At 40.5% G+C, this 144,179-nt stretch overlaps 1 protein-coding gene across 1 annotated transcript; it reads left to right on the top strand.

Annotated features, from left to right (window-relative positions):
* Positions 1 to 16,228: 16,228 nt before the first annotated feature.
* On the top strand, positions 16,229 to 117,975 carry COL9A2 (collagen type IX alpha 2 chain). Its single transcript, XM_089673877.1, has 32 exons — positions 16,229 to 16,458; positions 20,349 to 20,423; positions 40,397 to 40,429; positions 45,330 to 45,392; positions 50,813 to 50,866; positions 64,793 to 64,828; positions 64,909 to 64,932; positions 65,047 to 65,100; positions 70,680 to 70,733; positions 75,664 to 75,711; positions 80,103 to 80,159; positions 81,181 to 81,234; positions 82,187 to 82,240; positions 83,608 to 83,661; positions 84,924 to 84,977; positions 86,328 to 86,381; positions 87,718 to 87,771; positions 88,616 to 88,669; positions 88,759 to 88,812; positions 91,422 to 91,466; positions 95,565 to 95,618; positions 96,691 to 96,744; positions 96,944 to 96,997; positions 101,014 to 101,085; positions 102,656 to 102,691; positions 102,781 to 102,825; positions 106,528 to 106,560; positions 106,643 to 106,789; positions 106,960 to 107,014; positions 109,818 to 110,006; positions 112,575 to 112,652; positions 113,174 to 117,975. Exons 1-32 carry the CDS (start codon positions 16,399 to 16,401, stop codon positions 113,368 to 113,370), a joined length of 2,049 nt encoding a protein of 682 aa, XP_089530003.1. The 5' UTR covers positions 16,229 to 16,398; the 3' UTR covers positions 113,371 to 117,975.
* The last annotated feature ends 26,204 nt before the right edge of the window (positions 117,976 to 144,179 follow it).

The raw sequence follows: 144,179 nt of genomic DNA on the forward strand, positions 1-144,179 counted from the left end.
AAACCATTAAATGGTTGGAGTCATAACTGATCGCATATGCAGCACCATGGCAGTTGTGGGTCAAACAGAGGCTAAGGCAGGCCATAGACGGTTTGTTTATCGGCTGAAAAATGAAAAATCGGTCGTTCTGTTGCCACCAATGATTACAAAAATTGTCAGTTTTTCGTAAATTTTTCCAGCAAGACCAATAAAAGAAATGAGGAGGAACTGCGAAAATCAGCCGATGACATTGCCCCACAAACGGTGCAAATATTGTCCGATTATTCTTTCGGACAATAAACGAACCGTCTGTGGCCTGCATAAGACAGCAGCTTTCCTGGCTGAAAAGAATAGGATGGTGTAATTCTGCTTTATAGAAAAACTAAATCCACCCATCATTTTCCAAGGAAGCTGCCATCTTAGCCTCTGTTTGATCTTCAACTGTCATGATGCTGCACATGTGATCAATGACACCAGCCATTTGATGCTTTGACAGTTTGGTTCAGGACACAAGCAAAATATGACCGTTAGCAATCATGCCATGCCAGGAAGGTAACTGATTTTTGAAATTGTAAAAAATGAACTATACGCCCCTCAGTTCCATCAATATGGAGTCCCTCTGCTCTCCGCCTGGCCACTGACGTCTTCGAGTGGGCAGCTTCCAGGTCTCGATCACCGGCCGCTGTAATTGGCCAGGTGGGGATGACATCACTACGGCACATGTGCGGGTGTGTAGTCAGATGCGGCATTTGCCAAATTTGTACAGTAAGCTGCGCCTGCGTGGCTCACTGTACAGGTGCAGACAGGCAGGTAAGTAGCTTTAATGCAGAAAACACAAAGCACATGTACATTTCCATGCTGGACACTTCACCCTGCAACCTTCCTGGCTGAGCAAGGGGCCAGTTCCAAAGATTGGCCATTGGTAGCAAGAAGGGGAGCAAGCCCAATAGGCTGTTTAAAGCTTTATTTCCTAATTTCAAGGTAGACAACCTTAGGGCACACAACTTCAGGGCATACAGCTTCTCACCAGTTATAGTAGCTGTCGTTTTTGCAGGTTGGGTAATCTATGTCCTGTCCCTAATTCCCTCCAATATAGGGCACTAGGACCTCTTCAGGTATTCCCCAACCAAGGAATACGAATCGCTGGAAACACTACATCTCTGTAGAATAGGCCCCACCAAGTCCCTTGGAGGCCAGCTTCAGCTCTTGTCCTCTTAGATTCTCTGCCTGAACTTCTCCGACTCTCTAACATAACCCACTATTTATCTATGAGGAGGGCACCACCTAGTAGCCACACAGGAAATAGTATCAACACCTTCTCACATGTGCCGGAGCTACATCATCCTGCAGCAGCCACTCAAGATGGCCAAAGATCACCACCCAGAAGACGCACCCAGAGATATAACATCCTCCCAGAATGCACCCCCCGCAGTGTGCCAGCGGTATCTGTGGCCTTTTACCACATGATCAGCTGTGTCCAATCACAGCTGACCACCCTGTAAATACACTTACTGGCTATCGGCAGTCCAATAAATATATATGCAGCACTAAAAATGGCAGTAATACAATGATAAGAATCAATAATAATAATAATACTGATATTAATAATGTGGGCACTGTAGAGCGCTAAAAAGTGTTAAAATGTAGATAGTGAGCCGTCATGAAATGACACATACAACTAGTAACTGGTATAAAGTGACTGAAGTGCGTTTTAAAATACACAAAATGCAAAAGTCCAAATATAAAGGTGATCCATGCTCCGTGCTGGTGATCTCTGTGACGTGGACCAGTAATGTGAATGCACTCACCAGAAGTGCAAAAGATATGCGCATGTATATATATTATCCAAGTATGGTCATTTAGGTGTAGGCGAGGATGGCGGAATCCATTGGCACACCATAGGCACACAGGGCAACTCCAATCACTCACAGGACACTCTCAGCTCCCAGGGACAGCTCCAAGTAAGCGTCAGACCACCGGATCAATTTAATAAAGAAATAGTGATATTGCCGCCTTTGGCTCGTATAAACCAAGCCAGAGACATATGAGGCACTAATAGTGTAGTATTTTAATAATCCGGAAGGTTCAGTAATAACAAATAATATATGAGCACTCACATGTATAAATGATATTTAAAATGGCCACCGGCCTTCCATGCGGCCGTTTGCAGTGTGACGTCACTATGGCAGGCTCCTGCTGACGCGTTTTATGCCCGAGCACGTTATCAAATGGATGAGCCCGCCATACCGACATCTGAACTTAAATAGTCTCACGCGCATGGATGGACGCCATATTAGCAAACCGCTCATGCGCCAAGGGGACGGACCGGCGGGAAGGACATTACGTCTGTATACGCCAGGTGAACAAGATAAAACCAAAAATAAATAAATGCATTAAAAAGGTAAATGAATAAATATCTCAATCACATAAAAATAAATCTCAATCACATAAAATTAACCTCCCTAGTGGTCTGATTATGTTCATATTTCTGTGCTCAAAGCGGTACATTTTTTTGCATGGAAATATGTATTTTTTTTATTGTAGGCCTTTAATTTTTAGGAATAACTCACTGAAATCTGTCCTAACAAGAGTCTAGTAAACATCCCGGGTATGTTAAAATTTGAAACACAAAATCATAAATTATAATTTAATAAATAATCATAAAAAATAATAATATAATAATAATAATACATTTAATTAAATAATATAATCAAATCAAAAACACTGAAATTTGAAATATAGCGCCAAGTTCGCACATCACTGAGCAAAGTCGCAAAATTGTTTTCAGAGTCTGATGACGAATTTCCCCATGAATCATCACTCAATTCTGCAAGTAGTTCTAATTTACTATCGCTGTTCTCTAGCTGGTCTAAAACCGATTTTGATGTAAAGGGACGCTTTTTGGACGCCATGGAAATTTCTCAGTTTCTAGGCAGAAAGAACAGTAAAAATTCAGGCAGGGCACAGGACAAAGCACTAGGGACAAAATGTATGTGAAATGCTTTGATACAGTAATGTTTTACTATGTTATGTTAGTGAATTTAGTGATTGTCACTTTTACAACTTTCAAATTTCCCGCCAGTTCCGTCCCCCGTACGTCCCGACGTCGAAGGGAACGGAACCCAGAAGACAGATGCCGGCATCTGCCGAAGGACATTGCAGGACACACTGCAAGAGGGACATCGTGGGAGCACAGGCCAAGGTAAGTGAAGAAGAGATCCCGGAGCAATGCTGCAGGGTATTCCCGAGTGTAGCTCGGAGTTACCGCTTGTGGTGCTGAAACTTTACCCCGAGCTACACTCGGGAATACCGCCAGGGAGGTTAAGAGATAAAAGCACAGATAGAAACGCTTAAAAAGTAAAAATTATGAATAACTTATAGAAAAGTAAAAATTGTGAATAAATTAGAAAAAGTTGTGCAGTCCAAAATAAATTCAGCTATTGTCAATGAAGCAATTTATATCTAAATCAATGTTTAAGCCGTTTGGAGATAGGGATCGCATTTCAATGATCCACTTGGTCTCTAATTGAGAGACTGCCCTCCGTTTGTGGCCTCCTCTCCACTGAGGTTTTATAAGGCCAATACCTGTAAACTTTAATTGAGTAGGATCTCTAAAATGGTGATCTCTAAAATGTTTGGAGAAGGAATGCTCCTTGAAGCCTCTCTTAATATTATAGATGTGCTACCTGAGCCTACCTCTAACTCTCCTGGTGGTTATGCCAATATACTGCTTTTTACATGGGCATTCCAATAAGTAGACCACATGTGTACTGTTGCGTGTGATAAGAGATTCAATGTTATAAAGCTTTTCCGATACATTCGATTTAAAATCCTTAATCATTATTTTATGGATGCCATTATACTGAGAGGCCATACATCTATTGCAGGGGAAAAAACCTTTTAACTCAAAGGAGAAAGTTGTATTCTTAGGTGGGTCCAACACATTAGGTGCTAACGTGTGTCTGAGAGAGGGAGCTTTTCGGAAGGTGATTTCTGGATATTCCGGCAAGACATCACCCAGAACCCAATCATTTTTCAAGATTGCCCAATTCTTTTTTATAATTTTTGCAATAATAAAAAAGTTATAAAAATGATATTATTATTATCAATGTATTACTGCCGCTTTTAGCGCTGCATATATATTTATTGGATTATTTTGAGGTTAAGAGGTTTTACCTTTAATGCCAGCTGCTGAATTAACCTTGCGCTCACATGCAATCCTATTACGGTATATACATTGGTTATTGGCAGTACTTTACTAATTTTTTGTTTTCGTTAGTTTTCTGAGTATGGATCTATGTTTGTCCCAAGCAAGTTTGTATCCACTTGCTGTTGACTGGCTCACTACCTCTCTTGGAAGTCTATTCCAAGCATTAACTACCCTTTTGGTAAAATAATACTCTCTAAGTGCCCAGTCATACCGGTGCGATTTGTGGATTGAAATCGCACCTGAAATTGCATGTAATGAATGTGAATGTCATTGTCTTAACATGTGCGATTTGCTGCAGCGTGATTTCTAAAGTAGTTTTTGCGTTACTTTTTCTGCAGTTTTGTTGTGATTTCACATACATGGAATATAATGGAAATCGTACTGCAAATTGAAAGAAATCATTGAAAGTAGCAATAAAGTCTTCAGAAATCACACCTAAAACCGCACTGAAATTGCACACAAATTGCACGATTTTAAATTGCAGCGGTGTGACCAGTGACTTAGATTACTTTTGAACTTTCTTCCTGCTAGTTTGAAGTCATGTTCTTGATACTCGCTTCATATGAATAACTGAGAAAACAATTAAAGAAAAACCTCAGCGCAATCACCATAAAACGTGCAAACTATGACCAAAAAATATTTATATGCAAAAAGTGTTTGTAATTATTGGTAACTAATGTTAATACTGCTAGCTCATACCTTTATGTGTTCCCACAATAAATCAATACATAATATAATTATGTATTGATTAATACATAATTATATTAATTATGTATTGATTAAGTTTTGACTTAGTGCTGCACAGTATAATTACTCCTACTGAAATATTATATTATCCCATACAACATTACATCACATAAATGTTTTTTGCTTTAAAACACAAAAAAAAATTGAATATATTAAATGGACATATGTATAACATATACGCTTATGTCAAACACTGTATCTGAAGTAATCCACACCATTAATTATGATAAACAAAGACAGATTCCAAATGTCCATATATTTTCAAAAACAGTCCTTTTGTTCAATAATCCAACCGTGTCAACTATTTTATTAGAATTACTGCATTTCTATTCTTCTTGTGTATAATCACTTTGTGCAAATGCCCATCCACTGACAAAATTATGCTCTCATCTTTTTAATAGACCTCACAACAAGGTATAATGCGCTTGCGCCTTGTAGTGGTAGTCACCAATACCACAGGAGTGATGGCCTCCTTCAAACCATGAATAGCTATGAATAGCTGCTGGCTAGATATGAAAATACTATTCATATGAAATATGTTTTATTTACCTGACTAAAAACATATTTTTAAAAGTCATCAGTCATTTTACACTTAAACTGCATATCCTTCTGACAATAGCTACATTTTGGATGGGGTGGAGATGCATTTGAACCCGTCAGTTTTTTTTTCCCAAACAAGTTTTATTAAAGTATGTTTGCCAATACAGAATCAAATATGATCAGACGTCAAGAAGGTACATTTCAAAGGTATTTACATTAAATCCAATGATTAGGGTCACAGGATAGGGTGCACATCTTTCTATTTGTTGATGAGCCAGATTTTTTTTTAATGAGCTGAGAAATGTAAATAATAGTAATTCTTGAAATCGCTACAGAAAATAAAACAAGTATATGATGGCTTGAGGGCCCCCCGATTCTGGAAACTGCAATTTCTTGATATAGTTGTCGGAGGTATCAACTTACATAGGGCATTATCAAGGTCAACTATTTGCACTGTGGCCAATGTAATCCTCCCAGCATATAGCTGGACCGATAATTGGGAGATGAAAGTCAGAAAAAAAGAAGAGCGGGAAATACGAGGGAGAGAAAGAGAGAGGAAGAGAGAAGAAATAAAAGGGGGGGAGGAGATTTGGCAAAGAGGTGGATCTGCCGCTGACAGTGGTGTATTTAGGATTTGTGCTGTCCTAGGCAACACAAAAATCAACCCCCCCCGGAGAGAGCCTCATTGACCAACAACACCCCTGCCCCCCCCCCCACCCGAGAGAGCCTTCCACTACCATTGCCCCCATACACCGGCCACTCCCCTCCCAGCGAGAGAGAGAAAGACACTCACCTTCACAGCTCTGAACATCCCCAGGAATGAGAGTCAAGCAGTACGCAGCCTCTCTCAGATCCCATCTGGTCCCCAAGCCTCATGTGTCCCTTCTTCTGACCCTTCTTTCAGGGGGGTGGTGCTGCCCCCCTGATAAATGCCACCCTAGGCAAATGCCTTGTTTGTCTTGTGGTACATACCCCCCTGGCCGCTGACATCGAAGCCATTCCATAGGGTATGGGAAAAAGGAAGGGGGGCATATGTCATCCCCACGCAGCTCAGTATTGCCTGAAAACTGTATCCCTGTCAGTTTTTATTGCAGTCTGTGCCACTGATAAGGAGATTCACCCTCTCTATTTGTCCTGTTTACCATTATCACTAAAACTGAAAGTAAAACAAAATCACCCATTTTAGGTTGCCACCAGAAAAAGTAATGAGGACACTATTTTTGGTGATCTGGAGGTTCCCAAGGAATTCCCTTAATTTGCAGTGATTTCCTCTCATTTCCTGTTTGGCTATGGGACAAGAAGTGAAGGGAAATCTACAAAATGGGGCACAGATGGTAAACAAAAATAATCTGACAGAGGTTATAACCCCCTAAAATGAAAAAAAAAAAAAAAATAGTTTTGCCTATAGTTCTACTACTTTAGGCTCTTGAAGATGATAGTGCTTAGTCTGGGTCAAGCACCTATTAAGAATATTGTAATTAGTCATCTGTAGGCAGTAGGTCATACTTCTATTCCGCTTTCCCTCATAGCCCCTGGTCACTTACTCACACTGAAGCTCTGAAAAGTCTCTAGATAAGGGGCAGCAAAGCGATAAGTATTAAGAGACGTGTACACAACCAAAAATATAAAGACTCAAGGGCAGAGATTCACATCAGTGTGCCATTTCTAAAGCCAGTACCTTAAAAAGTAGACTTTAGATTAGTGGTCTCCAAAGTGCTGCTTGTGGACCAGTTGCAGCCTTTTGCTTGCCTTTATCTGGCCATTGGGGTACTTTTTTTCCCACTGATATCAGGCATAGTTCCTCCCACTAACACCAATGATGGAGTACTAATCCGCCAATTGATACAAGGCGCTATTCCTCCCACTGATACTAATAATAGGGCACTATTCCTCCCACTGACACCAGTAATATGGCACTATTCCTCCCACTGACACTAATGATAGGGCTTTGTTTACTCCCATTAATGCCAGGGCATATTCTACTCACACTGGCCATAATCTGTCCCCCCTAAAGTCTGAATAACAGTAAACTGGCCCTTTGTTTCGAACTATTGGAGACCCCTGCTCTAGATGATGCCTGAAAAAAGATGGTGCCATTCTAGGGTGAAAAGCAGCTAAAAACAACTCAGGGCAAGTACTATGATCTCTGGTAAACATGATAAATATCTGTAAGAGTTACATATTATATGGCATACATGTATGCATTTACCATAAACAAATATATCTAAAGCTAGGTGTGATTTAAGCACTTGCCCTCCAGAGGATTTACCCTCTTTCCTGACCAGGCCATTTTTTGTGATACGGCGCTGCGTTACTTTGACAATTTATGTCCTTTTTCCCCACAAATAGAGCTTTGAATTGGTTTATGTGAAAGTTATAGCATCTACCAATGGCGGTATAGATACTGGAATTTTTTTTTTTTTTATACTAGTAATGGCAGCAATCAGTGACTTATAGCGGGACTGTGGAAGGCATTCTGACATGTGGGGGGGGGGGGCTACTGACATCCCCAGTGACACCAATACAGTGATCAGTGCTAATAAAAAGCACTGACACTGTACTAATGAAACTGGGCAGGAAGGGGTTAACAACTGGGGCAATCAAAGGGTTAACTGTGTGTTGTTTTACTGTGTCAGCAGCATATGCAGAGCAATACAAAGCAATGTGCAGGAGCTGACAGGGGAGAGATCAGTATTGTTTACATTCAGGTGTCTCCCCTGTCAGTGATACTCTGCGATCGCCAGGTGACGACGGGAAATCACAGAGCCCCCTACCCGGAAATGCAAAATCACGTATATAAACGTGATTTTGCGCAGCCCTGCCGCCCTGTAGCAGTATTTCTGCTATTGGGCGGTGGGAAAGCGGTTAAATTAACACTTTTTAAAATGCTTATAATATTGTAATATTGTAAACCCGATAGAACAGACAGTTGTAAATACTGGTGTAGTAAATATCAGTTTAAAAAAAAAACTGCAAATGTGTATTATTCTGAGCTGTGCCCATCCTTGAAGTGTTGAGAAACACTGTTGTAAAGTATGCACTTGAGAAAGGGAATGCTCAACAGAACAAAAAAAGCCTTGCATTGTGTCTTTCACTTAGCGTTCAGAAGTTAGTACTTTAAATTTCTAAGCTATATGAATACATCTTCAAACTTTTCTTAAGGAAAAATTGCAATAAAAAGTATGAACCTTTTTGCAAAATCTTCATTTGGCCTTATCAATCCTACAAGGTATATATCTGCTTTAACCTTGAAGCGCACTTGTGCCCAGACTGTGGACAATAAAGAATTTATATATTCTTAAAAAAAGCTATAAAAGAGCTTTAAAGAAACAATGTACTTTAAAACAAAGTTAATTTATTCTTTTTGCCCCCCCTACTCTTAAAATGGAATCTCACTCCAAAGACATGCTGGTAGGTTAATTGGATCCTTTCTAAATTGGCCCTAGTATGTGTATGTATGAATCTGAGTTAGGGTCCTTAGACTGTACGCAAATATGCAATATATACATCAGGGACTGATGTGAATACACTATATATATATATATATATATATATATATATATGTATGTAAAGCGCAGCACTAGTTCACTTTCGTCCCCAGCTTGTAACTAAGTTACAGAATTTGTATGGGGAAAGTACAAATTTTCATCAATTCCCACTTGCACAATTCTCACCTAGGGAAGGATCATACATAAATCATGGTGTAGCATGGCCCTCTAGTGTGACAGATAACAGAAGGTCAGCAGGTGCATATGGGGGAATGTTTATGATGCATTGGGATAAGAGATTAGATTGAGGTGACAGGAACAAACAGCCATATTAAAAGGGAAAGGTACAGAGTGATCTCACTTTCATAGGATCAGTTTATTGAGGTATGTGGTTTGGTTGAATTAATATTCTTTGCACCATTATGGATCCTTGATACTGAAAGCAATGGTGTACTGTTAAAATTAATGACATTCACAGAAGAATGGAATATGAACTATAAACTTTATTTACATATTTTTATAAGGTGGAGGACACTATGGAAATATTCATATTATTGACATTCACATAAATAATTTGATTAGAGTGGTTTATTGAGAAGTGTGAGTTATTGTCAGGGCTGGGCTCCTGCTACTTAACGAGCAGCTCTTTTCTTTCAGTGCTCAGAAGCTGCTCAGCTGTTGGTTAATAACCAGCCACTTGTCTCCACAGTGACTCACCTGGACACCGTTACCTGCCTCATTAGTCCAGCCTACAGCCAGCCCCTTTTGGCTATTTTATCAGTTTAGCTCATTTCCTCTTTTCTCTTGCGTGGGCTATGATCTCCAGTGTGTTCCTGTCTGTGTTCCTGTGTACAGCTTGGTCTGGCTGACTTCTATTCTGATTCCTCTTCCTGATTTTTGGCTTCTTACTATGCAGACGTCTGGCTTCCTGACTCTGGCTCATCTGTTTAACTGTTCTGGCATCCAAACCCTGCCTTCTGTTTTGACTGAGTTCCTGATCTATGTTATATTTGCTGTTTCATTAAAGGTGTAATTTTAACTGCACTCTCTGTCTCTGCCTGTTTTTTTTGGTACCTAACAGTTATATACAATATTTTTTTATATATGGTTAATGCATGTGGTAGTATTTGCATACGTATATACAGGTGAAACTTGAAAAATTTGAATATCGTGCAAAAGTTCATTTATTTCAGTAATGCAACTTAAAAGGTGAAACTAATATATGAGATAGACTCATTACATGCAAAGCAAGATAGTTCAAGCCGTGATTTGTCATAATTGTGATGATTATGGCTTACAGCTCATGAAAACCCCAAATCCACAATCTCAGAAAATTAGAATATTACATGCAATCAATAAAACAAGGATTGAACATAGAACAATATCGGACCTCTGAAAAGTATAAGCATGCATATGTACTCAGTACTTGGTTTCGGCCCCTTTTGCAGCAATTACTGCCTCAATGTGGCGTGGCATGGAAGCTATCAGCCTGTGGCACTGCTGAGGTGTTATGGAAGACCAAGATGCTTCAATAGCAGCCTTCAGCTCTTCTACATTGTTCGGTCTCATGTCTCTCATCTTTCTCTTGGCAATGCCCCATAGATTCTCTATGGGGTTCAGGTCAGGCGAGTTTGCAGGCCAATCAAGCACAGTAATCCCACGGTCATTGAACCAGGTTTTGGTGCTTTTGGCAGTGTGGGCAGGTGCCAACTGCTGGAAAATTAAGTCAGCATCCCCATAAAGCTTGTCTGCGAAAGGAAGCATGAAGTGCTCCAAAATCTCCTGGTAGACGGCTGCGTTGACCCTGGACTTATTGAAGCACAGTGGACCGATACCAGCAGATGACATGGCTAACTAAATCAACACAGACTGTGGAAACTTCACACTGGACTTCAAACATCTTGCAGTGTGTGCCTCTCCATTCTTCCTCCATACTCTGGGTCCTTGGTTTCCAAATGAGATGCAAAAGTTGTTCTCATCAGAAAAGAGGACTTTGGATCACTGAGCAACAGACCAGGTCTGTTTTTCTTTAGCCCAGGTAAGATGCTTCTGACATTGTTTGTTGTTCAGGAGCGGCTTGACAGGAAGAATACATTTGAAGCCCATGTCCAGGATCCATCTGTGTGGTGGCTCTTGATGCACTGACTCCAGCCTCAATCCACTCCTTGTGAAAGTCCCCAACACATTTGAATGGCCTTTTCCTGACTATCCTCTCCAGGCTGCGGTCATCCCTGCTGCTTGTGCACCTTTTTCTTCCACACATTTCCCTTCCTCATAACTTTCTATTAATGTGCTTTGATACAGCACTTTGGGAACATCCAACTTCTTTTGCAATTACCTTTTGAGGCTTTCCCTCCTTATGGAGGGTGTCAATGATGGTTTTCTGCACAACTGTCAGGTCAGCAGTCTTTCCCATGATTGTGATTCCTACTGAACTAGACTGAGAGACCATTTAAAGGCTCAGGAACCCTTTGCAGGTGTTATGGCTTAATTAGCTGAGTAGAGTGGGACACTTTGAGCCTAGAATATTGCACCTTTTCACAATATTCTAATTTTCTGAGATTGTGGATTTGGGGTTTTCATGAGCTGTAGTCCATAATCATCACAATTATGACAAATCACGTCTTGAACTATCTTGCTTTGCATGTAACGAGTCTATCTCATATATTAGTTTCACCTTTTTAAGTTGCATTACTGAAATAAATGAACTTTTGCACGATATTCTAATTTTACGAGTTTCACCTGTATGTGTATATATATATATATATATTACAACTATATTGCCAAAAGTATTGGGACGCCCTCCAAATCATTGGATTCAGGTGTTCATATCACCTCCATTGCCACAGGTGTATAAAATCAAGCACCTAGGCATGCAGACTGCTTCTACAAACATTTGTGAAAGAATGGGTTGCTGTGATAGGTTGCCACCTGTGCAATAAGGTCATCCATGCAATTTCTTTGCTACTAAATATTCCACAGTCAACTATTAGTGATGTTATAACAAAGTGGAAGCAACTGGGAACAACAGCAACTCAGCCACAAAGTGGTAGCCTGGTTCAGCGCAGCACAGCACAGTGTGCAGAAGTTGCTAAATGTCTGCAGAGTCAATCAGTGATCACATGCAGAGTAGTAAGCAAGATGTCACTTCTGACATCATTGCTTACTACGTGTGAAATCTGTGAATGATCACAGAGGTCACATGGTACAAGGCAATTCACAACAGCCTTCTACCATGTGACAAGCTGTGACCAATCACAGCTCACACAGTATTTCTCAATGGCTGCAAGAATGCAGCCAGAGAGAAGGAGAAAAGCAATCAGTGTATATAAAAAAAAAAAAATCTTCATCACCCCCCACAAGTAGTACAGTGTCACCATTGTGACACTGTACTGCTAGGGTGACAGTATGTAAAAATAAATAAATAAATAAATATATAATAATAATATAAAAAAATAAAATAAATTGTAAAAATTTTTTTTCAAAAATTATAATTTTTGGGTATAAACTCATTTGGGTTATTTTGTTTTTTACTAAAAAGATAGCTGAATAAATTTTGGCCAAGATTTATGATGAAATATTATTTATTTGCAAAATTTTATAAGAAAAACACTTTTTTCAACATTTTTGGACATTTTCATTTATATAGCAAAAAAAATAAAAATCCCAGTGGTGAATAAATACCACCAAAATAAAGCTTTATCTGTCTCAAAAAAATGTTAAAAAATTCATATGGGTACAGTGTTGCATGACCGCGCAGTTGTCATTCAAAGTGTGATACCGCTGAAAGCTGAAAATGTGAATGAGTATGGGGTAAATGGTACTGCTACCCATTCCCAAAAATAACCTGTAGTGTGAAAGAAGACAGGAAACAGGCTTTGACAAGTCCTTTATTAAAAAAAGGAAAATAAAACAATGTCCACTGAAGGAGATCCAACGTCAACCACGATGCCCACCGACGACCCTAAACAGAAAAAAAATCTGACTGCTCCACTGGCTTGACAGTTCTTAAATATGTAAGGGGCGGGGCCACCCAGTGACATCACCCATGTGACCCTGCCCCATGTGACATCATCGACCAGGGCATGCAGGGTCACATGCATGATGTCACTGGGTGGCCCCTCCCCTTACATATTTAAGAACTGTCAAGCCAGCGGAGCAGTCAGACGGCCAGGAGACAGTATCGGGAGCAGAGCCTTTTTATTTTCTTTACTTGGATAGTGGCCAAAATGGGCATCATGATTGACATTGGTTCTACTTCGGGGGACATTCTTTTATTTTCCTTCTTTTAATAAAGGACTTGTCAAAGCCTGTCTCCTGTCTTTTTTCGCACTACAGTTTTTTTTTTGTGAATGGGTAGCGGTACCGTGTACCCCATGCTCATTCACATGGGGGAGATCTAGGGGGCTTCCAGATTCCGATAAGACCCCCACCCACAGACCTCCACAACCACTGGCCAGGGTTGTGGGGAAGAGGCCCTTGTCCCCATCAACATGGGAGGGGGGCCCCTGCCCCAAAGCACCCCCCCATGTTGAGGGCATGTGGCCTGGTATGGTGTCAGACAGCCCAGGTCCTTCCATATAAGACATGGCATAGTTGCATCAGATCACTTGACCAAGTGCAGAGGAGGCATAGAGAAACATCTCACACTCTGTGTGCTCTGCTTAGTGTAAGAGCACATCGAGGCAGTAAAAGAGACATAGGAGCCAAGCTGGTGCTTCCTGGTCACAACTATAACACTAGTTCCTATGCCAATGATTATTAATTGGGTAATGAACGTCTTTACAGCTTCAGTTTAGTGATTTTTTTTTTTCAATTCAGTACCAAGGATGGTACTTACATGAATGAAGTTTCCCTTGTGCTGGTGGCTGCTATTTTCTTTGAAATCTTCCATCCTCTGCCCCACAGGAGCCCTGGCTGTGGTGATCTTGCTTTGCTAAATGAAGGAGGTGTAACTTTCATTCATCCCTCCATCCTCCCTTCAATTTTCATTGCAGGAAGTGTTAGTACAGCTTCTATGAATGAATCTTATCCTATTAACTCTTGCAGTGGTGATTTTCAGGCAGGGACGGTGCTTCCACTAGGCAAACTAGGTGGCCGCCTAGGGCGCACTGCCACCTAGGAGTGCCTTGGAGCAGCACAGGCTGGCACTCTCTCTGTGAGGGACGCCGCCACGTCACAAATGATCCTTCAGCTGAGAGGAGGGCGGAATAGGGGTGGAAGAAAGGACAGAGGAATATGCTGGGTGTCTGGGGCCAGTGTAGCAGCTGAGCTGCCACTCCTTCCAGTGTTCCTCTCAGACTCAGTCCTTTACTGCAAGCTGGCTGGCAGCTGCTGATCAATATGGAGTTCCAGCCCTTCTCTTCCCATTCATCAGAGGCGGAGCTGTGCCTGCAGAGGAAGGTAATGTCTAACTCTGATGTCTTGTGTCTGTGTGAGTGTGGCCTGACTGTCCGGACATCCATCACATGTTCATCTGCTCTTCTAGTGCCTGCTGGGCCTGCTGATCTGTGTCAGTGTTCGTGGTGTGTTGTGTCGGATCTGTCACTGTGTGGGATCGCTCAGTTCAGCTGCCTGTTGTCACAGCGTTTTATCTGCCCTCATTGCCTGGGGAATTCCAGCCTGGGATCTGTCAGAGTGTGAATCTATCATTCTTCACTCACTGCAACTGTCACCCTGCCACTGCCAGCCACAGATACAGTCCGTCTGTGACACTAATTTTGTCTTTAATATTAGTGCTGGTGGCAACCTATGGCACTTATTTTTGCAAATTAAAAAAAATTTAGCAGTTTCATGTTTTGTTGATTTAATATTTAATAGTTTTTTATTTATTTATTGGGGTGGGGGGCACAAGCTAGTCTTGCCTAGAGCGCAAAATAGTCTAGTACTGGCCCTGTTTTCAGGTGCTGTAGGGGTTAATATTTGGGAGCAGAGGAAAGAAGATCTCAAAGGACAAGCAGCTACCATTATACAGGACTCTCTTTATTCAAGTAGGTACTGTTCCTGTTGCTCATAAAACAAAAAAACAAAAAACAACAATAAACAACCCCCCCCCCCCCCCCCACACACACACACACACACGCTACATTTATGCTTTAAAATAGCTGCTTTTTTCTATTTCATCCTATTTTCGCCATTTATTTCACCAACTTTCCTAATTTTTTTAAATTCTGCATCAAGAGCACAACTTTCATAAACAGGAGAACACATTAGAGGCATAAAAGATAAAACAGGAAATAGTGATATTAAAATCAGTTATTTAGTTAATATCCCCAAAATAAATGACTGTATGTGCCCACCTTCCATATCCTTCATATATGATCCTTAATATATTATATTATTTCTTTCATAGTAAGGGTGCCTACCTATTGAAAAAATACAATGTCCTCTGCACTCCTGGGGCCAGCTGTAGTGTATGCTTGCATTATCAGAGCAAATTAACATGTAGTTTCAGAGTGTGTTACTGCCCTCTACTGCTCCTTTGCACAAACTACAAGACTCACCTAACAGGAGCTTTTTCTGTTTCTAAAAAGAGCTTGTTAAAGCTCACATTCTGTCACATTCTCTTCCAGCAAAGGCATGGTTACTAGTTCTTTTTTTCTTTTTTCTTCCTAGCTTCTCTCCTCTGTATGAAAGCTTACAATAGAGCTTATTATGAAAGCAGGCCGGTGTTATTATAACAGGAAATCTTTGAGTGGCAAGAGGGAAAGAGTATGTTATGGATAGAGGAATATCTGTCTGCTTCGAACAACAGCCCATTCACTGTTCTCTGACTCCTGCTGAGGATGGCCACTTGAAACTTGCGCAAAGTCATTTTACATGTTCTGCATTAAACTTTCATTTCTGTGTGTAATAAAAAAAATAATTAAAACAGAGAAAATGTCTCACTTGGATAATCTTATATAACTTTTATTATTTTGTTGGCTATGATGTACTGGTGTATTTATAAATAAAAAATAATAATACTATTTAATCAGCATATACTCTTTATACTTTTGTTGTAAGAAAGCTGGCCCCTATGTAAATGCCACTGTAAAGTACTTTTTATTTATTCTTGGCTCTTATACAATTGAAATTTAAATTATGATTCCATTTATATTAGGAAGTCAGGAGAGGGCTGTGAGAATTAAGTTGTCATACCTGGAATGTTCACTTAAATAGTCAGAAGGAGGCTGGCTCCTAGCTATCCCATCAGCCAACAACATAGACTCAGCGACTGGCAGCTAATTACATATTCATGGCCTCTCCTCCCTTCTCCAACCTTAGTTCAGTCTCAGTGTGTCAGAGAGCTGCATCCCACATCATCCTATATTTTGGGTCTGGTAACACAGGGCTAGCTGGAGCTCTTGCCTTGCTAGCAGGATTTTTGCACAAGCCCTGTGCAGCCTCCCCCTCCCCTCCCTGTAGGTCCTCTGGCAACCAGGACCTGGCACCATGGTCAGCCTGCAGCTCTCTGTGATCCTACAGCTCATCTGCTTGTCCCTGGCACAGCTCGTAAGTCTCTTTTACTTTCTCGCTTCATCGTTTTGTGGATTTATCCAAGGAGTCAAAAGTAAACTTTCGGCATCAGATATATTTTGATGTGTAAATCATTTTCCTGTTAACATGGTATTTTTGTGATGGCTTTGTTTAAAATGTTTTTTTTTTGTTGTTTAACAGGTTGATGTGCTTTTGGTTTGACTCAAAACGTGTTTTTTTTTTTTTTTTTTTACATTAGGTTTGGTAGAATTTTTTGTATCCGAGGACTAGAATGACCCAATGATAGACTGTTTGTTGTTCAGGAACCACAGCACAGAACTGTGGCCCAGGGTTGTGTACAACATCCTAGGTACAAGTGGTGTGAACCAGTCTGGTATCTGGGTTACATGGCATATTCCACACCATAATCTTTAGGGTATGGGTATATGTGTGTGTATATATATATATATATATATATATATATATACAAATCCAAAAAAGTAGAGGCATTTTATTGTCCAGCTGTCTGTCATATTTTTAGAACCCAATACAGTGCATTGGCTACCTTTGGGATATATATATACTGTTCATGTGTTCCTAAATGGCAGAATTTGGATGATAAATATGATGAGGATGGTGAGACATGCTTTATACATGATTCATTAAATACATTTTATGGGCTTATGTAAAAAAAAAACAAAAAAACTGCCCTAACAAAAATGCTGTGTTGCCCATTGCCACCAATCAAATCCTCTGCATTTTAGCAGTGACATCTGGAAGCTATTTGCTATGGGCAACTAGACTTTTTTGCTATTGCACTTGTCATGAATAAACCTCACAGTCTTTATGAAAAAAAATGATTTTGGTTTCGTTATATGGCTGAAAAAAATATGCTATTTCAACAAAATATGATCCATAAAGTAGCATTTTTTCCCCAAATTTCTATCACTCTTAAAAAGGCCTAGAATTTTTTTTCTTTACAAATTGGTATAAAAAATGATCTCCTTTTCATCTTCCATCAATACTGAATCTGTAGAATCAAAATAACTGTAAAGAAGTATTAAGAAGAGATAAATAAATATGTAAAGGCAGTTCTTGTCTGTAGCCACGATGCAGCAGACATTTTTGGAGTGGAGAGGGAAGGTGTCTGTAGGTCAGGAGGCTGGAGGAATGCAGCATTCTGAGACATTTGGCATTCATATGTGAGAACAAAGTTTGCCATTCAGGAGTCAGGAGTCTGATCCTGTTCCCCACACACTCACAGAGCCCCTGAACACAAACAAATGAAAGGATGCAGTGCCTGCGGCTTGTTTAGGCATTTTTTTACACTGTCCTGCAGAGAAGGCCCCATATCATTAATTGTTGGCTTTTCAGACAAATATTGCCTTGTTTATACATTTTTCCTGGCAATCAAACAACAAACGTAAAAAATTCCACTGAATATATTCACTTGGGTCATTTTCAAGGCTTCATTTAAAAGCCTTTAAAAACATATAGAAAGTTGTTTTTGTAATGATTGGACTGCTTACTTTCATTACCTAACTTTCTAATTTCACACAGTGGGACCCATCCACACTATAACAATATTAATTGTTGTATTATATTGCTCAAAAACATGGGATGTCAGCTAATTTTCCTTATATACAATGCGACATGCTTTTGAGCAGTAATAATGAATATTGTCAATGACCCAGTCATCAGAGGTTTAACTAAAACCAGACCCATCCAGTGCTCAAGGCCTGGGCTATGCATATTCTGTCATTACCATTACCATTTGCAACTTGGTAATTATATATTTGTACAATGTATCATTATTATTACTATACTATAAATATTTTAGGAATATCCTAGAGCTTTTAACACTCAATCATTAGCTGTAACCCTAGCTGTAACCCTAATGAAGATGGAAATCTACCATCCGTAGAATAATCACTGATTAACTTTCTCAGAAACCAATCAAACTGGCTTTTGCAAACATTATGGTGTGTGAGAGGAAACCAAAACTCCCTAGTTTGTAAATACTTTACAAACTTGGAGAGACTGTGCCAAGTCTGTAGTATTAACAGAGTACAGGACCAACCTTGCGGGCTTTTTGGTCTGTGGTAAGTCCTAGTTTTAAATTTTCTCAGTTGTACATACTGAATATTATTTAGTGATAATGTGAACTTTGGGTCCAGAGCACAGCACATTTTCCCCTGCTTCAGCTTAAAGGACTTGGGGCCTGTTAGGTTCTGTCTGGTGTAACCAAAAGATATCCATTTATCAAGACAAAATATACTAGATGGAAATGAAATATTTTCAAAAGCACATTGCGCTTAAAAGTGGCCTACTTTGACAAAGGAGGTCAAGGGGACCGTTTTTGCATGGCTTTGCCTGAATAAGGCCTTAGCCCACGGGTGTCAAACTGGCGGCCCTCCAGCTGTTGCCAGTTTATAAGTTACATGAGGCATTGCAAGATTGACAGTTACAAGCATAACTTCCAAAGGCAGAGGCATGATGGGACTTGTAGTTTCGCAACAGCTGGAGGACTGACGAGTTTGACACCCCTGCTTAGGTTCCTCTACTAAAACACATTGGTGCTTGATTAAAAGAGGTGGAAACCTGTACCTGTATCAATTCTGATAGGTTTGTTTGTTATTAAAGGTACAGTTTCTGCACTCATTTTACCATAAATTGACAAAAGTGAAGATAAGATGGCAATATCTAGTTTGCTGGTAGATTTCCGCAATCCATAAATACTATCAACCTTTGAATGAGCCGATATAGTCCTTATGTGTTATAGAAGGCTGTTTAGGGTGGTATTTCTATTTATTTATTACAAGTATTTATATAGTGCTGACAATTGATGCAGCACTTTATATACTGTATATTCACAGCAGTCCCTGTCCTCAAGGAGCTTACAATCTAAGGTCCCTAACTCACATTCATACATACAACACTAGGAACCGTAATGGTTTTGGCCTCATTTAGCCATATTCTCTGCATGTTTTTCGCACCTCATTTAGAAATCACTTTCCATACTCAGACTGTCACACACTGTATTTTAGCAGAGAAATAGGACTAAGTGCAGCAAATATAATAGCCATAATTTAGGTGTCCTTCATTAGTAGGCTCCATTCCTTCTGTAATAAGCCATTGCAAAGTATGGAGTATGCAGAGTGCATAGCAAAGCAGCCAATCGAATTTCATCTTTCATCTTTTCAGGATCAGTTTACCCAAAGTTGAATTATGAATGGAAGACATGGATTACTGCATCATGTATACTGTTTTTTGACATATTATAATCTGGTGTTTTTTGCTACATTATTGATTTTTCCAGCAGAGGGAAACCACTTCAGTTGAATGTAAAATGTGTTAACTGGCCAACAGCCAAATAGTGTTTCATGTACAAAAGGTTCAAAAACAAAAAAAGAGATTTTTACTTATAAATAATTTAGATGTCACGTATTGTATTATCCTAACACATTACTACATTTTCTATATGGATAAACATTTACTGCATACAAGGGAGATTTTATTGGCATCAACCACTTTAGCACTTGGCATTAGAAGTTTCAATGCACCAACAGCTGCTTCCATATAGGTTTCTATATGTTACTGTCACAGAGAGAGAGGATTATGAGTTTATGAAATTTTCACTCTGTTTCTCATTTATGGAAGATAACAGAAATCGAAATATCTATATTCATTCGCTAGTGTCCTTGTTTTTCCCACTGCTGCGATTAAGTAATGTTTATATTGTATCTTGTATATTTTTATTTATGAACAGTTATATCATGTTAACTTGTGTGTATTTTTATTAAAGAACAATTAAATATGCATTATTAAACACCCCAATAAGCGTATGCAGCTACGTATATCTAGCCAATGTTTAATATATTATTTATAAAGTATGTTTATTTAATCTGTTTTTCTTTATCTTTTAGAGAGGTCCTCCAGGTCCACCAGGGCCTCCCGGTCTACCAGGCTCGCCAGGGATCCCAGGATCAGATGGCATAGATGTGAGTACACAATCCAGAAACAAAGAGTCTCTGTGTGTACCAGACTGAGAGGTTGAGCATTTTTGCAAAAAAAACACTAGATGGCGACCTAAAGCCGTATCACAGCATAACCTCTCCCTGTTGTACTCTGCATAGACTACTTTTTGTAAAATGAGGTTCAGTCTTAAAACTTTTTTTTTTTTTTACAAAAAATCATATAGCATAAAAGGTCATTATAGCACTTACATTTACTCTTTCATTGCACAAGCCTAACCTCTACAGATTTCTTTTACCACAACTGTATTGGGAATAGTTTAGCTTCATGTGTAAATATATTATGATTATTAAGATCATACCATTTCACACTATATAAATATATATATATATATATATATATATATATACAAAATGTTCAATTTAGTCTAAATTAGGTAGTGTTTGGATTTATAAACAAAGCTGGATTTTTTTTAAGTGCAGGAGTGAACTTTACAAACAATAAATGTGGATTAGCACATTTTTTTTTCAAAGCTAACCCAATACCTAACAAAAATCTAAAACATCATTAAAGTGATTGTAAAGACATATATATTTTTTAAATAACAAACATGTTACCTGCTCTGTTCAGTGGTTTTGCACAGGCCATCCTCTATCCTATTCTTTTCAGGTCCTACGCCAACTCTCCTGGCCCCTCCCTCGTGCCAAGTGCCCCTATAGCAAGCAGCTTGCTATGTAGGTACCTGAGCAGACTCGCTCCCAAGCAGCTGCTCTGTGCGTCCATTCACACAGATGTGGTTCAGTCCCACCCTCGCTCTCTGTCCTCATTGGCTCACCAGCAGTGATTGACAGCGGTAGGAGCCAATGGCTCCTGCTGTGTCTCAGCCAATAAAAAGAGAGAGACCCAGGAGAGTTGAGGCTCTCGTGCACATTACTGGATCAAAATGAAGCTCAGGTAAGTATTAGGGGGAGCTTGGGGAGGGAGAGATGCACACATAATGTTTTTGCCTTCATGCATTATCGAAAAACATTTGGCAAAAAATAAAACCTTCCATGCACTTAACATGCCTCTCAGCAAATACCCTGGGGTGTCTACTTTCCAAAAAAGGGGTAATTTGGGGGATGTTAGAACTGTCCTGGCATTTTACGTCCAATGTTAGAAGCTCCTGCCACACATCACCCACTCTTCTAACCACTTGAAGACCAAGCCTATTCTGACCCTTATTTTTACATGAAAATGTTTTTTTCCTGGAAAATTACTTTGAACCCCCAAACATTATATACTTTTTTAATGTACAGAATAAAATGGTAGGAGTTGCAATTTTTTATGTCACAGTATTTGTGTAGCATTGTTTTAATTTTAATGCACAAAATACAATATATTGCCCAATTGTTTGTAAAATATAAAAGATGATGTTATGTTGAGCAAATCGATACCAAACATGACATGCTCTAAAATTGCCTACCCTGTGCAACGGCGACAAACTACATACATTTTTAATATCCATAGATCACGCTTTAAAAGCCTTTACAGGTTACCAGTTTAGAAGTCTAATGCTAAAATGACTGCCTTTGATTTGACGTTTGTAGTGATACCTCACATGCATGGTGCAATCTCTGTTTATAAACTGACAAGGAGCCGACGCTTGAGTTTACCCTTGCACGTGAGCACGGGAGAGGATGGGGGTGCTTTAAATTTTTATTATAATTATGTATTATTTTGCTTTTTTAAAATTATTTTACAGTGTCATTTTTTATTTTTTTTTATATCACTTTTATTGTTATCACAGGGAATGTAAATTTCCCCTGTGATAGCAATAGGCATTGACAGGTACTTTTTCCTGAGAAATTTGGGGTCTATTAAACTTTAGATCTCTCATATGCCCTTGAAGCGTCTGATCACATCAAGATTGGTGTGATCAGATGCTTTTCCAATTTAAAAATGGTGCTGTTTATTTCCTGTGAAACCGAAATGTTGAATTGCTTGTTGTTTGCGGTTGGGCTGTCGGCAAGTGGTTTGAATTCCAGGCATGGCTACATTATACATGTTTACATTGCTCCAGTTTAAATTAATGTAACTATGTAACTATGTATACACCATGGCTGGCTGATGACCCTGGAATCTGGAAATCACCAACAAAGACACAGAAACTCCAATGATCTCTACTAGCTTCTGGATCCTGTGCTGAGCACTGGCCTGATGCATTCTAAACACAGGAGGTCAGCTGCTTAATATAGGCACTGTTCAGAGAATGCTTTGTATTTTCTGAGTGAATGCTAAGCAATCTCTCATTGGATGACATGGAGAGTGTGACGTTGCCACCCTGCCTGTCCACCTTATCCAATCAGAGAATGCTTTGCTTTCATTCAGAAAATGGAAAGCATTCTCTGAATGGTGCCCATGCTGAGCAGCTGACCTCCTGTGTTGAAAATGCAGCAGGGCAGCTGCTTGGCTTGAAACTTGGTAGCAAGTGGAGATCACTGTCAGGGCCGTCTTTAAGGCTGGGCAAAAGAGGCAGCTGCCCTGGACCCAATCATTTTTGGGGGCCCAAAGCAGCTGGCCGTATTTGCCAATTGTCCCATTTTACATACCCTTGCCCCTTGAAGTCTTCCTCTTGCACTGTGTTTTGATATCTCAGTGTGAAGTGCTGTCATTTATATTGCCTCTGCCCTACTGCAGTGTACAGATGACCCATGACATCATGTCAGCATTCACATGTAAAGAACTGGCATGGATATGCAAATAGCAGCAGCATTCACGTGTAAATAGTGGCGGCATTCAAATGTATATTATGCCCCCCTGAGGTTCCATCCACCATCACCTCTGCTGAATGCTACCCACTCGGGAGGTAAATAGAGGCATGCTTGAAAGTCCTGCTTGCAACTGTGGTCATTGAGCCTTCTCTAAAGGTAAGAAAAATAGTGCAGGTGGAGTGTGCAGAGGTAGGCAGAGAAGGAATTACACTTTGGTGTGCACAGCTGAGCAAGGAGGGGATGTACAGAGGCAAGGAAGGTGGGTGCATAGATGAGCAGAGCAGGCATGTAGAGTTAAGAAGGAGGGGTTGCAGTCGAGAGGTTGGGGGAGCTACGGGGTGCAGAGGTTATCAATCAATGAGCTGTAATGATGTGCTGTAACCTGTAGCAACCAATGGGTGAGCTGTAATGATGTGCTGTCATTTAGCAGCCGATAAGTAACAGCTTATAAGTAAGTGTTAATGATGCACAGTAACCTAAAGCAACCAACCAGTAAGCAGTAATAATGTGCAGTAACCCTTAGCAACCAATAAGTAAGTTATAATGATGTGCAGTAACCTATAGCAACCAATCAGTGAGCGGTAAGGATGTGCAGTTCCCTCTAGCAACTAATCAGTGAGTGGTATGGATGTGCAGTAACCTCTAGCAACCTGTCAGGGCTCCAGGGTATGACCAGAGGTATGTGAACTGACGCAGGGAAACGCAGGCTTCAGATATGTTATAAACAATAATTTATTAACACTAACAATACATAAACGCAGTGCAATACTAAAACATAACACAGTGCAAACGAACCAAACCAAACCACCCACAGATAACAATAAATACAATGCAAGCATCGTCAGGCAGGCCGGGTCAATAACAATCGGGCAGGTAGGAACAGGAGGAGCAGGCAGAGAGTAGTCAGGTCACGAGCCGGGTACAGCAACTAATGGGCAGGTAGGTACAGGGGGTCAGGCAGAGAATGGTCGGGGTCACAAGCCAGGGATCAAACAGGAGAAGTCAGCAGAGGTCCGGATCAGGCAGGGTCGGCAACGAATCAGTCAGACAGGGACAGGGACAGGAACAGGAACAGGACTGCAGGTAACAAGATACAGGGGCCCATGGAAAAACACACACACCAAGACACAGACTGCAGGTCTGGCCATCCCTTAAATACACCTGTAATCAGCCTCAGGTGTTTTGGCTGACTGCAGGGTTGAGTCTCTGATTGCTGAGAGCACCCGCTGGCCAGCCCTGGTACTGCAGCCCACAAGGCAGGTGAGTCCCACCATTACTGGCAAGTCCATTCCTGACAGTACCCCCCCCTCAAGGAGCGGCCTCAGGACGCTCCAAACAGTCCTAGCTGGGCAAAATGTTCCACCGCCCGGGTCTGGTAACTGGCGGGATATCAAAGACTGGCACATCGGGCTGGACTCCGGGCACAGGCAAATCGGGCTGGACTCCGGGCACAGGCACATCGGGCTGGACTCCGGGCACAGGCACATCGGGCTGGACTCCGGGCACAGGCACATCGGGCTGGACTCCGGGCACAGGCACATCGGGCTGGACTCCGGGCACAGGCACAGGGCCCCCAGGCAGAGCGGCGGGCGCCGGGCCCCCAGGGGGAGTGGCGGGCGCGGGCCCCCAGGCGGAGCGGCGGGCGCCGGGCCCTCAGGCGGAGCAGCGGGCGCCGGGCCCACAGGAGGGGCAGCAGGCACCGGGCCCCCGGGCGGAGCGGCAGGCATCGGGCCCCCAGGCGGAGCGGCGGGCGCCGGGCCCCCAGGCGCAGCGGTGGGCATCGGGCTCCCAGGCGGAGTGGCGGGCGCCGGGCCCCCGGGCGGAGCGGTGGGCACCAGGCCCCCGGGCGGAGCGGCAGGCATCGGGCCCCCAGGCGGAGTGGTGGGCATCGGGCTCCCAGGCGGAGCGGCGGGCGCCGGGCCCCCGGGCGGAGCGGCGGGCGCCGGGCCCCCGGGCGGAGCGGCATTGGGTCACCAGGCATCAGGTCATTTGGCTCGTCAGTAGGCACTGCGTCATCTGGCAGGGCAGTGGGCACCGAGTCACCAGGCACGACAGTGTGTTCCAAGTCAACTGGCATGACCGCGGGCACTGGGTCAGACATTGGATCGTCTGGCTCGACAGCAGGCATCGGGTCACCAGGCATCAGGTCATTTGGCTCGACAGCGGGCACCGCGCCATCTGGCAAGGCAGTGGGCACCGAGTCACCAGGCACGACAGTGGGCTCTGAGTCAATTGGCACGACAGTGGGCACCGGGTCATCAGGTACCGGATCATCTGGCTCGACAGCAGGCACCGGGTCATCTGGCGCTGGATCGTCTGGCTCGACAGCGGGCATCGGGTCACCAGGCATGACAGCGGGCACTGGGTCATCAGGCATAGGATTGTCTGGCTCGACAGCGGGCATCGGGTCACCAGGTATGACAGCGGGCACTGGGTCACCAGGCATCAGGTCATTTGGCTCGCCAGCGGGCACCGCGTTATCTGGCAAGGCAGTGGGCACCGAGTCAACTGGCATGACCGCGGGCACTGGGTCAGACATTGGATCGTCTGGCTCGACAGCGGGCATTGGGTCACCAGGCATCAGGTCATTTGGCTCGACAGCGGGCACCGCGTCATCTGGCAAGGCAGTGGGCACCGAGTCACCAGGCACGACAGTGGGCTCTGAGTCAATTGGCACGACAGCGGGCACCGGTCATCAGGTACCGGATCGTCTGGCTCGACAGCAGGCACCGGGTCATCTGGCGCTGGATCGTCTGGCTCGACAGCGGGCATCGTGTCACCAGGCATGACAGCGGGCACTGGGTCATCAGGCATTGGATCGTCTGGCTCGACAGCGGGCACCGGGTCATCTGGCGTTGGGTCGTCTGGCTCGACGGCAGGCATCGGGTCACCAGGCATGACAGCAGGCACTGGGTCATCAGGTACCGGATCGTCTGGATCGACAGCGGGCACCGGGTCATCAGGCATTGGATCGTCTTGCTCGACAGTGGGCATCGGGTCAGGCAGAGAATGGTTGGGGTCACAAGCCAGGGATCAAACAGGAGAAGTCAGCAGAGGTATGGATCAGGCAGGGTCGGCAATGAATCAGTCAGACAGGGACAGGGACAGGAACAGGAACAGGAAAAGGAACAGGACTGCAGGTAACAAGATACAGGGGCCCATGGAAAAACACACACACCAAGGCACAGACTGCAGGTCTGGCCATCCCTTAAATACACCTGTAATCAGCCTCAGGTGTTTTGGCTGACTGCAGGGTTGAGTCTCTGATTGCTGAGAGCACCCGCTGGCCAGCCCTGGTACTGCAGCCCACAAGGCAGGTGAGTCCCACCATTACTGGCAAGTCCATTCCTGACACAACCAGTCACAATCACTGCCTGATCTGCTGCAGTAAACTGATTTTGAGTCTAGCTGCTATTTATTGTTTGTCTCAGAGCAGGTGGAGAGCTAAATTGCATGGGGGGGAGTCACAAGTGTTTGCCCAGGATCCAATCAATATTAAAGACGGCTCTGATCACTGTAGTAGTGGTGCCACTCCAGTGATATCCAGCTTCCAGGAACATAGACCAGTTATGGTATATCCACTTTATGAAAACTTCTTAGAACCCCCCAAACATTATATATTTTTTTAAAGCATAGGCCCTAGATAATAAATTGGTGGGTGTTGCAATTTTGTATTCACTTGGTATTTGTGCAGCAGTTTTTCAAACTCAATTTTTTTGGGAAAAAATACAGTTTTAGGATTTTTAATGCATAAAAGTACAATATAATGGCCAATGGCCAATTGTTTGATAAAATATGATGTTACGCTGAGTAGTTAGATACATAATATCATATGTTTTAAAATTGCGCACACCCATGCACTGGCAACAAATGGCATCAATTTTACTATCCATAGGCAACATTTTAAAAGCCTTTACATGTTACTACTTTAGATTTACACAGGAGGTCTGGTACTAGAATTACTGACCATGATCTGATGTGTGGGACGATCGCTGTTTGTGCGCATGCGGAACCAATACGTGCATTCGCCTTTGCATGTAAGCACGGGGGGATGGGGTGGGGCTTTATATTTTAAAAAATATTTAATTAATTTTTAAAATTCTTTTTACACTGTCACTTTACATGTTTTTAATCACTGTTATTGTTATTATAGGGAATATAAATTACCCCTGTGATTGCAATAGGCAGTGAAAGGTACTCTTTGTGGAGAAGTTTGAGGTCTATTAGACCCCAGATGTATCCTCTGCCCTTAGAAGCATTTAATCACACCAAGACTGATGTGATCAGATGCCTTTCCTTTTTAAAAATGGCACTGTTTACATCCGGAGAAACCATCAGTAATATTTGCTCATCGCTTCCAGTTTTCTATATCATAAAGGCAATCAGAACTGTTCTGGTCTCTGATTACCTCGATGGTCAGCTGGCTGGATGGTCGCTCAGGTTTCCCAGTGGGACAGACAATGTGGAAGGCGGAGGGAGGTGGGCGTCCCCTCCTGCTGCTTGTAAAAGTGATCCACGACAAGAAAACCGACCGTCGACTCTAAAAAAACAATACCAGGATGATGCCTGCAGCTGCAAATATCATCCTGGTATAACCACTGAAAGCCCATCGACGTACCAGTATGTTGCTGGAGCTGAAGTGGATATACGGTACATACCTAGTTGAATTGGTCCAAGCTGGTGCAAAACTAGAACATGCCTGGAATTCCTCCTTAATGTATATTTACCTTCTCCAAAAGAAGGTAAACCCCCTCTTAGATAGTTGTAACTGGAGCAGATGTCCCCATTAACAGATTTACCTTCTAGTGCTCTTCTGGTGACACCTCAAAATATTAAAGATTCCCTTATTTTCAGCCCGAGTGGCAGTGGTCAACAGGTCATTTAACAGGGGTGAATCTCCTCAGTAGACAGGCAGCAATAAAACCTGAAAACCTTCCCAACTCCATGCACAATTAAAAAAACGTTTTGACTTTACATACATTTTTACTGTCTTTACAATAAATAGAACTTTTTATTTTCACCTTTTATTACCACCTTATCACGTATGCATACCTTGTTTATGGTGCTACTCTTACCCTGACCAGAACAAGTGAATGACACTTCCAAAATAGTGTGAAAATAATTTAGATTTAGTTGCTGATGGGAAGATGAAAGTAATAAGCTTCATTAAGTACAATCACTAACATTAATTATTAATCTCTATTGTCTCAAAGCACATTTTCTGTGATTGACCACACGTATTTTAGTAGTATTTTAGTAGTTTTGTAATCTAAAATAGTATTCAACACCAGCAGATTCTTGTAAGGTCAGCCTTCTAGTTATTTGCTAATTTACCAATAATTTTTTTTTGCCAATCATTTAATGTTTTATTGCACAGTTGGATTAGCCATGTGCATGTTTATATTATTGTTTTCTTCTGATCTCCAGGGATGATATTGTTTGCATACTTACATTGGGCTAGCTTGGCACAATGTACTTATGCATATATGATACCCGATTGGCATCTGTAGAAGCTCTAAATCACTGTGGTAGCCCAAGATACTGTGATGGCTGTGATCTTCTGGGTGATGCCCTTCTGTATAGTAAGTAGGGAGTAGCTCGCTTGGCTTGGTCACCATTCAAAGAATGTCTTGCATTTTTCTCAGTGAATGGAAAATGAATGAACAAGGTTGAGACCTTGACACCACTATCGCTCCTATCTATCTTCACCTATCAGAGAACACTTTACATTCATTGGGAAAAAAGTAAGGTGTTCTCTGAATGGTAGCCACTCTGCACAGCACCTGAAAGACTGAGGACATCACTGTAGTAGCTTGGGCTACTACAGTTATTTACAGCTTTCACAAAGGCCAGTCAGGTATCAAATATGCTTACTTACATTGTTCCAAGCTGGCTTAATGTAAGAAGGCAAAATATACTATCCCTGGAGCAGATTCAGTGGAAGGATTTTTGTCTACACAGGCGAAAGTACATTTTGCTACCCCAACCTTCTCCACCATCCCCCGCCACTCCCCTCTTTTCCACAATGCAACCCCTTCTACCTATGTCCCCGCTCTGTCCCGCTCATCTCCCTTGCTGACCCTATCTCCCCATGTCCCTTGCTCTGCCCCATGTCCCTTGCTCTGCCCCAATGTCCCTTCCTCTGCCCCCATGTCTCTTGCTGTGTCTTCATCTGTCTTGCTGTCCCTAGGTCCCCATGTCCCTTGCTCTGCCCCCATGTCCCTTGCTGTCCCTCTCTCCTCATGTCTTTCTCTAGCCTTATGCTCCTTGCTATCCCTATCTCCCATGTCCTTTGCTCTCTCCCCATGTCCTTTGCTGTCCCTATCTCCCCATTTCCATTGCTCTGTGCCTATCTTACCTACTGTCCCTATATCCCTATGTTCCTTGCTGTCCCCATCTCCCTTACTGTCCCTATCTCTTCATGTCCATTGCTCTGCCCCCATGTCCTTTGCTGTCTCTATCTCCCCTTGTCCCTTGCTTTGTTCCCATCCCCCCTTGTCCCTTGCTCTGTCCCCATCTCCCTTGCTGTCCCCATTTCCCCATTCCTCTTGCTCTGTCCCTATGTCCTTTGCTGTCTCTATCTCCTCATATCCCTTCCTCTTCCCCATCTCCCTTGCTGTCCCTATTTCTCTATCTCCCTTGCTGTTCCTGTCTCCCATGTCCCTTGCTGTCCCCATCTCCCTTGCTTTCCCTATCTCCTCTTGTCCATTGCTCTGTCCCCATCTCCCTTGCTATCCCTATCTCCCCATGTCCCTTGCTCTGCCCCCATGTCCTTTGCTATCAATGTCACCCAATTTCCCTTGCTCTATCCCCACATCCCTTGCTGCCCCATTTCCCCTGCTGCCACTATCCCTCCATGTCCCTTGCTTTGCCCCTATGTCCCCTTCTTTGTCCCCATCTGCCCAGTTCTTCTACTCTGTCCCCATCATACTATGTCAGCAGGGTAATTCATTTTGTGCTTCCCCCACTGGCTATGGGCAGCTGGCAGGTTAGGCAAATGAAAACTTCCACACTGCACCTGGTAGGTGTATTATGATGTCTCTGTCATTTGCATGTGATAAGTGAAGTAGAAAGCAGAGTGAGCGGGATTACATAGCACCGGCTCTAGAACATACACTCCCAACTATTCCTCCTACCAACTCACTATGGAGATGAGGGCATATATTTTGCTAAAAATTACACGGAACTTAGGTTAAGGCAAAGTGAGTGAACTTTCTGATTAGAAGAAATATGGCCCCTTATTAAAAAAAATAAATGTACTGTAGCTCTTTAAAGCGGAGTTCCACCTGAAAAAAAAAGTCAGTAGCTACAAAAACTGTAGCTGCTGACTTTTAAAATACAGACACTTACCTGTCTCTTGGTCTCATCACCACTAGTTTTACCGGCTGTCTTCTCTCCCTGGCACTGGCATCTTCAGTGTGGGCACTTGGCAGTGACAGCTTGTGGCTTCACAGCCGGGTGCCCACTGTGCATGCGTGAGAAGCGCTGCACTTTGTGAATGGCCTTGTAGTTTTCTGTCACGTGTCCCAGAAGACTACAGGGAGGGAGGGGAGGAGGGCAACTTCTGCTTCCGATCGCCTCCCCAAAGGTCACAATCCTTGATGAGGAGCGGGGAACAAAGGCTTAAAGTGGAACTTCCCCTTTTGAGTGGAGCTCCGCTTTAAAGTGTTACTAAACCCAGGACCACAACATGGAAGTGCAATTATTTTAGTAAATATAAACTGCTAAGTACCTTTTCTCATCAGCAGTTAGAGCAGTCTTGTGACTTCTATCAGTGTCCAGCCGAGCACTGGTTAAAGCTTGTAGGAGGAGTTTTCTCTAGGAGGACATAGAACCCCTGACCTCTGTTTGGGCAGTGCTGATTGGCCATGAGCTGACTACATGCACTCTCCCAAGAAAAAATAAAACCTCTCTAGCAATACACACCAAACTGAGCATGTGCAGTGTCTCCACACGATATGTCTTATGAGGAGATAAGAGGGTGACACTGGAAGAAGGGGAGGATCAGAGAAGTCAGGATCAAACATTCTTTTTACACAGTGCAGATTATTAACATGTATGCTTTACTGCATATACAGACTGATTTTACTATTGTGGGTTTAGTAACACTTTAATTATAAATGCAGCTGCACTTAAATTTTTCTCTTAGTTGCCCTACAAAGTCCCACAACCTAACGGCTGATCCTGCCAGTGAAGTCCACCTAATGCAGCTTCCTGTCACGGTGTGGCAACAATGCTGCACTGCTCCTGAATTCAGAGCAGAACTGCCACTCTCATGTAGGCTGTACCTGCTCTGTGCAATGAAAAGTGTTCTAGGGGGCTTGTCTATTAGCTTTGTCAATGCTGATTCACTGTAGCTTTCCAATCAACACTTGGCCACATTTAGTCCTATCCACTACTTTCTGAATTGAAAGCACTGCCTCTGTTGCTGTTTCACTTTGAGCTGCAGTGCCTTTTACTGTGAGCTACAGTGTCTGAGAGGGAGAGTATGTGAGACACAAATGATAAAGAATATGGCTCAGTCAGGGAAGGTAGAAGATTTTTTTTTTAACTTTATGAAGTTTGTGCATCGCCTAGTAACTGGATTTTGTATTTTTTCGACTGTCATATAAAAGCCTTTAGTTGTATTTGAGCAAAAAAAGTGGGTTTTGTATCTCTATAGACTTGTATGGAAAAGGAAGGCCTGACTGTAGTGAACAAAAGCCTTTTGACACAGGCTAGTACTCTGTTTACTGAACAAAGTAGCTTACTAATACATTTACTTCTTGCATGGAATTAATAGAATGATGTATTGATTCATTCAGCCATATATAATTGAAGTGATTGAATGGTTTTGATAGATATGGTATTTTCATGGAAAACAAGGTAGTTATTGACTCATTTCTCTTTTGATTCAGATTCCTTTATCTTCTGTATATTTTTTTGTAGGATCTGTAGGTGTATACTTGTTTTTTTTCAACTGATGTTACTTGGCATTAGGCAGTAAATTAAGTGTTGTTATTGCTGTCACTTCAGTCTCTGCTCCAATATTTCGTTTGAATTTACGTATAGTCTCTTGACTATTAACTGTATACAGTACCATACACCACATAGATGATGATTTTTGTGGTCTTGTGCTTGCTTCAAAAGACCAATTGAATATTGCTTAAAAAGTGTATGCCTTGTTTAAAAAAAAATGAAGGCATCCTCTATGTTATAGGTTTCTTTTTTTGCTCCAACATATACATTTTATTTGGAACATTTGAAAAATAAAGTATTTTCTTATAATTCTACCCAAAGCAACATTGTGCAACAAAGTGAAATGTTATAGTCACCTGTCATTTGTAGACCTGTCCCTTTTGAGTGGCCTGTTTAGGGTGATGCCACGGCATCTCAGTCGATTAAAGTCTGAACCTTGACTAGGCCACTCCAATACCTTAATTTTGTTTTTTTTGTGCCATTCAGAGGTGGACTTGCTGATGTGTTTGGAATCATTGTCCTGCTGCATAACCCAAGTGCACTTGAGCTAGAGGTCATAAACAGGTGGCTGGACATTCTCCTTTAGGATTTTCTGGTAGAACACAGAATTCATGGTTCCATCAATTATGGCAAGTCACCCAGGTCCTGAAGCTGCAAAGCAACCCCAGACCACCATACTACTACCACCATATTTGACTGCTTTGATGTTCTTTTTATGAAATGTTGTATTAGTTTTACGCCAGATGTGACTGGTCGCACACCTTCCAAAAAGTTAAACTTTTGTCTCATCGGTCTATAGAATATTTGCCCAAAAGTATTGGGGATAATCAAGTTGTTTTTTGGAAAATGTGACACAAGCCTTTGTGTTCTTTTTGGTCAGCAGTGGATTTCTCCTTGGAACTCTCCAAATGGATGCCATTTTTTCCCAGTCTCTTTCTTATTATGGAATCATGAACACTGACCTTAACTGAGGCAAGTGATGCCTACAGTTCTTTAGATGTTGTTCTAGGTTCTTTTATGACCACCAGGATGAGTCATCATTGTATTCTTGGAGCAATTTTGGTATGCTGGCCACTCCTGGGAAGGTTCACCACTGTTCTAAGTTTTCTTCATTTGTGGATAATGGCTCTCACCATGGTTCACTGGAGTCCCAAAAATTTAGAAATGGCTTTGTAACCCTTTCCAGACTGATACATGTCAGTTACTTAGTTTCTCATCTGTTCTTGAATTTCTTTAGATGGTGGTATGATATTTTGCTTTTTGAGATCTTTTAGCATGCTTCACTTTGTCAGACAGCTTCTGTTTAAGTGATTTCTTGATTCAACAATTCTGGCAGTAATCAGGGATGGATTTGGCAAGTGAAATTTAATTCAGCCTTCCAAAAAATGTGGTTAATCACAGTTCATTCATGATTTAGCAAGGGGGATGGGGGGAAGTGGAAATTACTTTTTCACAGGCAGGTTTGGATAGCTATTTTCCCTTAATAAATTAAATCATCATTTAAAAACTGCATTATGTATTTACTCGGGTTACCTTTGTGTAATATTATTATTTTGTTAGATGATCTGAATCATTTAAGTGTGAAAAATCTGCAAATATAAAATCAGAAAGGGGAAAAAAACTTTCACTTTTGTGTACCTTTGTGCAGGATAAAGCACTTCATAATGTGAGTGGGCATTCTGTACAGTATGTGATTTTAAAGGGGAAGTTTTAAATAAAGAGATAAAGGGTTTTACACTATAGAGGCCTTTTTTAATATTTGCATGGAACTTTCTGTGGATTGAGGCATATTGATGGAGGAATGGATTAAGGAGCAGATTCAGTCCTGGTCAAAGAGTGGAGGTGACCCTGGAAGGTTCAATCCCATGGGCAGACTTGAGCACCCTTATGACCTACCGTGTAATAGGTGCTCATGATGATTCAGTGAGATTTCTGGTGTGGAGGTGGAAGATCACTGATGACAAGCACAGGAGGCAGATTATTGGATGAAGTTTGCACAGCACAGGGTACCTTTTTAAAAAATCTGTTTTTTTGCATGGACACTTTATTTAGGCATTGACACTTTAATTTATTGAATTTTGTACAATATTTAAGTGCAGACATTTCAATTTATTGGATTCTGTATGATACATGATAGGCACATTGTAGCACTGTATACAGTGGGGCAAAAAAGTATTTAGTCAGTCACCAATTGTGCAAGTTCTCCCACTTAAAAAGATGAGAGAGGCCTGTAATTGGCATCATAGGTAGACCTCAACTATGAAAGACAAAATGAGAAAACAAATCCAGACAATCACATTGGCTGATTTGGAAAGAATTTATTTGCAAATTATGGTGGAAAATAAGTATTTGGTCACCTACAAACAAGCAAGATTTCTGGCTCTCACAGACCTGTACCTTCTTCTTTAAGAGGATCCTCTGTCCTGCACTCTTTACCTGTATCAATGGCACCTGTTTGAACTTGTTATCAGTATAAAAGACACCTATCCACAACCTCAAACAGTCACACTCCAAACTCAACTATGGTGAAGATCAAAGTGCTGTCGAAGGACAGCAGAAACAAAATTGTAGACCTGCACCAGGCTGGGAAGACTGAATCTGCAATAGGCAAGCAGCTTGGTGTGAACAAATCAACTGGGAGCAATAATTAGAAAATGAAAGACATGCAAGACCACTGATAATCTCCCTCGATCTGGGGCTCCACTCTACTGTTTGGTAGAAACACAACTCGTCGTGTTTGGAGGAGAGAGAATGCTGAGTTGCATCCAAAGAACACCATACCTACTGTGAAGCATGGGGGTGGCAACATCATGCTTTGGGGCTGTTTCTCTGCAAAGGGACCAGGACGACTGATCCATGTACAGGACAGAATGAATGGGGCCATGTATCGTGAGATTTTGAGTGCAAACCTCCTTCCATCAGCAAGGGCATTGAAGATGAAATGTGGCTGGGTCTTCCAACATGACAATGATCCCAAACATACCACCCGGGCAATGAAGAAGTGGCTTCGTAAGAAGCATTTCAAGGTCCTGGAGTGGCCTAGCCAGTCTCCAGATCTCAACCCCATAGAAAACCTTTGGAGGGAGTTGAAAGTCCGTGTTGCCCAGTGACAGCCCAAAAACATCACTGCTCTAGAGGAGATCTGCATGGAGGAATGGGCCAACATACCAGCAACAGTGTGTGCCAATGTGATTGTCTGGAATTTTTTTCTCATTTTGTCTCTCATAGTTGAGGTCTACCTATGATGCCAATTACAGGCCTCTCTCATCTTTTTAAGTGGAAGAACTTGCACAATTGGTGGCTGACTAAATACTTTTTTGCCCCACTGTATGTGGTAATTTATATATATTTTTGACACTAACTGGTACATGTGCTATGTTTCTTAATGCTGGGGTATTATAAATAAATGGACTACAAGTACCATCTTCCGCTGCTGCAGATGGCTTGTAGTTCTCATGAACTGCAAGGGAGCTGGTAAGCACTCTCATAGTTCATTAATCTTCTTGGACTTTAGTAGCTGTCTGCCTGTATGGGAGGTACTGGCAGATAGTTGTGCTGACAGTCCTCAAAAGCCTGACATTGCACCCATGATCTGATGATCATAGGTGCAATGCTCTGCAGGCTCCTAAGAAATAAATGCACATTGTTTTTTTACTTGCAAAAATGTACATTTATTATTTTATTTAAAAAGTGAACTTATCCTTTAAATATCCTTTAAATTAGTTTGTATTTTAGTTTTCAGCTTAATATGTTCAGTTTTGTGCTTCCCCTGTGGTGAAAAGGAAGATTGGTTCTCGGGTGGAGACTGCCTCAACCTACGCAACATCTCTTCAAAATACGCCCCTTCTTAACCAACAACACCATAAAGCTTCTAAGTCATTCCCTGGTTATCTCTCACCTCAATTATTACAACTTCCTCCTCATTGGCTTACTTTTACATAGGCTACCCCTTCTTCTGTCCCCTGTGTTCAGAAATACACTGGAATTGCATGGGAATGCATGCATTCTGGTGTGATCCAGCCCTTAGGAACATACAGTTAGGGAGCTGACCCCAAGCATCACCATAGCTCTGCACATCACTGGTCAATTCTTACTTTAACCAATGTAAGTATTTATGTACCTGTGTGATCCCTGTGGAAGTGGAAAATTACTGTAGTAGGCACGACTATCACAGTGATCTCCACTACCTTCTAGGCCCCTTGCAAAGCAGCTGCCCTGCTTTGTTGTGAAAACAGAAGGTTGCTTGCTCAGCACAGGCGATCTTCAGGGAACTTGAATTTGCATTCCATTAGTGAATGCAAATCGTTCTTTGATTGAATGTTGAGGAGAGCCAGGGTGATAACATCATGCTCTCTACCTCATCCAGTAAGAGAACACATTGCATGTTCTCTGAATGGTGCCCGCACCAAGTGAGTGGCCTCCTGTATTCAAGCAGCAGAGCAGTCACCCAGCAAAGGACCTGGAAGCTAGCAGCAATCTGCTATGTAGCAATCATTGTAGTATTGGTGCCTACGACAATGATTTCCAGCTTCCACAAGATCCTACAGGTATGGCAAATAAATACAGCACTTCCACTGGTCCATGCTTGACCAATTTAACTACATAAAAAAAAATCATACCTAAAATCATACCTAAATTTCAGCTTTAATGGAAACCATTGCTGAGAAACATGCAATTTTTCTGAAAAATTCTAGATGCCTGGTTGTCATGCAAATCCATTAGCATCAATACTTTTTAAGAAACTGAGCAAAAACAAAAATGTTCTGACTTTATCATGACTTAACTTGCTGTGTTCATGTTCTGAGTCAATGAAGCAAAAAGTAATACACATAGGCAACCATTTCTCTCTGGGCAGGGTTCCTTTAAAACCACTTTGCCATCAGTAATGGCACTGTGCAGAACGTTCTGCACCCTTCATACCATTCTAGGGCCATGGAAGTGGTCATGCTGGATATCCAATGAATATACTGTACCTTATACTATTTTAGAAAATAGCAGGCTCACAATGCATCTAAACCAGAAAATACTGTTTAAAATACTGCAACAAATTCTGCTGATAAGTATATCTGATAACCCAGATCTTGATGTTCAAATGTAATATTGATTCACTGTTAACATGGCACTGTACAATAATATATATGAGAACTCAGCAAAGAGTTTGAGGCACTTCACTTGTGCGAGCACGGCTTTTGAAAACAAGTATCGTGCAATCCATTGTAAAACACAGTATGATAGTTTATAATTACACAGTGTGCCAGATTAGTTTAATAGAAAAATTGCACATGCTAATATGATTTGATGATATCCTTATAACTGTATACAAAATGTATTACTTACATACCAGTAGGTATGAAAATCTGATCATAACATAAAGGCCCAGTGCATTCAATTTTGAAAAGGAAGCAATTGCATACAATAATTGGACGGTGTTTAATGGTTTGCAAGTTCCTTCGTTTGCTTCCAAATGTTTCTTCTGAGAAAATCTGCAATACCTTATCCTAATTCTCCATTTTTAATGACTCATGCACACTTTTGGCCTATGTAAAGACACCTTCATGTTTTAAAAATCAATGTAAACACTTCAAAGTGCATATCATGTGTTGTGATGGAAAAGTATCAAAATGCACTTTACATACTACATGTCAGCATGCACTAACATGCATAATTTCTGCATTAAAAGAGAAGTATGTGGGGTTTTTTTTACCCCCTTTCTGACCAAGCCATTTTTTGTGATATGGAGCTGCTTTAATTTAACTGACAATTGCGCAGTCATGCAATACTGTACCCAAATGAAATTTATGTCCTTCTTTCCCCACAACTAGAGATTTCTTTTGACAGTATTTTATCACCTTTGTGTTTTTTACTTTTTGTGTTACAATCAAAAACAGGACAGCAAGTTTGAAAAAAAAATCAAATTGCTTCATAAATTTAGGCCAAAATGTATTCTGCTACATATTTTTTGGTAAAAAAAATCACAATAAGCGTATATTTGTTAGTAGTGTTTACAAACTATGTGACATATACTGGATTTTTTTTTATTATACTAGTTATGGCGGTGATCAGTGACTTATAGCGGGACTGTGATATTGCGTTGAACATTTTTACACTAACGTACACTTTGTGGGAACCAGTGACACTAATACAGTGATCAGTGCAAAAAATATACACTGATTACTGTACTAATGACACTGGTTGGGAAGGAGTTAACATCTAGGGTGATCAAAGGGTTAAGTGTGTGCCTAGCTGTGTGCTTGGTGTACACTAGATGGCGATGGTACAAGAGGAAGTGATGGATCATGTTCCCAGCTCTGCAGGGACAAGCGATCCATCACATTCTTCTGTCACAACACAACTGTGCCTATATAAACATAAGCACAGCTCTGTTCTTCCTCCCTGCCTGACGATCTGTGGGTGCCGTTGAAGAATACTTTTTCTGGGACTCGCAGATCGGCTTCTGCTGTGACGGTTCCGCCAGCAGTGCGCGCGCCTCCGTTAGGTGGAAGTGCAAAATCACGTATGTGTATGTGATTTTGCACAGGACAGCCATCCTGTAGCAGTAAAACTGCTATAGGGCGGATGTACAGTGGTTAAATCGTACTTACCTAGGTGGATGGATCTGATGCTGCATGTGTCCTCCACTGGCTCTAAGGGTGAGAGCTAAGCGCTAGGCTGTGGAGGGGTGGGAGCAGCTGGCTCAGACTCTCAGTGACAAACTGAGATGCTGAGCCAGGTGGCGGTGGCGGTGGCGGGGCAAATGAGCTGTGGCTATACTTTTCCTTTAATGTGTATGTTTCTATTGACTGATTCAGCAGCGAAATACATCTGCCAATATTAGACAAGTACGAATAGGCTCTAAGGCAAACCTGTGATTTGTCCATTTAGAGTAAAGCAATAGGTTTACTTGAATCCCCCCTCCCCAGCATATACCTGCTTTTATTTATCCCCTGCTACTCCAACCAGGGCCCTGAGCCAAAGATAACTTGGCTTGGGGCACATGTAGTTCACCCCCTATAACAGCAAGACATGTATATGCTGCGGGGAAGAGCTAAATTAGGTATACCCATTCCTTGGCCCTGCATGGAGAAAACACACGTTCAGTTCAAAATGAACTGCAAGAAATAGTACATTTCAGTGATATGTCCACAGTGCTGATAGCAGTATAGACAGGTATAAAAAAAGGCTTGTGTTCCATTACATTCACCATATTAGGTATTATACAAAATGTTATTGCACACAGTGATGTATGAAGGCAAAGCACTCTATTTTTAATATATTTTTATATTTGTAAAATAACAAGGCAAATTTTTCTTACTTTACAAACATTATGTGCCCACTGTACAGACGTTTGACAGACCTTTTTTATTCTAAATCCATCCCATTAGCACCTACTCAGACTTGTCCACTGAGTGTGATTGTGAACAGGAGAATGACATCATGGAGTCTGATGGTGCCCACTGGATGATGGCACACCAAGGACACTTGTGTTTCAACTTATTGTGCTAACAAGATGAAAAGTTGGGCAGAAATAAAAGTTGCAATCCCTTATTTGTCCATTTGTCCCTTATTTGTCCATTTGCTAAACAAAATAGTTTTAAAACAACTTGCTACCATACTGTAAATGCGTTGCTTGATTAGGGCATCCTTTGGTTCTTTTACAGTGTAATAATTGAAATACATAAGACAGAAATATGAGCATTAATTGCACAGATGGTTCCTCTTTATCAGCTAATGAGATTTAGATGACTTTAATGTATCTCCTTTAATCTTAGAGTCATAGGTTATAATGTTTACTTCATGGGTCTTGCTTATATATGCTACCAACCTAACACATGCTGTGTGGACACACAAACATGGAGTATAAACAGAAATCATTCATCCTAATGGCATTCATTCTTAACAAACTGGTAATCCCAAAGGTAAACCAATCTTTCTCTATAGCATCAAATTGACAGAACTTTCTAAAGCTGACATTAATTTATGACAGCTGTCGAAAAATGAAAATGTGTTTCCTTTGAAAATATTGCTTTGATAGACTAAAATAACCCTTTTGGGGAAACAACAATTGGTTTAAATATCAATCATCACAAAATGTAAATAAGACTTTTTTTTGTACAATTCCAAGTTTTGAAATTACTGTTACAATTTACTGTTTTCTTTCTAATTCATCATTTCACAGCAGAAAATGTTCACCCCCTTTTGGATAAATAATGATTTTTTTTCTAATGTGAGAACCATCAGGATGAATTAGTAGATCGTTTGTTAATTGAACTCTATTTCTGTTTCTACAGGGTGACAGAGGGCCTCCAGGAATTGGTCTGGCGGTGAGTACCAATTAAAGGTCTAATCCTTTAGCACACACAAAGGAAACCCATTCATTAAATCCTATCTGTTCATAAACATTTCTTTGTCATACCTGGGAGTTCTTTTATTCTTACCGTTTAATCATTTGCTTAATAGGTAGTCTAGCTAAAATACAAAATCATTTTCAGCCCCTATGGGCGATACCTTAATGGGAAATAGTTCTGAGTCAAATTAAAATAAATATGTTTGCATTCATAGGCTTTTCAGCTAATGTGTGTGTGTGTATATATATATATATATATATATATATGTTTTCTTTTCACAAAAAAATTATTTCCCATTCCCAGAGCATTTTAGGTTTCTTAAATAGGTAGCAAACACTTGCTCTGTCTGACTGAAACTTCAGACAGATCCATAAAGATAGAGGGGAAGAAGAGGTTAAGTAGAGTCATTGAACTGATTCATTTACTTGTGTGTGCAATTTGTAGTTTTAACTACTAAGCTGTGGAAACAAGCATTTTACAAAAGGAAATATGGAGAGTCTGGAAAACATGAAAAGGAGTCTAAAGTTCCACTTGCTAGCTGGATAAAAAATGCATAATATTTCATAATTACCTGACTACAATAAAAAAAAAAAGTCATTAATAAAAATATTTTGTAGTCCTGACCAACAAAAATAAAGAAAATGTGTAAAAACACTATAGGTGTTGATTTACTAAAATAGGAGAATGCTAAATTTAGTGCAGCTGTGCATGGTAGCCAATCAGCTTCAAACTTCAGCTTGTTCAATTAATCTTTGACAAAAACCCTGGAAGCTAATTGGTTTCAATGCACAGCTGCACCAGATTTTGCACTCTAGTTTTAGTAAAAATACCCCTATATATTTTCCTTAAGAATGTAGTCAGGACATTATTTAAACGTTTGTGGAATCACAATGTTTGTCTCTAAAAGATTAGAATAGTTATACAGTTATATTTTGAATTATTGGGTAATATAGTTACTAGTGAAATGTATCAACTGAACTTCTACAGTACCAGCCGCTATGGGATTATACTGATTATGCTGCCTGTTGCAAGTTGATTTACAGTATCTCACAGAAGTGAGTTCACCCCTCACATTTTTGTAAATATTTTATTATATCTTTTCATGTGACAACACTGAAGAAATGACACTTTGCTACAATGTGAAGTAGTGAGTGTACAACTTGTATAACAGTGTAAATTAGCTGTCCACTTAAAATAGCTCAATACACATCCATTAATGTCTAAACCGCTGGCAACAAAAGTGAGTACACCCCTAAGTGAAAATGTCCAAATTGGGCCCAAAGTGTCAATATTTTGTGTGGCCACCATTATTTTCCAGCACCGCCTTAACCCTCTTGGGTATGGAGTTCACTAGAGCTTCACAGGTTGCCACTCCTCCATGATGACATCACAGAGCCGGTGGATGTTAGATACCTTACACTCCTCCACCTTCCATTTGAGGATGCCCCACAGATGCTCAATAGGGATTAGGTCTGGAGACATGCTTGGCCAGTCCATCACCTTTACCGTCAGCTTCTTTATCTAGGCAGTGTTCATCTTGGAGGTGTGTTGGGGGTCGTTATCATGTTGGAATACTGCCCTGCAGCCCAGTCTCTGAAGGGAGGGGATCATGCTCTGCTTCAGTATGTCACAGTACATGTTGGCATTCATGGTTCCCTCAATGAATTGTAGCTCCCCAGTGCCGGCAGCACTCATGCAGCCCCAGATCATGACACTCCCACCACCATGCTTGATATAGGCAAGACACACTTGTCTTTGTACTCCTCACCTGGTAGAGCAACAATTCTTTTTTTCAGATCCTCAGAGTTCTTTGCCATGAGGTGCCATGTTGAACTTCCAGTGACCAGTATGAGAGAGCGATAACACCAAATTTAACACACTTGCTCCATATTCACACCTGAGACCTTGCAATACTAATGAGTCACACGACACTGGAAAGGGAACATGGCTAATTGGGCCCAATTTGGACATTTTCACTTAGGGGTGTACTCACTATTGTTGCCAGCAGTTTAGACATTAATGGATGTGTGTTATTTTGAGGGGACAGCTAATTTACACTGTTATACAAGCTGTACACTCACTGTTTTACATTGTAGCAAAGTGTCATTTCTTCAGTGTTGTCACATGAAAAGGTATAATAAAATATTTACAAAAATGTGAGGGGTGTACTCACTTCTGGGAGATACTGTATATGTGAAGCTTGTGTGTTGTTTTTTTTTTAATGTTGGTGTGTATTGCTAGTTCAGACCAAATTACGTCCACACCTTCATGACTTCTCCCACTTTACTGTTTGAGAAGAGAGATAAGGCTAAGGGGTCTGGAAGCTTCATTTTCTACAAATAGTATATCAACTAGTTTTACCTGATTAGTTAAAATGAATCTAATATTTGTATCACTGTACAAATCTAATAGAGTGTGACCTTTGTATGTGTTATATATATATTTTTTTTTCCTTGACAAGTCATGCTTTCTGTCCATCTTTTTGACGAAACACCTGGGATATCTTTAAAGTGGTATTAAACCCAAAAACAACAACAATTTTTAGATGGATTGGTAATTAGTTATCTTCATCTGCATTAGTTACTTCTTTTAGTCTTTTTTCCACTTTATTTTTATCTGACGATCTGGCCAGTAACACATTCACTGTTTTAGGGTGGCTTCACTCTATGGGGAATAACTAAACCACCCTTGGGCAGTGGCAATGTCAGTCTGGGGGGAGGATAGTGATAGATACACTGGCAGCAGACTTGACTAACAAATTAAAGCCCAACTCCAGGAGAAAAAAGTTAACTGTTGGTTAACTGCTCATTTTTGTCTAGGCAATTTTGTCTAGGGAGATATCTTACCTAATCTTCTGATCCCCCCCCCCCCCCCCCGCACAAGACTGGTCCTTGCGACGCCTGCTGCTCACGGTCTGACAGTCTTGTGCGGTGGACTGTTCCTGATGTCATCAAGCCCATACACCTGCTCTGGACGTGAAGGGGAGAATGTCACCAGCACACCGAGGATCACCAATATGGGTCCAAAAGTTTTAATAAACGATCATATAGTTACAGCACGGCAACGTTTCGGAGTCTTGCAGGACCCCTTCATCAGGGCCGGGGGGTGGTCACATGCGTGATGAAGGGGTCCTGCGAGACTCTGACATGTTGCCGTGCTGTAACTATGTGATCGTTTATTAAAACTTTTGGACCCATATTGGTGATTCCTAGTGTGCTGGTGACATTCTCCCTTGCTGATTCTTTAGGTTCCAGCTGACGGTCACTGAAGCACCCACTTATACACACAGCCATTTTTAACACAGCAACCTGTGCATTTGGATTGTATAATTGCTGCTCTGGACGTGAGGACATCAGGAACAGCCCACCACTGAATTGTGCAGCCACAGCGATGGGAAACTTTTTTTGCTTGGAGTTGCATTTTAAATCTGAACTCCAGCTAACACTTTTACATAATTGTAGCGAGAGTTTTTTCCCTTTTGGGATAAAGGTTTTACATAATTGGGGGCTTCCAATGATAAAATCTTATCATTGGAAGCCCCCCTGTCAGTGTTAAATGGTTTGTCTTAAAGGAGAAGTAGGGCCAAAGCTCTTTTGGCCCTACCTCTCCTATGGAGAAGTGCACTTCATTCTGCACTGCTGTGACCCATTTTCAGCCAACAGCAGGATGTCTGCTGATGTCACAGAGCCAGAGTCAGCTGCTCCTGCTCCCTCCACAGCCTGACGCTCCAGTGAGCACTGAAGACCTAGAACTGAGTGATCAGAGGTCTTTGAATGCTTAGTTCTCAATCTTAGAAGTGGCGGGGGACAGATGCAGCACCGGAATAATGCTGCATCCACCTAGGTGAGCATGAATAATTTTTTTTTCAAAACCCTGAACATTTTATTTAACACTCTAAACGAATTTCTGCTGTACAGCTTGGTCTGCTAAAAGGACGTTGAAAAATAACATACTCACTGGCCAGATCACCAGGTGGAAATAAAGGGAAAAAAATCCCCAAAAAAGCAAACTAATGCTGCCAACACAACTAAGGACTGGTAAGCTTCCGTATAACTCGTTTTGCTTTTGGGTTTAATGTGGCTTTAATATTACCTTGTACAGTACTGATACTGAGGTTTTTTTTATGTTCCTGGTCTTGGGTTAATAAATATTTCCATACTTTGCAAGACATGCCATCCTGTGTTTTTTCAACTTTTTTGTTTCCCATATAGGCCTGAAAATTATAATCACTTTTCTCAACCTTAAAGTGTTACTAAACCCACAACAGTAAAATCAGTCTGTGTATACAGAAAAGCATGTTTGATATACTCACTGTGGAACCTAATGGGTTAATCCTCTGCATTGTGTAAAACTCTTTTTGATCCTGTCTTCTCTGATCCTCCCCTTCTTCCAGTGTCCCCCTCTTAACTGCTGATAAGACATATGTGTGGAGTCACTCTGTACATGCTCAGTTTGTTGTATATTGCTAGAAAGGCTTTTTTTCTTGGGAGAGTGCAGGTGATCAGCACAGGGTCAATCAGCACTGTCCAGACAGAGGTCAGTGGTTCTGCATCCTCCTGGAGCAAAATGAAAACTCCTCCTACAAGCTTTAACCAGTGCACTGCTGGACACTCATACAAGTCACAAGATTGCTCTAACTCCTTATAGAAATATTTAGCAGTTTATATTTACTAAAATAACTGCATTTCCATGTTGTGTGTACTGTGTGAGACCAGATACAGTAATTGCAGGGTCCTGGGTTTAGTAACACTTTCATTTCTGCCCTGGTAGTAAATACTACAATAGCACATTTTTGTAAAGATATTAAACTTTCTGTTGAAACAGTACATTGTTTTCATTTCATGCTGCATATTTGATACTTGTCTTATTCTTTCAGGGTGCAAAAGGAGAACCAGGCCCCCCTGGACCTAATGGTCCTCCTGGTGAATCTGGAATTGATGTAAGTAGTTAAGTAAGGTGATGTCCAAAGCAATACTAATTATATAGTCAATTTTCTCAGTGCAGCATTTATGAATATCTGTCATACAATATTAGCACACTGTTATACAGAAAAAGTAGAATTAGAGGACAAAAAGAACATTCCTTTGTCACCTGTTGATTATATGCAGAGCTATAGACCCTAAAGGCCACTAGCAAAATATGTAGCAAGCATTGAAAATGAAGAACCACACAGCTGCTAAGAGGTCCAAATACAACTTTATTTCAATTTGTCAGGGGCAATCAGCCAACGCGCTTCTGTGGTCCAAGTACGCCCTCCCTTCATCAGGGTTTGATTGACAACAATCTGAATAGGCTAGAAGTGAACTGGATCTTTAAAGGATAAGTTCACCTTTTTTTTTTCTAAATTCCAGCTCCCCTATTTACCAATATAGCATTATTGCACTACAAGAAGTACATTAACCTCCCTGGCGGTATTCCCGAGTGTAGCTCGGGGTAAAGATTCAGTACCACAAGCGGTAACCCCAAGCTACACTCGGGCTTACCATGCGGCGTTGCTCCGGGATCTCTTCTTCACTTACCTTGTCCTGCACTCCTGCAATGTCCCTCCTGCAGTGTCCCCTCTAATGTCCTCCGGCGGATGCCGGTATCTGTCTTCTGGGTTCTGTTTCCTGTGAGCGTCGGGACGTACGGGGGACGGAGTGGCGAGAAGTTTGAAAATGACAAAAAGTGACATTCACTAAAATCACATAGTAAAACATTACTGTATCAAACCATTTCACATACATTTTGTCCCTAGTGCTTTGTCCTGTGCCCTGCCTGCATTTTTACTGTTCTTTCTGCCTGGAAACTGAGAAACGTCCATGGCGTCCAAAAAGCATCCCTTTAGGTCAAAATCGGTTTTAGACCAGCTAGAGAACAGCGATAGCAAATTAGAACTACTTTCAAAATTCAGTGATAATGATTCGTGGGGAAATTCGTCATCAGACACTGTAAATGATTTTGCGACTTTGCTCAGTGATGTGCAAACTTGGCGCTATATTTCAAATTTCAGTGTTTTTGGTTTGATTATATTATTAAATTTATTATTATTATATTATTATTTTTTATGATTATTTATTAAATTATAATTATATGATTTCGTGTTTCAAATTTTAACATACCCGGGATGTTTACTAGACTCTTGTTCGGACAGATTTCAGTGAGTTATTCCTAAACATTACAGGCCTACAATAAAAAAAATACATATTTCCATGCAAAAAAATGTACCGATTTGAGCACAGAAATATGGACGTAATCAGATTGCTAGGGAGGATAATGCTATATTGGTACCTAGGGGAGCTGGAATTTAGGAAAAAGGTGAACTTATCCTTTAATGTTATTTTTTCTGGTGTGACTGCAGCCTTAGGCCTTGTCAGCAGCTGGTTTGGCTGCCCACAACTCAAGGTATTCACAGCAAAGCAGTAAAGCTAAGCCAGTAAGAAAGGAGAAAGCAGCATGGAGTTCAACCTATTTGTTTCAGCTTGTAAATATGTGCTGGTAATTTTTATCTGGGTAAAATATTTGTTTTTTAATTTTTTTTTAAGCCTTGAAGACAATAAATAAATAAAATAAATACAAAACACTAAACATTAAATAGCTCATTTAATAGCAGATTTTTTAAAGTGTATAAAGGATCTTTTCTTTGCCTTCGCCCCTTTTCTGCCCCTAACATACAGAGTTAAACTAGTTGAACTCTCCATTTCTTCTAAGACCTACTATAATGTACGCCTTCCCAGCAAATTTTCAAACTTACGTGGTGGAATTACCTTACCATTCACAGAACACACTAACCTGGCTTCAGTTTGTGATTGAAGTGGAGGGAAGTGGAGATGTGACCATATTGCTGGGGTTTATAAGGGTCAAGCGGCACTGACAGGGGCGGACTGACCATTTGGAAACTCGGGCACTGCCCGAGGGCCCGGGGTCAGTAGGGGGCCCCATGAGATGCCCCTGGTACCTTTTTTATAGGCTTTTTTGAGTTTGGGCAAGGACACAGGGGCCCCATGATCTCCTATTGCCCGAGGGCTCCATGAGTTGTCAGTCCGCCCCTGGGCACTGAAGTACATTGGAAGCTGTACTTTCACCCTCATGTAAACATGAAAATTTACAGAGTGAAGGAAGTGGATTGGATGGTGGCTTTAGAGGAAACAGAAGATTCAACTAATTCAAAATCATTAGACTTTCTGTATTGTGCCTGGAGTTGAGCTTTAATTATACTCAAAATCTAGGCTAATTACCTAATTAAAATTTTAATTATGTACATATTAGAAAATGTGTAACTGTAATTGTAGATTTTAATTGCTATATAAAGAGCAAAGTGCAGGATAGTGAAAAGCACTGAGTGATGTTTATACATGTTTTACTGCATAACAATATGTGTGAAAAGTGAAATGCCTGCAGTAGTGGAGTGCCAATTACTAGGTGCATGTGATGATTGAAAAAAACCCAGCCTTTTCAACCCTTTTATGCTGGAAGTATCCTTTAAATAATTTTCACATCCCAGGGAACACTTGCTAAAATTAATGATCATTACAGTTCACTAAACTATTAGCATGATCAGTAAGTTTCAGAAAGTTTTAAATAAAAGAAAAATAATATGATGTGCCTAAAGTGTTTGACATCCAGAGCATATTAGTTTACAACACTCCCCTGCACGACAGTAACAATCATAAAATGAAACAAATAATAATAACCAGGAAAGTACACACTGTATAAATTGTAGAGTCCTCTTATACTGACCATCAATGTAAGGGGGTATTTATCAACTTGCAACTAATGTAGAGGAGCACTTTTCCGTTTATCACCAAGGTAAGGGGGTATTATACTGACCACCAATGCAGGAGAGCATTTTTCCACTGACCATCAATGTAAGGGGGTATGTTTCCACTTACAACTAATGTAGCAGAGGTCTTCTCAGCTAATTACGAAGGTACGGTGATATTACACCGACCACCAATGTAGAAGAACATTTCTTTACTGAACAGCAATAAAAGGGGCATTTTCCATTAGCTACTGGTGTAAAGTGAAGCAAATGTTTTCACTGTCTGTATTACTTTGGCGGCCCTTATTATCATGTGTTTCATGGTTAACACTGACAATAATTTTGTTGCTCATGGCAGGAGGGAGTTGAAAAATTATTCACTCTGGGTGTCAGTATCTTTTTTTATTGTACTTATTATCAGGGCTTTTTTTTAGCTGGAACATGTTCCACCACCTCTGGCTCATGCCCTCTGCTCCCTGCTCACCACTAGCACTTGTAAAAAAAGAAGTCTGGCTTCTGTGTTTACAAGTGACAACTTGTCTCCCAGTGGCTCCAACTCCAGTGCAGGATGGGGACCAAGGAGATGCCCAGGGTGCAGTGCAGATGCTGACACCCCCACTGGATGATCTTTCTGCAAGTGAGAGAGGTGGAGCCGCCTACAGTGTGTGTGGAGGTACTAGAGCTGGTTCAGTGTTTCAGCTTAAGACGGCAACAAAAGAAAAACATGTGGATGATGGTGGAACTTTTAAGGAGGGGGAGAAGATGGGGGCAGTGGAAGGAGGGTTGAATGAGAGGTCAGAGCTGAAGAGGGGAGAAGGTGAGATGTGGATGGGGGATGCAGAAGTAAGAAGCTGTGAATGGAGGCTGAACTCTGCAGTCTGAATGCAGCGCACCCCTGAACTCTGCACTCTGTATGCACTTAACCACTCAACTCTGTACTATCTACACAATGAACTCTGCACATAGCACACCCCTGAACTCTGCCCTCTGTATGTAACCCCGACCCTGAACTCTGTACATAATGCACTCCTGGTATTTAATACCCCTTTAAGACCCTCCCACTGTTAGTGAAATTTGACCACACCCACTATTTGATGCAGTTTGGAGGGGGTGTGTGGGGGAAGGGAGGTTTTGGGGGTTGTGATTGAGTTCCTGCAGCTATTTTCTGAGAAAAAAAGCCCTGCTTATTACTATATCTACAATTTACTTAGTATGCTAATGTGTCATAAGCTATGGATGTAATCATTTTTAGTTGGAGTTCCCTGAGACCTGAAAATTATTTCAAGGACTCCTTCATGATAAAATGCTTGAAAAAGGTTGCTTTGGAGAGTTGATGTCGTATTCAAGCCAGGCCCTCACAAATCCAGTAACAGTGATGTGAAGAACAAATGTCATCACGGTATGTAGAGATTAGAACCCAATTAGTTATGCTGATCAAAGGTCCTAGCATCAGGCTAAACATTTTGTATGGAGGTGGTGCTTGAGTCTACTCTACAAGAACACGAAGCTGGTCATGGCTGTAATCACTGTGACAACACCTCTGACTATGCCACTGCGCTCTGACTTATTTAAATTAAATTCACCTGTGTCTCTCAGGCATAAAAGAAAAGAAAAATTTAATGAAAACATGATGCAGAAATATACTGTATGTGGGAAAAACATTGATGCCTAAAATATTTTCTGTAATTACATTTTATGAACTTTAGTTACACAAGCTGGGTGAAAGTAATTGTATTTTGTTCTCTGCTTCCCAGTCTTGGATGACTGCTTGCTGTGTCCTTTAATAGCCTTGCATTGTTCTGTGTAACAGGAAATCAGGAGTGTGCTGGAATATTGCTTACCTCGCTGAACAAATTCGACTTCAATTATCTTTAGCTCTGGCAAAATCTGGAAACGTTACAAACCATTTTTAGACATAGTTCCGTTGTAAGTCTCAACTCAAAATTTCACATTAACAGAAAAAGTATACAGTTTATATTGTTACATATAGTATACATGTATTTAAAAAGGTTGAGGCATCCAGTCTGTTCTTCCAAATAAAAATAATGGTGGTCCAAAGCCATTTACCCATTCGATTTAGTTGGTATGCTTATTTGGAAATGAACTATTATACATTTAATGATTTGCTAATTACCTGGCATGCATATACACCATTCAGCGAATTTCAAACAGTTTATAAAGCGGTAACTTACAATATTGACTTACCTTTATCACTCTCCTTGAGACTGATATGAGATTGAATGACATTGTCTTCTGTATATGGCCTCCTCCACCATCTAGTGCTAAGCCCATTCCTGCAGGGTCTTTTAGTTTCAAAAGCAGGTAAGTGTTCTAAAAGGAAAAAAGAGTTGCTTGTACATACGCTCAGACAACTCTGTGTTCCCAATGTGTGCAGAATCCTGGGGGTGCTCTGAAGGACACATTTCAACACTCCTTTTTTTTCCTTTTCTGCTTCCCCAGCTCCCTTTAGGCCAATGAGAGCCTGCTCAAAATTAAATCAGAAAGGGTTAAAGGGTTTGGGAATTTGCGCCCTTTAATTCATATGTACTCCTAAAAAGACAGCAAACAAAAAAAAAGCATGTTTTGTGTACTGACCATAAATTATCATCTCTTCCCAGGGATTAATAGGAGGCAAGGGAGATCCAGGACCTCCGGGACGACCAGGTTCCAAAGTAAGTGTCACAAAATTCTTTAAATGCTACATGTTATCTTTCTTAATAGTACTACTGTACCTATTGCCATTATGCTATGCTAAATACTTTATTCATTGGCATTATAACACAGGGGTGAACTGGATCTCCTATTTTATGGTCATGCCAGTTTCTATACCTGTCCATGTATATACAGTGGATATAAAAAGTCTACACACCCCTGTTAAAATGAGAGGTTTCTGTGATATAGAAAAATAAGACAAAGATTAATAATTTCATAACTTTTTCCACCTTTAATGTAACCTATAAACTGTACAACTCAGTTGAACAACATACTGAAATCTTTAAGGTGGAGGGAAGTAAAAATAAAAAACTAAAATAATATGGTTGCATAAGTGTGCACACCCTTAAACTAATACTTTGTTGAAGCACCTTTTGATTTTATTACAGAACTCAGTCTTTTTGGGTATGAATCTATCAGCATGGCACATCTTGACTTGCCAATATTTGCCCACTATATCTACAAGTGGATGAAGCGCTCAGCAATGAGGGTGCTAAACATATTAATACTGAAAAAATATAATACTGGAATATATAACTATTGTGAAATTATTAAAAGTGACTAGTGCTCAAATATATGTGCAAACAAAACAAACTACCAGTCTGCCACCCTATGGCTAAAACTGGTATTAAGTGTACACAATAAGTGTATAAAAAGTGACAAGTGCTCAAGGACTAGATATATATATATACATATAAATACCATATATATAAAACAATAAACTTATATACGTGTATTAATACACAGTGAACAATCACTGAACAAAGTGACAAAAATGAATGATGAAATATAAGTCCAAAATAAAGTGCAAAAAAAAAAGTGCAAACACACTCTTGTTTGTGTAGAATAGATAAAGTGCTTTAATTTCCTCCACTTCAAAAATTGTGCTCAGAAAGGTGTCACTCTAGTGCATGTATCCTCCAATAGCTGGAGTGCCTCCTCACCTCCTTCTCTCGACCCCTAAGGGCCACAAATCATATAATGATATGATGTTCCACACCGATTAGAATCTTTAACATCTGGTAATAATGGTCCCAATGGCTCCACACCACCTCCTCTATCACACCGATATCCACTCAAAATGATCCAAGTACAAAACCCACAGTTTTCCATATGTTATGGGTGTACTAAGGGAATCAAGATGGCGAAAAACCGGAAGTCCATCACCGGAACTGCGTCAACGAGCTCCACCCGGAAATGACGTCACTGCGTTCTACGCGTTACACCATGGACACGTGGCTTCTTCAGGATCCTTCAGTATTAATATGTTTAGCACCCTCATTGCTGAACGCTTCATCCACTTGTAGATATTGTTTGTCCCGTGGTATAGGGTGTAGATTATAGCAGCTGGCTTTGTGTAGTTACTTTGTGGAGTGCAGGAGGACATCTTTAAATATTTGCCCACTCTTCCTTGCAAAAATACTCCATATCTGTCAGATTTTGAGGGCATCTCCTGTGCACAGCCCCCTTCAGATCACCCCACAGATTTTCAATCAGATTCAGGTCTGGGCTCTGTCTGGGCCATTCCAAAACTTTAATGTACTTTTGGTGAAGCCATTCCTTCATTGATTTGGATGTGTGCTTTGGGTTGTTGTCATGCTGAAAGATGAAGTTCCTCTTTCAGCTTTCTAGCAGAAGCCTGAAGGTTTTGTGCCAGTATTGACTGGTATTTGGAACTGTTCATAATTCCCTTTACCTTGACTAAGGTCTCAGTTCCACCTGAACAAAAACAGCCCCAAAGCATGATGCTGCCACCACCATGCTTCATTGTGGGTATGGTGTTCTTTTGGTGATGTGCAGTGTTGTTTTTGCTCTAAACATATCTTTTGGAATTATGGACAAAAAGTTCAACCTCGGTTTCATCAGACCAGAACACATTTTCCCACATGCTTTTCGGAGACTTCAGATGTGTTTTTGCAAAACGTGGACTTGGCAAGACTTGGATGCTTTTCTTCGGAAGAAATGGCTTCCATTTTGCCACTCTACCCCATAGTTCAGACAAATGAAGAATGTGGGAGATTTTTGTCACATGTACCACACAGCCAGTACTTGCCAGATATTCCTGCAGCTCCTTTAATGTTGCTGTAGGCCTCTTGGCAGCTTCCAAGACCAGTTTTCTTCTCGTATTTTCATCAATTTTGGAGGGACGTCCAGTTCTTGGTAATGTCACTGTTGTGCCATATTTTCTCCACTTGATGATGATTGTCTTCACTGTGTTCCATGGTATATCTAATGCTTTGGAAATTCTTTTGTACCCTTCTTCTGACTGATACCTTTTTAACAATGAGATCCCTCTGATGCTTTGGAAGCTCTCTGCGGTCCACGGCTTTTGCTGTAGGATGCGACTAAGAAAATGTCAGGAAACACCTACTAGAGCAGCTGAACTTTATTTGGGGTTAATCAGAAGCACTTTAAATGATGGCAGGTATATACTGACTCCTATTTAACATCATTTTGAATGTGATTGCACGCAATATACATTGTACACATTGAGTTGTACATTTTATAGGTCACATTACAGGTGGAAAAAGTTCTGAAAGTTATCTTTGTCTCATTTTTTAACATCACAGAAACCTGACATTTTAACAGGGGTGTGTAGAATTTTTATATCCATTGTATGTCATGACAGAACAGTTTCTGTAGTCACCATCTATAAAAAGCAAAGATTTTGTAGGAAGGACAGGTTTTTTTGCCACTGACAGATATTTCAAATATGCTAAGTAGCAAAGCTCTGTTAAGAGACTCTTACTACAGTACCCTGGGATGCATAAAGCATTGGCAGACATTTCATGACTGTATGTAGTAAGTCCCGAAAGGCTAGATCACAAGGCCCAGAACATTTTTACATCAGGGATTGTTTTAAGATTTTCTGGTTATGTTATATTTGGTGTTAGTCCTCCTTTTTTCACATGTCATGTTTCACTTCTCATTAACCACTTTGGCAGTTGAATTCAGTGAAAACAGGAAAACAAGCTCTGATGCAAGCAATGGTTTGGCTCTTGTTAGGAGTAATGCAAGTATAAAATGCTTTAATGGTGGCTCTTAGTCTGAAGTGACCATTCCAAGGCAGGCTACATTTGCAAGAAGACTGCCCTAGGTAACACCTACTAGTGATGTTTCATGATTGAATTAAGCAATTTAGTGTATCTATGGCAGTGAATAATTAATAATTGCATACTAACTATGCACTGTTAAAGACGCATTCCAGCTTTTGCAAATAATTAATAAATGCACTCACACGATATCTAAAATGTGGGTGTAACATGAAACATGGGGTAAGGAGCTGGATCACCAACTAGTGGCACTGTATTTTCCAGAATGGAAAGTTGTAGTTCTACTGTCCACCATATGGTGTTTCCCAACAGTTTCCAGTAATCAGTCTCCACCTCATGCTGGCTTCTGGGGGGGTAATTAGTCCCTCCTCTGCTAGTACACTTCGCATCAGTGTTTTGGTTTGCTTGCTGCCAGATGCTGAGTTCCAGTTATTCTACTCCTGATCTTGCTCTTGCCAGTGGCACAATGATGGGGCACTATTCCTCCCACACTGACACTAATGATGGGGCACTATTCCTCCTACACTGACACCAGTGATGGGGCACTATTACTCCCACTGACAATAATGATACTTACAGTGAGGAACAGAAGTATTTGAACACCCTGCGATTTTGCAAGTTCTCCCACTTAGAAATCATGGAGAGGTCTGAAATTCACATTGTAGGTGCATTCCCACTCTGAGAGAGAATTAAAAAAAAAATTCAGGAAATCACATTGTATGATTTTTAAAGAATTTATTTGTCTTGCACTGCTGAACATAAGTATTTGAACACCTAAGAAACAGCAAGAATTCTGGCTCTCAAAGACCTGTTACTGTGCTTTTAAAAAGTCCACCTCTACTCCACTCATTAATCTAACTTAGTAGCACCTGTCTGAGCTCTTTAAAGGCACCTGTCCACCCCACAGTCAGTCAGACACCAACTACTACCATCGGCAAGACCAAAGAGCTGTCAAAAGACACCAGAGACAAAATTGTGGACCTCCACAAGGCTGGAAAGGGCTACGGGGCAATTGCCAAGCAGCTTGGTGAAAATAGATCAAATGTTGGAGCAATTGTTAGAAAATGGAAAAGGCTAAAGACGACTGTCAGTCTCCCTCGGACTGGTGCTCCATGCAAGATCTCACCTCGTGGGGTATCACTGATGATAAGAAAGGTGAGGAATCAGCCCAGAACTGCAAGGGAGGAGCTGGTCAACGACATGAATAGAGCTGGGACCACAGTTTCAAAGGTCACTGTCGGTAGAACACTACGCCATCATGGTTTCAAATCATGCATTGCACGGAAGGTTCCCCTGCTCAAGTCATCACATGTCCAGGCCCATTTGAAGTTTGCCAATGACCATCTGGATGATCCAGAGGAGGCATGGGAGAAAGTCATGTGGTCAGATGAGACAAAAGTAGAACTTTTTGGTCTAAACTTCACTCGTCATGTTTGGAGGAAAAAGAAGGATGAGTTGCATCCCAAGAACACCATCCCTACTGTGAAGCATGGGGGTGGTAACATCATGCTTTGGGGGTGCTTTTCTGCAAACGGGACAGGACGACTGCACTGTATTAAGCAGAGGATGAATGGGGCCATTTATTGTGAGATTTTGAGCAACAACCTCCTTCCCTCAGTCAGAGCATTGAAGATGGGTCGTGGCTGGGTCTTCCAACATGACAACGACCTGAAGCACACAGCCAGGATAACCAAGGGGTGGCTCCGTAAGAAGCATATCAAGATTCTGGAGTGGCCTAGCCAGTCTCCAGACCTAAATCCAATAGAACATCTTTGGAGGGATCTGAAACTCTGTGTTGCTCAGCGACAGCCCCGAAACCTGACAGATCTAGAGGAGATCTGTGTGGAGGAGTGGGCCAAAATCCCTGTTGCAGTGTGTGCAAACCTGGTCAAAAACTACAGGAAACGTTTGACCTCTGTAATTGCAAACAAAGGCTTCTGTACCAAATATTAACACTGATTTTCTCAGGTGTTCAAATACTTATGTTCAGCAGTGGAAGACAAATAAATTCTTTAAAAATCATACAATGTGATTTCCTGAATTTTTTTTTACATTTTGTCTCTCAGAGTGAGAATACACCTACAATGTGAATTTCAGACCCCTCCATAATTTCTAAGTGGGAGAACTTGCAAAATAGCAGGGTGTTCAAATACTTCTGTTCCTCACTGTACATTGCTGTGCTGACCCCTGCTCCTGCCCGGGCTCCCTCCCTCTACCATTCACAGCCATCCACAGATGTTCTTCGATCTTCGTGCTGTTGCTTGGCTCCTCCTCTCCAAGCTTTGCCTCCTTGCCGGTGGACTGGACCGACGTAGGACACGGAGTCGCGGAAACAGGTAAGACACAGCAGCCCCTGTCCCTTTCTCATGAAAGCGTCCCTTCCGTGGGAAAGAGGGGGCGACACTACCGCCGCCGCGCTGCCCCCCTGATAAGTGCCGCCCTAGGCAAACGCCTTGTTTGCCTTGTGGCAAATATGCCCCTGCATAAACCCAGTGAATTGACTGGCCTCAGGTGATACAGATGAAAGATGAAACTAGTCCTCCTATATAAGTTGTGCCTGTCTATTTGCAAAAATGTGAATAAATCAAAGAATGTGTTAAATATAAGTAAATACAAAAATTATTAGTTTAAAATAATGATGTCCGTGATAGAAAACATTTCATATAAAAGTCCATCCACCATAACAAAGTAATTAAACAGTTCTGAAATCTTGTATAAATCAAACACCGTGCAAAAAAAATCCACCACCGAATTAAATGGGTACACTCACCAGAGCTCCATGCTGACCAGATTATAAGTCAGCAAAGATAGTGTTTGCTCTGGGAGCGATGATCAGCAGAAGTAATCCAAACTGGGAGCAATATACTGCAAGCAGCCAGTCAGCACAATATGGAATAGCCTTTAACAGCAGGTAGTCATCACGTCTCCATACCATAGATAATGTTCGGGGAATCAAAAAAGGAAATCATGGTGCAGTACGTTTAAAACCAAAATGTTTTATTAAAACGTCAGAAATGCACTCACAAACAGGGTGTCTAGCCGACACCAGCAATGACAGCCTCAAGAAAACAGGGACGAGCCTCGCTCACCGCGATATCACAGCTGATAGTTAAGAGAGGAGGCGTCCTCTTACTACTCCCGCTCAGAGCCCCTGATAGTGGGGACAGAGGGCGCGGAGCCAGGAGTGGCACGAGTGCTGGGTGGGTCTGGAGATGATGGTAGGCAGGTGAGGACCCAGAAGATCTGGATGCAGGCCAGGGGCAGATGCAGGAACGTGGGTGCAGCAGCTGGCAGGTATGGCGGCAACCAGGATACAGACCAGGTGCGGATGCAGGATCGTAGGTGCGGCAGCAGGCAGGTATGGTGGCAACCAGGATGCAGACCAGGTGTGGATGCAGGAGCGCAGGTGCGGCAGCGGATAGGTATGGCGGTAACCAGGGTGCAGGCCAGGTTCGGGTGCAGGAACGCAGGTGCAGCAGCAGGTAGGTATGAAGACAACCAGGATACGGGCCTGGTGCAGGTACAGGTCCGTATGTGCAGCAGTGTCAGACAAGCCGTGTCAGGATCAATCGGGCAGATCAGGTACAAGGGAACAGGCAAGCGGATAGTCAGGGATAAGCTGGGTCGGTGCAGGCGGAGTTCTTTCTTAGTCAGGGTCAGATCAGATACAGGCAACAGAATCAGGTTATGGAGTACAGGATGTTATAGAACAGAAGGCATAGGCTAAACTGTGTTAGCGATTTAAATTGCCCGCCTTGCGTTGACGTGTACGCTAGTGTGCATGCGCGCATCCACACGCTCCCGCGCTGACAGGGATCCGGTGCCGGCGCACAGCTGCGTGATGGCAAGGGAGCAATCCCTGACAGTCCCCTTTCAAAGGGCAGCCTCTGGATGCCCAACTGGGCCATCTTCTCTGGATGTCTGCTTCTGAATGCCAAGATTAAGTCTTTAGCGTGGATGTTGGATTCCGGTTCCCATGAATTGTCTTCAGGTCCATAACCTTTCCATTTAATTAAATATTGTAGCTGGTTCTTCTTTTTCCTACAGTCAAAATTGTCTCTACCTCATATTCCTCTTTACCGTTGATGATCACTGGTTCAGGTGGCCCTAATTCCCGACCTGGAAAGGGGTTAGAGACTGAAGTTTTGAGCAATGAAACGTGAATTACGGGGTGGATCCTTAGTGATTCTGGTAATGTAAGCTCATATGCTACGTCATTAATCCTCCTTTTTACTGGAAAAGGTCCCACGAACTTGGAGCCTAGCTTCTTTGAAGGACAAGTCAACCTTAAATTGGCTGTTGACAACCATACTTCCTCGCCAGGTTCCAGGACCAGGTCCTTCTTCCTTATCCTGTAAAATAATCTCTTGTTGTCTAACTGAGCCTTTGTAATTGTCTCCTGTAACACCTTGTTGTTCTGCTGAAGGAATTAAAAAGTGTCTTGGACCGCAGGAATTGATGATTCAGGCACTAAATTGGATAGGAATGCAGGATGAAATCCATAGTTGGAGAAAAAGGGAGACTGTCTTGTGTCCGAGTGTTTTGAATTATTATACGCAAACTCGGCCAAATGTAAAAGTGATACTCAGTCATCTTGGGAGAATGACGTAAAACAGCGAATGTATTGCTCCAAGGTCTGGTTGTGTCACGTACCTGATGGGAGACTGAAATGACGAGGTCGGCCTCACTTGTGTCACTAGCCCTGACCCCGCTGGAGTTGGAACAGAGGGAGTCTAGGACCCAGGGGAACAAGAGTGCCAGTAGTTGTTGTTTGCAGCTCTTGCAGATGATGACCTTGGAAGGCTGATGATCCTCTGATTTTGGCACAGTAGTAGTAGGCAGTGCAAGTTTTGTAGATTGCCAGGCGTGCACCAGAGCAAGGCAGGTAGTGAGGACAAGACACAGGAGCAATGTCATGGAATAGCCAGGGTCATCAACAGTCGGGCAGCACGGTACAGAATCAGAAGGAAAAGCCAAGGTCAGGAGCAGAGCCAAAGTCAGGAACCAGTATCAGGAGAGCAATCAGAGTCAGGTGAGGAACAAGCTGGGTCAGCAACAAAGGAATCACACAAGAACAAGCAGGACACGGGGGAGCTGAAGACCAGTCAGCACTGAGCATGAGCAGAGGCACTCCTTAAATAGGCCGTCTGGCGCTAATCTTCGCCGTGCATGTGTGCGATCGCGCATTCCCGTGCGCATGCGCACAACCGGCAATTCTTCTGTGGGAATTCCTATGCGCATGCGCATTTCCAATCGCGATTCTTCTTGACGGAAATCCCTTACAGGTTGGTTCTTTCCGTTTGGCCATTGGTCTGAGGGTGATAAGCGGAAGAGGGTGAGAGTCCCACTTTCAACTTCTCACAGAGTGCTTTCCAGAAATTCAAAGTAAACGGTACCCCTCGATCCGAGACAATGTTACCTGGAACACCATGGATCCTCACCACCTCTCATATGAAGGTTTGGGCAGTCTCTGCTGCAGATGGTACTCCCTTCATGGCAATAAAACGATCCACTATGACGAAAATGGCCGAACATCCCTCTGATGGTTTCAGTTCTACAATGAAGTCCATTGATATCATCTTCCATGGTCGATTAGGGACTGGTAGGGGCCTCAATAATCCCCAGGTCTTGCTTCTGTTGCCGTTGTTCCGTATACATGTGGGGAAGGAATTTACATAAGCCTTGCATTCCTTTTCTTACTCAGGACACCAGAACAGGCGCTGCACTAGGTCTAAGGTCTTGTGGACCCCGAAATGTCCTGCCAGTGGATGGCCATGACATAACCCTAAAACTGCCAATCGGGTGCTTTCAGGTGCAAAGATCTTGTCTCCTGACCATAGTAAACCTTCTCTAGTGGATAGTTACTCCTGGTGGGGACAGAGCCCCTAAGGATGCCTGTTGGATCTGTGAAAAAAGGTCTGGTTGTAAAAGAGAGAAGTTGCCTGTTGAGAACACTGCATCAGGGGTAGGAGGATCCTTAGGATCATCGAACATCCTAGACAGGGCATCAAGTTTGATGTTCTTGGAGCCTGGTCTATAGGTAATGTGGAATATGAGCCTTGAGAAAAAAAGTGCCCACCTGGCTTGTCGGGGTTTTAGACGTCTCGCAGTCTTCAGGTACTCCAGATTCTTGTGATCAGTATAGATCAGAATGGGGTGTGCTGCTCCCTCCAAAAGTTACCTCCATTCCTCCAAGGCTGACTTGATGGTCATTAATTCTTGGTCCCCCCTCATCGTAGTTTCTCTCTGAAGGGGAAAGCTTACAGGAAAAGAAAGCAACTGGATGAAACAAGAGTTTCAGGCCTTGCCGCTGTGATAGGACGGCCCCAACAGCATTCACAGAGGCATCTACCTCTACCACAAAGGGTAGTGCTGGATCCGGATGGCTTAATATGGGTGCTGAGGTGAAAAGTCCCTTTAAAGAGTCAAAAGCGTTTTGGGCTTCTGGTTTCCAACAGAATCGGATTCCTTGTTTGGTCAGTTAGTTGATAGGAGTGATGATAGCTGAGAATCCTTTGATGAATCTCCTGTAAAAATTTGCGAAGCCTATGAAGAGTTGTATGCCTTTTTTATCAGATGGTGCAGGCCATTCCAGGATGGCGGAGACTTTCTGGGGATCCATTTTGAAGCCTTCAGTGGATATAATCAATCCTAAGAATTGAATGCTCTTGCGTTCGAATTCGCATTTTCCCGGTTTTGTGTATAGTCCGTGTAGTCTGAGGCGACCAAGGACCTTCTGCACATGTCCTTGGTGAAGTTCAATGGATGTGGAAAAGATCAGAATGTCATCAAGGTACACAATCACAAAAATATCAAAAAAGTCTCTGAAAATGTCATTTACCAGGTGCTGAAACGTTGCAGGGGCATCATATAGTCCGAAGGGCATGACTAGGTACTCGAAATGCCCAAATCTGGTACGGAAGGCCATTTTCCACTCATCTCCTTCCTGGATTCTTACGAGATTGTATGCCCCTCTTAAATCCAGCTTGGTAAATACGGTTGCAGACCTGAGCCTCTGGAATAGTTCTGGGACTAATGGTAGAGGATATCTGTTCTTAACCATAATGTTGTTTAACTCTCGATAGTCCACACATGGACAGAGGGAATGATCTTTCTTTTCTACAAAGATACCTGCACCTGCTGGTGTGGTGGAGGGGTGGATGAACCCCTTTTTAAGATTATCCTTGATGTAGTCTTTCAGTGCTTTCAACTCACGCTCTGATAGTGGGAAGACCTGACCGAAGGGAATCTCGGGCCCAGGTAGAAGTTTGATCAGGCAGTCGTAGGGCCTGTGAGATGGAAGGCTGTCTACACCACGTTTACTAAAGACGTCCAGGAAGTTATGGTATGCTGCACGAACAACTTGGCTTACCTCAGCATACATAGTAAGGGCACAGGTTGAGCAGGACTTTGGGGCAAGTAGTGCTCAAGGCAGTAGGCCGACTGAAAGTCCACTTCACCAGATACCCAGTTTACGCTGGGGTTGTGGGCCTGTAACCACTATGGGATCCCCAAGATGATTGGAAACAGTGGTGATGGAATAACAGGCAAAGTAGTTCCTTGTGGGCAGATGGAGATACTACCACGGGTAGTGGGATAGTCTCCTGTGTGACTGCCCCAGACTTAATGTTGGATCTGTCAGCCAAGTACACTGTCAGTCTTTGAGTTTTGGCCTTTAAGGGTATCTGATGTTGCAGGGCAAATGTTGAATCGATAAAACAACTGCAGGCCCCGGAATCAATGATAGCGGGCACTTGCAGGGTTCTTCCCGGAAGCTGGAATGAAATGGAAATGATAAGGTGAGCAGAGTTGATGGTTGCAGTTGATAGTTTAGCGGGCAGGGTGGTCAGAGACTTACGTAGCTTTGCAGGACAGTTTCGTATATAATGACCGGGCTCTCTGCAATAGAGGCACAGGTTACCCTGTCGACGGCGTTGTTGTTCCTCCGGGGTAAGTGAGGTTCGTAGCAACCCTATTTGCATGGTTCCGGATTCTTCAGCACTGGGTGTAGCAGGACTGGTTGGTACCATGTTCGCTGGAGGTGGTACCCTGGGTAGCATCCACATAGGGCGAACTTGTCCGGCGGACCTTTCCAGCCTTCGTTCCCTAAGCCGGCAGTCAATTTGGATAGCCAGGTTAATGAGCTCTTCCAGCGTGTTTGGTACCCTGACTCAAGCTAGCTCATCTTTAAGGGGTTCAGCAAGGCCTAAGCGGAACTGATAGCATAAGAGAGCGTCATTCCAATTGGTATCAATTGGTATCAGCGCTCCAGCGCCTAATCTCTGTTACATAGTCCTCAACTGCCCTGCGGCTCTGCTGAAGAGAATGGAGTGCTGCTTCTGCTGATGCAGATCGCTGGGGATCGTCATAGAGCTGAGCCATAGCCTCAAAGAAGCGATTTAAGGAAGTTAGCTTGACGTCTTCCTTTTCCAGCAGATGGTGGGCCTGTGGTTCGCCCTGGAGGAGTAATATCACAAACCCAACCTTGCTTGCCTCTAAAGAAAGAGTGTGAGGTTGTAATGCAAAATAAAGTTCAGAGGCATTGCAGAATGCCCTGAACTTGTTGCAATCACCAGAAAACCTTTCAGGTCTGGGAACCCTAGGTTTCGGGGAGAGCATCATCACTGCCGGATTCATCATAGCTCCTGAAGCGATGGTTGGGGCAGATGCAGATGTCGCTGCGGTGCTGGCAGAGGGTGTGGGTGCAGACAGGGTCTGAAAATGATTTTCACATTGGTTGTATCCCTCTTGCAAGCCCTTGACGGCTTGTGTCATTGCCGCAATGTGCTGACAGATCTCTTCTAGAGGAGAGGCCCCTCTTTCAGGCTCCGACATGGCCTTCTGGTACTGTCACATACCTTGTTGGGGAGTCTGACGTGGAGAGGAGGAGTCCCCTTACTACTCCCGCTTGGAGCCTCTGATAGTGGGGACAGAGGGTGCCGAGCCAGGAGTGGCACAAGTCACTGGAGATGAAGGTAGGCAGGTGAGGACCCAGAAGATCCGGATGTAGGCCAGGTGTGGATGCAGGAACATGGGTGCAGCAGCTGGCAGGTATGGCGGCAACCAGGATACAGACCAGGTGCGGATGCAGGAGCGTAGGTGCGGCAGCAGGCAGGTATGGTGGCAACCAGGATGCAGGCCAGGTGCGGATGCAGGAGCGCAGGTGCAGCAGCGGATAGGTATAGCGGTAACCAGGGTGCAGGCCAGGTTTGGGTGCTGGAACGCAGGTGCAGCAGCAGGTAGGTATAGAGGCAACCAGGATACGGGCAGGTGCAGGTACTGGTGCGTATGTGCAGCAGTGTCAGACAAGCCAGGTCAGGATCAATTGGACGGATCTGGTACAAGGGAGCAGGCAGGCGGATAGTCAGGCATAAGCCAGGTCAGTGCAGATGGAGTTCTTTCTTAGTCAGGGTCAGATCAGATACAGGCAACAGAATCAGGTTATGGAGTACAGGGCATTATAGACCGGAAGGCATAGGCTAAACTGTGTTAGCAAATTAAATTGCCCGCCTTGCATTGACATGTACTCTAGTGCGCATGCGTGCACCGCACGCTCCCGCACATGCTCATTCGCACTGCCGCGGCTGACAGGGATCCGGTACCAGCGCACAGCAGCTGGTTATGGAGGACAGGGCATTATAGACCAGAAGGAATAGGCTAAACTGTGTTAGCGAATTAAATAACCCGCCTTGCGGTGATGTGTACGCTAGTGCGCATGCGTGCACTGCACGCTCCCACACATGCGCACTCACACCACTGCGGCTGACAGGGATCCAGCACCGGCGCACAGCTGCGTGACGCCGAGCGAGCAATCCCTAACGGTGAAAAGAGCTGATTGGAGGAAAGAGTCACAACGCCTTTCACACAGCTCAAAGGAGCAGAGTTGAGGCTGTCAATCTGCTGGAGATCCCTCACCATTTTTCTCTTGGTGTCAGGAAAACTTGTCAAAAGTGACTGATGTGCATTGATGAGGCTGCACTGATAGGCAGCACTGATAGGCGGCACTGATGGGTACTGATGAGGTGGCACGGATAGGCAGCACTGATGGGCGCTGATGGGCAGCACTGATGGGCACTGATGGGTGGCACTGACTGACGACACTGACGGGTGGCACTGCTGGGCACTGACAGGTGGCACTACCAGGCAGTACTGATGGGCGGCACTGCTGGGCACTTGTGGGTGGCACTGCTGGGCACAGGTGAGTGGCACTACAAGGAAATGATGGGCATAGGTGGGTGGCACTGATGGGCACAGGTGGGTGGCACTGATGGGTGGCACTGCTGGGCACAGGTGAGCAGCACTGGTGGGTGGCACTGCTGGGCACTGATCATCAGGGCACTGATGATCAATGCCCTGTTGATCGGTGCCAATCTGTCCTCTGACAATTGCCGGTTATCAGCAGTATTTTCCTCACGCTAGTGCAGCCGAAAACCGGACCCTATGCTTTTTTTCTTGATTTTGGCAGGGAGTTTCCCCTCAAAATACACACCAGATCCAAAGGGAAAATGGCCAGAACTGTCACTACTCACTTTTTTTTTAGTGACAATGGTTACCAGGACAAATGAAAAGGGTGAATCTCCCTGTTAGGGACACGGACATAAATACAGTAAATATGACAGAGGGTCTAACTGTTTCCTACTCTATCGAAAACTGTAGTGTAGGATCAGCAATGCATATTAAAAAGAGATTATCCTGTGACTTTTAATTAATTTTTTTATTGAGTTTAACTTTTCAGCTCAACTGCTGTGATAAATATGTCTGTTTAGAAAAAAGGAATAACTACATGTTAGTTTTTTAAATTATTACTATATAACTGTTTTTATTGTTTAATAGGGCCAGCTAGGGCTGCCAGGGCTTCCAGGAAAACCAGTGAGTATTATTGCTTTACATCACTCACCTTTTGTCTGTTTGTTAGTATTATTATAAACTTTTGTTTTTTCTCCTAATAGGGTCCTGGTGTTGCTGGACTACCTGTAAGTGGTGTATTGCTTTAACTATTTGTGTTCTGCTGTAATTATTTATTATTTATATATTCAAAAAATACATAATAAATAAAAAAAGATTGAAAATGTCCAATTTTCATGCAGGGTAATGCAGGACCAGTTGGACTTCCTGGAGAAATTGGCGTCACAGGCGCAAAGGTATGAAATTTTATGTTGACATTGTTATTTGCACACGCACATGATAATTATAATTCCTCCATACCACAGGACCACAGCTGATTATAACCTGAATCTGAATCTCCACAGCTGATTGTAACCTGTCTGAGCATTCTTAGATTGCACTGTAATCTTACTAAGATTGCCATTCCAGTTGCTTGTACAGCCATTCTAGCTGTAAAGACTTGGGCTGGGGTAGAAAATGTAATTGGTACTAAAGGATCATTTTTTTTCATTAACCACTTGCCCTCCAGAGGATTTACTCCCCTTCCTGACCAGAGCATTCTTTCGATGGTATTTGATTGCCTGTGCATTTTAATTTTTTTGCGCTATATAAAAAAGTCAGACGATTTTGAGAAAAAAAAGAATATTTTTTACTTTTTGCTATTAAACATGTCCAGTAAAAAAATTTAAAAAAAAAATCAAATTTCATCATAAATTTAGGCCAAAATGTATTTTTCTACATGTCTTTGCTACAAAAAAAAATCCCAATACGTGTAAATTAATTGGTTTACGTGAAAGGTATAGCATTTACAAATGGCGGTATATACCCATATGGAAGAAAAATATGTTTGAAATATATTTTAAAAATATTCTTCCCAAATATATTGACATATATTTGAAATTCTACAGTTTTGGCCATATTCAATATATTTCAAAATATATTTCAATATTTTCTGAGCATTGATCAATTCAGTGATCAGTGCTAAAAAGCACTGACACTGTACGAATGGCAGTTGGCAGGAAGGGGTTAACATGTGGGGTGATTAAAGGGTTAACTGTGTGCTGTTTTACTGTGTACTGTGTGTGTGTGCGCTTCACTGCAAGCACACTGCTTTGTATTGCTCTGCTATGCAAAGCCTTGCATAGCAGTGTGCAGGAACTGACAGGGGAGAGAACTGTATTGTTTACTTACAGTTCCCTCCCTACGTCGGTAATAATCCTCGATCATCATGTGCCGGTGTGTAATCACTGGCTGGGTCCTGGTGATTGACAGTCAAGGACACAAATAGCAGCGTGGGTAGGGCACACATGCCCCCTACCCGAAAATGTGAAATAATGTATACTATATATACGTGATTTTTTTGTAACCGTGCCACCCTGTAGCAGTATTGCTGCTACAGGGCAGACGGGAAGCGGTTTAATAAAAAGATGTTCTGATTATTGGCTCTATGCAACAATATTGCACAGAAAGGTCCATTACTTCCTCTTCTGGAAGTCTGCCACCGGTATTGTCCACTTCACCCTCTTCCTTAGTAAGCTGGATACTAAGTAGGCAGTCATGTTCATACATTCATGAGCAGAGCTGTGCGCATCCTTAAACGCACACAGCAAGCCCGGCCCCCTGCTCTTTCCTCACAGGAGTTTGACTAAAAGCAGCAGGCGCGTTATGGTTCCCGCTGCCCTCAGTGTGTCCTGTGAGACCAGGTAGTGCAGGGAGTGGTGCTGCAGCCAAGACAGCGCTGGAGAGGTGACAGGAGTCAGGTAAGTGTTTAGAGATGGGTGTGGATAGGAGTGATAGTGGGGCGTTTTTTTTTTAAAAAATAATAATTTGACTTTAGAATCACTTTAGTGTTTAATTACAGTGAATTAATCTAGTTCAGGTCATTATGGTTGGGTTTTTACAAAGCAGAACATTTTTATCACACCATAGAAAAAGGACTGGCACACATGCATCCCAAGATAAGCTTGCTATGACCTAATTATGTTGTTGAACTGGTATGGTGGTTCCCATGCATTACGAACGCTTGGAAACCACATTACAATTGAACATACGTGGAAGCAAATTGTGCAACTCAACATTATTAGTGCCAAGGGGCTTGCAGCAACAAATAAAAACTTATTTGAAACCTTGTTTTATGTGTACAGTATATTAAAAATAGCATCCCTACTATATCTCTGTCTGTTTCTTAACTTCCTCCCCAATCTTCATGTCACACTGAAGAGCACCTCCAAGCAAAAAAGTCAAATACACTTGGAAACATATCCATTTTTATGCCATGATAGAAAATAAACTAAATTTATCTTATTCTGAGTTGCATATAATCTACAGTTGTGTCCAAAATTATTCAACCCCCACTGAAATTGAGTGTTTTGGCCAGTTTGACATTGCTTTTGATCATTCAGTCATCTTGCTTACATTTACATTAAAGAGGCACTTGTAGGTCAGACAAATATAACATAACAGTTATAATGAAATAACCACAAATGTCTTTTCTGTGCTCACAGCATTATCAGTTTTATTCAACCCCCAAGTGACATTCAATCTTAGTACTTAGTACAGCATCCTTTTACAGTTATAACAGCTTTTAAACGTGAAGCATAGCTTGACACAAGTGTCTTGCAGCGATCTACGGGTATCTTCGCCCATTCTTCATGGGCAAAGGCCTCCAGTTCAGTCACATTCTTAGGCTTGCGCACTGCAACTGCTTTCTTTAAGTCCCACCAGAGGTTCTCAATCGGATTTAAGTCTGGTGACTGCGATGGCCACTCCAAAATGTTCCAGCCTTTCCTCTGCAACCATGCTCTAGTGGACTTGGAGGTATGCTTGGGATCATTGTCCTGTTGAAAGGTCCAACGTCTCCCAAGCCTCAGGTGTGTGACGGACTGCATCACGTTTCCATCCAATATCTCCTGGTACTGAAGAGAATTCATGGTACCTTGCACACGCTGAAGCTTCCCTGTACCTGCAGAAGCAAAACAGCCCCAAAGCATGATTGACCCTCCACCATGCTTCACAGTAGGCAAGGTGTTCTTTTCATCATAGGCCTTGTTCTTCCTCCTCCAAACATAGCGTTGATCCATGGGCCCAAACAGTTCTAATTTTGTTTCATCAGTCCACAGAACACTATCCCACAACTTTTGTGGTTTGTCCACATGGCTTTTGGCATACTGCAGTCGACTCTTCTTATTCTTTGGAGACAGCAAGGGGGTACGCCTGGGAGTTCTGGCACGGAGGCCTTCATTACGCAGTGTGCGTCTTATTGTCTGGGCTGAAACTTCTGTACCCACATCTGACAAATCTTTTCTCAGTTCCTCAGCAGTCACACGGGGACTTCTCTCCACTCTACGCTTCAGGTAGCGCACAGCAGTCGAAGTCAGCATCTTCTTTCTGCCACGACCAGGTAGCGTTTCAACAGTGCCCTTTGCCTTGAATTTGCGAATGATGCTTCCTAAGGTGTCTCTTGGTATGTTTAACATCTTTGCAATCTTCTTATAGCCATTGCCCTTCCTGTGAAGAGAAATCACCTCTTCTCTTGTCTTCCTGGACCATTCTCTTGCCTTCACCATGTTTGTAACCACACCAGTAAATGTCTAGAAGGAGCTGAGTATCACAGTCATTTTAAAGCTGCCTAATTGGTGCTTATTATGCTTGATTGCTGCTCGGTGACATCCACAGGTGTTTTCAATACCTGATGGAAAGCACCTGTATGAACCTCTGTTCTTCAGAGTGGTAGTCTTTAAGGGGTTGAATAATTGTGGCAATGAAGAAACCACATAAGAACCATTTACTACTGTATTACATAAACAATTGATGTCATTTTAGTTGCATTTGGGTAGTTACAACGTCCTTGTAGGATTTGATTCTGAATACAATTCCAAATGTACACTATAGTCCCTAAACCCCTTTACAGCATTGGGGGTTGAATAATTTTGGACACAACTGTATGAAACTGCCACAATTAGCAGGCAATTTGGATAATCAAGGATTATGGGTGAGACTACAGCATCTTCCACATAGTTCTGTGCATGCAACCTCCTTCTCATGATCCAATGTAGGGGCACGGTCATAGAGATAGACTATTGTTTAAAACAATAAAACAGACTGTCATGTTTTAGATCCCACACAGATAGCTGTGCTTTCCGAAAACATGGCTAACTAAATAAATTTAGCTAACTAGGTAGCCTTTGCTAAAGGCAGATACCAGCATGTAAATGACAACTAGTTAGTTGAATGCTAAATTTTTTTGTTTGACCTAATTAGTATGTATAATTAAAAATATTGCATGATGTATAAGAGATAATCAATTTTAGGATTACACTTTTCAACACAATTTTTGTCACAGACCTGCTCTGACCTGTTCCATATTGTCATCTTGTTTACAAATATGGTATCAGGGTTTTTGTATCACCCATACTTCCAGAGTTATGCTCTAGTAAAGTTTATACGTTACTGCAAATTAGCCATTGCAGTTTTGTTTGGGTAGAACAGAGGTTTAATATGAAAAATTCCATTGTTGTATGTTGTTAGCCACAACCAAAAATGCTGAGTCATGTATTTATAATTACCTGGCCCCTTGCCCTAATGGCCTGGCTGATACAAGCAAAAATGCTGAGTCATGTATTTCTGTGTGAGTGGGACAGTAGGAACAGGAGAAATCATTACATTCAGAAACAGTGGCCAAAGAGAACATCACTAGTCCCAGGACAGAAAAATGTTGCACATGACCCACTTGTGGAGCAGAATCCACTCCATATAAAGTTGGGTCTTATGAAGAAATTTGTAAAAGCGGTGGATAGAAGTGGACATGGATTTCTGTATCTAAGAAAAATATTTCCAAGGATCAGTGAAGCGAAGATCAAAGAAGGGATCTTTGTAGGACCTGATATTAGGAAACTGATGAAAGATTAAAACTTTGACGGTCAGTTGAATGAAACTGAAAGAGCAGCATGGGAGTCCTTTAAGATTGTTTGCTGCGACTTCTTGGGAAATAACAAGGCACACAACTACGCAGAAATAGTGGATACTCTACTGAAATCTTACCAGAAACTGGGATGTAACATGTCTTTGAAAATGTACTTCTTGGATTCGCACCTGGATTTTTTCCCTGCAAATCTAGGAGCAGTCAGTGATGAACATGGGGAACGGTTTCATCAGGATATTTCAATAATGGAAAATAGGTACCAGGGCAAGTATAGCTCCAGTATGCTTGCAGAGTACTGTTAGACCCTTAAGAGGGATGTTCCTGATGCGCAACACAGCAGAAAATCATATACAAATACCTTTTAGAAGACTACATTCCAATATACACCTATATACGCATATTGTATATATAAGCAACATAGTGTAAATTTCAACTGGATGTCACTCCAAAACGTTACATGATGGAGAATTTCTAAGCAGAAATCTGAGTTTGCAACCAAAAACAGAACTAGAATAACCCGTTAATTTCTGTGAAAAATTTTTTTTGATTTTGTTTACCAGTGTAATAATAGTGGACCTTCTGTTTTGCTTTCATGATAGATCTATGTGTGCTGTACTCAGATCTTCTACAGCATTTTGTATTTATTGGCAATGTGCCAATAGAAAATTCTACTGGTTATTGCATTGCAACTCTCCCCACAATTACAAAGCACACAGCGCAATCTAAAGTTAATTAAACTAATGCCATACACTATATAACTTACTTTTTGTATATGTGAGCAGTGCCAATGTATCCTGATGAGATAATTAGTAGGTACTATAATACAGAGTAAATATCATAACAGTATTGTTTGAAAAAACGTAATTGTACTTTGATCTTGGTACCTAATGTTTACTCTGTTTCTTTTTCTTTAAGGGTGAAAGAGGATCTGTTGGGTCTCCTGGACCACCAGGACTACCTGGAAAACCTGTATGTATCTTTACCATTTTAAAAATATTTGTGGTTAAAAAGAATTGTGTGTCTGTATTCCATAAGAAAAACATGGACAATTAGAAAGAAGTCCTGTAGTTACATAAAATGATCTTCCCTCTTATGAGTATTGCTAATTTAATTACTGAGGAGCCCAGAATAAATTTGGGCACATTGCTAAAATTGTATTGCTTATGTTTTTTTTTAAAAGGCTACACAGCAGAGCAACTTGCCTTTGAATGATAGAAATCTCAGAAGGAGCAGCCTGATCAGTGGTCCATTTTAATATGCTTCTTTCAGCACAGCTGAAAACTACCGTATTTTCCGGCGTATAAGACGACTTTTCAACCCCTGAAAATCTTCTGAAAAGTCGGGGGTCGTCTTATACGCCGGTGCGAGCCGGTGTCAGGGCGGCACTATTTCAAGGGGCGGCGCGGCGCGCCCCCCCCTCCTCCAACGGACACCAAGTACAGGGGTGGGCAGAGGGGCTGCTGTACTTTACCTGGCTCCGGTCCCACGACGATCCGGTCCAAGAAGCGCGCCTGCTCCTTCTTTCAGTTCGGCCGCTCGATGGTCACGCGGCTGCTCGGCTCCGCCTCCTCACCGGTGATTGGGCGCCAGCACTGGAAAGGCACACAGGCGACCAATCACCGGCGAGGAGGCGGAGCCGAGCGGCCCCGCGAAAATCGAGCGGCCGAACTGGAAGAAGGAGCAGCCGCTCCTCTCCCCCACTGACACTAACGATGGGGCACTATTCCTCCTCCACACTGACACCAACGATGAGACACTGTTCCTCCCTCACTGACACCAACGATGAGGCACTGTTCCTCCCCCACTGACACCAACGATGAGGCACTGTTCTCCTCACTGATACCAATGATCAGGCACTATTCCTCCTCCCCACTGACACCAATGATGGGGCACTATTCTCCCCACTGACACCAATGATGGGGCGCTATTCCTCCCCCACTGACACCAATGATGGGGCACTATTCCTCCCACTGCTACCAATGATGGGGCACTATTCCTCCCACTGACACCAACGATGGGGCACTATTCCTCCCATTGATACCAACGATGGGGCACTATTCTCCCCACTGATACCAATGATGGGGCACTATTCCTCCCACTGACACCTACGATGGGACACTATTCCCCCCACTTATACCAACGATGGGGCACTATTCCCCCCACTGATACCAGTGATGGGGCACTACTTCTCCTCCCCACTGACACCAACGATGGGGCACTACTTCTCCTCCCCACTGACACCAACGATGGGGCACTATTCCTCCCCACTGACACCAACGATGGGACGCTATTCTCCCCACTGATACCAATGATGGGGCGCAATTCCTCCCACTGACACCAATGATGGGGCGCTATTCCTCCCACTGACACCAATGATGGGGCGCAATTCCTGCCACTGATACCAATGATGGGGCGCTATTCCTCCCACTGACACCAACGATGGGGCACTATTCCTCCCACTGATACCAACGATGGGGCACTATTCTCCCCACTGATACCAATGATGGGGCACTATTCCTCCCACTGACACCTACGATGGGACACTATTCCCCCCACTTATACCAACGATGGGGCACTATTCCCCCCACTGATACCAGTGATGGGGCACTACTTCTCCTCCCCACTGACACCAACGATGGGGCACTACTTCTCCTCCCCACTGACACCAACGATGGGGCACTATTCCTCCCCACTGACACTAACGATGGGGCGCTATTCTCCCCACTGATACCAATGATGGGGCGCAATTCCTCCCACTGACACCAACGATGGGGCGCTATTCCTCCCACTGACACCAATGATGGGGCGCAATTCCTGCCACTGATACCAATGATGGGGCGCTATTCCTCCCACTGACACCAATGATGGGGCACTATTCCTCCCACTGATACCAATGATGGGGCGCTATTCCTCCCACTGATACCAATGATGGGCCGCTATTCCTCCCACTGACACCAATGATGGAGCACTATTCCTCCCACTGACACCAATGATGGGACACTATTCCTCCCACTGACACTAATGATGGGACACTATTCCTCCCACTGACACTAATGATGGGACACTATTCCTCCCACTGACACCAATGATGGGGCACAATTCTTCCCACTGACACCAATGATGGGGCACTATTCCTCCCACTGACTAATGATGGGGCACTATTCCTCACACACTGACACTAATGATGGGGCACCATCATTGGTGTCAGTGGGAGGAATAGTGTCCCATCATTGGTATCAGTGGGAGGAATAGTGCCACATCATTGGTGTCAGTGGATGAAATAGTGCCTTATCATTGGTGTCAGTGGGAGGAATAGCACCCCATCATTGGAATACCATACTGAAATAGCATACCATATTGAAATCAAATCTGATGTTTTTTTATTTGGTGTGCGTTGGAAGAGGGGTAGTCTTATACGGCGAGTATAGCCCAAACCCTATATTTTAACAGGAAAAGTAGGGGGTCGTCTTATACACCGGAAAATACGGTAATTATGCCAATGATGTTAAAGGAAAGACTATGGCTCCACCTGATGGCTAGATAAAAAACTGCATAATGTCAATATGCAACATTTTAGATTTATCTGATTAAAAAAAAAGAAAAACATTTGTTAAACTTAGCCATGAACATAATTGACAAAGTAAATAGATAAATAAATTGAACCTCATTTTGCTGAAGGATTGCTTTTACTTTAATAGCCAATTTACTTTTCAAAGTGAATTTTCACTTATCTTGCTGAATGGGGTAAAGCAAAGTAAAAATCTGCTTTGCAAAAAACACCCTATATAAAGAAAATAAACAGGATTTTTGGCTTGTAATTTTTTGGATTTTTTAAGTCAGCAGAACTTCACCTCATTCACTAAGCTAAGTGAATTTTAACTCTGTATAGTAAATGAGATGAAGTTGTGCTGACTTCAATCATCCCATCATGTCTGAGCAAAAACCCTGCTTTTTTAACGTTTTCTTGCAAATGACCATGTATTCTTGACAAAGTGAATTTTCACTTTTTTTTGCTTTAGTCACTAAATTAGGTGAATATTTCCCTTAAAACTAAATTAATCCCATTACACATAAAAGCAGTATACATAACCTATAGGTTTCACTTCAGGCTCGGTTCAAAATGCTACGACTTGGGATAAGACTTGTGAGACCCCAAGCGTATGACATGTGAAACCCCATGTTAATCAATGAGAGCTGTCTTAACTAGCCTACTGACGTCGCTCCAACTTTAGAAAAGACTCCTGTACTACTTCAAGGTGATTTCTATCCGACTCGTGCCCACAGACTTTAATGGAGGTAGCCTCCAAGTCAGATTCTCATCTATATTGATGTGATTTGGATCTGACATTACAGGAATATTACCCAGGCAGTTGCATGGCATGAAAGTCACGCATTAAGTTGCATCAAAGTCAAACTCCAGTTGATAGCAAATCACCAGGGAGTCACCGGGCAAAGTCGCACCGTACATCACGTGTCTTTCAGGTCGCAGTAGTGTAAACCGAGCCAAAGTGTTAAGACCCTGGATCCTGCACAAATAAAAGAGTGTTTCAAGTTTATTATTTGCTTTTGGTGACTTTGTTATAATGTTATCTTTAAGCAGCTGAATCAGGTGGAATTGTTTCCTACTGACACTGGTGTATTATGTTTGAATACTGTAGACTTGCAGAGATCAGGTCCCTTGCTAAGGATTGAAAGGCTACAATATACAGAAGCTTTTGAACATACATCTATACATATGCCCATTTCAGTAATGAAATGCATTTTTTCTTAAACGTGTATAATGTAAGAATTGTTCCATTTATTTTGGAACACAGTATCAATTGTAAAGACTCATGTAAAACACATGCACTTTTTTGCCAACCATTAGTGCAGTTATGTGCATAGACAGGCATGGAAGGACTGCCATTTACCTTTATGTTGAATTGATTTTGTCAAGTACAAACAGCATGCCTCTGCAATTCTACACACTTTGATGATCACAAAGGCATAGCTTTGTCAAGCTTAGAGGGTATTTAATAATCGCCAGGACATATCACATTGGAAATGTTGTACAATGGCATCAAGCTGAATGTATTTGATGATCCTGTACTTGATGCCATTAAGATATTTACAAATATGATAGAAGAACTCTCCAACTAAAGCTGCAGTCACATATGGAATAATAGACTTTTTACACTCTACTAAATAGTAGAAATATAATGGTGCTGCCTTTGCAAAATTGAAAATATGGAATTTTTTTGTATATTTTCCACTATCATATGCAAATAGGTATTAGCTAACAGTGCAATATTTGGAATGCAAATTATGTCAACTTAACAAAAATACCTTTTGTTGCATTTGAATGCTTGTGCTTTGTATATATAAATATATTATGTCCTTTACTATACTTCCAACTTTTTCACAATATAAACTTCTCTTCGTTAACTATTCATCAGTGTGTTTTGGTTTTGCCTGATTGCCATTGTAATTCACTGCTTGTGTGAGGATAATTAGTTGCTGAATTCGCCATTAATGAATGACCTCCATAGAGACTTATTTTAGCTTACTTCTCTGATGCTGTCACTTTTCCCATTTACCTCCAGGGTATGATCAGTTTGTTCCAGAGAATCTTGTTTCCTGTCTGAAGTCTTCCCTACTGTATTTTGCTATTTGCATTGACATACATTATGTGAAATGCATTATCATGTACTTTCTCTTTTCTCTCCTCTGAGCTGTAACACTGTATTGTCTGTGTAACACGTTGTCCCTGTACAGTACTTAAATCTTACAATGAACAATAAATGCTGGGTCTATCTAATTATGGGAATTTATAAGCAAGCTGCAGAAATAGCTGCTAAGATAGTACTGTGGAGTTAGTCAGCAGACAGAGTAAATTAAATTTAGTTCTTTTGTATTGCAGGGTCCCTCTGGGAACATTCAAGGCTTAGAAGGCAGTGCTGACTTTCTGGTAAGTGCACATATGGGGCAATTCAGTCAACTGTATCTGAACCAGGATCAACATCTATATTTACAGTCCAAGTCTGTCACTAGCTGTCTCCATGCATGACAACAATCTATTAATTTCAGGTATATTGATGTGCAATGCATCATATCTCCCAAATAAATACTTGAAAACTAGCTGAGTTAGAGCAGTACTTTCTAATGGTGGTAATAGTTATATGAACTGTTTTATTGCCTTCTAAAAATGTATTAAAGAATTTGATTGTCTTATCTGGAAAGAAAACGTTTAAACCCCCACATGAGGTTTGCATTTACTTGCGTCCGGTATATGCTTGCACAAAGAATTATGGGAGGGATTTTGGCAGAAGACTGTTGGACCTCAATGTCATTGCTGCCTCTATATGAGGGAGGTGTTACCTGAGTCTGAAATAGACTGGGTAGTGGAGAACTGCTACTGTACTGAGAGACTCTTAAGATACCCATAGATGTAAGGTGGTACTCTGAAGGTAGACCACTAGATGATCATGGCATAAAGAAGCAAACATATGTTCTCCATGCTTTAATGTTTATACAGACAAACAAAAAAACTAGCACCAGCCTTATTTGCAAGGAACAGAAGCAGTCCACTGGGAAAATCAATCCTTGGCTTCCAATGTTTCTCACTGAGATTGTGCAACCTCAAGGTTTCTGTAGATGTTGTACTGTGCTCATAGACTATGTATAGCAGCTTATATTTTTAATTGCTAAAAAAAGAAGTTACATATTACATAGGTTTTCAAGTTGATCACATACAGTTTAAGAACTGATCGTATCCAATTAGCCAAATCATTTAAATTGTATTTAACAATGAGCGGGTAACCATGCCTTAGACATACAGTATAATAATTTCCCAATTTAGCTGTCTTTAACATATAGTGATTTCCCAGTCTAGCTGGTAACCATGCCTTGGACATATAGTGATTTCCAGATACAGCTTTAATCACCTGGATCAGTCAATGATAATCTAATGTCTATCTATATCTTAAGAGAGCTGGTTGCAAGAACAAAGAAAATAATATACCTTGTAGAACTGTCTAATTACTTTGTAAAGAGTTTGGGAAGCTCTAAGGTGAACAAAAAATGTTGCCTTAACTAATCAGCTGTTGTGGCAGATTGCTAAGGTTTTATTAGTAAAACATTCCATCTTGCATTTCAAGAGTTGCTTACATTATGTGCAGAGCCCAGTCAAACATATCTTCCACTACTTTTATTCTCCATGATGGTACATGGATAATTCTAAATGAGTTGTAAGTAGAGTTAGATGCCAAAGACATTTTGGAAATATTGCTGAACATCAAAGAGTAATACTTGTGTGCAAGTCTAGATTTATTAAAGAATACCCAACTTACAAGTTGCTTTAAAGAGTAACTCTACTTTTGTTGAAAAAACATTGCAAGGATTTCAACAAACTTTGTTGTAGGTTCCTACCTTTTGTTATCCTGAAGAAATAGTTGTTTTTGTCTGTGTCCATGTGCAACGTGAATGAGAATGGGAGTGGCAGGGACTGAATCCCTATAGACTTGATTTCCTTTTTGGAGTAACTCACCAAAAATGACATTTTGTTGCAGGGGATGCCCAAAATATGACTTGTAGCTTAGTGCAGACTTCTGGGAAAATCAGTAAGCCGATCACACAAACCAGAAATGCATTTGGGGGGGGGGGGGGAGCATTCTGTACACTATTGCATTTTACAGAAAATTACAGTGCTACAGATTTAAGAGGAAAAGTAATTTTCAATAATATTCAATTTGACTTGTGTAGCAATTGTATATGATATATTAATTTCTTTTTGCTAATTATTCCCACAAAAGTAGAGCTAACCTTTAAAGCTGAATTTCATAAATTTTATGTTGTGCATACTTACATTAGGCCAGCTTGGCTTGATATCAGTTTATACATATATATTTGAAAAGCCCCTTGGGATGCTGTAATTCACTGTAGTAGCCTGGAGCACATAAGTGAGAGCTGTGGTCTTCTAGGTTCTGTGTTTGCAGCTTTTTCTCTGTACACTTAAAACAGGGGGGTTGTTCACTTGCACCTATACTGTTTATACACTGTTAAAAACAAATAAAAGGAGCATTTTGAAAACACATCAGATCTTAATGGGGAAAAATATCATGCTGGATATCTATACTGATATGGACTGGGTAACGTGTTAGGAATGTAGGGATACCCCATCGTTTGATGGAAATGAAAATTATCAACCTACAGAGGACTGAATTTAAAGACACCCCGAAAATCAAAGTGAAAAAATGATGCAGCAGGCTAGTCTATTTTGCTGAAATTTCATTGCAGCAACTCAAAATGGTACTCAGTAGTTTGTATGGCCCCCACATGCTTGTATGCAAACCTAACAATGTTGGGGCATGCTCCTAATGAGACAACGATGTGCTGGGGTATTTCCTCCCAGATCTGGACCAGGACATCACTGAGGTGCAACCTCAACGATGGACTGAAACATGATATCCCAGATGTGTTCTATTGGATTTAGGTCAGGTGAGCGCGGGGCCATCAATTCCTTCTTCCTCCAGGAACTGCCTGCATTCTCTCTCTACATAAGGCTGGGCATTGTCATGCACCAGGAGGAACTGCACCAGCGTAGGGTCTGACAATGGGTCCAAGGATTTTATCATGATACCTAATGGCAGTCAGGGTGACATTGCCTAGCCTGTAGAGGTCTGTGCGTCCCTCCCTGGATATGCCTCTCCAGACCATCACTGATCCACCATCAAAACTGTCATGCTGAACAATGTTACAGGCAGCATAATGTTCTCCATGGCTTCTCCAGGCCCTGTCAGATGTGCTTATGGTGAACCTGCTTTCATCTGTGAAAAGCACAGGGAACCAGTGGCTGGCCTGTCAATTCTGGTGTTCAATGGCAAATGCCAATCGAGCTCTATGAGGCCGGGCAGTGAGCACAGGGCCCACTAGAGGATGACGGGTCCTCAGGCTACCCTCATGAAGTCTGTTTCTGATTGTTTGGTCAGAGACATTCACACCACTGGCCTGCTGGAGGTCATTTTGTAGGGCTCTGGCAGTACTCATCCTGTTCCTCCTTGCACAAAGGAGCAGATACCGGTCCTGCTGATGGGTTAAGAACCTCCTATGGTCCTGTCCAGCTCTCCTAGAGTAACTGCCTGTCTCCTGGAATCTTCTCCATGCTCTTGAGACTGTGCTGGGAGACACAGCAAACCTTCTGGTAATGGCATGTATTGATGTGCCATCCTGGAGGAGTTGGACTGCCTGTGCCACCTCTGTAGGGTCCAGGTATGCCTTATGCTACTTGTAGTGACACTGACCCTTGTTAAATGCAAAACTAGTGAAAACAGTCAGAAAAGATGAGTAGGGAAAAAATATCAGTGGCCTCCACCTGAAAAACCATTCCTGTTTTTGGGGGTCATCCCATTGTTACCCATCTAGTGCACATGTTATTAATTTCATTAATAGCAAAGCATCTGAAACTGATTAACAACCCCCTCTGCTACTTAACTGACCAGATCAATATCCCAGGAGTTTAACTGACTTGATGCTATACTCTGATTAAAAAGTGTTCCTTTAATTTTTTTGAGCAGTGTAGCAAGCCTTGTTTTCTTAATAAATACAAAGCATTCTGTGATTGTATATGGTGGAGATTGTGATGTCACCACTCTTCTTCTCCACCTCGTCCAATCAGAGAATGCCTTGTAATCATTAAAAAAAAACCCACAGAAAGAACAGTATAAATTTACTGTTTGCAATTACTTTTTGAAATACCCAACTCTTGCCATGTGCATGAGCATCTAATCCTTGGCCTAAGGTTACCAAAACTTTTTTTTTTGTTAGGAATCCAAGGATCAATGCTACCTTCTTCTAGAACCTCAATGGCCCTCTTACCTTTGTTCTGTGGTACCAGAAGAGGTCCATAACAAAATGATATAATGTTTTATAAAATCTCAGCACAACTAAATATACTAAGATCCTATTTGAGGTGTCATCTGACAAGCCTCATATATGACATACACAAAGTTTAAATAAAGTTGCTATTATGAAGGGGAGCAAGATAGTGGTTCTTTAGATAATGATGATACAAATTTAAATGGTGAATATGGGCCAACTACGAGTAAAGAAATGCTTAGTGGTCTGCGCTATAAGCAATAGCAGGGTGTGTTTTCTTTCATTTGTTTCAAAAAGAAATCTTTGATTGGAACAAGGTTGTATAGTGAATGTAAATGTAATTTTATTTAACTGACAAAACTACAAATGTTTCAGAAGATAACAACCTCACCAAGGCAAAGTTCTGACACCATTACTTATTTTAAGGTTTCAATTTAATTGCTATTTTTGACACTATAAAACAATGCAATTTAATTATATTTTTAGTGTCCAACAAACTGTCCAGCTGGCCCTAAAGGACCCCAAGGACTGCAGGGAGTAAAGGTGAGTCTTTCTGTGAACTATCATTTTTAACTATGTTTCCGGATTGCATTGTCAAAAGTTGCATGCACTCCTCTACATGTGCAATTATGTGAACTCTTTAGCCTTTTATTAATAAAAAGCTGCAAAGTTTCAAAGTGGTCCCAACAGACAGTTAATTTTGTGCACAATGTTAAAATATCGGTGCACAGCCAATTTGTCTTCTATGCATGCCAGCTGTGGCAAGTGAACTCGCAGGTGTGCCTGGTTACCAACAATAAATAAATAAAATGGCAGTTAACAAGAGTTGGTCACAGAAGGTGAATTTACCAAGTGACCGTATTCTCTGCAAATATTTTTGAATCAGTGTTAAGTTAATATGTTCATCATCGTTTTTGTCAGCTGTATGTTTTCAGTGCCAAAAAATAAAAGAAAATAATATTAGAGTTAAGTCAATTGATGGAAACGATGAAGAAAATAAATTCCAGTTTTCACCAACGAAGAAGAACAGAAAAAAGGGGCATTTACCCACCTGAATTGCCGCTTTCCTCAGAGCTCCGCCTGTCTGTTAAAGCTCCATCCCCCTGATTCTATCAGTGAGTCGTATTGGCTGAGAGACACAAGTTCCCTCTGTCTTCCTACTGCCTGGAGATTACTGTAATGTACTGGAGATTGTAACTGACTAAAATGTACTGGAGTTTTTATGTGACTGAAATATACTGGAGATTTTAGTTGACCAAAATACTGTATGACTAAAACTAAAATGGCAATTTAGTCAAAAGATCATGACTAAAACTGAATCGAAATTTGACTTCAAAATTAATTTGAATAATGCTTGGGATAGATGCACACTAATTTACAAAAACGTTTTGAATATTGCTGTTTTGCTGTCACATATCTCAATTGGGTTTTTATATTTTCATGGCTAGACCGGTGGTGTCTTCTTATTTCTTTGTTTCCTCAGTTAAATGTGTGCTATCATACATGCTAAACCATAGGTGCTGGGAAGAAATTGCATTATAACACAATATTATTTTCTTTTAAGGGACACAAAGGGCGTCCAGGTCCTCTTGGTGAGCCAGGACCACAAGGAAAAACTGTATGTATATCCTAAAACTGACTAAGATTTTTTTTTTAAAATGGTATAGGGGAAACAACCCACCACTAACATATATCATACAAATGAAGCAAATCCACAACTGCCATGCAGTCTGTCATTTGCATATACACAAAACAATCAATTCCTAAATGAAAGTTCAAATGAAGGGCCAGTGTCACCTTCTCTACAAATACAATTGTTGATAAAAGGACGCAATTGCACTAAGTTCCTAAATGACACCATAAGATTGTGCTTAATCTAAGCCGCTTCATGGCTTCACTCCCTTCAGCTGAGCATTTAGATTTTTATGCCAAGAAGCCAGCCTATTGCACTAGGATATGCTGTAGATATGCTGTTGTTACTGTCTATCCAGTCATTCTGTGCGTACCTGTACATTTACATACATGACAAGAGTACTCGCATGCAAACTTGCCCTGAAGGGTACACATGAATGTGCACATAGACATGCATTTTAATGCACTCTCTTTACGTGCCAGACTATTACTAACTAGCAGCTCAAAGTGAAGGGTCTGAGAGCTGAACATATTGATGCCCGCCTAGCGATTATGAGCATTTGACTGTAATTAAGTGAATAAGCAGTATTTCCTAAACACTGCTGTCATGGAAATCAGCCTCCCTCTGTTCCTTTCTGTCAAGGGGCACAGTCTGCTAAATTATGCCAAAACACTTTCAAGCCAACCAAGGAAAAAATGAATAATAAAACAATAGAAAGCCTTGCAATAGGGATCTCTCACTCACAAAGGTACAGATCACCCCTGGACATGTGCAGAACGTTACTGTTTCTGTGTGCCGTAATATTAATGTTTTCTTTTCTTTTCATGACGTAACTTCTGAAATTTCTTTCGGAAGTTTAAAAACAATTATATTTTTTTGGTAAAATTAAAGCATTATTGTATATATCTTGGTTCAGTAGACATTTTTCCAATTACAGGGCTCAAAGGGAGATGTAGGAATTTCAGGGGAACAAGGAATTCCAGGACCTACGGTAATGTACAACTTCCTATTCCTACAAATAAATGTCAGCATAGCCGATTCTTTATAAATGGAGGGGTAGAGCTTGATTTAAGTGTAACACCTGAATTGCAAGTAGCACCTGTGGTCAAATATTCATTCTTGCACCTGAGAACCACAGCAATAGTTAGTAGTTAAGTAGTCTGTTCCCCCATAGACACTTAGCTAAACTGTTTTGCTATCAAAAATTACCTGCAGCCATTACAGTTAGTGCAGAATGCTACCACTAGGCCAGGGGTGGACAATTCATTTTCCCAAGCGGTCACATGAAAAACTGGAAACCAGTAGGCTGAATTTAATTCTGCTTAACTAATATCCCAGATATATGGGTGCACATAACTAGACATGATTTCCCCCTTAAAACAAATATAAAATACAAATTCATATAGGGAACCAACCTTATGTAATGTGGTAAGCTAGCACCTCCTTGGGACAAACATACATAGATTTAGCAGAGCGGCCTGTTTATGGGAACCCCATGAGGGTATTTATATATTTCCTCCACTGGTCAGTAGTTCAAAAAAGCAGTAGTGTGAAAAGGCAGTAGTGCAACCGCCACCATCTTGGCTGACCTTGATCCGGAGAATACACACTCCTCCCCTATAGCCATGAATCAGTGTCACATGCTGCGGAAGGGGTTCAGCTGCTGCCATCTCTTGTAGACACCTGTTTTTGAACGCATTACTGTGAAGTATCTGCACACGTACATACATAAATTGGAACAAAAAAATAGCAATTGCCTTAAAAGTAAAGCAATGCAGTTGTACTGCATGCATGACTGACGTACACTTATTTACATTTTATTTCCAATTTCTGATGGACCATATGCAAATGTAGGATTAAATGTTGTATTAGTCTGTTGACCCCTAAGTACTGAATAGCCTAGGCCCATAATATCTGAAGAAGCAATGGGGTAGAATTACTAAAAGCACTCAGAATCCAGAGCAGCTGTGCATGGTAGCCATTCAGCGTCTAACTTCAGCTTGTTCAGTTAAGCTTTCACCAGACAACCTGGAAGCTGGTTGGTTTCTATGCAGAGCTGCACCAGATTTTGCACTCTCCAGATTTAGTAAATATTCCCCAATATATCACAACTCAGTTTGTTTGTTCTTTAAACTAGAAAAATCTCTCTGTACCTAGAATACACAACTTAGGTTCTTGGGTCTTCTTCACAAATCAGTCCACAATATACTATCTCTGAGCATTTTGAAAAACAGACCACTCGTTTATTGTATAGTATATATTAGTCACTGACTGCTTATTACAACATTGTTTTTACTTGTACAATTTTAAAGTGCTTTGATAACTTTTATGAAATTTCTATTCTAATTTGTGACACAGGGCCCTCAGGGAGTCCGTGGTTACCCAGGGCTCGCTGGACCAAAAGGAGAAACTGTAAGTATCTATAACAGTGGACATTTGAGATGGTTCTTCAACATTTTTTACTTAGCTTGAAAAAAAAGGATTTGTTATTTAGTACATTAGATATCATAATTTAATAAAGAGTGTGTGTGCACCATAAGGACAATGCAATTCAATTTGCAATTCACATGCTCATTCTAATCCATCATGATTATTGGCATCTACTGTGCTTAAAGACAGATCTAAAAGGCAGGAAGATCCCAAGTAGTATACAAAGGGGGATATGCTCCACCAAGGCTTAGATTTACAAACTGTGATGGCTTTTTTCTTTCTCTATTTTTCTCTTCTTGCTACCGCTGGATATTTATGGCTAAATTCAGCAAGAGAACTATAAAGAGAGTGGGTAAATGTATTGTTGAGAGGATTCAAAAATCCCTTTATATTTTAGGAAACATCAAACCACCTTTTCTTGTTTGGTGGTCTAAGCAGTAGAAAAGTAGTCCCGATCATAAGGGAGACCACATGCTGCCTCCAATAGCACATTCTAGCAGAAGTTCTCACTAAGATAAGCACAACAGGAGATGCTTGCACAAAAGAAAACACAATGAAACGTTGACCTTGGGTCACAGAAAGGCTTCTTGTATGCCTTAGGATTTTCCCATTTAGTCATGTATCAGCTATGTGTTTGATATCCCATCTTTTTGTTTAATATCAGTCGAGAGAGAGAGAAAAGTGTGTGTGTGAGTGTAAAGACAGTGCATGCTTAATTATTACAATAAGATAAAACCTTTTGCAATGCACTTGCTTGTTCTAATCCAGCCATTCTCAACCAGGGTTTTGTAAAATCCTAGGGTTCTTCCATGGATGGCTAGGGGTTCTTTGAGCTGTGGCTAACTGACCCCCATCTGATGGCCTTGCATAGTTTTAAGTCCAATGCCATTTGACAAAGCCAACAGCATGACTGCAAGAGTATCATTCTGGCCACCCTTGTAAGGGTGGCATTTTTCCCACTTGCCACCCCCCCGAATGTAAGGGGTATTTTCCAAGAGATCCCCAATAGACTAATCTTACCAGGGGTTCACTGAGACTTGAACATTATTTCAAGGGTTCCTCTGGGGTGAAAATGTTTAGAAAGACTGTTTTAATCTATCTTGATGAACAGTGTCTACTGTGCTTGAAGGGATATGTAAACAGAAGGAGGATCCCAGGTAAACCAAGTAAGCAGTGTAACAATATGCACTTTTTGTTATGCCTTTTTAACTGTTATTCTAAAAGATGTCATCTGAATTCCACAGGGACCAACGGGATATAAAGGGATGATTGGATCAGTTGGTGCAGCTGGTAAACCTGTAAGTTGATATAAAACTAAACATTTCTTAGTCATGTTAAAAAGGTGTGTTAATAGCATAATCTAAAAGAATACATACAGTAAGTTTATAAATTATTATTGTTCAATCTGTCTTAAGACCTTAAAAGAGAAGTTGGGTTTTTAGAAAAAAATAACAAACCTACATACTCACGTCACCTAGGTGGCTCAGCATTAATTTGATGTTGCATCTGTCCCCCACTGCCTCTACACTGGGAGCTGAACAATCAAAGACCACTGATCTTTCAGTTCACAGTCTTCAATAAGAAGGGAGTTGTGACTGTCAGTCACTGGTTCTCTGCTCTGCCCCTCCAGCGCTCGCTAGAATGCCAGGCTGTGCACGGGGTAGGAGCAGCTGGTATAGACTCTCAGAGGCATGCTGGGAGCAGGGGCGGACTGACCATTTGGAAACTCGGGCACTGCCCTAGGGCCCGGGGTCAGTAGGGGGCCCCATGAGATGCCCCTGGTACCTTTTTCATAGGTTTTTTTTTATCTGGGTAGATCCCTACATTGAAGTCAAGATCTCTCCAGAATCTGGACTGGCTGAGTGACGGTAGCTGAAAGTGGACTTTAGCCCACTGTCGGCTGAATACGGGTCACAAGAGTGCAGAACGAAGTGCACTCCTGCGATCTACAGGAGAAGTAGGGCTAAAATAGATTTGTCCCTACTTCTCCTTTAAACCTGTCTAGTTAGTCAGTGTCCCACTGTTCATTCTCTCTGTCACTGAGTAGCACAGTAGTTCTGTAGTGGTGGATTTGGTGAATCAGACTTATTATCCTCTGTAAACAAATTACTTTTCTTAGAGTGAACTCACTGCTGTGCTTACCAAAAATTAAATCTCTAAAAACTATAAAAACACTTATAAATAGCAACTATGTCTTAAACAATTGTAACAATATGGAAAATATGCACATTACAAAAACAAATTAGTAGAGTCCAAGACAGCGCTATTTACAATTAAACCAAAATGAATAAAAGTAATAAATAAAGTATAGGTTTTTGCGCATAACAACAAACAAATTGTTGTTGGGCACAAACGCTTACACGTTATTTACTTTTGTTTTTTGTTTCCTTTAAATAGCACTGTAAATAGAAATGCTCATTTTATTATATTCTGTGATCCTATTCAGAGGTGAGTTCATCTGCACAATGTTACATTTGGTGCAGTCAGAAGTGAAAGAGGTGAAATTCCCCATTGTCTTGCAGATTCCTCAGTCCTCATTACAGAATCTCCTAGAGAGCAGGAACATTTAATTAAACTGCACTTAGGGTGGTTATTAACACTAATGAGCACAGCCTTGCAGAGTTTTCACTTCTCTATGTCTTTTTCAGGGTGAGGAGGGGCCAAAGGGGCCCCCAGGAGAGCCAGGAGAGAAAGGAGATAAGGTGAGTCATATGTTTTTCCTATTTATTATTCAAATAAAATGATTACATATGATATACATTAAAAGTATTCTTGTTCTGCACTGCATTCTATAAAGTAAAGTTTGTCTATAGTGAGACCAATTGGAAAAATTCTATTTACATATATTTCTACATACCCTCATACATGACAATGTTTTTGTATATTATATACTGTATACTGTGTTCACATACATACATCCTAATATATATGCTGATAGCAATACTATTCAGTCCGTGCCTGGACCTCTTTGTAGGCTAAACAAGCTAAGGCTTTTTAAAGCAAGGCATCTAGCTTAAATTTTCTTAAAAGATGAATGTGTTTAAGGGTAGTCCTTTTGGGAACCTAATTGCCAAAGTCAGAAGATCTCTCTCCCAGGCTCATTTTAGTGACACAAAAAGTCAATTCATATGAGGGAAGGCAAAGTACCATGCTTATCCTAAGTTTAGCCCATAGCGTTAACCAGTAGAGCTTCTTATTCCTCAGATTCAGTAGAGGGATGGAAACTTGCCTGTTCATTTAAAGCAATCGATCTCAAATCCTGTCAAAGAAATGGTATGAAAGTGCTGTTATTAGCGTTATAATTTCAGTTAGAGCCAAGGTTGTGGGTCTGATACATGTGTGGGCTAGATATTAATATTTTTTTTACCTTTTGCTCTATATTATTATCAATAATAATAATGGCAATACAAATGCCTTCTGCCCTATAATAATTACCAATAATAATATTGGTAACATAAATGCTTCTTACCAAAGAAAAGGATAAAGCTATAAAGCCATAAACAGTAGACACTTTCATAATTACCGTAAGTAACCGAAACACTGGGTGCATTCTGGCAACCAGCAGGAAACAAAAGGTAAGAAAATAGCATCAAAGGGGTTCATAGTGGGTCCCAGGAATTCATTAGTGTCCCGTCATTACTGAGGTCTCTTACATTTCATTGTATTTCCATGCCACTGTTAAACAGAACTGTGGTTATCGGGGTCTACTGAAACCTGCAAGCAGTATATCTATGTTTAAGGTACCAGGGAAAATCCTATTGCCTTTTCTGGTTACAAGCATCAATGTATATTCATAGACTCAGTCTCTATAGGTCTCAATGGGTCTCTCTGCACATAAGCCGTCCTTGTGTAAATGCTCCCAACATTCTGATAGAAAGGACCATCGTTTTATACAGAAATTAGGGGAAAAATAACATTAGTTTCTTTAAGATGTGATGTGTAAAATGTGTATCTTCAATTGAGTCAACATTGTATAGAACTGTGTCATTCATTTTTGCCTAGTCTTATACTTTTCTAACCAACAAATTATTGTTTTAGGGGTCACGAGGTGTCATTGGACAAATGGGAGCAATGGGTCCTAAGGGAAACAATGTAAGTTTTAATTTTAATTTTAAAATAGATGTATTGATTTGTACAAAGCAACAGCTATTAGGAAAAAGGTAAGAGGCAAAAAATAGAAATGAAAGCCAAAGTAGGAAAGGGTTAGTGGGGGATGGGACATGGGTAGACTATTATAGCTGCAATGAAAATAAACTAACGTTACCCAAAGATGTCATTCAACAACAAGCATCATTGAACTATTCTTTTTATAGCCTAATTCTTACTGTGGATTGTACGAAGCCTTCCATAAACTTTGGGGCAGTTCCCAATAAAGAATTGTTTTCAGCTGGCCCTGGGAGGATTGACATATAATCGCAGGAAGATATGTGTATATATTTTTTTCCTGTCTACCCAATCAGTAAAGTACTTTGTTAAGAAAGGTAGCCTCAAATTCCCACAGGATTGTGAATAGGCTGAAGCTAGATGTTTCCACTTCTGCTTTAGATGCCATCACCTGATGTGTAAAAGACTTTCTTCTTACATTATTTGTGTCTGTACACAGAATTATAGTAATTGCTGGCCTGGTTTTAGCGTTCATTTGAACCTTGACAATAAATAATCATCACTCTTTTTCATCTAAATGAGTGTTCGTTTGTATGTTATTATTCAGTGTAAGTAAAGTGTTTATCTTGTTAAGAGCCAATAATTATTCACCATTACATTAAGTTTCTATGTATAAATAGGCTTGGCCCACATTCTTAATCATATTTCCAGCTCAACAAATGTATAGACTAATTATGTTGTAATATCTATCCATAAACATCTTTATCATCATTTTTAGAATTTTGAAAAAGTGTAATTTCCCTCCTACAGTCTGACATTTTTTGTAATTTAGGGTCTCCCTGGCATTGATGGCAAAGATGGAAATCCTGGTGTTAATGGAGTGAAGGTAAGTACCTCATTAGTTCTCTTATTCTACGCCATATAGCCTATTTATTTCCATGCCCACTTCTTAATTCATGTTTCTGTCTTGTCTAGGGCAGCCCTGGGCAAAATGGCATCCCTGGTTCACCTGGTCATCAAGGTTTAGCTGTAAGTATTTAACATGCTTCTACTGCTAAGAAAATAAATGTAGAAAGTAGAAAACTTCTTTCAGAAGGGGCTTTCAAGTCAAGTGCTTTCAAATGTTAACCTCATACTGATTTTAGGTTATGGATGGGTACTAGCGATTTGATCAGCTACCTGTTAACCTTGCATCAACTGTTGAGGTGATAGTGATGAGGTCTACCCAGTGGAGAACTCAACTTTTCCCTCAGCCTTGGAACCTCACCCTACTTCTTACTGCAGGATGAATCTAAAGTTCTCCTGCGACATTTTCTTTTGTTCAATATGAATGCAAAATCTGGGGTAGAATTGCAGTGAGATAATGGACATGACAGATGGATAGATTTGGGTCAAGTTAAATATGTATACATACACTCACTGATCACTTTATTAGGTACACCTATTCAATTGCTTGGTAACACAAAATGCTTATCAGCCAATCACCTGGCAACAACTTTTAGGCATGTAGATGTGGTGAAGACGACTTGCTTAAGTTCAAACCGAGCATCAGAATGGGGAAGAAAGGGGATTTAAGTATCTTTGAATGTGGCATGGTTGTTGGTGCCAAATGGGTTGCTCTGAGTAATTCAAAAACTGCTGATCTACTAGGATTTTCATGCACAACCATCTCTAGGGTTTACAAAGAATGGTCCAAAAAAGAGAAACTATGCAGTGAGTGACAGTTGTGTGGACAAAAATGCCTTGTTTATATCAGAGGTCAGAGTAGAATGGGCAGACTGGTTGCTATGAAATTCAGATGGCAGGGTCAGAATTTGGCGTAAACAACATAAAAGCATGGATCCATCCTGCCTTGTATCAACCTAATAAATTAGTGTATGTGTACTATATATATATATTTATATATATATATATATATATATATATATACACTATATTGCCAAAAGTATCAGGACACCTGCCTTTACATGTACATAAACTTTAGTCTTAGTCCATAGGGTTCAATATTGAAGGCTGTCCAAAGGGTTTAGGAGTGTGTCTATGGGAATGTTTGACCATTTTTCCAGAAGTGTATTTGTGAGGTCAAGCACTGATGTCAGACGAGAAGGCCTAGCTCAGTCTCTGCTCTAATTCATCCCAAAGGTGTTCTGTCGGGTGAAGGTCAGGACTCTTTGCAGGCCAGCCAAGTTCCTCCACCCCAAACTTGCTCATCCATGTCTTTATGGACCTTGCTTTGTGTGCTGGTGCACAGTCATGTTGGAACAGGAAGGAACCATCCCCAAACTGTTCCCACAAAGTTGAGAGCATGAAATTGTCCAGAATGTTTTGGTATGCTGACCCCTTAAGAGTTCCCTTCACTGGAACTAAGGGGCCAAGCCCAACTCCTGAGAAACAACCCCACATCATAATCCCCCCTCCACCAAATTGTACACTTGGCACAATGCAGTCAGGCAAGTGCTGTTATCCTGGCAACCGTCAGACCTAAACATGCCCATCAGATTTCCAGACAGAGAAGCGTCATTCATCACTCCAGAGAACACATCTCCACTGCTCTAGAATCCAGTAGCAGCGTTCTTTACATCACTGCATCTGAAGCTTTGCATTGCATTTGGTGATGTAAGGCTTGGATGCAGCTGCTCAGCCATGAAAACCCATTCCATGAAGCTCTCTATGCACTGTTGTTGTGCTAATATGAAGGCCACATAAAGTTTGAAGGTCTTTAGCTACTGATTCTGCAAACAGTTAGTGACTTCTGCGCACTGTGTGCTTCAGCATGCACTGACCAAGCTCTGTCATGTTACGTGGCCTACCACTTTGTGAGTTGCTGTTGTTCCCAGTTGCTTCCACTTTGTTATAATACCACTAACAGTTGACCCTGGAATATTTAGTAGCAAGGAAATTTAATGGATGGACTTATTGCACAAGTGGCAACCTATCACATAGGTTCACATACCGGTTCCCAGTCGAACATGCAAACAAAAATTTGACTGCGAAGTTCAAACCCAGGGGACAATTCACTAAGCAGTATCCTACCACATCCAAGTATAGATATGGCACAGCATTTTTCCCAAAACAATTTGCCATTCACTAAAATATCGCATGAGTTATTTTATTAAAGGCATGCTGTATTTTATTGGTGAAAACATGCGGTAATGTTTCAGCCAACAGCTGTATGTAGAAAGAATTACCGGCAATTAAAAATTTTGCAAAAAAAAAAGGTTGTGCCCCCATCCATACCAAGTCCTTCGGGTCTTGTTATTATTCCATAGCATAATGTACAATAGTTGTTAAATTTCTAGGGGTATTTGATTTTGTTTACTGGTTTTCTAAATGTAGACACAATATAGTGCTTACCTTCTATAAAGAATGTGCATGCTATTGAACAACTTCTAGATTAAAAACGTATGATTAGAGTAAAATAGTTGTTAAGATCCCAAAGTCTAACTTATATATTCAGTTTAGGTACACAAAAGCTCAGTGAGTATTTCTTTAATCACTTACTTCTGTTGAAAATAGTGTTTGGCCACTAATGGAATCTTTTCCCAGTACTCACTGATGCATTAATGAGACGGAATGCATTTATTAAGAATCTATTTTTAATGTCATCTCCAAATCCTGACTTTCTTGTTCTTTTTCAGGGGTTACCTGGACAACCAGGCACAAAAGGAGGTATTGGTCAAAAGGTATATATTTAATGGAATTATTTAACTTAACCATATAGATATTCCAATGCTAGTAATAATGGATTCTTAATGTAACCAGATGTATTCTCAGATGTGTTTATAGCTTTTATGCTGCTTGAAAGTGTGAAATTGCTTCCAACACAGTAAGCCTCAGATGTTGTACATATTAATTAAACAGTGTAAGGAACACAAAATTAATCAGTTGATGGTTGTAAGAAAGGAATTCTAGGGTTACTTTCCACACATACAAATATTCTGATTGAGCAGTCCAACTTACTTCTCTAGAAACATTGTGTATTATCTTCTCACACAGATTACAATCTAATGAGTTAATGAATAAAATCCAAGTCATCTAGACAGTTTTATTCACCCTCGTTCAATTATTTAATTAAATCAGATCTCCTATGACTTCACACATATTAAACTCCATTTTAACTTATGTGGCCATCTAAAAGGAAACATTCTGAAAAGCAGATAAATTGCTATTACTGAACATTTGGAAATGCTGGTTGTTTGGCTTATTCTGATCCAGAGGGTTTAGGACATTCTGAGGCCAGTATTCTGGCAAGATAATGTAATAAGCAAACATGGCTAACCACATTTACATATGAATTATTAAAAATTTTCCACACAGAAATGTGTTTTTTTTTAACCAATTGTAATTACTGGGCAAGCTACACACAACCCAAAAACTTTGTATGTAGAATGCCTTATCCTGCAGCCTCACTGCCGCTCCCCCTTCACACTTGCTGACAATTCCCAACTGTCAAAATGGTACCCTGGAATTGTTGAGTAAATACAGCAGTTGTAGAAGCTTTTGCTGTCAAATCTGTTTGTAAACACTGTTCGGATGCTAGATATAGGGATACAAAGTAACATTGTTACTTTGGTATCTACTCTGTTTCATTCATATATGCAGATCAAAGGAAAGAGCTTCCATTTACCTATGATGTTCCTTAAGGCAACCTGACAAGTAAAAAAAGATTTTTAATAAAATTTGTTTTATCTAAACCTTTATTTCTTTTCCCTTCCCTTACTTTTTCTCCCTTTTCTCCAATTAAAGTGGTTGTAAAGGCTATTTGTTTTTTAATAAAATAGTAAACATGTTATACTTACCTGCTCTGTGCAATGGTATTGCACAGAGTGGCTTCAAACCTCCTTTTCTGGGGTCCTCCACCAGCGCTGTCTGCTCCTTTCCTGTGTGTGCTTCCACAGCAAGCTGCTTGCAATGGGGGCACACTTGCAGACGGCCTCCCAAGCTGGGCTGTGTGCAGCTCTGTCCCCTGCTCCCTCTGAATTTGACTGACAGCAGCAGGAGCTCCCACTGCTGCCTGAGTCTCCTGTGAATACAGGGAGAGAGAGGAGAGAGCAGATGGATCGAGAGAGGACTCAGGTAAATGTTTGGAGGGGCGCAACAAGTGGTAAAACAGTTTTTACCTTAATGTGGGGAATACATTAAGATAAAAAAACTTTAAACTTTAGAACCACTTTAAACTATTATTTTCCTGATGATTTTAAATTTTTATATTTCTAACTTTAATATTAAAGTATAACTAAATGTAAAACATTTTTTTTTAGTTTTGGATAGAGTGGAGATTGATTAGAACACCTATTAGATTTTTATTGCTGTCTGTACCCGTTTCATTCTGTTTAGCATTGTCATTGAAAGTAAAAGAAAATCCCAGATTTTGAGTTGTCCCTAGAAAACTATTAGAGGAGAAATCTTCCAATGGGGGTACTAAGACAAGATCACCTAAGGAAAGCCTTGGTTGTATAACTTTGTTATCCTAAAGTGGACCTTTCTTCCCTTTCTCACTTTCAGAAAAGTGAGGGGCGTTACCCTCCTGAACAGCTATCACTAAAATAGGTGTCCCTATTGGAAGGTTTTTGTCACCTTTTGTTCTTTTGACAATTCTACAATTATTGAATTTCCCATCACTCTCTGGATTGGTGACAATGGTCACCAGGACAAACAGAGAAGGTGAATCTTTCTAGCAGAGAGACACAGCAATTAAACCCTGCCGGGGTTTTAATTCTGCACTATATCCAAAGTGAAGAAATTACTTTGCCTACATAAAACAGATTAACAACAAATCATATTCTATTAATGTTGAATACGTTAACACATGTCAAAAAATTAAAAATAAAAGGTTACTTTTTCCTTTAAAGAGTTTACATGTTTATGAAAAAAGATTTGTTTTACTTAAACATTTCTAGCCAATGTTCCAATAACATATTCATTTTAATTTGATCCTGTAACTCTTCTGGAAATTACAGTTAATATTAAAGTGGTTAAAGACCTCTGAAAAGGAAAATGAACAAATCAAATCCTCATAAATTGTAGTGTGTATTTGCCTCAGTCTATAGAACTTAGTGTGAATTCTATCTGTGAATTCATATGCATGGTTCACTTCTAATAGTCTATCCAAGCAATTTCAGCTGATGGCCCTGTCTCCCCTCCAGCACACAGCAGGTGATCGAAAGACTTGGCTCTGCATGTTTCCCTGTAAGACTGTGTAGATAGGGGTGTGTCCTTTATGTCCACTCAGGTCTCAGATTACACTCAGCTATGGGCTGTGCAGTGTATGAAATCAGATCACCACCCCTTGCTCCTAGAGCTAAGAAATGCTGTCTAAGTTCTGTACTTTGAAAGGCTGTACAGAGAGGGCTGCAGATAAACAGGTACAGCTTATGTATGGAGATTTAAGTCATCTCTGTGGATCACCTGAGGCTAGTCACTTCAGTGGGTATACTGTATGTAAGGATTTATTATCACTTTAACCTTAGAACTGTGACTGCTTTGTCAAACTGAGTAGTCAGCTTACACTTGACGTATTCCTGCAATAAAGGACATATATGTTACTGTGTGTACATGCAATTCAAGTAGCAATCCTGTTCTTTCATATATAGCTGGTTAACATCCATATACTGCACTTAATTCTGTATGAACACATTAAAACCTGTTCATGTGTAAAGGCATCTCCACCTTCTACAAATATTTAACAGACCTACAATTTACCTTAAAATCTACCTCTTTATCCAAATGGGAAAAAACCCTAGCGGAAACCATCCCAACCCACTCATGCACTACTGCATTTAATTACACTTACAAATCCTCTCACTTCAGCTCACACTGGGAATCTTATTTGAAAATACTTCATCAATGGTACCTAACCCCTGCCAGACTTGCCATTTTCTATCCAAAACACTCCCCTTCCTGTTGGAGACAATGTGGGGACGTAGGCTCTACTCTTCACATACTTTGGTCTTGCAAATCTATTAAATCCTTTTGGAATAGCGTATTCCAACTAATAGCTCAAATCTCCAAAATAATGATAAACCCCAATCCGGCACTTGCACTCCTACATATCGAGATTAACAAATTCCCATATACCACACGTACCATCATGGTCCATATTCTTTTTGCAGCAAAACTAAACATAACCCGACTCTGGAATACCACCACAGCCCCTTCCTTTCAATCGCTAATCTCAGATCTTAACTTCCAATGTGAAATGTAAAAAAGACTGGCCACTAATAACTCCACGCAACATAAGTTTCATTCTCTATGGTCTAACTGGTTACAAAATCCTAACTGCTCCGTAAAACCCTGATACTGTACAAACAATCGCACAAACTATCCACGTCAGACTGGTACTTCTCCCCCATCCTCACACAACCTATCCTCCCCCCTCTACTACCCCCCCATTACTCTCCTCCCTGTTTAATCCCCCTCAATACCTACTATACCTCCCCATGGTTCAGTCCACCCCAAGCAAACCTCTGATGCTAATGCCGCAACTATAGCTCCGAACCCAGCCAAAAGGTGGGGTAACTGTCTAATAAAGCTGTATTGTATGCATAAATTCTAAACTGAACCAAATGTTTATCTCTGTTAAAAAAGTTTCTTGAAAACCTTCATTAAAAATTATTGAAATTAAAACCTGTTCATGTACAGTACCCACATATACTGCAGCACACACACTTAGGTTTGAATGAGCCCTAAGACACATATTTAAAATGCAGGTGATATATAACAACATACTTGCATATATGAGGAATCAACATTTCAATAATTATCCAATCATCTTCTTTTAGGGTGAACCAGGTTCACGTGGAGAGCCAGGATTCTCTGGAGCTCCAGGAAAGCTGGTAAGTGTTCTTATTATAAAAATGTTTGCACCAGTACAGATTAAAGGCCATCCACATCTAAAATCAATATTTCACTTTTGAAACATGACTTTACGGAGCCAGAAATTTGTTTCTTGCTCCTCCAGTGGATTTTTCATAACTCAAAATAAAATTGTTGGCAATCTAGTTTCAATGACACCTTCATTATGCAGGGTATTCAGCCTATTAAAGTTTGATGTTAAAGATGGAGCTGATATTTAAGTAACATTTGTATTTTTATACTTAATATGATAATTCTGACCTAAGAGCTTTGTTGTTTTATTTGCACTGATTGTTGAGATGAGACTAAACTAATATGTATGGGTGTACTAAAATTATTGTCTATAAAACCAGAACATACTTTGTGCTTGAAAAGTGGATCACACTGTATACAACATTTTACGCACTAAAAAATATCTTGAAAGATTAATAGAAAAGAACTTAAATTTAGTGTGACTACATTCACTGCTTTTAGTGTAATAGATTATCTACAGAATTCAGAATGATCTGTAATACATTATCTGCATTAGGCTCAGTTCACACTAGCTTTGTCATCAGGCGTCAGACAGGTGTTTGGGAAGCCTTTTTAATGCTTCTCAAACACCTATGAAAATTCTGCACATGGCAGCACACAGTGCTGTTCACACTGAAGCGTAACTGACGCCTCTTGTCCAGTCAGGAGGAGTTGAAGCCTCCCATTCAAGTCTATGGTGCCACTCCTCAAACGCCTGGCAGGCATTTGCGACGCGGTTGCGGAGCATTAATACCATTTAACTTCATTATAGGCATTTGTGGTGCGGTTTTAACGCTTGGCAAACTCCTATCAACCACCTCAAAACCGCGCATAGGGTGTTTGGGGAGCATTTAAAATGCTTCACAAACGCCTGTCAAACGCTATAGGGAGTTTGGCAAGAGTTAGAAATAAAGTCAAGTGTGAACGAGCTCTTAATAATATAATTCCTGAAATAAGAAGGGGCAAAACACACAAGCGTGTTCCAATGCTGTTGTCTTTTAGTATTTTTCTCTTCCAGTATGTAATATTGTTGTTTTTCAGGGAGAGAGGGGTCCACCTGGAGAAGCTGGCCCCATGGGTATTGCAGGTATAAAAGTAAGTATGTTTTACATTTAGCTCTATATAATATTTCTAATCACAATGTCAAGAAATTGCATGTTGATCTATGCTTCCTAGCATTTACTATAAGTGTATGAAACACTAGTTAATAATGCTGAAGTTTTATCCTTTACATTTCTCGGTAGTCATTATAATTACTATTACAAAAGGTAATAATGTATTTTTTTTATTATAGGGGGATCGTGGTGAAAGAGGACAAGTTGGACCAGGTGGCGTTGAAGGAAAAGCAGTGAGTAGAAATAGACAGTGATAAAATTAATAGATCTTGACAAAATGTAAAGATAATCCTGTTTTCCTGTAATACTTTAAAATGCTCAAAAAAAAAAAAATATATATATATAATGGATAGTTCAGACTGAAATGTTGGAGTTCTTGATGCTGTTGTATTTTCTAGCATTAGAGGACACATGGCCTTAAAAAGAAACCCTTATACCGTCATAAGATGGTACAACATAGAAGACCTGTACATGATACCTTCCTATTGACGTGTAAACTGGCATTGGTTCAGTTTGCTGGATGTTCACTTAACCACAATCTGTGACATGGGAGCAAGGTGCTTTGCCGGGGCAACCCCTTGCAAGGTACTCTCTCCATTTTGGGAATATATGGCCTGGTATGGTCCAGGAGCAAATCTGCTTTGTGAGTCTTGCCTGACCAAATGCTTCCTAATTCAGCTAAACCCAACCAAAATCTCATATTTTATATTCACAGTAAAACTCCAGTGTTTTTATTAAAGGGAAAATCAGGATAACAAGTGTGCTTTCTGTTTCTGAAAGCTACCTTTCAAATATTGCTGTATTTTAATACATGTTTTTGATGATATATAATCCTATAGACTAATACATTTAAGCTGAAATCTAGGTCCTGTACTCCCTAAGTACCCTTCAAACCGCATTGCAGTTAGGAGATATGTCTTGGTCTAGGATCCCTCCAGGCTGTGTTTGGATGCTCTCTCCTGCTGTCAGCATGTTCCTTTCCAGTGCATGGTTGTTGCAGCAGGCCCTGAATGACGCCTAATGCTGATTCACTGTCTCTCCAGGTCTACTGTATATGTGCTGCACAGAAGATTGTTAAAAACTGATATCAAGAGAAATGTAGCTATTTTACCAATACATAAGCAAAAGGATAGTTTTATTGCTGTTCTAAAAACATGGTAAGAAGGGAACAAAATAAGGTATTCATGAAAGACAAACCAATAAAGAAAATAAATAAACAAAGAAATAAATATGTAAACACAGGTATAAAGAAAAAAAGTGTGGGATTAAAATAATAATAGTAATATTAAGCTAACTCCGTTATACTATTATATAAAAAATTTAGTTTTAAAGTGCCGGTCAAGCCAAAACCAACCATGTTTTCTAGTTCTATGTTTTTACTACTAGTTGGTGATCCAGTAAAGAGATTTACCTTCACTTGCTGTTCTGCTGATACCAGCTTCACCAGTCAGGAGGGGAAAACAGCAACAGGAACACAAAGAAAAATACTAATCTTACATGCTAGTATCCATAGGTAGTGGGCCTCCTCCCTCTTGAGGAAATTTTTCTTTGTATGTGGGTGCTTGGTGTGAATGGGAAGATTTTATAATGAATTTTCGTAAATGCAACAGGTTGCTTACAATTCGTGAAACTGCTCTGAAGGTATTTACTAGATGGTATTTGACCCCGGGTAGGTTACACTCTTCTACTGTTCCCAACTGTTTCACTTAATTGTTTTCGAGGATGTCCCCAAATAGGGACTATGGTTCACATGTTTTGGTCCTGTGAAAGGCTGTTACCTGTTTAGTGGAAATTGAAGGAGCACTCAGCTAAGATAATAGGTAAACCTTTTTACGTTAACAATGGCCAATTGCATGCCTTTTGGTTCTATTAATTATTTAAACTGGACTGATGCCTGGACTACTACTTAATTACTGCATGCATTTAATTACATATTTTTCTTTGTGAATTGACTTTAAGGTCTTTTTATGCGGTATTTCCAGAGTGTTTTTGCTATTTTTGGTGAATACTGCATACTAACAATAGTGAATTGACATTTTCAGTATCGCATGCGATATGCGGTCATGTGACTGACTTAACTCATGCAATAAGCTTTAGTGAATTGTGCCCATTGGGTAATTGCACTTCACTGGAAAACTGCAGATGTCCCCATTTTGCAAATTAAAGACAGACTAGATTCCATTATGCTTATGGAAAGGATATTTCATATTTTACAAAACTTTGTGCCTCACTTTGAAGAAAAATGGGGTCTTTGGTATACTCATAGGCAGACATTATACTGATTTTTTCTTTGTATATAATTTCACGTACTATGCTTGCTGATATTTATTGAGATCTTAGTTGAGATTGACAATAACCTACATATTTTTATAACATGTACTGACACATGCGTATATATTCTTTGTGCAGACTATAGGTTGCTCTGAGAATCTCAGCCTTTAATACTTTACATATTTATGGCTTCAGCGATTATACTTTCTAATTTTTCATTGATTTGTTTGCTGATGTAATACTTGTACTTTTTTTTGTTAGTAATAATAATAATAATAATAAAAGTTTGCAAACAAAAAAAAACCATATATATATTAGACAGAAAAAGTCTCTTTTTGTTTCAAGCCACTCACTCATCAAGAAATGTCCATGTACATATAGATCTAGGTAGATAGTATCCAGCTATGCAGATATGTTAATTCCAGACTGTACATCTAATGTACAAATCCAAGGTGGAATAGTGAGCTGGTTGGAATTAATGTTGTTATCCAATAATAGTAATAATCCTCACAATCTGTAGCAAGGAAAAAAACATACAGCACACCTTCCTCTTTTCCCAGAGAGGAACCTACCAAAGGTATGTGTGTTACAAACCCAGACATATATGAATCCACTTTATCCCCCGTGTATAAATGGTCTTATTGCTTCTCTTAGAGCAACATCATATTACATGCATTAAACATTGGATGCATTGTATAAAATATCTTGTTGCCAGAACAAACATCAATCTTATTTATGTAGTAACCAATTCTTTATTAGACCGTAAAGGTGGAATCATCGTACCTAATAGTTATTATCCCAATGAAATGATCCCTAGAAGCCCAGCACTTTCTTTTCTTGATTGCCCCAGGCAAGTCAGGACGAAAAGGTTTTAAGCTGGCCATACTTTGTCAGATTCTTGCTCGAATGTTCATATAAAAATTGCTTAAGAGGATAATCTTTCTTGCCTTCATTGCATCAACTATATTTTTTCAAAAGCCCTTAAAAATTTGTCCAGACCTGCTGTTTGAGCAGAATCCTAGGCATACTACACAGGTTTCATTACAATATGTATGATTTCTCCTGAATGAAAACTGCTTTCACAGTTAGAAATTTGTTCTTTCAAGAAAAAATGTATATTATGCCCCGTCACATTCTCTTGTCAATATAGCTGAAAACGAGCATCGGTTTGACCCCACTAACCATTAAAAAATCAAATGAACATTACAAAAACAAACATTTTCAAAAAAATTATCTTGGTGTATGGCCTGCTTAATTGTTACCTAATTATTTCAACTGGACTGATCCCTGTCCAGCACCCTAGTCCCTCAGATGATCAGACCTCCAGATTGAGGCACACTCACAACTATTTCCTGGCTAATGACCACTCTCAAAAACTTTCCCTGGACTGCTGAGTTTCTGTGTCTTTTCCAGACTGATAAATATCCAGAACCCCACCTAAATATTGTGAACTTAAACAATTTTTGCCCCAAACCTTTAATTCAGTTTATTCATTTGATTACTTTATTTCTTTTTGTCACGTTTCTTCATATAAATCACATACCAATTATCAGTATATTCAGTACACTAATAAACACAGTGAGCACATCCCTTTTAAAACCACACTCATATTTTTTATATTTTACTCTCTATATATTTTTCTTCTCTTTTTCTTTTTTATATTTTTAGCATTGGGCAAATGGACACACTTTTGTTAGTATTTTGTTATTTTTGCCATAGTCTTTGTAGAAGCTCAAAATGATTGATTATCTGAGGATGTATAGTTGTTGGCAAACAGGCTAGAGAACATCTAAAAGACAGGCAGATATAGTTTTTTTTAAATAGACATTTTAGATGACTAATTTTTCAGTTTTTATACAAAATTAACATCGGATATGGGATCGGAAATCGGATTGGAAATATTGTGCTTTATAGGATATTTAAAATCAGTATAATACCCTATTTGATTTCAAATGAAAACTATATTTCTTTCATACAGGGAGTAAAGGGGGAGCAAGGACCTCCTGGAGTACCAGGACCACAGGGTATTCCCGGAGTAAAAGGAGACAAGGTAAAGCCATGTTAATTTGATTTTATTCATTATCATATTTATACATTTATTGTATTGCTATGTAATATATATTTTAGTTTGTTTTAGTCCCTTTTGGTCTGTTAAATAAGCTTTTGAAAGTATTTTTTATCTGTTAGATTAGTGCAAGAAAAAATTGCTGTTGATCCTTCCAAAATCATGTGAGCTAATAATTTCCTGTGTTCTTTGCTGGTGCTGAAATGAACAGTTAGCACTGTTTTCAGATCCCTCTGTGGACTTCAAAACACATATCTCTTGTGTCATGTAGAAGGTGGCAATGCAGTTTTCCACAGATAACATATGATAAGTGAGTGTTGTCACCAAGAGACAGGAAGTGTGATCGGGAGGATCTCTATGAAAATAAAGGAAAAAAAAAACTGAAAAAGAGCCCATTACAGCCACCCTCATCTTAGGACTGGAAAGCTGCAATATATTTTTTATTTTTATACTTAGATTTAGACACCCTTTAAATTAATATACTTGGGTTTACATACCCTTTAAATGAATATTATAATGTTTACCTAAGTTTATTTTTAATATGATTTTTAGTTTTTTTTTAATGTATGCTCTTCTATATTTTGGTTCTTGTAGTAGATATAAAGCCTAGATTAAAAATTAGAGGGAGCACTAGGGTGACCATACATTATGCAATTTTCTTTCCTTTTTTCCTTTAATTCCTCACGCTGTGCTATTATCTTCTGACAGAGGGAGGTTTCTTTGCCCTGAGAATACAATGACCACTGCTGCTGGCTATAGCTGGTGGCAGTGATCATACATAAAAAGCCTTACAGGCTGGCTGTACTGAAGTCAATAGATACATCGACTTCAGTACCACCAACATGCCCATAGATGGATCGAAATTTGGCCAGCTCCTGCTGAACCCATTGAATTTCAGTCCATCTATGGCCAGCTTAAGTGACTGAATGCAATTACTTTACTTCTGTTTTCACAGCTACATAAGTAATGCATTGAGTCATATGACTCAGACTTTTATAGTGAATAGAAGCTGTATAAACACACTGAAAAGACTTTACATTCCCTTTAATGCATCTGCTTTATTTATCATCTATTATAAACAATAGTACTGGGACCCCAGTACAAATATTGTTTTATTTCTCAGTACACTAAAGTGTGCCCAAACAAATATAATGGTACAAATAAAAGTATCATTGCATCTGAAAAGATTGTTCATTCACAGATTTCTCAGCAGGTTGAAGAGAAAATGGTTTCTTTGGACTGAGTTTCTGATAACATGGGAGTTGTCACCTTTAATTTTATGTGCAATTTATAGGAAACCAGGAATAAAAACATTTGTTGGACCCGATCCTTGGGGTTGAACAGCTTTGTTCTAGCACACGTGTTACCTGCTGTAGCCTCTGTCATCACCTATAAACTGCATTTGTGAGACAGTACATGAGTTTAAACTTTGAGGAATGTTGCTTATAAAAATCTCATAATGTATAGTAATAATGGACACTTTTATCATATACAGCCTATGGATGCTATAATCCCCTGCACTAGATTTGCTCATGTATCTATCTTGTCTTTACAGGGTTTCCCAGGAAAAGTTGGAGGAAAAGGTGACGTGGTAAGGGATTTATACCTTTATTAAATCTCTGTATCCTTTTTTATCTTTACCCAACCACATTTGCTGACTATTCGTTGTTTCTTCTTCAGGGTGACCCAGGAGTTGAAGGTTTGGCTGGAGAGCAGGGAGAAAAGGTGAATAGATCTGATCTATCATCATACGCCTTATATAGTCCCTCTCTGATCTGTCATCATAGTCCTTATACAACATATGCCATTTTCTCAGGGAATCTGTCATATATTTTTGTGGGATATTGGTGTTATGCTCTCATGTGTCACATTTACAGTGGCATTTTCAGGAATGTTCATAAATGAGTTTTGCCCTTGATCACTGTCATGCACCCAAGTTAGTCCAGTTCTAGTCTTGGAATCTAACCTATTTATGAAACATTACTAATCCCTTACCCTTGCTGCTCAGAAACGAATACTAGCACAGCTGCAAAACATATCTTTCAGCAGGTTCAAGCTCCTTCCTAGCAGCAGAGGACTGATGCTTTGTTTCATCAGGGCTGAGTCTGTTTGAGGGAGAGACACTCTAGTTTCTCAGACAGTAGCTGCAGGACTAATTTTTGTTCTCAGTTAGGAAGCAGAAAAAGGGAAATACAGCTAAAAACATGGTTTGGGACCACTTTACTACAAAGGTGAATAAACCTTTAGTCATCCTTTGTTTTTAGAGTGGGGAGGGGTTAAAACCTTTGTCAGTAATTGTTGTCACCTGTGACCAACCAACAATGTTTCTATGGTGTTCTACTTTAAAGTGAACCTATAGTCAAGCTTTAGATATTCAAGTATTTACATATCATTACCAAGCAGTGAATGAGATTTCAAACAAGCCCTCAATGACCTCTGTAGCTGCAGATACTGTGAAGCAATTCAACCTTAGGATTAGGTTTTGCTGCTTTTATGGATTCATGAGGTCAGGGAATTGCAATGTTTGCCCCCAAAAGTTTGCAGGTTCCCCACCAAAATAGGAAACAACCTGTGAAGCTCTGTTTACACTTGTCCGCAGTCTGCACCTGTTCCTGCATCCGCAACCACCCACAGGAAAATTGCACTGCTCTTATGAGAGGCGTGGGGCTGCCATTCATTCTGAATGGCACCCCTATGCATCTAAGCCCGCAACACATTTGCAGGAACTGCAGGAAAACCATATGGTCAAAAAAGCCCATGCCATGCAGAGGATCTCGCTCCTGTCCCTTTTGAATAGGTGAACAGTCACTAGCAGGGGGCTAATCTGCTTTTCCACCAGAGTGCTCCTTCCCCTATCTGCCTAGGAGGTGCAGGTGTACTCACTCAGATACTCTCCTGTACCGCTTTTGGGTTGGCTGCTACCAGGCCTATCAGCTGGGCTGCTCCATCCCTGCACATACAGGTGGTCCTCGCTCAGAGGGCCAGTGAGCTCTGAGTTTTCTGACTCTCCAGCTTCAGGCTCACCAGCAGGCCCCATCCCACTAGGCCTCCTGGCAGCCTCCTTCCTCACAGCCTCACATCTTCCTCTCTCACTTCACCAGACTCTCCACTCTCCCCTGCCGTGCAGGCTCTTACACTTCTAATTGAGTACCAGCCCCTTGCCAAGCCTTCTGTTGGGGATTGGCTGAGGTCTGTCAAGAGTGCAGCCAGCTACTCCTCCAATCCACCCACTGCTTCCAAGGCCCTCCTCTGAAAGCCTCAGAGCAGAGGGAAATTCCAGAGGGGCTGGCCTGCAGAGTCTCTCAGCCCTGACCACGATTTGACCCCTCTGGCTATTACACCTGATCTGCTAACCATCTCCTGTCCAACCATTAGGATCTAGTTCCCCCTAGCTAAACTAAGAGGGTGCTTCATTTGAATGAATGGATAACACAACCTCCTTTCTATAAAAAAATCTAAAAAGGTGGACTCCCAGCAGCCATATTGCCAGTCTGTATTTGAACTTCTAGGGAGAGATACCCTTTTTTATTTTTATTTTGTACTTAATTTTTTTTTTATTTTGTCATTGGTACATATCCTCAAATAGCAGTGCCCAACTCCGCATGCATTTTTTGACAATAGCTTGCTTATTAGCCTTACAAATGGGGAGAATTGAATAACAAAAATTACTCCCTTTACCCCATAAACTTCAGTGGGGTTTGCTGCAAACTTTGGGAACTTCGAGCAAACGTCACAAATGTTTGTAAACCAAACCCAGGCAGACTCACTAACCTATTCATCCTTACAGCAACTCTGGAGTCATTTAAGCTGGCTACCTCTGGAAGTGAAAAACAAAGTTAGAGGAGCTGCTGAGAGAATGACTTGAATAATATCAGTGCTTATGCTGTGAAATTTGAGTATGAATTGCTCCAATGTGACTGTAGCTACAGAGGTCAATGAGGTCTTGTTTCAAAACTCACTTTCTCCTTGTTAAGAATATGTGAATATGTTTATAACCTGACTACAGGTTCGCTTTAAGAAAATGCTTCAAGTAATTTCTAAGAAACATAAAAAATATAAAATGACTTCCTCACAATTACACAGTAACTATGTCATCACATACATGTATTTGGCACATTTTTATAATTATGTATTAAAGCTCAAATCATAAAAATGTTTTTGTTTAGATATGGCTATGGTAAGGAAGGGTAGAAATCCTCATTGGCATGGGTGTCTTAGGCTGCGGCATGGCTCTCTCAATGGATGGCACTCCATCCATTGAGAGTGCAGTGTGCATGTGCCAGTGACATCACTGGTGTTGCTAAGTAAATATCTCCTAAACAGTGCACGTTTAGGAGATATTTACAGCACCTACAGGTAAGCCTTTTTAAAACATGAAAAAATTATTTACTTCCACTTTAACAGTCTGAATTTATTTAAATTTCTTTTGAAATTGCCCAATTTCTTCTGTATTTGTTATAGATTTAGTAATAATATTAATAAAACATACAGTCTTTATTTAAATAATTAAAAGAAACTACTGGGATCTCAAATAAAGAACCAATATTCATTCACACTAAAACTATTCAGACAATCTGACCATCACACCTATGTGAGTTTTTTAGCTATTCCATTCTAAAACCATGGACATTGATGTGATTCATATTTGACTTTGGAACCACTTCTGTACTAGTTACTATATCTGCTAAATTGTATGGATGGGCAAAATAATCTCTAGTCTAGGTTTTTGCTGTCTCTGTATTCAGGGCTACTTTTAGAAACTACGGGGCCCCATACAGCAAACCTGACAGGGCCCTTCCACCAAAAACCCTCCAAAAACTCAGTTTACTATGCTTTAGATATAAATGAATACAGTGAGTGACTGTTACCAATCACTCATTGTGTTCATTGAAGAAAGGACTGGTCTGATAAATGTGACATATTTACCGGACCCTTCCCCCACTCTTTATCCTGAAGTATCCTATTGTGTGCTTGCAGATGCTGGTTAAAAGGAGAGGCGGAAAGCCTGAAAATGTATGGTGCATAGGGAGGGTGCAGGTGAAAATGTATGGTGCATAGGGAGGGTGATGAGTGCAGCGAAGGGGGGAGGGGGGGGGGGCGGCAATTACTGGAACTCTTTGTAGCAGCTGAAAGCCATCAGGGCACATCTGATTGAACCCCCCCCCCCCCTACTGACTGGGCCACCCACTGGCCTGAATCCTTATCCACGGCCCTGTCTGTGTTCATTAGAGAAATTTCTCTGTGACAATGTGAAAATGAGAGGGGACACAAATAGCAATGAAAAACAGATAGTAGTAACAATAAGGTTTAACTGTTCCTCATTTGATAAAAACATTAAATGTTTGCTTTAGCTTGGACTTTAAAACAAGTTATACAGAAAAATGCATAAGGAAATGCTAAAAAAGTATTATATTTTCTATTCTATAGGGGGATTCTGGTGAGCCAGGTCCTAAAGGCCAGGTGAGATTATCAAGATACACATACACCTTTTTTCTGTATATTAACAAAATGTAATTTCAGTTTTTCTTGCATCTTTCCATAGCAAGGAGTACATGGAGAACTGGGCTACACAGGTCCAACCGGAGATCCTGGCCAGCCTGGAGTACAAGGACTAGCAGGACTGCCTGGACCAAGAGGTCTTAATGGAGAGAGGGGAGTCCCTGGAATGCCAGGTCGACCAGGAGTTTCAGTATGTAACATTTGTGTTTATTGACTAGTTTACAGAATCAGTTTGAATAATAAAGGAGTACAATTTTACTAGAACAATGCATTATGTGTTCCAAAAGGTAGATTCAGAATTAACCTCAAAGCATTTTTGACTCACGCACATCATCCTACCTGACAATTTTTTTTTTGCAGGGCAGAGATGCTGGAGATCAGCACATTATTGATGTGGTTCTGAAAATGCTGCAAGGTGATGAATCTTAAATTACAATCTATGAATTTTACAGGAACGATTACTCTATTATCCTGAGCAGTTTTCTTATTGTAGAAAAGTGAGGAGCTTTTGGATTGGAATAAATTGCTTGTCTACTTTGGCACCTTAAAAAGGAAAAGTGGGTCATTGTGTACAATGTCCACTTCATTAGTGGCATAGATAAGTGAACAATTTTTGTTGCAGGCTCTTAGAAAGAAATACCAAAGGTATGGCAATAAACTCTGTTAGGCTACATTTGTACTACAACACACCCTGAAGTATTGTATCAGATATAACTGTAACCATTTTTTCAGTTTTGGCGTTTGGTCTCTCCTTAATTTATTGTATTTTCATTACTGCCAGAAACTCTAATCAGTTAAATGCATGCATGCATCATACATACTAGGGGGGGTACAACTGGGGGAATCAATGGTGGAGAAGGATCTGGGAGTTCTGATAGATCACAAGCTTAATAATGGCATGCAATGCCAAGCTGCGGTTTCTAAAGCGAGCAAAATCCTCTCTTGTATTAAAAGAGGTATAGACTCCAGAGAGAGAGATATCATATTACCCCAGTACAAATCATTAGTAAAACCTCATCTGGAATATGCAGTTCAGTTTTGGGCACCAATTTACAAAAAGAACATTGGGGAACTGGAGGAAGCACAGAGAAGGGCAACCAAACTGATAAGAGGCATGGAGGAGCTCAGCTATGAGGAAAGATTAGAGGAACTGAATTTTTTTCTCTCTTGAGAAGAGGAGATTAAGGGGGATATGATCAACATGTATAAATACATCAGTGGTTCATATAGTGAACTCGGTGTAGAGATATTCACCCTGAGGTCATCACAGAGGACAAGGGGGCACTCTTTACGTATGGAGGAAAAGAAATTTAATCTCCAAACACGGAAAGGTTTCTTCACAGTGAGAGCTGTGAAAATGTGGACTAGATTCCCTCAATAGTTGGTTCTGGCCAGCTCAGTGGATTGCTTCAAAAAAGGCCTGGATTGTTTCGTAGATACACAGAATATAACTGGATACTAACATTTATAGGTAAAGTTGATCCAGGGAATATCCGATTGCCTCTCGGAGAATCAGGAAGGAATTTTTTTCCCAGGAGGAGCATGCTTTATTGTTTTTTTTTTTACCTTCCTCTGGATCAACTGTGGGTATAAGATTATAACTTTTTTTTTATGGTTGAACTGGATGGACTTTTGTCTTTTTTTTCAGCCAGACTAACTATATAACTATGTCAAAGGATAAGTTTACCTTCTGACAAAAAATAATAAATGCACATTTTTTGTAGGTAACAAAATTTGCATGAATTATTTATTGGTTGTAGGAGCCTGTAAAGCATTGCACTTGTAAACATCAGATCACTGGTGCCATGCAGATCTCCTGCAGATCTGTCAGTATATCTGCTTGCGTGTATGGGATGTATGAGAAAATTCAATGAACTGCCACAGCGCTCCACAGCAAAGGCTGGCAGGACTTGTAGTTCATTCATACACAGTACACTGTGAATAAATGATGATGCAGCTGTGTTGGTGGAGCCCTGCACTGCCTTGCTGTTTTTAAAAAGTGACAGCTGGTAAGCGGAACTTCTCCTCGTACTGCTGTTACAGGGAGGGGAGGGTGGAGGGCAGTGGCTGCAGCACTGGGAACATGTTAAATGTTCCACCCCAAAAACACGTGGAACATGTAACATGTTCCCAAAGGTGAACTTATCCTTTAATCATTTATTTTCAGAAGCAGTATCACAGTTTTTACCCCTGTCAGTACATATAGCTCTGGATGTTAGATTTGGTGTTGGATATGACTTTTAGGAGTCACTGAACACAGCACTGCAGCATGTTAGAGTGAAGACTATAAAATAACCTGGAAATATAACTGGTCACCTGAATATTAGACTTGGAAACAATTATAGTACTTGACGATGGTGACTGTTGACAGGTTATTAATCTGCATACTAAAATGCACTAGAAAGAGGTGGTTCTGTAACTTAAAAAAAAAACTGAACGTTACAGACACTAAGGGGTTGATTTTCTAAAGGCGAATAGACTGTATACTTTGCAAGTGCAGTTGCACCAGAGCTTAGTAAATGAGGTGATGGTTCACTTTACAAAATATACCCAATCACATGGAAGGAAAAAAAATGCATTTCGGCTTGCGCGTTATTGGATAATGGAAGTCAGCAGAGCTTCCCCTCATTTTCTATGCTCATGAACAAATGTGTTTGCAAAATGCTTAGTCTGTTTGCTTTTAGTAAATGCACCCAGGTTTGTTGTTTGTACATAACAGCTGTTTCAGCAACATTTAGATGCATACATAAGTATACATATTGCTCCTAGCATATGGTCCAGAAATCTGTTGTTCTGTCATATACAGGAGGTTCTGTATAGCTTTAAGAAATATTAAAGCAAGTGCGGCTGATCTCTTTTGGAATGAAGTAATGTATATTTTGCTGGACTGCAACAAAAGTAATTACAAAAACAGTAGTCTCTACTAAAGCTATTTCATTTCACAATGTCAGAATTTAGCATTACATATACTGTAGCAGCAAGTGTCAACTGTGTGTCCAAATCACTACTGTAAAGTAGGAGAATGATGAGTACTTTGCTTTATAAGAAAGTATCAGAAGTAAATAGCTTACATTTATGTATCCTGGCGTATTTCACATCTTCACAATTTTTACTCACTTCGTATTATAAGTAGAGTGCATTATTGATTTAGTTTGGTTTATCAGCATATTTCTTTTTCATGTATATCTTCTACATTTTGCTGTTAATTTGCACAAAAGAGCAACTAGCAGAGGTGGCTGTCAGTGCTAAGAGAGCTGCCCTAGGAGGAGCTGGCATCACGGGACCACCTGGACCTCCAGGACCACCAGGACCTCCAGGAGAGCAAGGACCACATGGACACCATGGACCACGTGGTATCCCTGGAATTATTGGAGTGATGGGTCAAATAGGAAACACAGGACACAAAGGTTGGTGAAATCGGGTATATAAAATTTACAAAGACCTATCTGTTGGCCTTGTATACAGCTACATGTTTAGGTCTTTTTTTTAATAATTTTGTTTGAGGTAAACAACTTCAGCTCATCACCCACAGTCCAGTCTGTGAGGTCAGAAGATATTATCAGGTCCTGCCAAAAATGTGGGAGCTGATAATGCTGACTTTCTCAAATGCTGGTTGCCTGGCTATCTTTGATCTCCATATTTTCTGAATCCCTGATTGGAAACAAGCATGCAGAAGCAGGGGCGGACTGACAACTCATGGGGCCCCAGGGCAATAGGGGATCATAGGACCCCTGTGTCCTTGCCCAAACTCAAAAAAGCCTATGAAAAAGGTACCAGGGGCATCTCATGGGGCCCCCTACTGACCCCGGGCCCTCGGGCAGTGCCTGAGTTTCCAAATGGTCAGTCCGCCCCTGTGCAGAAGGCAAACTATATACTGTATATTGAGGATCTGGCTGGTAGGGTTGAGTACTGTGTCACCTAGGGTTTAAATCTGTTATGGAGAAATCAAACTTTTTGTTTTCTCAGATCTTACTAAGTCTAATTCTGGGGCCTGGGCACTGGAGTTACCAGTTCAAATCCTGGTTAGAATTCTAACCTCATGAAGTTTGTATATTGAGGGCTGCCAATTAATCTATATATCGGGTGTGCAGGTATGTAGGCATTTGAGATAGGAATCTTAGATAGTAACAGGGACTGATGTACTGTAAAAGTGCTGTATAAATCTGCACTATAAAAATAACCGTAAGAACACAGGGATAATCTTTAGAGATGGCCAACAAAATATGCATTATTAGATAGTAGAGATCCAATATAAGGCAAACAAAGCCAAATGTTTCTAGTAGCACAGTGTTTCAAATCATTGAGCAACCACGGGATTAGTAATAAGATATAATATAGGTAGTAAATCTATAAGATACATTAAAGTAAGGCAAAAAGAGCCTAAGCCATGTTAATATTTCTATATGAATCCAGTACTATTTATTATTAAATAATGGAAGTGTATAATCTATGATATGAGCTACCAATTCCATAAGTGTTATTGAATCGATTCTAGCTTTACTCAGAATTCTATTTAAAGACAGAAAAAGTTAGCTGGATGCCATCATCCAATGAGCAGCATCAATGTTGCAATAATCTTTTTGATTTCAAATCAAACCAGGAATTGTATAATTTAATGCCATGTTATTTGTACAAGCATTTTCACCAACCTCTATAAGGATTCATTCACAGTTCAGAGGGTATTAACATCGCATAACCAAAATATTAGCACCAGAGTGTCCCTCTAAAGGCATACAGTGGAATGGGGAAATTTCATGGAAAAAAAAAATCAAAGTTGTATATTTATAAAAGCGTTGCCAGAAATATTTTTGGTAATTACTCCTCTGATACTCAACTGAAACTCTACAACCACATTCACCCTATTTATGCATATGTGAGAGTTGGTAAAGCGCTGGAATATCACATTTAAGTTTGAGTAATAAATATAGCTTTTACATGTCCAGTACCTGCCCTGCACACCAGACTTGGGGGCAAATATTTCCAGGGCAAGATGCAGTAGTGGACTGGGAACCTTTGGCCTGGGGCCCTTTCATGGGAGAGACAGAGTTTTTTGGGATAAGAAGAGTGTACAATTGCGCCTTATTGATTAGTGGGTATGGTTAAAGGTGGGTTTTCCAAAAGGATGTGGTTTATTTTGACACACATTTTCACATTCCAGCAGCAGCTTCCTTAGAAGGTCTCTGCATTCAAACTTATGATATCTCAGAGCCACGAAGGAAGTTGGTACTGGAAAACTATCTTCTGTCAGCACTGTGTGTTGGCAAGTCAGAACATGGACATTAAGCGCCCAGCATATGTTACCAACTGTAGGTCCCTCTCTGATCAATGTCTGAATTGTGAAGTATCTCTGCTCAGGGCTACCAGCCCAAAAGATATTTTTTAGTACTGGCCTGGGCTTTGAAATGAAAAAAGATGCTTTACTATGCAGATTGAAAAGACAAAAATAAGTTATGGTTGGGTTCCTAAACCTCCTAGGCTGGCAGGGGTTGCACCCTCTGCATCCCATGTGGATACCACCTTTAGAACATGGTACATTTAAGACATTTTTTTTTACATGTACACATAAGTAGTATCTTTCTATATACTTAAACCTGAACTTCAGACAAGAGCTAAATACACAGATGAAATAATTATACGGGAGCTCTTTTATCTGCAAAAGGATTTGCATTTATTTTTTCATCCTAGTAAAGCTCTACTGTACAGGGACTGCAAAAGGCTGATTCCAAATCAAATTGAGGTACTTCCACTACTAGCATTTAAAAAATTAAATATAACAATATTTTACTAAATGCCGTGGTGCGTACATCTGTGTCATTTACAGCATATCTGGCTGGGATTCAGCTGTATGGTTTGGAGGAATGGCATTAAACAAAAAGCATACTGAGCATCGCTAGTGTACGCTTTTATAACTACTATAATTTAGTCACTTACTAAATGTAATTATTACACATAGCCTAATCATTTTTCAATAACAGGAAAACGAGGAGAAAAGGGAGACCGTGGTGAGACTGGACGTGGTCACCAGGGTATGCCTGGACCCCCTGGTATTCCAGGTGAGTTTAATAAAAACAATAGATTATAGTTAAGATATTCTTTTTTGTTATTGAAAGTTTCAGCTGTTCCTATAAAATTATAAAAAAATACCTTTGGATGGCTTGTAGTGTTTGCATTTTTTCCAGATTATAGCACAGTTTGCATGACTCAACTTTTAGAGGAATCAAACATCCTGTTGTAATTTTCATTGTTACCCATTCATTAAACCATACATTTCTCAGCCTGACCCCATGGGGTTTATTTACTAAAGCTGGAGAGTCCAAAATCAGACTCCCTTCTGCATAGAAACCAATCAGCTTCCAGGTTTCATTGCCAAAGCTTCATTGAACAAGCTGAGGTTAGAAGCTGATTGGTTTCTATGCAGAAGGGAGTCTGATTTTGGACTCTCCAGCTTTAGTAAATAAACCCCCATGAGTCAGCTGTAATAATAATTTACAAATATACAAATTGTAAAACTAGGAGCAATTAAGAAACCCAAATCATTATCTGTAATGTCCACTAATATGTGTATTCTCATCAGGTCTCCCTGGTATTCCTGGTCACGCCATTGATGGAAAAGATGGAGAAAGAGGTCCAGAGGGATCAGCAGGAGAGGCTGGCAGACCTGGGCTACCTGGTCCAACAGGTCTCTCAGGATTTTGTGAGGCAGCAGCATGTTTGGCAGCGTCTGCATATGCTCCAGCTTCTCTGACTGAACCCGGTGTCGTCAAAGGTTAAAAATCCCACTGACCCTATCAAATACTTCTAGGACAAAAAGACAGACTGAATAATGCAAAATAACATCACAAGGAACCTATTCCTTGCCTTAAGGACCCACACCCCAAGTACACCATTCCAAGGGTCCTCCTAAAAGAAAGGAAATTATTGGGAATTATATAACCATCAACTTTGGCATGGCCAATGGAGGAACACAATAGAAATGTTCTTACACTCGGAAAAGCCATCATAAATTGTCGGCAATGTGCAATCAACCACTTTCCTCCTAAACACTGACCTCAACACCATCCTTTCTTGTAGTCTTAATTTTGGCAAAACCACCTTGTTTTTTTTGTTGCCCTGGAAGAATATATTGTCCAAGAGTCAAAACCCATGTCTGCCATGTGAAGCATTACTCTACACAGTCATATTATAGATTTTCTAAATATCTACATAAAGTCCAGGAACTGTCACGGAAAACCTGAAATGTAGTTGTCAGCAAAAATATAATTTCTGTGTTATTTGATTCTGAGCAACTAAGCTACAGGTTTAAAATTTTGACAGTTGGGTCAAGTTTCCTTTTTGCAAATGCAGGTTTGGACTCCCATAGAGTAATAATGTTCTGTCCTATGATGAATTATGATTCCAGATACCTTGTAGCAGATCTTGGCATCTGGAAAACCATAATTACCAGGAAATATTTGTTGTTGGTGATGACCTCTGTAACAGTAATTGACAGTACTAACACACACAGGACATATTATGCCTTTAATTATTGTAAAAGCCATCAACCAAAGCTTAAGGTTAATTTAAGGGACCCACAATCTTTAAAGAAAATTACATTAGATATACTTGTTTGCATTTTTCACAGGTCCTGAACAAACTAATATGTTTTATTTAATCAATATAAAGAGCAGAACCCACAGCAATGAGATAGAATACAACTTTCATTTGTTTGACTTAAAAAAAAAATGCTGAAAGACAATTTCTGATTATTTGCTAAATATTATGCATCACTGCTATTTGTACTACATTATCGAATAAGATATTTGTTGATCGGCATAATGTGTCATCAGTATCATTAGAATTGAGAACAACATGGCAGAGAGCTTTTGGAAACAAGCTCATTTTACTAGCTTTACAAAGAGTTATAATCCTGAAAGTAATCAGAAATTAATATTTTCCTAGTGCAGGTTTGAAAATTAAACCAATACTTGTCTGATTGGTGGATATGAATTGAATTATTTTTCTTTTTTATGCACTATGTCTTTAGCAGAGGATGCTTTGTATATATGCCGAACTGTGAATCAAAAAATATTTACTTAGAGGAGATTGACATACTGTATGTTGCTAGTGCCTTCTATCCTGCTACTGTTACGTGCAAGTTCTATCTGTTCTTGATGTTATGTTGTCTTGTCCCTCCTCTATGTGTTTCTATACTTTATTGGATGTGTAAACCTATGACAGACAGGTGATCATATTGCGTTGATTGGCGTTGTCTTTGCTTCTTGTTTGCATGTGCACATTTTATCCTTATCTACACAGGAACATTTTAATAGCTCAGTACCTTGTCAAATGTCTCATTTGCTGCACATTGAAATTAATAGACCTAATTTGTAAAGTGAGTTGAAGTACACTGTAGCGAAGTACATCTGGGTTCACTTCAAGCATCCACTTGGAGATGCTCAATTTTTTTTTTAAATCTCATGCACATGATTGTATGGTCGGAGACTCGGAGAGAAAACTTTACTTCACCACACATCACCTCCCTTTGCACTTTAGTATATCTGAACTGGCTCAATCTGTTTCAAGAGAGGAAGAGGTTATTCTCAAACTATAAGGTTTTTTGGCTTTCCAAGGACATGCTTTATCAATGTTGCTTTACCCATATCTCTGTAATAACATACATGTTTTACTTGTATGCTTTTCTGTTACATGTCCTAACTATATGGTACCAACTTCATGTTTTATGTTATGTTTGGACCTTTTACTTTTTAGCCAGAGGTTTGTGCTTATCCTGTTACCATGTAATGCATTTATGTCAATGTTAGTTATGTGTTACCTTTTCCTGCCTAATGTGTGCTTTTGGCATCTCTAGGTTGAAATATATGTTCCGTTTGTAAAGTATGTACTACATGTTTTTGTTACTACATTTTCTATTCTTGAGCAATACAGGTCTATATTTGATAACATAAAGCTATAGTGGGCAGCAGCTCAGCAACCAGTCAGATATCTGTATTTATCAGTATGGTACAGTTCAGCCATTGAATTTCTAACATCTGGTTGTTTGCTCTAGCTTACAGCGCATTACTTCCCTTTGCTCTGTATTATTAAATAAGACTCAGTGGTGCTATGCATGTCCTCTATGTTTCTGTGTTGTGTTTCATATATCCTGTTGGTAGTAAAGACATCAACATACTGTCTGCTTATGCTTAAAATAGCTGTCTTGTGTGTAGGAAGTAGTATGTGTTCTGTTTAATGTGTTCTACTGTGTGTAATGTCCATGTTAAATGTGTCTTGTGTGTCCCTGTTAAACATATCTGGTGTGTAGATGATGCAATCAATTTGGTGCAAATACCATATAATTTATAGTTATCCACACACTTTTTATGGTTTGTACTCTTCCTTTTGTATGTTGTGCTTATAGTTTGTTATTATTCCTGCTTGTATGTTGCCTGTTTCTTGTTTGCTTCTTTGTATCTTTGTATTTTCACGTTGTCCTTTGTGTTGCTATGCATGATCCAATTTTCTATTTCTGCTTTCCTGCAGACTTTCAACTGTGTGTGTTTAGTTTGTATCTTGCAGTGGTCATGTGGCGCCAGAGACAAATCTTGCCCTCATATCTCAAAAGTTGATTTTGTAAAAAAAAACACCACCCAAGAGGCTCAATTCACAAAGCTTTAACACCAGCCTAAGACCTCTTTCACATGGGTAACAGCATTAATCGCTCCCCTGATAAGAGATAGATTTCAGAGGGGAGCTGTGAAGACATATACAGGCATTTAGGAGATGATACTGCCGCCTCCTGGATGCTTGTCAATTTATTTACAGTCAAACGGTAATTTTGCATGGCATTTCAGGATCATAATTGTGAGCCAAATGTTCACTGTTGTGGTGTGGTCCTTCTGACGTCAACATGTGAGTTTGACAGGCGGTGTCACCTGTCAAAATGGACATGCAGAGTTAAATTTGCAGTAGCTGTGAAGCATAGCCATGGCAGGTGTATGAACCCATTTGGCTGCCATGTTAGGTTTTATGTGGGCAGTCAGGGAGCTGTAAAAATGCAGATCAACTCCCCCTTTTTTAGCACCCATTTGCTACCCATTTGAAAGGGCCTGAAGGAATGATATTTTCAGCCATTTGACTGTAATTTAAACATTTTATTGAACTAAAAAATTGTCACTTTTGTGGCAATAAGGATACATATTCTGGTGTGTTAGCTCAGTGAATTGAGTCTGTAATATGGTATGATTCAAGACTTTCATAAAGAGAGGCATAACTATTTGAAAAAGGCAAACCATCCCTTTTGTAAGTAAAGCATGCCCCGCAAATATATTCTTTGGGCCTGTGTTGAAAGGCTTTTGAAGCTTTGCATAGCCATACAAGTCTATAGGACAGAAAAATACGCTACAAGCAGGTCAAATGCAAGAAAAAAAGAGACCACCTGCAGGTCAAATGCACCTGCCGATGAATTCTGAAAGATCTTAGAAACGTCTCAACCTAATGTAAATGTAATGCCATTGACACAAGCCTAAAGCCTGCCAACACAGACCCTTAGCCATGTAACAAAGACATGAGCCATACAAAAAAAAAATAACAGCCCATTAGTAACCAGTCAAATGTTACTTTCAGTTTCTGACCTGCACAAGAAAAATGTTTGGTTGTTGTGTTAACTAATTCAATTGTCTTGCTCACATTTTTGTAGAGAAGCTGAACTGTGGACAATTATTGTATTTTTAAGCTCTTAACTTTGTATTTGCATCTGTTCCTGGAAATGTGTATGCCCTATGGGGTGTTGTTATATTTCACATGTGGAGATGGGATACTGTATATTCTACATAGAGATCTCTGGCTCCTAATGTTAGAATTAAAATACCAAGTGTTCTGTGAGCTGATGTCTGTGTTTTAGCAAAATGTAAGAAGTTTCAGTGAGAGATAAATCACCAGATGTCTGTGTTTATGGAGGTTAGAGGTATAGGTTCTTTCTTTATTAGTATTCAAAAGTTTCAAACATTGTGATTTATTGTTCAATTATAATGCAATTTTTTCCTTAACGTTGCCCATTATTCAAATTTACCTCACATTATTTTTTCTTTTTCTACTTAGTCTAATTAAATTTAAGGTACAATACTTCTGACACATGAGCTTGTAAAACTGTAATTTATGTGTGTGTTTGTATTTTATTATTTTTTATTCAATGGAAGATATGCAACTTGTCCTTAGCTGGATGGCTTTTGTCAATTAATTGCCTTCATTCAGTCCTGAGATGTCAAATCTCATGTGCCAAGCCTATCACTTCAATGTTCCTCCAAATGTAAATCTGTGTAAATGATTATTTTATAAATAACTGAAAAATAAGAATTTCTGACATAAGAGAAGAATAAAGCAAAGTCGGGGTGTAGTTTTTCCTGCGGTTGCTGTGAGTTTTACTTTTACAGAATGAGTAATGCTAGATTAAGCATTCTTATGGGCACTTGGATGTATGTCACTGAATCATGCCAAAATTGTTTGGATCTTGTCATGGTAGGATATTTGTGAAGTATCGCAAACCTCAACAGACACCTTTGTCAGTCTTATGTTTTTTGGCTCCTATAAACTGGGTTGGATTAATGTTACTCCAAATTATATTATTTCATCTATGTGTCTGTGTGTCCCTGTGGATGTTTCAAAATTTAGTTTATTCTCTTTTCAAGTATTAGTTTCATGAAAAATATCTTGTGCACCTGCCAGTTTTCCTTCATCCCTGTTGTAATTTGGACACACGAGCATGGAAGCAGATCCATGCTGGCGTGGTCACTTTGTGCATCAATCTTTTCTTCTAGGATTTACAGGATGCCATGCCAACTCGCAGTGCGCCTGCCTCTCCCATAGTCAGCTTCAACCCTTTCCCCAGCTCTGCTACCTGACATAGCCTACATAGACAGGGAATGTATTGCTAAAGATGGTAGCAGGCAATGGAAACAGTGCCCTTCCCTTGTGTATTTTGTGATAATTTTTTTTTTCAACAAAGTGATTATATTATACTATCAAGATTAATAGTGCACTGAATGATTGGGTATCATTAGCATTCACATACACTTTGAGAATTGTTCTGGGGGTTCAATGAGCCTGAGTTTTTCTCCCCTGTGGTTTTTCCAACTCTTGCACTATCAACTAAAAACCTTGCCTCAGGCTCCCCTTTATTGAATGCACAAAGACACAGTTTGAACACAAGTGTCTGACTACTTGCCCAGTTAAGAATGTGTTCTCTTGTATATCTTTTACTGGAAAACTCTTTAGAAATCTTAGATGTCAGGGAAAGAGACCTAAACACATTTTTATACCCAAAGGCAGGGACTAAACCTTGACACTCCTACAACTCCTCAATCAGCAATAACCTAAGAATCCAGCTACAAAATGGTCACACACTGGTAAAGGACCCCCAGTGTCTTGCATACAATTTACCCCTCAGTACCAGAAACATGGTGGAGAGGTGGGTCCTCCCATCAATATATGCTGCACAATTTCTGGACCTGCCCTGCCCTACAATGATTTTGGACTTCAGGTTTGCACTAAAAACATACAAGTGATTTATTATAAAAAAAACCATGATTATTGCTGCGTGTTCCTGCATCCCAACGCTATGGAAAAATCCATTCCCATCTACAGTCCAACAATGACTTCACCGCATCAAAGAAATCCTGTGAATGAAAGACCTCTCTAGCTCCATCAAAGGTACTAGTGTCACAGATGACTAAAAAACCTTCTATCATCTCAGATTCGCCATAACAGGTCACTTTTTCCCCCAACTCCTCTCTCTTTCACCTTCCCCCCACCCTTTCCTGCCTTTCCCCTCCTCTCCCCCACCAACCAGACCCCTCTTTTTCCCCTTCCTCTTCCTCCTTTACACCCTTCCAACAACAGGTCAATTTACACCACACTCCAGAAGCAGAGTTTCTAGCCTTCTTGTCTAATCTACATGCATGAATCTAATTTTATACAGAGTGCTTGTTGTAACTCCACTCCTAGCACCCATTAAGCCCAAAGTGGTACTCACCTGTTGTCGCTCAATGCTCCTCAATCACATAATATGTCACAAAATTAAGTCGCAATTTTTCAACCACAAAGAACGAACCATGTTTAGGGACATCAACCTTGCACTCTTTACAGACATACTGTATCTCACACCCCTGGTTTAGATTTTTGGCACAGTCTGATCCTTCAGTTTCTAATATAAAGTAGAAAACCTATGCTCATGTCTGCCTGGTTAAGGGAACTTACTACTCAAACTCAACCAATGACCCACTAAACCAGTGTTTCTCAATTCCAGTCCTCATGGACCCCCAACAGGTCATGTTTTCAGGATTTCCATTATTTTGCACAGGTGATTTGATCAGTTTCACTGCCTTAGTAATTACCACAGCTGTTTCATCTGAGGGAAATCCTGAAAACATGACCTGTTGGGGGCCCATGAGGACTGGAGTTGAGAGACACTGCACTAAACAAAGGTAATTATTACACTTAGTGCTGCTTTGCTTTCTTTGAAATAATGCAGTCCAACTTCAGAAATTAATTTCTTGAGTTTTAAGAGTTTTTTAATTTTTAAGAGTTTTAAAAACTATAACAGATTAGGAGAATGCAAAGTATGCAAGTGGTTAGCTCTAAAGATCATAGAACCTAAAGTGCAACAAGTAAAGGAGCAAAACAAAAAGTAAATGTATAGCTCTATATGGTGTTAAGGTTGTGACATTATGACATAATCCATACCTGCTCAGGACACATAGTCATTGTATACTAGCACAGATATAAGATATAGCAATATTGCAGACTTGGGTGTTATACATACAGTATATGATTTATAGATGTCAGATTCTGGTAAAATTATTCTTCTTATCAAAGCAGATAACATTGTTTTTTTAATAAAACACAAAAGAATTAACACTTTCAGCTATAACGGAGTAGGAGACTTTTATTTATGAACCAGCCATGGCCACATACTGAATTAACCTGTGTGCAAAACTTCAGACATCGAGAAATGTGCTTCAAGAAAACAGATGGCTGTCTGGTTCAAGTTTATTCGGGTAAATCTATTTAAATAAATTAAGAATCAAAGACCAAAAGCTAGATATAAGGGCATCTACACCAGATGTGATGTGTGGAGCCCCTTTGAAAACATAAGGGGTAGCAGAACTATTAATAAATGCAAATTGATTTAGCACTCTTCTAGGTAGGCTGCTAAGATAGTAGGGGAATTTAGTTCTTTTTGGTTCCTCTGTAATTATTGGAGCAACTGTTGATTTCATTTGGCTGTTCTGAGTTTCACAGGCTGTAGGTTCGATTGCTCTCCTCTGCCTTCTGGAGACTTCTGGAAAATAGGAAATTAAGCAAGGCAAATAGGCAGCATTGCCAAAGCTGTCCTTTGGCATTGTGATTATTAACCTCTCTCCCACTGAATACTGACCTGAGCTCAGTGTCCTAGTGACTGTGTGCTGTTTCTTTTGGAGAGAATACTTAGGGGTCGATTTACTAAAGGCAAATAGACTGTGCACTTTGCAAAGTGCAGTTGCACTCTGTAAGAGTAGTTGCTTCAGAGCTAAATAAATGAGCAGAGGCTCTGCTGACTTCCATCATGCAATCATGTGCAAGCAAAAGTGCTTTTTTTAAATTTTCCCTGCACGTGATTGGGTATTCCTTGCAAAGTGAATCTTTATCTCATGTACAAAACTCTGGAACAATTGCACTTGCAGAGTGCAACTGCAATTTGTATGGTGCAAAGTCTATTTGCTTTTAGTAAATCAACCCCTTAGTGTTCTCCCTGACTGTGAGAGCTTTTAAAATTGACTCAGCTCGGTCATCTGGACTTTTTCCTTCATAGAGGCAGTTCAGGGAGGTTTAGTAAAGTGAAGTGTCCTACTGGGAATATTCTGTGAATCTGAAGTATCCCATAATGCCACTCAACATCCCAAACAAGTTTTTCAGCAATAAAAATCCTAAAAAGACATCACCTCGACTGATTACTGAGCCAAGAGTGAATAAACTGTTGCTGTTGGCTTCCTCTGCACTAGTTTTGGGAAAGAGATAGTTACATTACAGTGGCTGCTTTGGGGGGTAGCGCTACATTAGTATATGTTCTGGAGCTAACTATACCTTATGCAAGTTCTTCCTAGTAGATCACCTTAAAAAAATGTATTAAGTAGTAGACTTAGCAGCAGGGAAGATGCAATAATGAAAAAAGCACATATGCAATAGTCACGTAAAGTCAATTATACAGCATGCATCAAAAGACAGCAGACATTCTGACCAAATACTCTGTAGTTTGAATACGGAGTGCAAACTTTTGTTGTTGTTTTTTCAAACACTTTGGGTGAAAGGTGTTGAGTTCCTAAATCCAGCTGTGCTCACCTTGCAACAATCTATGAGAAAGACTTCTGCTCTTTTCTGGGCATACTCTTTCAATGAAAATAAACCGAAGCTATGATGCATTACGATTTGCTTCTGTGAAAAACTGGGTGAACACTAATTCTAGAAATCCCTTGGGTAATTTGGTCAACATACCCTAGTACACAAAAGTATTTAAGAAGGTTGATGTTTAATGTGCCACAATTATAATATTGTCTAATATCAAATTTCTGACCACTAAGAGAAAGGGGGGTTAAATGTATCAAAATGAGCTCTGTGCCCCCATGGGTAGATGTCCTTGAGTGATTAAAAGGAAGTGAGCCTATTGCCTGATCTAGGTTGACATTTGGAAAAATCTACATGAGCCAGTTAATTGTGCAAGACAGGGTCACAGAAGAGGCTGGGCAGTGCTTGTGCATAACAGAATAAGCAAATCAAGATCATTTGGAGAAATACTATTATATTTGAGCTTAAACCTGAGAAAAGAATCCCTATCATGTGCTATTGCCATATTCAGTGACTTCTAAGTTCTTTCTGGTGTAACCTTTATCTACAAATGCATTTTTCATTTCCTTTGCTCTCTTCTAAAATTATTCATTGGTGCAGACAATCTGCCTTACATGCTTGAACTGGCTGTAAGGTAACTCTCTTTTCAATGGGATTAAAGCTATTGGATGGGAGATAGTTATTTTTATCTGTAAGTTTGTGGAATAGATCACTTGATATCTTTCCATTCTGCAAATGAACTTCTACATCCAAAAAGTATATTTGTGTCATGTCCTCCGCACCCTGCCAAACTAAGAAAATGTCATCATTATATCTAAACCATAAAAGTACATGGCCTACGTATAAACGGTGATTGTACACATGACCCCTCTATACCATAAATAGATTGGCAAAACTTGGTGTCACTTTTGAACCAATTGCGGTGTCCTATAGCTGTAGATGGAGATTTCCATCAAAAGTTATTAGCCACGAGGTTTGGTGCCTGTATCTTGCTATTGTTCCTGATGGATCTGCTGATTGGTGTGTTGTGTACACAGACCACTCCTTCTTTTCCTTTCCTTCCTTTTGTTTTCTATTAAAGACTAACCTCTATAGAAGTGGGCACTAAATGGTCTTATTTTTCAGATTGTCAGTTTGATTAGCTTTGTGCCCTTAGCAGTCACTGTCTTTATCTATACTCTCCAAGTGTAAACCCTATTTTCTTGGTAGTCTACTGCATCTCTTCTATATTTGTCCAATTTGCCTGCTAGGATATACTTTCTATAATTTTTCAAAGTTTTTTCCAATGTCGGAATATAGGAACTGTAGTCTGAGGATATAGAGAGTAATTCAATGCTTTGCTTACATGTGCATGCCAAGCTCTCAAAGTTAATGGCTTCTTGTATATCTTAGACTGTTAGATTCATTAAGTCAAGGTTTCGATTATAATCATTATTATTATAGTATTTTGAACCAGCCCATATGAAAGAGTTTGCTACATTGGTGAAGGCCTAATATTCAGTTGTAGATTAGGATACCTTTAGCACTAAGGTACTCAACAAGTGTATCGAGGTGTAACTGATATTGTATTATCTTCTTACTGATATCCTCAATTGCAATTTCAAAGAACTGATGTAAGTAGTAGAAATAGGATTGTCAGGTATACTGTATTTTGAAATAATGGACTCGGCCAGACTAAAGGCCAAAGTGTCAACTGGTCTGTTTATAGAGTTTAATTTTAGCAGGTTTAGTATGGAAATCTTTGGGTTAGTAAATGAAAGAAACATGTCACCTATTATCAAGCTTGTTGTAATCATTAGTGTCAGAGTTGGAGTCAAAATGTATAGCCAGCAACTTCCAACATCCAAAAGCAAATGAGTTTAGTAATGTAAATGGAGTTCAGATACAAAGCGGCTTACGCGTTTCATCTGCAAAGCCTTAGTCATAGACATATGTGAAGGTTGAATCAAACATAAACACTAGGGTTTCTGAAGGCATTGGGGTTGCAAGGGAAACAAGAAACCACCCAACCAACTATTTGGATTGATTCCATTACTTAAATAGTAATGTTTAAGTGGCCACTTCACTAAATAAATACATTTCCCATGGTGATCACAACATATAATGCAATGAAGTAGAATAATATATCATAGCCAATCATATTATAAAGTGCATTCAAATTAAGTGCTGAGGCAAAAATATAGAGCATTCATGTGTACAAAGTTAAATAATCATAAATGATCACGGTTTCTTAAATCTCTTGGGAAATCTGTACTTTAATGCCCAAGTCAGAAAGTCTAACACATCAGTTGGGGATCTCATTCTACCTGTTGGATTTTGAATGGCCTTCAATGTAGTAGGAACAGAGCCAGAAACTATGGTGCAGAATACTCACATGCTAAGTCTCCAAGAGATGTAGATGAAAGAAGTTAGCAATTCACCGGTCCCTAGACTCCACATGTATCTAGAAATGTGGATATGGGTTAGACAGAACCTCTTCAGACATAAGGTAAAGCAGTAGTATAAAAACAAATGCAACACTGTCCCTCATCAATAAAATTTCTTGAAGGAAAAATGTTTTCTTGCCAATAGCAGTCAGTCAGAAGGTCCAATTCACAAGCTTTACACAACGAGAAAGGTTCTTTCACATGGGCGCACATATATCCAAGCAGAGGGCTCTGTTTATCATTCCAGGAGGCACACGTGGTGCATGCAGTCAACCTGGTAAAATCAATGACAGGTGAATGGCCTCTGATCACTGCTTATACATCTGTGACTGATTCGCAGCTCAAAACGCAGTCTGTACAAGCAGGGGAATGCATGTGGAGATCTGTGCAGCCATCTGCTTGCCATTGATTTTTACCAGGCTAGCTGCCAGCACCACCTGTGCCTCCTAGGCAGATAAACCTGGCCTTGCTCAGGTGTTCTGATCGGTACACCCTTGTGGATGAGCTCTTAGGATTTATTTTTAGCCATGTGACTGTAATTTTCAAATCATATTGGACTCATATGAAAATAACTTTCATTGTTTTGGTAATTTATCTTTATGAATTGAAGCTATGTTCCTTATTTAAAGTGTATGTTGGGAAAAAAAACTCAAAACATATTCAATACATCTCTCTATAACATCTGTCCACAACATGCACATTCCCCATGTTTTATCCCATTAAAATATCGCAAGCACATAAAGAATAATAACTAATCTGCCAGAAATCCAGTAGGCTCTTACATCCTTCTTTGCATAGCCAGCACTGTACCTCTGCTGCAATGAAATCTAAACCAGCATTGTAAGTCCGGGCTGCTGTACTACAGAACTCCACCTACCCCCACCCCTCCATATTCATAAATGGATTTCTTCTCCAGCAAGCAATGCTGCTGACTTGACTAACTAAAGCCTGCCTACACATTAAGTGTAGGGAATGGGCTCTTGGAAGATGTAGTTCTGGGGTGTTCCTATGTTAGTAGCAATTGGGCTCTCAGCAGCTGCCTCTGCAAGAATTTTACAATCCAGGTAATGAAGTTATTGGGATTAATGGAAGCTTGTTGCTCTAATAGGAGGAATAGTTTTCTGGTTGGTAATCATGGCAACAGAAATATTTTTTTCCTCAGAACAGTTTAGTCATAAAACCCGTTAGGTAAATTATATATATAGTACTAATCAACAGGAAAATTAAAAAAAAAAAACTGTGATTTCAGTTGTTAAAAGGAGTTTAAGACCTCATGCATACTAGGGGTTTGAATTTCTTTTCTTGAACGCCTTTTAGTACTTTGAAAGACCTTAAAGTGTTACTAAACCCAGGACCCTGCATTCACCATATCTGGTCTCCCACAGTACACAGAACATGGAAGTGCAATTATTTTAGTAAATATAAACTGCTAAATACCTTTTCCCATCAGAAGTTAGAGCAGTCTTGTTACTTCTATCAGTGTCCAGCCCTGCACTAGCTAAAGCTTGTAGGAGGAGTTTTCTTTTTGATCTAGGAGGATGAAAAACCCTTGACCTCTGTGTGACCAGTGCTGATTGGCCCTGTGCTGATCACATGCATCTTCCCAAGAAAAAAAAAAAAACCTCTCTAGCAATACACACCAAACTGAGCATGTGCAAATGTCTATGGTTCAGTCTGTCTTATCAGGCAATAACAGGTGGTCGCTTGAAAAAGGGGAGGAACAGAGAAGAAAGGATCAAACTGTCTTTTTACATGATACAGAGGATTAACACCTTAGGTTCCACAGTGAGTATAACAAGCATGATTTACTGCATATACAGACTGATTTGCATATACAGACTGATTTTACTGTTGTGGGTTTAGTAAAACTTTAGCAAATGTGCCTAAAGCAGTGTCTTGCATATGTATTTAGGTGTGTCAACCGTTTGATCATTTATGTATTCCATTGGCTTTGCTATTAATTTATTCTGGACATCGGAATGTCTGAATGCTCACAAGTTAAATGAGTATAATGTTTAAGCGCATTTAGATTTGTTTTGCATAAAAGCGGAACTTCATTCTCTCAATCAACATTGAATATTTTTAATCTTTATGCTACTAGAATTAGTAAATAGATAGGAAAATATATCATATTTATTTGTTTTAAACATTTTTAAAAACATTTTTTCAGTTATTTCCTGCTTTCCATTGCCTATGCAAATGATGCCACACATCCCAGGAGTCTTCAGGAGAGGAGGGAGGGTTCTCAGCTCAGCCGATGCCTGATCTAAGGGGAGATAGATTTCAGGAAGTAAATGCTACATAAATCATCTACCCTTACTCAAGATGGCCACGGCCAGAAATATGTTGACTTCAGGAAATGTCGGTTCCCTAGTACAGCTTCTGGGAGTGGCTAATAACTCTCTGTGCTGACCCTATATCTCTAATCCTGTCTTCATCTCCCTACATAACCTTTTATGTAGCTGCCAGGGAAGGAATGGAGAGAAATACTATAGAGTTTCACTTAAATGAGAGCTTTGAATTAGTGGGGCTGCTGACAACCCATCCAAAATGGCAAATGAGCAGTTAATTGTGCTCAGTACAAAACTAGTAACTTTTTATGTAATATTGTTAGGGGCATACAAATGAAATGTATGAAAAGGTCCAGGTGTATGTACATGGTTGCACTTAAGTGTTACTAAACCCAGGACCCTGCATTCACAAGATCTGGTCTCCCACAGTACACACTACATGGAAATGCAATTATTTTAATAAATATAAACTGCTAAATACCTTTTCTCATCAGCAGTTAGAGCAGTCTTGTGACTTCTATCAGTGTTCAGCAGAGCACTGGTTAAAGCTTATAGGAGGAGTTTTTTTTGCTCTAGGAGGATGCAGGACCCCTGACCTATGTCTAGACAGTACTGAGCATGTGCAGAGTGTCTCCACATGATATGTCTTATCAGGAGATAAGTGGGAGACACTGGAAGAAGGGGAGGATCAGAGAAGTCGGGATCAAACAGCGTTTTTACACAATGCAGAGGATTAACCCCTTATGTTCCACTCACTTAGTGAGTATAACAAGCATGCTTTACTGCATATACAGACTGATTTCACTGTTGTGGGTTTAGTAACACTTTAACCATATTTTCCCGTATTATCATATGTTTCTCACAAGAATTTACTATTTGGAAGCTCTGGCTGTTGAAGTCAAAAGCTGGAATAGGCAAATAAAGATAATAAAGTCCTCATTTACAGGATGTTTCTTGCAGTGTCAAAAGATTGGAATTGAGCATGGCAATCGGATCCTCTAGGGATCCATTGAAATTTCTGGATTTACTGTATTATAAATGTGATGAGTATTACCAAGGCCTGGATTTTCTTTTAAGGAATAGGAAACAAAGATCTTGGGCTAACAGTGGCAACATAATCTCAATTTGGAAGACATGCAGGGATATATAACTGGATTATTTGCTTTATAAATACGGCAAATACAGTGGCTGAAGTGGAAAAACGGTGAATCATTGTCAAACTGATCATTTTTCATTATCCTACCACTCTATCCTTGTAGTGATCTTGAAAGTGTTATTACAATCCTAATAACACATATGGGACAGACTATATTAAAATGTTTTCTACTGTAGCAATTGCAAACTAGTTGTTGTTATTAAATCTGACGTGCTTTAATAATGAAAGCTGAATTAGGTTCTGCTATTCTTATCTCTTAACTTTTCTGATTACAATTTTTGTTTATGTGAACCATTAAATGTATTGGGAGCATGACCTCATAAATGCAATGAGGATGAAATACACAATAAGCAGCACAGTGGCTTAATGGTTAGCACTTCTGCCTGGCAGTACTAGGGTCATTGGTTCAAATCCCAGCCATGGCACCACCTGCCTGGAGTTTGCATGTTGTGCCTTGGTGGGTTTCCTCTGGCTACTCCAGTTTTCTCCCAAACTCCAAAGACATGCTGTTAAGTTAATTGGATCCTGTCTAAGTTGGCCCTAGTATGTGTATGTATGAAGGTAAGTTAGGGACCTTAGATTGTATGCCCCTTGAGGGTTAGGTACTAATGTGAATGTTCAAAATTTATATAAAGCGCTGCATAAAATGACAGCACTATATAAGTACCTTAAATAAATAAAAAAGATTTTTACTGTACATGGCTTAATAGCTGAAAATATTTTGTGGACAGTTCTTGGCTTTTCCACCGGATGGCAGTGTGGACATACTTTTTACAATGCCCAAGTCATATCTTTTGTAGGGAGATTGGGTAATCCAATCATTTAAATGGCTACTTTACATACAGTCAGGTAACAAAGAGACATAAAAAAATAATGGTCAGTAAGTAACATGCAGCAAGTTATCATAGCAAGCTATTTTGCTGCTACACTACAACCTAGAATATTTAAGTTATAAAAAAAGCTATGAGATGTTATAACCTGCAACATACTGGTCACTGGCTGAATATCAAATGGGCTGCATGCAGCAACCAGTCAATGCCTGCTCTAGGCTATGCATGTCATACTATCATTAAATATCCATTTTTATCACATAGCACATTCAGACTGTTAGCCACAGAAGTCAGCTTTGCCACCCACACATGCTGCAGATTAATCTGGTTCAGACCTTCTTTTGCCAAGAGCCCAATCTTCCGTGTGCATCTTTGTGTTGTTATACTTATCATGTTTCTATCCATTACCATAGGATCAATCAGGATTGTGAATGAATCACTGCATTTTCACCAATCATATTAACTTAGTCAAAGAGCCATATGCAAAATGTTTAATTAAAAGAAAGTACTGACAATGTGCAAAGTCCAGTAACCCGTAACTTCACATATACAGTAGGTGATAAGGAGTCAGCCCATTTCTGACTTCAGTGCAGTAAATGCAGAAACTTAACTCCCTCTATCAAGGCTGCTGCTCTGAGACCTTTATTGATGAAATTACAATATAAGTGGAAATTACTTTATACTCTGGCACATAGTCATATTTTATAATCACAGTGCAACTTACTGATATTGAAGTAATTAAAGCTGAACTTCATCCAAAAATAACAAGATAAAAATGATCAGCCCATTAAAAGACAAAACAAAGAATACAGCTTTTGGTGCAGTCACATTCAACCTAGAGATTTCCCCTGCAGTATATTTTTCTTCCACTAGATGTCATCATTCTGGTGGCCAGCATCATCCAACCCACTTCCAGGATGCCTAGGTTATCCTGGATCCGCCCCAACATGTGACTGGACAGTGAAAAGAGAAGCAACACAGTGATTAGCTTATCTCTATATCAAGCTGCTCTCTTTCTCATCCTATCAGCATGTTTCTTTTCAGCACATGAACTGATTCGCTCTTTGTACTCTCACACTTCAACCTTGCTGTATATAGCCCACAAGATGCTGATAGCAGGTCACATTCAGATACTTATACTACATACATTTAAAAATTCATGTAATGATTACTGCAGTTTGCACATTATTATAGTTATCATTTTTTGAGTCAACGGATCAAAAGAAAAACATACCTGTAATTGGTGACAATGTAAATGATATGTCAAAAAATACATCAACCATATCGTGTTGATAAATCAATGTAAGGAACGGATGAGGGTCCAGCAATAGTGAGAAGAGTAGTAGCATTTGGAATGCACAAAGTATTTAGTCAAACCAAGAAATACATAGCATACATCGTAAATAATCCCTGCGGGAGAGCCAGTAGGGTGAGAGAAAAAGAAAGAAGAGGAAAAAAAAAGAAAAAGGGGGGGGGGGGATGGAGACAAGAAAGGATCAAAGGAAGAATGTCAAAAGTGCTCATACATGGGCTATGTATAGTTCTAATTTTTTAATCCTCAGAAGTGTTGATATTCAGCCAAATATACAGTAGAGTGCCTTATAGGCTTCTAGAGCCAGTTAAGAATAGCTCATTAAGACTGAATAATGTAATCTACACCAGTGTTTCTCAACCTTTTTTCAGTCAAGGCACCCTTTAAAATTATGGACAGTCTTGAGGCACCTTTTAAAATTATGGACAGTCTGGAGGCACCTCATTCTAAAATTCCATAATTTTAAAAGGGCACTGAATTGTAAAATGTGAAAAACTATGCTAAAGGTTTTATATAATGCAGCAATATCCACACACGTAGGACACCCAACATTAGAGGGGATTTATTCTTCCAAAGCAAATACACTTTTGCACGCTGGTACTGAGTAGTATTCCATTGATTCTCTTCTCCCTCAGTTTTTCTCCATCTCTTAGCTAATGTGACCCCAGCACTGATGGAGGGGGCAGGGGAGGGTCAAACTAGGATGCTATGCACACGACCAACATCCTCCTTATAAACTGATGATGTCATTGGTTGCCAGGATGCCGGTGGCTAGAAGTTCATAATGGCACACAATGAAAACCTGTGGATTTGTGTAACTAAAAGACAGACTTGTTCCAGCCGCTGGCTTGTATACAAATTTTTGGCAATTTTTTTTACATTTTGCCAAGGCACCCCTGAAGAAGCCTCAAGGCACCCCAGGATGCCTGGGCACCCTGGTTGAGAAAGGCTGATCTGCACAACACCACTGCTGAAAATGGTGTCAGAGTAACATTCACAAACAACCATGGTAGAGATCCTCTATAACTATGCATAGAATGCATGAAAGTAAAAAACCTTGAGCCTTTAGAACCCCTTTAAGTGGCATTTATAACTACAAAATATAGATAGATCGCTGTGCTTGACCTGATTAGCCAAATACATGAATGCTCACAAGAATAAGAACATGGTCTGCATGTTACATAGTTACATATAGTTACATGGTTATTAAGATTGAAAAAAAGACACTAGTACATCTAATTCAACCAACAAGCAAAGCTGAAAACCCCATATACACAATCCTATACCCACAGTTGAACCAGAGGAAGGTGAAAAAAACCCCAATAAAGCATGATCCAATTTGCTCCAGTGGGGGAAAAAATCCTTTCTGATTCCCCATGAGGCAATCGAATATTCCTTGGATCACCTACCCCTGGTGTTATTACTTCTAAATATTAATATCCAGTTATATTATGTACATTTAGGAATCCATACAGGCCTTTTTTAAATCAATCTACTGAGAAATGTCTGTCATTGAAGTCACTGCACCAGGTTTTGTTCAATGCAATCTCTAATCAGGCCACTAACTGGAGGGGTAAATAAATAGGCATAGTTATTCCAGTAATGCAAAGAAAAATGTCTATTTGAAGATGCAGAAATACATACAATACCTATATAAAGGGATCACATTTAAATTGTATGTGAAGGAATGTTTAAAACATTTTTGCACAGAGTGTGGAATGGTTAGACCAAGTTTTCATTGCTGCCTGAGGAGATTAAAGTGACTCTAAAGTCACTTTTAAACAACAAACATTTCTATACTTACCAGCTCTGTGCAGTGGTTTTGCACAGAGCAGCCCAGATCCTGTTCTGTTCGGGTCCCAGCCAGTGCTCCTGGCTCCTCCCCCTCTATCACTGCCACCAGGGAAAACCGCTCGCCCTGGGGGCATCGCTGCATGTTTGTCCCCAAGCTACTTCTCTATGCATCCATAAGGCTGGCCTGGCCCCTTACTCTCTCCTCATTAGCTGTGAGCCAATTCAGGAGCCCCAATGGGTTCACGCTGCTGTCTCAGCCAATAAGGGAGCAGAATCCCCAGACAGCAGAGGCTGTCGAGAACGTTGTTGGATCAGAGGGGGCTCAAGTAAAGATTGGGAGGGAGGCTGGTGGGGCCGCTGCACATAGAAGGTTTTTTACTGTCATGCATAGAATATATGCAGGTAAAAAACCTTGAGCCTTTAGAACCACTTTAATCACTTTTCATATGGCTTGTCATGTTTCACATGACTGTCATATTGACTGTCATATGCCTTTAAGTGTTTTCTATATTTTGTTTCTGCTCCTCCCTTTCCTCTGGTTTAGTTAGTGATGTATAGATAGTCCCCCCTTTTCCCCAGAAATGCGTTGCAGCTCTAGCCTCATTTCATGAAGCAGGTCACATTATGATCTTTTGACCTATCAGATGTACACTGTTGTAAGATTCTCTCCGTTTATGGAATAAACTTCACAAGATCTACAAGATATCATCTTGATCGAGTCACTGACTGTGGTATCCAACTGAGATTGGAATTATCGTTATCTCATCACAAGTGTAAGTTACAGAGATCACACTATCAATGCTTAGATTGGAAAGACAGAACATGGCTCTTTGTTAAACACTTTTCATATAGCTCTTTGTTCTGATGACTACTGTAAGTGGGAATGAAAGTGTTTGGAAAGCAAAGTTTTAGAGTTGTCACCAGAACAAAAGTAAAGGTTGAATCACAATAGCAACACATGTTCCAGTGACAACTGTCTAAGATGGGAAATCTTTTTACTTCTGGGAGATTTCCTATTGTACCTCCAGAGCAGGAAGTGAAAGGAAATCCCAAGAGGGATAGAGACTTTTAGAAAATAACATGATAGAGGTTTTAACCCTTATTTATAAAAAACAAAACAAAACAAAACCCAAAAAACAAACATTTTCAGTAACACAAACACTTAAAGTGGAAGTAAACCCTCACTGGACACAGTGGCCTGTAGCGTAGCCTGCTGTTTCTGCTGCTGTTCTCTGTGTATCTGGACATCTGACCCTTGGAGACTTCCGGTGACATCACTTCCACCGTTGTGTTCCAAGCTGATTGTGCAGCCATTTCCTGCTTCCCCCAGGGACGGACGCTGTCCATCGGCTCCACCATCCTCCCACACATTCCAGGAAGACTGCACACTGCACCCAAGGCTTTTACCATCCGGCTGTTAACCCCCAACACACTGGCGATATCCTACAGGACATATTCAGAGTGGTTTTACATCCTTAACACAGATGAGATTTATTTATTTCTTACTCTTGTAAGTTTTTTATTACCACTATTAAACATTTACTGTTACATACTGCACTTAGCTTGGTGCCTCCTGTTCCTCTCTTCTCTCACTGTATACTTGTACCCAGGGGTGGACTGACAACTCATGGGGCCCCCAGGCAATAGGGGATCATGGGGCCCCTGTGTCCTTGCCCACACTCAAAAAAGCCTATAAAAAAGGTACCAGGGGCATTTCATGGGGCCCCCTACTGACCCCGAGCCCTCGGGCAGTGCTCGAGTGCTCGAATTGGTCAGTCCGCCCCTGCTTGTACCTACAGGTAAGCTTATAATAGGGCTTACCTGTAGGGACAAGGAATATCTTCGAAACATGCAATGTTTAGGAGATATTCAACTGATGACGTCGCTGGCATATGCGCTCTGAAGGTATGGCATACCCTTGCCGTTTTTTCAGAGTTCTGTGCCTCAGTCCAGACTCCCGTGCACTTGTGTGAGAGTGACGTTATTGCAGCTTGGCCAATCAAGTGACCAGAGCCTGCAAACCCAGAAGGAAGACTGGGTGAAGATGGATGTCAGTGGTGACAGCGCGCTGCTGGAGGGCTTCGTTCTAGGGCAAGTCTTTCATAATGTGCTAATATGTGATGCACATTATGACTTTATTTTGTAGGGAATTTTTTTGTTGTTGGCGGTCTACTACCGTTTTAAATTTTCTAATTTGTTTCTTTTAGTAACTGCCCTTTTCCTATAGTCATATATTCCTATAGTCATATAAATCCATAAGGATGGCATGATAAAAGTGGCATGAGACTTAAATAGATTTAATCAAGCCCAGTAGGACCTTAACTGCCATGCTGTTGGAAATTGTTATCAGGTAGGACTCTCTAGTTTCTCCTCTGTGTCTCTGTACAGTATATATACACCCTTGTCTCTGAGCTTGCTTCATGCTTACGGGAAAATTATGCACTCTGCTTGTATACATGGCTTGTTTTCTTATAAATATATTATTTACTTTTCGACTCAAACCAAAAGGTTTGGATATCTTTTTCAACAAGATAAAGAGAAGTGGACACAGAGGAATAGCCTGCGGTACAGTATTTCACAGCTGTATAACATTTGTTGAACTCTGGTTACATTACAGTTATTACAAAGTACTGTTTTACACAGCATGCAGAAAGGCACAATTGAAACTATACATCTGAATAGCCTTTAGGGAGAAATTGTTATAAACCTTTTTTGAACACAATACCAAAGTGCATAAAAGAGCACAGTCCAAAACAAGGCTTAAGTTGCATTTGGTTTTTTAAAAAAACATGAAATTGGTGACCCAAGTTAGACTACTAGACTGCCTACTTTACAGAAGAATAATTGTTAACAATGAGGAACATGGCTTGTTTTCTTATAAATATATTATGCTAGGTTAGGGAGACTCACATCTTCTAAATGAAGAAGGTAGTTTGCAACCCTCTGAAACGTCTGTTCAATTAGTTTTTATACATGTTTCAAGTAAAATAAGTAATACATAGTCAGCGTACATTAAATGAGGAAACAAAACCTCCATCCTTAGCAAAGAATAATAAAATCAGAATTGTAAGAGCACAATTTGGCCTGGATGTACTGATGTTAACCAAGAACTGAGCAGATACTGAATTATGCATACGCTCCATAACAAATGCAAAACATAGGCTAGAAAAGAGAGGAAGCAAACATCTGCATGATAGAAGCATGGATCGAAGGTCCATTGCCAACAACTGCTGGCTTAAAAAAAAAAGGGGGGAGAGGAAAATGACCAGCCAGGACCAGGATACAGGGGGAAGCATCTGGAATGTTCAATCAAAATGAATAAGAGAAAGAGAAGAAGAAGAAATGAAAAGGAGAAGATCCAAGAATAGGGAAAGAGGGAGGCAGGGAAGGGGGGAGAGAACAAGAGATACCCCAGGGACTCTGGTTGATCTAATATCACAAATGTGGCTATAGTTCCAAAAGGCAGGAGGTCATGTGAGATACAGGAAACATCTGAAATGTTCTTCTCTCTCTGGGAGTGATACATTATAACCGGAAACAAGAAAGTGAACACTAAATTGCAGGTGATACCCATGGAGATCAACTAGAACTATTGCTTAGCATGTATCTATAGAAAAAAATGTTTACTTTAAGTAGAGTATGGAAGAATTACAGTTGTGGCCAAAATTATTCAACCCCCAATGCTGTAAAGGGGTTTAGGGACTATAGTGTACATTTGGAATTGTATTCAGAATCAAATCCTACAAGGACGTTGTAACTACCCAAATGCAACTAAAATGACATCAATTGTTTATGTAATACAGTAGTAAATGGTTCTTATGTGGTTTCTTCATTGCCACAATTATTCAACCCCTTAAAGACTACCACTCTGAAGAACAGAGGTTCATACAGGTGCTTTCCATCAGGTATTGAAAACACCTGTGGATGTCACCGAGCAGCAATCAAGCATAATAAGCACCAATTAGGCAGCTTTAAAATGACTGTGATACTCAGCTCCTTCTAGACATTTACTGGTGTGGTTACAAACATGGTGAAGGCAAGAGAATGGTCCAGGAAGACAAGAGAAGAGGTGATTTCTCTTCACAGGAAGGGCAATGGCTATAAGAAGATTGCAAAGATGTTAAACATACCAAGAGACACCTTAGGAAGCATCATTCGCAAATTCAAGGCAAAGGGCACTGTTGAAACGCTACCTGGTCGTGGCAGGAAGAAGATGCTGACTTCGACTGCTGTGCGCTACCTGAAGCGTAGAGTGGAGAGAAGTCCCCGTGTGACTGCTGAGGAACTGAGAAAAGATTTGTCAGATGTGGGTACAGAAGTTTCAGCCCAGACAATAAGACGCACACTGCGTAATGAAGGCCTCCGTGCCAGAACTCCCAGGCGTACCCCCTTGCTGTCTCCAAAGAATAAGAAGAGTCGACTGCAGTATGCCAAAAGCCATGTGGACAAACCACAAAAGTTGTGGGATAGTGTTCTGTGGACTGATGAAACAAAATTAGAACTGTTTGGGCCCATGGATCAACGCTATGTTTGGAGGAGGAAGAACAAGGCCTATGATGAAAAGAACACCTTGCCTACTGTGAAGCATGGTGGAGGGTCAATCATGCTTTGGGGCTGTTTTGCTTCTGCAGGTACAGGGAAGCTTCAGCGTGTGCAAGGTACCATGAATTCTCTTCAGTACCAGGAGATATTGGATGGAAACGTGATGCAGTCCGTCACACACCTGAGGCTTGGGAGACGTTGGACCTTTCAACAGGACAATGATCCCAAGCATACCTCCAAGTCCACTAGAGCATGGTTGCAGAGGAAAGGCTGGAACATTTTGGAGTGGCCATCGCAGTCACCAGACTTAAATCCGATTGAGAACCTCTGGTGGGACTTAAAGAAAGCAGTTGCAGTGCGCAAGCCTAAGAATGTGACTGAACTGGAGGCCTTTGCCCATGAAGAATGGGCGAAGATACCCGTAGATCGCTGCAAGACACTTGTGTCAAGCTATGCTTCACGTTTAAAAGCTGTTATAACTGTAAAAGGATGCTGTACTAAGTACTAAGATTGAATGTCACTTGGGGGTTGAATAAAACTGATAATGCTGTGAGCACAGAAAAGACATTTGTGGTTATTTCATTATAACTGTTATGTTATATTTGTCTGACCTACAAGTGCCTCTTTAATGTAAATGTAAGCAAGATGACTGAATGATCAAAAGCAATGTCAAACTGGCCAAAACACTCAATTTCAGTGGGGGTTGAATAATTTTGGCCACAACTGTAGGCCTCATGTAAACAGGGCATTTTCTTTTCTCCTCTGAACTCCAGAACTCCTGGCAGGAGAAAAGCTGCTCAATAAAATATGCTTAAAGTTGCATATTACACCTGCATTTAGGCACTTTTAGGTTCATCTTTTTGAGCATTAATGGATTCCATTGGTCAGAATATTAATTAATTCTGGCCATTGGAATGCATTAATGCTCAAACGTGACTAAATACGCCCAGCGTTTAGACACATTTAGATGGGTTTATACTCGTTTAGGCAAGTCACATGTATTTTCTCAAAAGTTCCTCTCCTGATTGTGTTTTTGATTTTTTTTCTCAGCTTGTAAATGCTCCTCTTCTAATACGCTTGTAAAAGCCTATGTTTGCATGGGCACATAGACTAACATAGAGGTGCTTTTGCAGGCTTAAAAAACAACCAAAAAAAAACCCAGCCAAATTTTTCTAAAAATGGTGTTTTTTTTTTAATCAAGAGACAAATTTTATTAATGTAGGTAAAGCATAGAAAATGTGACATACACGGTCCAGAAATAGAACAACAACTGAACAAACAACAAATGGGCCATTGGTACTGTTAGGTACATAGCAAATAGGCTACATTGTCACAAAAATATCAGCATACACACAGTTTAATCGGTGAGAACTTATGCCTGTATCTTTAAAAGCCCTGCATCTACAGTATATCAGCATGTGGTACATACATATGATTGCTTAGACAATTCCCCTGCAATGAGAACCGCATAATGCATAAAAAGGAACGCGACTACACCTGGTAACCAAAAAAACACCCCCTGATAGAAACACTCACGTTTATACATTTACACTTAAAGGATAAGTTCAACTTTCAGCAAAAACTATTAAATGCACATTTTTTGCAGATAAAAAAAAGTGCATTTATTATTTTTTGTTTTGACAGCCTGTAAAGCATTGTACCAGCGATCAACAGATTGCTGATGCCTTGCAGGTCTCCTGTAGACCTATCACTGTATCTGCTTCCTCATACCTTGTATGGAGAAGCTGATACTTTCTGACAGGAAGACTCAATGAACTACCACAGCGCTCACAGTACCATGGCAGTTCATTGAGAACTACAAGCTGCAAAAGCTGGGACTTGTAGCTTTCTCATTCACAGAACACTGTGAATACGTGATGAGGTCAGGTGGGCAGAGGCCCACACAGCCGCTTTTAAAAAAAATGTGACCGTTAGCTAGGAGAAGATCTCCCACTAGCTGTCACAATGGGTGATTTGGGGGGGGGGGGGTGTGCGGGGGTCGGTCCATTTGTAACATGTTACATGTTACACCCTGAATATGGGCGTAATATGTAACATGTTACGAAAGGTGAACTTTTCCTGTAAGAACACGTGGCTGGGGCTTGCAACCACCTATCCCATATTTTATTTATGGGACATCCCCTATGCACATATACCAATTTCTTATGGGGTAAGGTAACATTAACTTTTGCAATTCATTCTGAAAATGAAGACGGTAAGGCCTGTAGTCATTGCCTGCCGACAAGTTTGTGTGCAGCAAACAAGGTTTCCCATAGAACAAAATCATATTTTTGTCACTATCAGGGTCTGGGAATACTCCCAACAAACAGTGACTTGTGCATAGTGTTAGAGGTGAACCCATATGAACATGAAGGAATTGTATAATCTGTTCCCAAAAGCCCTGTATCTGAGGACATTTCCAGATAAGATGAAAGGCCCAGGAGCTAGATGACATTTAGAACAAAGAGGACTACAGGTGGATTGGAACTTAACCAACCTAGTAAGTGGTGTTTTTTAAGCTCGATGTGCATGAGGCCTTAGTTTTTCTCTGTCAGGTATACATTGTTTAGAGAAACATCAGCTACTTTCAACTTTTGAAGTGTGCAGAGTTCTTATTTGATGTTTGACGTTTATAGTTTAATTCCAAACCCAGAAGCCATGCTCACAAATTCCTGTTGACAAGCAAACATATTCACAATAAATGCATATTTACGTTGCGATGAGTTGCTCTATTTGAGACATCTACTGATTAGATCTGACTTATCCAGCAAGATGTTGGAGCCAATTAATATAACAAGTTTTTACTCTACTGGAGATCAGATTGTCTATGTGAAAGATACAGTATATACTATATTGCCAAAAGTATTGGGACACCCCTCCAAATCATTGATTGTTCCAATCACCTCCATGGCCACAGGTGTATAAAATCAAGCACCTAGGCATGCAGACTGCTTCTACAAATATTTACCCCCCCCCCAAGTCACATCAAAGCCAATTTTGAAATCATGACCTGCCCATTCAATTTGCAATATATCTGACACAGATGTCTATGCAAATTGCAACAAAAGTAGTGCATGCACTACTTTAGAAATCGGTGTGGCTCCGACCAAGTCGGAATCATATCGATGTGACCGCTCTAATAGCGAACTATAGCGTTCGACTTGGCATACGATTTTCAGGTCACCTGGCATGCAAATCGCATGCCAAATCACACCCGATGTGACTGGGGTCTTATGAAAGAATAGGTCACTCTCAGGAGCTCAGTCAATTCAAACGTGGTACCGTGATAGGTTGCCACCTGTGCAATAAGTCTATCTGTGAAATTTCCTTGCTACTAAATATACCATGGGCAACTATTACTGGTATTATAACAAAGTGGAAGCAACTGGGAACAACAGCAGCTCAGCCATGTGGTAGGCCATGTAAAATGACAGAGCGGGGTCAGTGCATGCTGAAGTGCAGTGTGCAGGGCCTTCAGATTAGTACAACAACAGTGCATAGAGATCTTCATGGAATGGGTTTCCATGGCCTAGCAGCTGCATCCAAACCTCACATCACCAAGTGCAATGCAAAGCGCCGGATGCAGTGGTGTAAAGCATGCCACCACTGGACTCTAGAGCAGTGGAGACGTGTTCTGTGGAGTGATGAATCATGCTTCTCTATCTGGCAATCTTATGAATGTATCTGGGTTTGGCAGTTGCCAGGAGAACAGTACTTGCCTGACTGCATTGTGCCACGTGTAAAGTTTTGTGGAGGGGGGATTATGGTGTGGGGTTGTTTTTCAGGGGTTGGGCTTGGCCCCTTAGTTCTAGTGAAGGGAACTCTTAAGGTGTCAGCGTAGCAAGACATTTTGGACAATTTAATTCTTACAACTTTGTGGGAACAGTTTGGAGATGGCCCCTTCCTGTTCCAACATGATTGCGTATCAGTGCACAAAGCAAGGTCCATAAAGACATGGATGAGCGAGTTTGGGGTGGAGGAACTTGACTGTCTTGCACAGAGTCCTGACCTCAACCAGACAGAACACCTTTGGGATGAATTAGAGTGGAGACTGCGAGCGAGGCCTTCTCGTCTGACATCAGTGCCTGACCTCATAAATGCACTTCTGGAAGAATGGTCAAACATTCCCATAGATACACTTCTAAACCTTGTGGACAACCTTCCCAGAAGACTTGAAGCTGTTATAGCTACAAAGGGTGGGCCAACTCAATATTGATCCCTACGGACTAAGACTGGGTTGCCATTAAATTTTATGTGCATGTAAAGTAGGCGTCCCAATACTTTTGGAAATATAGTGTATCTCCTACACTTTACAACAAATTTTAAAATATCTTTATTAAATTCATAAGAGTATTTGTTCTTGGGCTGGAATTTTGGGAAAAGATAAAACACTATATAAAATTACCAATATACATGGTGAAGTTGGACCCTTAGGCTCTTTTGTCTCAATGGCAAAGATTCATGGATACACTGAAAGGTGGTTATTATATGAATAGGCCTATGCACTACTAACATTAATAAAAGCACATCAGAAAAATCATGCTGTTACAAAACAGAAGTATAGGAATTGGGACTCATCCTCTATTAGTAGAATGAAAGTCTTGCATCAGAAATCCATTTTTTATATTGAGTGGAAATCTCCTTTAAGAAAACTCGACAAACTGGGATCAATGCAATCAAATTCTACAAATATACATTAACTGGCATGTTCTGGTGTACATCTGTAAAAATAATGTTCATTAAGTTGGATGACCAGTCTATCTACCTAGAAAACCAACTTGATTGATCTTATGCCACTTTTGTCAACACTAGAAGTATAATTACTGCAAAAACAATTAAGTGAAAGCTCATTTTTAGTGGGTGTTTACCAGTTTTTATGTGGTTTGATAGCTGAAACTTGTGGTCATTTTAAGTCTGCAAATCTATATGGATTTGTAAAATATATGGTATGCCTGATTTAATTAGCCAAATTGTTCTGATTACAGAATGCAAACACTGTTACCTTGTAATTATCGCCAGGAGCATGCCATTAGCACATGATTAAGAGCACTGTCTGCCTGCCTAGACCTCTGCTTGCAAAATGCTTTATGATCTTAATTAGCAGGGAATGATGGTGGAAGAATAAAGATGTTTCCAAATAAGTGGATGTCACATGTTGAACAATAGGAAATGTTTAATGAAGGCCACATGAATCATGGCTTCTGGAAACACATGAATCTAAAACTTCGAAATGCCAACTAACAGCTTTGCAAACAAGCCAGATCTACGGGGGCTGCAAAATTGCTGCTAATAGAATCTGATAGGAAGTTTGTAAACCAGATAAGTGGAGTCTTCAAGTCAGGGTATCCTTGCAGGGAAATTATAATTAAATGCTGTCATTTGTATTGAGAAATGCATATATCAGGATTGTTGGTGTTTCCCAGAAAATTGATCTACTGAGAACTACTGATACTGATCAAAAGAACAAATCCCATTCAACATCTCATAACTCGCTGTCCTAGGACAATTGTAGAATTGGTTAATGTGAGCCTTTTATTTCATAGAAGACAAATTGGTGCAAAGAAAGGGGTACTGTAGATGGACACAACACACTCAATGGCTATTTCATTAGGCACATATAATATAGTATACTGAACATAGTATCATATCTGACTTACTGTTTTTTCGGAGCAGATGCTAGAAATATTTTCTGTGACTTTTGCTGACTCTATAGCATTACTAATCTGCTGGCTACACCTTCATGCTGAGCACCTCCCATCCCATATTTTTCTATAAGAGTTTGCAGGTGACTGCAGTGCAGAAAAAGTGACTGTGATGTTTGCAAAATCGGGTTTAGATGATGTTAGCTGTGTGACAAAGTCCATTGCGCTGTATACAACCATTGGGGGAACACAACTCCAGGTGAGTAAGAAAAGCCATTCCCAATCCTTTTCACAGGTGCTGGCCTGGCTCACTGCCACAATGAATCAGGAAATTAAAAGGAGAAATTTAAATTTTTTATTTCAACATTAACAAAGACAGATAAACAGCACAGGATGGAATCCTGTGCTGTTTATTTGTCTTTGTCAATTTTTAAATATAGAAGCATTGCACAGTGTCCTGTTACGCAGTGTGGCCATCTCCCTTTAATTTTCTTTATGCTGTATAATGGTAGAATGTGGACATAATAAGGTGCAAAGGTAAACATTGTAGGTACACCATAGCAATGAAATAATGCTGAAGTGGAATAAAAGAAGAACCAAACCTTTAAATCGTATATAAACTCAAAAGCAGAGCCCACTAAATGAAAAAAAAAAAAAAAATTCACCCATAATTATTTTTTGCATTGGAGCCAGTGACCAGTGGATCCTGGTTGCAATGCCCTGGCTCCTACAGACTATTCCTGCAGCCATAAGTCCATACCATGGTAAAGAAATTCAGCTATGGGGCTGGAGGAAGTATCAATGGACTACAAGTGTGGTGATGCTCTACTGAGAACTATAAAGCCCTCTGCAGCGGCAGATGGGAACTGTAAATTTTTCATTCACAGATTCTGTCACATACCTGGTGGGGATTGAGCTGAAGAGGGAGCTTCTCTTGCACCTCTTTTTCCAACACCCTCGGTAGTGGTGACAGGAGATGTGAGAACACAGAGTAGCACAAGGGCAGATATTACAATCAGCACAAGCTGTTAGATGACCGTGGACCACTGGATGAGGACCAGAGGTTAAGAACACATTAGCACCCGATTAGTGGAATAAAGCCAGGACATGACCTGGTGGTTGTCAACTGCCAGGTGATAAAGTAAGGTAGGGACAGCATCAGGATAAAAGCCAAGCTCATCAACAGTCACACTGCAAGGTACAGAAGCATAAGGCAGAGTCAGGATACAACTAGAGTTCAATTCACAGGCAGACTAAAAGGTACATAATCAGAAAGCATAATGTAACACAGTCCAAAACACAGGCCAAGGTCACAACACTAAGACAGGAATCCAAAGGCAGGTCAAAGGCAATTCAAGTTGGCAATTCAAGAAGGCAAACATAGCAGGTCAGGTCACAGATAAATCAGGGACTAGTTGAAGATCACTCACCAATCTGTCCATGTCACATTTCAACTTAAATAGGTCGTTTGGTGCCAATACCAATGCCGAGAGTGCACACACATCGAAGTGAGTTTGGGTCGGTTAAAATTGGATAGCACAGGAATGTGGCATGCATTCCCATGCAATTCCTGTGCATTCTTGTGCGGTGTGCTTTGACAGCCTGTTTATTTGAATGGGCTGCAACATGCACCTGACTGCGGGAAAAGTTGTGCTTGCACATTTTTTAAAAATGCATTACACTAAACCACATGGTAATGCAGTACCATGTGATTTGGTGCCCGTAATAGTACCACGTTTCTAGTCTGAATTTTGGGTGCCATTAATAATGCATTTGCACCTGCATGCAGATTGATAGGGCAGTACGATCACCTGCGGTGCAGGAAATGAGCATGAAAGTCACCCTGGCCGCACCACGTTGTGGTGTGAACCAGTTCTACGAATTCAGAAACATGCGCTTGCGCAAGCACACACTGGACCTTTCTTACTGATTCCTACAAGGAACCATGAAGAAACACATTGCATGGGCATGGTCAACTTTTGTCACTATCAGGAAGTTGGTCTGGAGCAATGATGTGCAGCTAATACTTGAGTGATTTACTGTAGACAGGAAGTGGCTGAAAAAGGTCGTCTCAGATCTGTTATACTGAAATGCAAAAACTCGCTAAAAATAGTATGAAAGCAGTACTTTAAAAAAAAACAAAACATGTAAATTGTTTGATACACCAAGGTCTAAATTTACTTCACAGGTCCTATTGTTTGCCAAGAAAACATTCCCCTCACCTTTTATTTTT

The sequence above is a fragment of the Staurois parvus genome, unplaced genomic scaffold, assembly GCF_062004578.1.
Source record: "Staurois parvus isolate SC_StPar_1 unplaced genomic scaffold, SC_StPar_1.0 ptg000145l, whole genome shotgun sequence".
NCBI lineage: Eukaryota > Metazoa > Chordata > Amphibia > Anura > Ranidae > Staurois > Staurois parvus.

Excerpts from the sequence above, each read along its gene's own strand:
- COL9A2 (XM_089673877.1), top strand. The coding sequence starts at position 16,399 with ATGGTCAGCCTGCAGCTCTCTGTGATCCTACAGCTCATCTGCTTGTCC. Across the intron at positions 91,467-95,564 it reads AAGGAGGTATTGGTCAAAAG|GGTGAACCAGGTTCACGTGG; the intron begins GTATATATTTAA and ends ATCTTCTTTTAG. Across the intron at positions 107,015-109,817 it reads GGTTCTGAAAATGCTGCAAG|AGCAACTAGCAGAGGTGGCT; the intron begins GTGATGAATCTT and ends TTTGCACAAAAG.